This window comes from Zingiber officinale, chromosome 5B (genome assembly GCF_018446385.1).
Source record: "Zingiber officinale cultivar Zhangliang chromosome 5B, Zo_v1.1, whole genome shotgun sequence".
NCBI classification, from domain to species: Eukaryota; Viridiplantae; Streptophyta; class Magnoliopsida; order Zingiberales; family Zingiberaceae; genus Zingiber; species Zingiber officinale.
This window is the reverse complement of record NC_055995.1, coordinates 49,617,351-49,761,529: the sequence shown is the minus strand read 5'-3', so window position 1 is coordinate 49,761,529 and position 144,179 is coordinate 49,617,351. Positions and strand designations below refer to the sequence as shown.

Sequence of the window (144,179 nt, the reverse complement as noted above, 5' to 3'; positions counted from 1 at the left end):
TAAGGAACATCATGAGCATGTTTAGTTTAGGTTCTAAGTTTCCTAGGCTTATAAACTTACCATGGCCGAAACTTGTTAATCATGTAACTAGGTTTCATGTGGCATAAAAGCATGGGAAACCCTAAACCATTTTCATAGTATTTATTATAAAGAACATCATGAGCATGTTTAGTTTGAGTTCTAGGTTTCCTAGGCATATAAACTTGTTGTGGCCAAAAGTTCATGGAGCATGAAATAAAATTCTAACCAACCTACAAGCATGAGCATGTCATGTTAACTTCATATCTTGTCTTAAGGAAAATCATGGCATGCTTGGTTTAGGTTTAAAGTTTTCCCAGGTCCTTAATCCTACCATGGTCGAATGATTATGAGCATGAAATAAAGTTCAAATCAACATACAAGCATGAGCATGTCATGTTAACTTCATATTTTGTCTTAAGGAACATCATGGCATGCTTAGATTAGGTTTAAAGTACTCCTAGGCTCTTAATCTTATCATGGCCGAAAGTTGAAAGGGAGACATCCTAATTCCAAGCAACATACAAGTATGAGAAATGTTAACTACTCTCTTATCATAGGGTACATATCATAAAAACAAAGGGAGCATGTTTAGTTTGAGTCTTAAGCTTACCTAGTTCTTTTATTCATGCTTGGGCAAGAGTCTAGGATCATGAATCTAAGTTCTAACTAAACATTCCAGCATAGAAACAATAGATTAACCCCCTACCATAAGATACATGTTAAAAGAAACATATTGAGCATATCCTAGTTGGGTCTTAAAATTTCCTAGGTCTTTTTTTTTTTTTGTCTTGGCCGAAAGTTTCATGAAGAACTCCTAGGTTTTAAAGCAATCTAACCTCATGGAAGAACATATGAAATATTGTACCACAGGTGAGGGGAAACTTACATATTTTCGCTTGTTGTTCCTTAAGAAAATGATACCCTTGTGAGGAGGAAGAAGAAACTTTTCTTCCTAGTTTTCCCTTTTTGTTTTCTTCTTCTTGTAAGAGATAATCCTTGAGACTCCTTCTTGGAAATTTGTTTTCTTAGGGAGGAAACCTTAACTTGACTTTTGAGAATGAGGGAGAGGAGCTCTAAGTTTCGGTGGAGAAGGAAAAAGGAGGAGGAAGAAGGAGGAAGAAGAAGAATTAGCAATTCTCTTTCTCTTTTCTCCTCTAAATCCTATTTATTCATCATGGGAATGAATCATGTCCTTATTCATTCCCCCTAAACTCCTCTATCTCTTCCCTCTTTAATTCCCACGAAAATTAGAAGGAAAAGAGGGTAGGAAGGCAATTTGCCTTTTTCTTGCTCCCTCTCTTAACCAAGAGGAAGAGAAGGTAAGCAACTTGGTTTTCTCTTGCTCTTTTACTTAGTTCTTTCTTCTCACCTTTAACTACAATTTCCATTCCTTTCTATCCATCTATTATTCATTATTCTAGTGGTTATCATACACCAATTTAACTCTATTATTTGTGGGAGATTTAAGGTTCAAACCTTCACCTCTCTTTCTTTTTATTTCTATAATTTCTTTTGATTCCTCTTAATTTTATGCTCTAACGAAAAATAATACCCATATCTTATAATTTTGTGGATGTTACAGTACCCCATACCTCATAGAAAGTTTATCCTCGAACTTAGAATAGTGACATCAGGTGGTACCGGACTTCCTGCTGAGTGCATCGGCCACCTTGTTCGCTTTTCCGGGATGATAAAAGATTTCGGAATCGTAGTACTTGACTAGCTCGAGCCATCTACGTTGTCTCATATTTAGGTCTTTATGCATGAAGAAATATTTCAGACTCTGGTGGTCTGTATAAATCCTGCACTAGGCTCCATATAAGTAATGCCTCCATGTTTTTAGAGCGAAGACCACAGCTGCTAGAACTCTAAATCATGAATGGGGTAATTTCTTTCGTGCTCTTTGAGTTGTCTAGAGGCATAGGCGATGACTTTGTTATCTTGCATGAGTACAGCTCCAAGTCCTAGTAAGGAAGCATCGCTATACATATCAAAGCCTTTGTTACTTTCCGGAAGAGTAAGGATCAGAGCACTGGTCAGTCTCCGTTTCAGTTCCGTAAAACTCTTCTCGCAGTCGTCCGTCCATTCATACTTTCTATTTTTCTTGGTGAGAACTGTCATAGGGGCTGCAATTTTGGAGAAATCCTCTACGAACTGTTGGATCGAGACCGCGCTAGAGGGGGGGTGAATAGCGCTCGCGGCTAAATTGTACGTTTATTGGAATCGTAAAACTATCGGAGTAATTAAGACCTCGTTCAGAAATTAATGTAGCGGAAATGAAATAGAGAAACACACACAGAAGAACACAGAGGATTTACTTCGTTCGGAGCCTAAGGCGACTCCTACTCGAAGGCCCGCGATCCTTGATCACTTCTGGTGGGCAATAACTATAAGCTCGATAAGAATTACAAATTACAATGAAAGTATTAAAATAACTTTGTACCGACAACTTAAGAAAGAAGAAAATGGAGCTCCGGGTCGTCGGAATGTTGCAGCAGCACTTCGGAATGACTTTGTTAGCAGCACGTTGAAGACAGAAAGCCTGGAACTTGATTAATTGAAGTGCTGGTCGAAACCCCCTTATAAAGGGTGTTCAAGGCGCCTTGAAGGCTGTTCAAGGCGCCTCCATGCTACCGAGTCTTCCGCGTGGATCAAACTTGATCTGGTCGAAATTCATCCCTTTAAGGCGCCTTATCCCCTGCTCAAGGCACCTTCCAAGGTGCCTTATACCCTCATGAAGGCGCCCCCATTGAAGCTTCGCAGCCAGGTCAACTTTTGCACCCGAGACGCCTCCAAGCTCCATGGAGGCGACTCAGACACTGTTCATCCGAGGCAAATCTTCGTTATTTTGTACCTGCAAGATATGTTAGTCCCAAACAACATCATGCAACACAAAGTTAGCACAAAATAACAATATGAATAATAAAGAATGTTTATGACAGTCTCCGGACTGTCCGGATCTGACTTCAGATTTCCAACCGGAAACCCTAGGTCGACCCGACGCCTACTGTTCCCTCTACGGGGAACGCGTCCTCACCTACTCCACTCAGGAGATTTACCTGTTGCCAGTCGATCCTCCAGATCGACTGGACTTTTGCTAGGCACTCGACGCTTCCAGACTTTCTGCTGGACATCCGCTTCCCAGCTAGTCCAGTCTTTCACCTGGTTCGCGACACCAGAACTTTCCACCTAGGGTTACCACCCCCTAGGACTTTTGCCTGAAGTCGTCGACCTGCCAAGACTTTCCGCATAGGGTTACCACCCCCTATGACCTAGGGTTACCACCCCTAGGGTTTTTCCCTTTGCCTAACCGCAGCTAGGACTTTCCTGAAATCCTCAAGTAGACTTGTTAGAATACAAAACACCTTAACTTTGAATCCTTTGCCATTATCAAAACACGAGTTCTATCGTCGGATGCTTCCCGCACCAACAATCTCCCCCTTTTTGATTATGGCAACTCAAATTCAAAGTTAAGTAAACAAACGAATAGATAAACATTTTTAACACAGGCAAATTTGCTAAGAATAGATGAACACATTTACCAAAGCAAATTTGCTAAAGTAAACTATATGCTCCCCCTTAACTGTTGCTCCCCCTTTTATGTTAATTTAAATTTGAATTTTACATTTATATTTTTGCTACTCTCCCCCTTTGCCATATATCAAAAATAAGCAATAATAGACATTTGAATAACTAGATTTTGAGACCACTTAACAGTCATTTCTTAGTTTTAGCTAAGTGAAATGATGATGTTAGCTCTTTTAGAAATTTAGTTAACATTATAAAACTGTTAGGAAGTGTATCTTTTTGATAGATTTTAAAAGTTAGTAATAATATCATTTTTACTTAGGAGAAAAATTGTTTTTTAATCTTTGAAGGTACTGAGTTAAGTTTTGAAAAAACTGAACAGGAATTTACAAAGTTCAAAGTTTAGCTAAGTTCAACAGGGTTTGAAAATTAAGATTGGAACTTAGCTTAGCTCTTTACAAGTATTGAATTTGAAAACTTAGGTTAACAGTAAACTTAAGTTTGAACAATATTTAAATTTGGTTTAGGTTATTCATTCAAATTCAGTTGGTCCTTAAGTCCAAGCATGAGTCAAGTTCAATAGATTAACTTACTATGTATCAGAGCCCTAGAGATCAAACATGCTTAACTAGAAAATTGAGTATCATTTACCAACTGTCTAACCTTTAGCTACTTGCTGATTGCTTATAGAGCAATAGCTTTCACATGGTTAGTCAAGTCAAGTCAATTTGGTCCAGTTAGATTTGACTAGAGCTGGAAGACTTGACTTGATTAATGTATATAGCATTTTTAACGCCCAGACTCATATCGATGCACAGATATAAGCATTCTTGAGTACAGGCTATACCCTATGTATCTCACACCGTTCTATGTTTTTCAATCACAATCAAGGTATACCTAGGTGTTTGTGAGATGCTCTGGCTTAATTCTAGGGGAACATGATTTCTAGGGGGAAAGCCTAGGCTAATTCCATTTTTTGAACAATCTAAAAAATTGGATTTTAAAATATGTTTTTCCTAGAATTTGAAAAACAATCAGGATAACAAAAATGAGACACCTACTCTCAAACAAAATACATAAGTACTCAATAACATGTCCAAACAGTCTAAAAGATCCAGGATACAAGTCAAAAAGATGAGTAAGATAGGCAGATCCAAGAAGTGAATGACATAGCCCGAATATCTAAGAAGCAGAATCAAGCCGGTGGATCGTCAGCTGGAGGATCAGCTAGAGGCTGCTCGGGTGGTGGCTGAGGCTGCCCCTGACGCCGAAGCTCGCCTCGGAGAGATGCGAAACCAGTAACCATCTCAGATCGCATAGATCGAAGAAAGCGATGGCTATCTAACACAGCTCGTCGCGTCTGAGTGGTCTGGACCTCGAGGCTAGTGAGTCTGTCCTCGACAGAGAGTGGTGATGAAGATGAAGGCTCGGCTGAAGTGGAGGGTCTGGCAGAGGTGGAAGGATATGTGAAAAAGTCCTCTGTCAGGAAATTGGGCCACTCCTCATCCGCATCTGGTGCGTCCTCGGCCTCTGGAGCACCAGGGGCAGCAACTGGTGGTGGTCGGCCCTTCCAGGCCAGAATCCCCTCGGCAGTGACCTCTGCCCCTGCTAATCTAAGGCTATGCTGACTGACCTCATCGTAAATGGTAAGTGGGATGAGTACCCCTCTAGTGATGTCTATCCCAGAGCTGGAAAATATCTGGGTCAGGATATGGCAATAAGGCATATGAACTACTCCAGATGTAACTGTACTAGATGCAAGGATAATGTTATGAAACATATGGAGGGCTATGTCTATATCTAGGCGCTGGGTGAGGGCGTACAAAAAGAACGAGTGGGACGGTCGCATCTTCGAGACGTCTCGAGATGATAAGGGTAGTATACAAGCTGTCAGGACTCTGTATATAGCATAATCCTGAACTCGAAGAAAAGTGGATTTGAACTTGGTCAGGCCCAAGGGTCTCTCTTCCCCAAAGAAATGCATGTAAATATCATCTAGAGTAATGTGGGAATAGGGATCACCAAAGGGTAGGTTCCTACTCGGATAACATAAAAATGTACACTCTGACTCCCTAAGCTCTAGGCTGGTGCGAAGTAGGGAGGGTGTAAACTGAAGATCAGTACCACCAACTCTGGTGGAATAGGTTCTATCATCAACCTTTTCAAGGTTGTGATAGAACTGGGCACACAGATCTTGGTTGACTGTAGTGGTACAGTCAACCAGTTTATCTAGATGATAGTGGTTTATCATCTCGATAGTGGGTTGACAATGTTGGGATAAAAATTCTCGACCAATATATCTAGGTTTAATTGACTCAAAGGTAAACCTAGAGAAATCTATCCTATGTTGTTCCGAGGGGAATCTCGGGTCCGTGGAAGGGGCCCTAGCTGGTGTGGTATCCACAATACGACGCTTCCTATTGTTGACATTATACAAGAAAAATTGCAAAACTAGCAAAGAATGTAGGAAATAAATGATTGAAAAGGGGTTTAGGTTATACCTAGGAGGCATTGCTAGGAATGAAAGGGAAGGAATCAGGTAGAGGGCGCCTTGGTTGGGAAGAATCGCAAGGAGTCGGCTTGCGGCAGAACATGAACAGAAATGAAAAACGCTTCTATTCGTGACAAAAAGAAAGGTTTAAGGCGCCTTGAGGTCTCTTTAAGGCGCCTTTGGAGGCGCCTTAAGGGCTCCTTAAGGCGCCTTAAGTGGGCAGTCGGAAGTTTCCCGTCGTTGCTTGAGGGCGCCTCCTCTTTGATGGAGGCACCTTCATGTGCTATGCGTCCAAAATTATTATTATTATTATTTTTAATTGAATTAATCAACATATGTTTTACCTGATTTAGGTTAATTTTGACAAGGATCATTTTAAAAATTAGTTAAATTAAAGATAATTTTAAAAAATAGTTTTATAGTTAATTAATTTTTGAGATTAAAATTAGCTTTAAAATAATTTTTAAATTTAAGTTTTTTATTTATTTTTTTAAATAATTTTGAAATTTAAGTTTTTAAAACAATTTTGAAATTTAAGTTTTTGAAACAATTTTGAAATTTAAGTTTTTAAAATAATTTTGAAATTTAAGTTTTTAAATAATTTTGAAATTTGAGTTTTTAAAACAATTTTGAAATTTAAGTTTTTGAAACAATTTTGAAATTTAAGTTTTTAAAACAATTTTGAAATTTAAGTTTTTTAAAATAATTTTGAAATTTAAGTTTTTAAAACAATTTTCAAATTTAAGTTTTTAAAACAATTTTGAAATTTAAGTTTTTAAAATAATTTTGAAATTTAAGTTTTTAAAATAATTTTGAAATTTAAGTTTTTAAAATAATTTTGAAATTTAAGTTTTTAAAACAATTTTGAAATTTAAGTTTTTAAAATAATTTTGAAATTTAAGTTTTTAAAACAATTTTGAAATTTAAGTTTTTAAAATAATTTTGAAATTTAAGTTTTTAAATAATTTTGAAATTTAAGTTTTTAAAACAATTTTGAAATTTAAGTTTTTTTTTAAAATAATTTTGAAATTTAAGTTTTTAAAACAAATTTTGAAATTTAAGTTTTTAAAACAATTTTGAAATTTAAGTTTTTTAAAATAATTTTGAAATTTAAGTTTTTGAAACAATTTTGAAATTTAAGTTTTTGAAACAATTTTGAAATTTAAGTTTTTAAGATAATTTTTAAATTTAAGTTTTTAAATAATTTTGAAATTTAAGTTTTTAAAACAATTTTGAAATTTAAGTGTTTTTTAAAATAATTTTGAAATTTATGTTTTTCAAAATAATTTTGAAATTTAAGTTTTAAAAACAATTTTGAAATTATAGTTTTTAAAACAATTTTGAAATTTAAGTTTTTTAAAATAATTTTGAAATTTAAGTTTTTAAAATAATTTTGAAATTTAAGTTTTTAAAACAATTTTGAAATTTAAGTTTTTAAAATAATTTTGAAATTTAAGTTTTTAAAATAATTTTGAAATTTAAGTTTTTAAAACAATTTTGAAATTTAAGTTTTTTAAAATAATTTTGAAATTTAAGTTTTTAAAATAATTTTGAAATTTAAGTTTTTAAAACAATTTTGAAATTTAAGTTTTAAAAATAATTTTGAAATTTAAGTTTTTAAAATAATTTTGAAATTTAAAATTTTAAAACAATTTTGAAATTTAAGTTTTTTTTTAAGATAAAGATAATTTGATTAACTTGATTTAAGTTTAAGTCATAGTTTTATTTCTAAGTCATCTCACCCGATTTAAATTGTCAATCAGGGAATCCTATAATTGCTGTGAGATGAATAATTGTTTAATTTAAGGGTCTGGTTTAACTTTGTGTTAGATTCAGATTTAACTTTGGGTTCAACAAGTAAGCATTCTTTGGATAAACTTCTAGGCTATGGTGAGTCACAAGGAGCTCATTAAAGTGACCATGCCTTCGAAGTTTTCCAAATAGTCCTACCCATTGAACTTAATACTAATCCTTGGTCTAACTAGTTAGGATCCATTTAAGGGTAGCTTCGGTCAGTTCCACTTGGCCAAATGCACCAGGTCGAAGCCATATCTTCCTAGACATGCGATGCCCAAGCTTCCCTAACATACTATCATCCAAAAACTTCACCAGTACTGTGGTTCAAGTTAAACTTAGCCCATTTTAATCTAACCTTAATTACCCTGCCGGGTTATCTACTCTTGTGTTTACCCATTTCGGGTAAATTAGGTTCAGTTACCCTACTGGGTAGATCAGTTGCAGGTGCCAATAGTTTGGATCCTCCATCTATTTTTTTTTGAATTTATAATTTAATTTCAAATTTCTTAATTTGATTTTGAAGTTTGAATTTATAATTTAATTTCAAATTTCTTAATTTGATTTTGAAGTTTGAATTTATAATTTATAATTTAATTTCGAATTTCTAATCTGATTTTGAATTTTGAATTTTGAATTTATAATTTAATTTTGAATTTTTTAATTTCAATTTTGAATTTTGAATTTAGAATTTATAATTTAATTTCGAATTTGTTAATTTGATTTTGAATTTTGAATTTAGAATAAGTTAATTTCGAATTTTTAATTTCGATTTTGAATTTTGAATTTTGAATTTATAAGTTAATTAATTTGATTTTGAAGTTTGAATTTATAATTCATAATTTAATTTCGAATTTCTAATCTGATTTTGAATTTTGAATTTAGAATTTATAATTTAATTTCGAATTTTTTAATTTCAATTTTGAATTTTGAATTTTGAATTTTGAATTTAGAATTTATAATTTAATTTTGAATTTCTTAATTTGATTTTGAATTTTGAATTTAGAATTTATAAGTTAATTTTGAATTTCTTAATTTGATTTTGAATTTTGAATTTAGAATTTATAAGTTAATTTTGAATTTTTAATTTGATTTTGAAGTTTGAATTTAGAATTTATAAGTTAATTTCGAATTTCGAATTTTGAATTTTGAATTTTGAATTTATAGGTTAATTTCGATTTTTTAATTTGATTTTGAATTTCTTTATTTCGATTTTTGAATTTTAAATATTTAAGATCGTTTTTCTTTTAGCTCTTCCTGGATCATAGCCTCGATATGGTGTATCGAGGTAGTGTATTTGATCCTTCGGAACCCAGTACTGGCCAAGTCCAACTTGATTGATCAATTTGGACTTGGGGACCCATGCTTGGATTGATTTACTACTTTGTTTGTTTATTAAGGATAAATAAGATCTATATTTACTTTTATATCCTAGCCCAGTTGTGTTGTAGACGGCTCTTTGTGTCCCAAGAATTAGGTCCAAATTCTTGGAGCCCAGAGAAAACCGTTCTAAGGTATATTTTAAATCTTTTACCTGATTTTTCAAACTAGAATTTTCTTCCTCAAGTTTTTGAACTTGAGTTGAATTTCCAGTCTGAACTTGATCAGGTAAGGAATTAGTGTTAGTCACTTCTTTAAGGACAGCTACTTCCTTTAGAAGTGATTTAATCCTAATGTTTGACTTAGCTAACTTGCGTAATAAGTAATTAACTAAATTATTGAGCCTTGGAATACTTACAGTGGAGTCTGGCCCTTCTGAAACGGATGCGGATCCGTGGCTTTGCTTGGACTCGGCCTCTGACTCGCTCTCGCTCTCGACGATCTGGTCCCGGGCCATCAGTGCGAGTAGACTCGTCTGATCGAGTTCGTCGTCGTCGTCCTCCGAGGAAGATTCGTCCCACATTGCCTTCAGGGCCTTCTTTCTTCTTTGCTTTTTGGCTTCCTTTTGGTTGGGGCAGTTTGCTTTGATGTGCCCCTTTTGGTTACACCCGTAGCAAGTAACTTCAAACTTTACCCTCGAGTTCGGTTGGGCCTCCTTAGATTGAACTGCCTTCTTCAGATCTTTCTTGTTGAAGCCCTTCTTCTTCTTGTAGAGCTTCTTCACGAGATTCACTAGTTCGCTGGTTAGTTCGTCTTCTGAATCTTCTGAGTCGGGTTTGTCTTCTGATTCTGATTCAATTTTTCGTCGTACTCTTGATTCCCGTGTTCTACTCGTACCTGCAACCAAAGCAATACCCTTTTCGGATGGCTGTGCATTAGTTTGTTCATGAAGTTCAAATTCACTAAACAATTCATCTAATATAGCGCTCGCGGCTAAATTGTACGTTTATCGGAATTGTAAAACTATCGGAGTAATTAAGACCTCGTTCAGAAATTAATGCAGCGGAAATGAAATAGAGAAACACACACAGAAGAACACAGAGGATTAACTTCGTTCGGAGCCTAAGGCGACTCCTACTCGAAGGCCCGCGATCCTTGATCGCTTCCGGTGGGCAACAACTATAAGCTCGATAAGAATTACAAATTACAACGAAAGTATTAAAATAACTTTGTACCGACAACTTAAGAAAGAAGAAAATGGAGCTCCGGGTCGTCGGAATGTTGCAGCAGCACTTCAGAATGACTTTGTTAGCAGCACGTTGAAGACAGAAAGCCTGGAACTTGATTAATTGAAGTGCTGGTCGAAACCCCCTTATAAAGGGTGTTCAAGGCGCCTTGAAGGCTATTCAAGGCGCCTCCATGCTGCCGAGTCTTCCGCGTGGATCAAACTTGATCTGGTCGAACATCATCCCTTTAAGGCGCCTTATCCCCTGCTCAAGGCGCCTTCCAAGGCTCCTTATACCCTCATGAAGACGCCTCCATTGAAGCTTCGCAGCCAGGTCAGCTTTTGCACCCGAGGCGCCTCCAAGCTCCTTGGAGGCGCCTCGGACACTGTTCATCCGAAGCAAATCTTCGTTATTTTGTACTTGCAAGATATGTTAGTCCCAAACAACATCCTGCAACACAAAGTTAGCACAAAATAACAATATGAATAATAAAGAATGTTTATGACAGTCTCCGGACTGTCCGGATCTGACTTCAGATTTTCAACCAGAAACCCTAGGTTGACCCGACGCCTACTGTTCCCTCTACGGGGAACGCATCCTCACCTACTCCACTCAGGAGATTTACCTGTTGCCAGTCGATCCTCCAGATCGACTGGACTTTTGCTCAGCACTCGACGCTTCCGGACTTTCTGCTGGACATCCGCTTCCCGGCTAGTCCAGTCTTTCACCTGATTCGCGACACTAAGACTTTCCACCTAGGGTTACCACCCCTAGGACTTTTGTCTGAAGTCGTCGACCTGCCAAGACTTTCCGCATAGGGTTACCACCCCCTATGACCTAGGGTTACCACCCCTAGGGTTTTTCCCTTTGCCTAACCGCAGCTAGGACTTTCCTGAAATCCTCAAGTAGACTTGTTAGAATACAAAACACCTTAACTTTGAATCCTTTGCCATTATCAAAACACGAGTTCGATCGTCGGATGCTTCGCGCACCAACACGAACTTCCTGTAGTAGCCTGCTAGTCCGAGAAAACTTCTGATTTCACTGGAACTCTTTGGTCTGTTCCAGTTACTTACAGCTTTGATCTTGCTTGGATCTACCATGACTCCTTCCTTGGAGATAACATGACCCAAGAATGTTACTCGGTCTAGCCAGAACTCGCATTTGAAGAACTTTGCATATAGTTGTTTCTCTCGGAGGATCTGCAGTACAATATTCAGGTGTTCGGCATGTTCTTCCTCGGTTCTTGAATAAATGAGAATATCGTCAATGAAGACGATCACAAATTTATCGAGATATGTCATAAATACTCGATTCATCAAATCCATAAATACGGCAGGGGCATTTGTCACTCCGAAGGGCATAACTACGAACTCATAGTATCCGTCTCTTGTTCGAAAGGCTGTCATTGGTATATCATCTTGTTTCACTCTCACTTGATGATAGCTGGACCTTAGGTCAATCTTAGAGAAAACGGTTACTCCCTTCAACTGGTCAAACAGGTCGTCGATCCGTGGAAGGGGGTACCTGTTCTGATTGTCATGTTGTTCAGTGCTCGATAGTCTATACACATTCACATAGACCCATCCTTCTTTTTCACAAACAATACTGGAGCTCCCCATGGCGAGTGACTAGGGCGAATAAGTCCCTTGTCGAGTAACTCCCGTAGCTGCTCTTGAAGTTCCTTCAACTCAGCTGGCGCCATTCGATAAGGTGCTTTAGAGATCGGTTTAGTACTAGAAACTAATTTGATCGTAAATTCTATCTCCCTATCAGGGGCTAATCCCGGTAGTTCATCGGGAAACACTTCTGGATAGTTGCATACCACCCTGACCTCTTCTAGCTTCTGGCCCCGGGTTTGACTTGTATCGACCACATGCGCTAGGAATCCAGTACATCCCTTGTCTAGCATCCTCTGTGCCTTTATAGCTGATAAGAATCTTTCAGTTTCTTTCCCGGGTTCTCCAACGAATTCAAACATCGGTTCAGCTTCAGGTCGGAAGACTGCTTTTCTCTTACGGCACTCGATCAAAGTGTCGTACTTTCTTAGGAAATCCATGCCCAGTATAATGTCATAATCTTGCATGTCGAGTACTATCAGATTGCAGTAGAGTTCTCTGTCTGCGATTCGGATAGGTACGGCCCACAGTATATGATCCGATGACATAACTTCCTCGGATGGTAGGGTTGTTAAGAACATGCCATTTATTGTTTGTGGTGGCATATCTAATTTCTTCATAAATGGTGTTGAGACGAACGAGTGTGTTGCCCCAGTATCAAATAATACTATAGCATACTGACTGAAAATAGGCAGCTGACCTGTGACGACAGTAGAGGCACTCGCCACATCTTCTTTGGTAAGCGAGAAAACCCTGGCGTTCATTGTCACTTGCGGGGCTTCCAATCTCCCTTGGCTAATCGATGTTCCTTCAATAGCAGCTTACATCTGGTGTAGCTGTGAGGGGGCACTCCTATTCTGGTTATTCTGCTGGAGTGGTGCCTGAAACCGGGTAGTGCAGTCTCTAGCCAGATGTCCTTCCCCTCCGCAATTGTAGCACTTTCTTGTACCCTTGTGGCATACTCCGGAATGTAGCTTCCCACAAATAGTACACTGAGGGTATTTCGGTTGCTTATTCACTGGACCACCTTTAGCATTGTCCCATTGTTTCCTTTTTCCGGTAGGGGTCCCTTTCCAGCCTGTTCTAGTACCTGGAGGTCTCTGTCCTTCTGTTCGTGCTTGATTCTTATTCTCGCTCATCGCTTTCTGATAATGTTCAGTGATCAGGGCACTACTGACCAGTTCCTCTGTAGTCTGTGGTTTATTAATTCCGTCGGCCACGTTCAGTGCTATCTCGGGTAGAAGCATCTTTAGCATCAGTCTGACCCTTTCTCTTTCCGTGCGAACCAACTCTGGACAAAGGCGTGCCAGACGGTTGAAGCGCTTTACTGCTTCGTTCACTGATAAGTCACCTTGCCGGAACTCGGTGAACTCGTCGTAATGCCGGTTCGTCACTTGCATATTGAAGAACTCTTCGAAGAACTCTGTCTCGAAGTCCGTCCAGTTCATCAGATTAATTTGTCTCTTAGCCTTAACTCTTTCCCACCACATTCTTGCATCGCCGGAAAAGTAGAAAGACACGCATTTGATCTTTTCTGATACGGGCCAGTCTAGTAATTCCACTATGCTTTCCACTATCTTGAACCAGGCCTGGGCATCCCATGGCTCGCAAGTACTCGAGAAGTTCTCCGGCTTCAGCCTTAGCCACTGTATCAAGTAGGTCTCCTGTCGGACCACTGGGGCAGGGGCTACCGGTGGTACTGGTGTAACTATTGGTATGACGGACACTGCATTCTGATTTACTGGCGAGGTGGCAGGATTTCCTTGCTGACCTATTAAAGTCGTGATCAGCTGTTGTTTGTCTGTGATTTGACGCTGGAGGTCGGTGACTACCTGGGTCAGATCTGGTGGAGTCGCTGTCTCGTCTGCTCGGGTAGTGCGTCTCCTAGCCATGCTTATCTTCATTAATGACAATAATTTATCATTATTCCGATCCAGGCTGACATAAGATTATTATCATTCCTATCCTACCATCATGCATACTTAAACTAGAACTGTGACTTATCATAATCAAAAGAATAAGTAAACATGCATAATATTAAAGCATCATAAAAGAATTAAATTAAGCATATAGATTCTTACTTGGAGAGGCAGGATGGAGGCTTGACATGTGTGTAGTGAAAGGCTAAAACCTGGCTCTGATACCAACCTAGAACGCCCCGCCCCTCCTGCTTAAGGGACGAGGGTTACTTTACTTACTTACTTATTACATACTTACTTGCATCTTAATAATCTTTTCAACTTAAAACAGCGGAAGTCTTGTTTATAGAAAAGGTCACATAGCATACTTTACAAGATTTTAAGTCATAATACCAGAAAGCATGATTAAATGTCATGGAGTCATGAAACAATAACATAAACTAAGCATAATTCTTATTGAATAAAAGCAGGTCTTTCTCTCTTAGCCGAGCCACTACCACATACATCCTTCTTGCCCCTCCTGCTGCTCCCTTAGTTCATCCATTCCTTGCCTTTATCTGTGGTACAAGGAAAGTAAGCTATGAGCACACAAGGCTCAGTAAGACCCTTTCCTACTCACAAAAAAAAACGTATAGCATAGTATAATCACAAGGCATAAAGCATGGAGTCAAACTCATCATATCATATATAGAAACATCATATCGTAACTTTCATAAACATACAATACAGAACGTCCTATCATATCATGTCATATTAAAAAAAACCTCAACTTGTATCATGTCATAAAGTACATCATGGCATATCGTAACATAATCGTAAGGTATCATGGCATATCATGACGTAATCATAAAGTGTATCCTAGCATATTATAACATAATCATAAGTATCATGGCATATCATGGCATAATCATAAAGTATATGTAAGATGACTTTCAAAACATGTATCATGAAAATATATGCAACATGTCATTTGAAAACTTATTATATACATACTTAAACATAATTTCAACATAAGGAGGGCCCCGGCTTGTACCACATACATAAATGCGCGCGTCCTATGTAGGTCCAAGGTAGCAAGTCTTGAACCCTACAAGGCATACATACTAGGCCCGTTTCTTAGTCCATCGACCTAAGGGCACTTAGGAGCCCATCCCTAACGAGGCCCGTTTCTTAGTCCATCGACCCCGGGGCGCTTATGGAGTCCACCCTTGGTACAAGCCATATAAAGTAAAGTAGCATGTCTTACCTATCATGATTCTTATCATATCATGCATATCATATTTCTTAACATATCATAAAATATGCATAATTTGGGCACACAGCTCATCATAATAGCATGCATAATTTGGGCACACAGCACATCATAAGAGTTATCAACATGCATAGATCATGGGCATACATAAATAACATAGAAGCATAGCAAGTTCTTATCATATCATGAAGCATGGCATGTGAGACACATGGAGATCATAATTAGGTCTCTAACCCTAATATCACATAGTGGCCGAAACATATGGTTGTAACTTAGGTTAACAATCAACATATAAGCATGTGAACCTTAAACCAATATCATATCATATATCATGAGGAACATCATAAGCATGTTTAGTTTAGGTTCTAGATTTCCTAAGCTTATAAACTTGCCATGGCCGAATCTTATCAAACCTTACATTTGGTTAAAAATCAACATACAAGCATGTGAACTCTAAACCAATACAATATCATATATCATGAGGAACATCATAAGCATGTTTAGTTTAGGTTTTAGGTTTCCTAAGCTTATAAACTTGCCATGGTCGAATCTTATCAAGCCTTACATTTGGTTAAAAATCAACATACAAGCATGTGAACTCTAAACCAATATCATATCATATATCATGAGGAACATCATAAGCATGTTTAGTTTAGGTTTTAGGTGTCCTAAGCTTATAAACCTGTCATGGCCGAATCCTATCAAGCATCACATTTGGTTAAAATCAACATACAAGCATGTGAACTCTAAACCAATATCATATCATATATCATAAGGAACATCATGAGCATGTTTAGTTTAGGTTCTAAGTTTCCTAGGCTTATAAACTTACCAAGGCCGAAACTTGTTAATCATGTAACTAGGTTTCATGTGGCATAAAAGCATGGCAAACCCTAAACCATTTTCATAGTATTTATTACAAAGAACATCATGAGCATGTTTAGTTTGAGTTCTAGGTTTCCCAGGCATATAAACTTGTTGTGGTCGAAAGTTCATGGAGCATGAAATAAAATTCTAACCAACCTACAAGCATGAGCATGTCATGTTAACTTCATATCTTGTCTTAAGGAAAATCATGGCATGCTTGGTTTAGGTTTAAAGTTTTCCTAGGCCCTTAATCCTACCATGGCCGAATGTTTATGAGCATGAAATAAAGTTCAAATCAACATACAAGCATGAGCATGTCATGTTAACTTCATATCTTGTCTTAAGGAACATCATGGCATGCTTAGATTAGGTTTAAAGTTCTCCTAGGATCTTAATCTTATCATGGCCGAAAGTTGAAAGGGAGACATCCTAATTCCAAGCAACATACAAGTATGAGAAATGTTAACAACTCTCTTATCATAGGGTACATATCATAAAAACAAAGGGGGCATGTTTAGTTTGAGTCTTAAGCTTACCTAGTTCTTTTATTCATGCTTGGCCGAGAGTCTAGGATCATGAATCTAAGTTCTAACTAAACATTCCAGCATAGAAACAATAGATTAACCCCCTACCATAAGATACATGTTACAAGAAACATATTGAGCATATCCTAGTTGGGTCTTAAAATTTCCTAGGTCTTTCTTTTTTTTTTTTCTTGGCCGAAAGTTTCATGAAGAACTCCTGGGTTTTTAAGCAATCTAACCTCATGGAAGAACATATGAACTATTGTACCACAGGTGAGGGGAAACTTACATATTTTCGCTTGTTGTTCCTTAAGAAAATGGTACCCTTGTGAGGAGGAAGAAGAAACTTTTCTTCCTAGTTTTCCCTTTTTGTTTTCTTCTTCTTGTAAGAGATAATCCTTGAGACTCCTTCTTGGAAATTTTTTTTCTTAGGGAGGAAACCTTAATTTGACTTTTGAGAATGAGGGAGAGGAGCTCTAAGTTTCGGTGGAGAAGGAAAAAGGAGGAGGAAGAAGGAGGAAGAAGAAGAATTAGCAATTCTCTTTCTGTTTTCTCCTCTAAATCCTATTTATTCATCATGGGAATGAATCATGTCCTTATTAATTCCCCCTTAACTCCTCTATCTCTTCCCTCTTTAATTCCCACGAAAATTAGAAGGAAAGGAGGGTAGGAAGGCAATTTGCCTTTTTCTTGCTCCCTCTCTTAACCAAGAGGAACAGAAGGTAAGCAACTTGGTTTCTCTTGCTCTTTTACTCAGTTCTTTCTTCTCACCTTTAACTACAATTTCCATTCCTTTCTATCCATCTATTATTCATTATTCTAGTGGTTATCATACACCAATTTAACTCTATTATTTGTGGGAGATTTAAGATTCTAACCTTCACCTCTCTTTCTTTTTATTTATATTATTTCTTTTGATTCCTCTTACTTTTATGCTCTAACGAAAAATAATACCCATATCTTATAATTTCGTGGATGTTACAACGCAGAGAGAAGGTGTTCATGTTTGACAACATGGCAATCTATAACAGAAAATGCAGAAAATAAATATCATATTCCACTAATAATTTAATTAGGCCTTTAATTAAACAATACTCCCACTGAATTATAATATTTTTGTAGAATCGAGTCATGGATGTGGTCAAACCACACTCATTAGATTCTAACCAACTAGTTATAATTCTTGCGGGACAAGATCCACATCATACTACGCCTTGAGTTAGCTTTGGCTAAATCGCCCAAGACTTAGTATGATCGGTAGGTAACTAATTACCAATTACATCTCTATGCAACTCTTGTTTATAGGATCAAGATCCGTATGTATATTAAAACTTGAGTTAGCTTTGGCTAAATCGCCCAAGAGTTAATATAAATGTGATTTTGACCTATCTACCAACCATTGGAAAATACCTATAGTTAAACCCGATCCAATTGAGTTTAACTAGTTTTACTCAATCTAATTGAGTTTGTACTCACCCAGGCATTGATAGGTGGGACCGACATTGTCCCTCCGCACCCTACCAAGATAATATGTGTTGCTCTGCTTTGGCATATTCAACAACAACATGTAATCGAGGTAGTGATGGGTATCACGGCATGGTAGGCATTTTTAGTTGACGCGATTAAGATCTAATCTAATCGCTGATGCGTATCATATACTCGATTTAGATCTAATCTAATCGTGGTGCATCATATACGTGATTTAGATCTAATCTAATCGTTAAGGCACTAATTAATTACTCTACTCTAGCATGCATCACATACACACACACAAGCAATTAATTAAATTATGATTAGTCATGGCCCTACTACGATCTTCTCAAGCCAATGAGAAGATTGGATGGTCAACCTAGGGTCAACAGCTTCTTCAAGCTCCTCCCCTTAACCGCCATGTGTTGCTCGCACCCTCCTCCTAACTCCTCCTCGAGTGGACCTTCCATAGCTCCATTTTGTACATTACAAAGATGAAACTCGAGTTACATTCGAGTCTAAACTATTTTACAACAGGAAATAAAATAGAAAGGCACGACGCGTAAGTCGCGTATCAAATATACAACACGCACAATCACACAAAAATGGCGCGCAGACCATATTATAAATTACAACACATGCAACCAATCCAATTGGGGTTTTTTGGGCCATGACCATCACAAATCATACATAATTCTAAATTATGCATTTTATATAAATTTCTGTGATTTTATTACTGTTTTTATGTTTTTATGAGTCGCAACTTCCCGGCGGACCAATTTAGCGATTTTCGGGTGCGATCGCGGGACAATGCCCCTTGCGGGGTTAGGGGCAGCACCCCTTCTCATGAAATGAGTCTCACGAGTGTCCCACGATGATCTTACAGCGTCCTAAGCTGCTGTCCCAAAACATTTTGGGCAAGACCTTGCCGTTTCAGAAGGTGGTTCTCGGTAGTCGAAGCCTACAAGTGACCAAACACTTGTTGCTTCGCTTCTACGAAAAAAATACCCATAAAATACATAAAAATATTAAATATACAGAAACTTACAGATCTGTAGTTTTTCATAAAAACCAAAATAAAACACGTACACACTTCACACGTGGCACTGATACCACTGTTGGGACTTTCGAGTCGCAAAAAACTACTTTTTGCGTTGCAGAAACCTCGAAGTCCCATGCCACCGGATCTGTCCGAAGATTAAAAGAATAAAAATTTCATGTACATGTTTTCTAACCTACATCTACACTAGATCTACATGTTAAGAAGTTTATACCTTTGATGCGAAGCCCTTCGCTTATCCCGCTCGTCCAAGGTTCGCCGGATCTCAAGGGTGTCAAGTGAACACCCCTCTATGTGTATCTACATGAACAAAAAGGTGGAGAAGAAACCTTAGAGTGTGCTAGCACTCATGGAGATTTTGGCCAAGGAGGAGGAGAGGGAGAAAGATGAGAGGAGGAAGAAGATGGAGTTACACAAGCACACCAAATGCACACTTAAGTGGCCGGCCACTTAATGGAGGAGTTTTTATCTTCATGGCATACCAAGGGTCACAACTCTTGGTCTCCCTCATAAGGTGACACACACTCATGTAACCTTTGATGATGTGGCACATCATCATTGGCCTGCCCTATGCCAGTCACAATGACATGGCATTTGGTCAAGTCAAGGTCAAGTCAAACATGACTCTTCATCTTCCCTCTCAAGTCAAGTCAAACTTGACTTAAATTCTCCCATGGTTGATCAAATCCAACCTTTGATTCAAGTCAATTTAATTTATTGAATCTTTATCCATTAAATTAAATTGATTCAATGAGTCATAATCTAAATTAGACTCATTGGACACATGAATCAAATTGAGTCCAACTCAATTAGTCTAGTTTGGATTACTCTTAATCCAATTTGGTTCATCACATGAACCTAATCCTCTTTGGTTCATCATATGAACCTAATCTCCATCTAATTGCCCTTTGTGTGTGACCCTATAGGTTCTTGTAATGTTGGCAATGCTCCTAAACCCATTTAGAAGCATAAGTAATGAGCGGTATCTAGCAACACATCATTACTACCCAAGTTACAAGAATGTTGAGATCCAACGTCACCTTGTGACTACTAATTGTGACCCTTCACAATATATGACAATGTCCTTCTATCCTTGACATCTAGATTAATCAATTTGAGGTATAGACGGTGTCATCCTCTGATCAATCTAAATCTTGAACTCCAAGTAGACTCACTATAATCAAATGAGGTCAATATCTCATATTGACTCATTTGGGCATGGCCATGCACTTAGTGGTCTCACTCTATCAAGAATAACGATGTCACTCCCGTTATATAGGAGGGATAGATCCCATCTACATCACTCACATCCCTCCGCATAATTTGTTACATACCCAGTAATCGCCTTTATAGTCCACCCAGTTACGGGTGACGTTTGACGAAGCCAATGTATGAAACTCCTTATGTAGGGAACCATGGTGACTTCAGATCCAAGGATTAATAGTCATACTAATAATCACATGAGAAAGTATATGACACTCATATAACGATCAATGATACTTTCTCATGGCGGGTCATTCAGTATACATTCTCCAATGCATACCCATGTGTCAACTTGATATCTCTATATCCATGACTTGTGAGATCAAGTCATCGAGTTGACCTACATGCTAGTCTCATCATATTAACATTGTCCCTGAATGTTAATACTTGACTAGGAATGATTAAGAGTAGTGTTCTCTATATTATCTCACTATCGATTCAACCAATCGATTGATATAGATAAGAACATTTTACTCAAGGACGCTATTCTACTTAGTTATTTGGCACCAATACAAGTAAGTATAATAACCAAAACAAATGCCTTTATATACATAGGAATATGATACAATGAGTCCATACAACAATCATCAAATGATTGGCTCTAGGGCTCTAATTAATAGTAGCCTCTATATAAAGCCTCGCATCCACCCATCCATAACTTGGTTTGGTTTAATTTGGTTTTGGCTTTGGTTTTTCTCTACCATCCTAGGGTCGGAGGGAAGGCTATAAAAGGAGTAGGTGGTGGCTCCAAAAACCTAATCTTCTTTCCCACAATTCTCTTCTCTCCTCCTAGGGCCGGCGGCACACATCCTTCTCCTTGTGGCCGGCGCCCCTCACCTCCTCCCTCCTTGTGGCCGACGCCCCTCCCCTCCTCCTTGCTTAGGGTCAGCACCCCCTTCCTCCTTGCTTAGGGCCGATGCCCCTTCTCCCTTGGTGGGCAGCGGCTTGAAGAAGAGGAAAAAGAGGAAGAAAAGGAAGAAGAGGAGAAGGCACCCCATCCTAGAGATTCCTTGGTGGCCGGCAGTTTGGATCCGAAGAGAAGAAGGGTGGTTTTGTCTTGGTAAATCATCGCACACACAACGTCCAAGAAGAGTAGAGGAATATGACAGAAGATCAAGAGCTCTTTAGCTATGAAGAAAGGTACAACTAGTTCTTTAATTCTACTGCGTAATTAGTTTAGTTTTCTTTGTATCGATTTTGAATACCAAAATAAGAGGCCAGCGATCTTGTACGTCGATCAAGGTGTGCTTTGATTCGTCAAGAACTTGCTTGATTGATCAAACACATGTCTGATCTAACATGCGGGTTACTAGGAAAAGTTTCTTGTACAATTTTTGTACAAGGAAATTTAAATAGAACGGAATTCTAGCACCTCTAAGTGGTATCAGAGCAAGTTTTCTAGTTCTGTGTGATTGGGTTTCGGTTAAATTATGCACTAATCATATACAAGTTTAGGCAGGATAATAGTAGGATGTGCTAGAAATTTAAACATTATGGATTTTTGTGTGTTGTGTGTGATTTGAACCCTTAGGCATGTCGAGGTTGTTGTGTGTGCATGATTGTAATAATTAAATACAACCAGTTGTCGTATTATTTTTTTACATTTTGTTCGATCTAGATTATATGTAAATTCCTTTATGGAATATAGGATCGATAAATATAAATTTTATTTCTTTTGTTGCGGCTTGTATCCTTGCTATGCGTGGTGCTATTTTGAGGACCGGAGGCACGGCGAAGAAGGAAGCAAGATAGACGCAATGGCTTTATCCATTGATGACATATAGGAGGACAACGATGGATGAGGCCATAATAATTGGAAATTTTATTTTCATAATTATTGCCTTTATATGATGTTTTTATGTGCTGTGATGCTGTGTGCTATGATTTTATGTGTTGTGATGTGTGTGCATGTTAAAATTCCTAAATTTAAATAACTAAGTAGGAGAGGTATTATTTAAATAAATTCCATGATCTCCATTACTGGTTTGTAAGTGACGCATTCAAACTTGCGCGTTGGCTTTAAGTGTCTTCCTCCATATCGGATGAGTTTGTTTGCGGATCACTAGATCAAACTTCCTCTATGGATGATTATAGGAAATTATTTAGATATGTGTGATCTTCTCCATCTGAAGGGGCACAATCCTAATTAATGGACTAAGTATCAAATAATGGTATATACTTAGGCACATTTAATAGTATCCTCTCCATCGGAGTCACTGCTATTATTCGTGTGACCGAAGATGAACCAACTATTAATTTTATTTATTATAAAGTTTGGTTGACAAGATAATAAAATTAATGGGTAAAACCTCCTCTTACAAATGTTTGAATTAGTATATGTCTACACTATCGTGGCATACGAAATTCATGGTGTTTTGAGGTGTTGGTGAATTTAAATTATATTGTTTGAAGAATCAATATTATTTTAAATTCTAAAGTTTTGACCAAATATTTTATTTTGTGATTCTCAGGATTTTAAAATGTCTTTCAATCCTCTTGATGTAATTTTAAAAGAAAACAAACTTACTGGTCCAAATTATATTGATTGGAAACAGAACTTGGGCATTATCTTAATTGCTAAAAAAATACAAGTTCGTACTTTTTATGGTCTATTTTAGCGTGCCTGATAAGGATTCTAGTGAAAAGGAGATAGAGAGACATAGGAAATGGGTCAAGATAGATGAGATGACGCGGTGTTACATTTTGGCTTCTATGTCAAATGTGCTGCAACATCAGCATCAGGCCCTACCCACTGCCTATGACATGATGCTCAATCTCAAGAAACTCTTCGGACACCAGAATTTGGCGACAGGCAAGAGGCCATGAGAAACTTAATGATGACCACCATGACTGAGGGGACACCCATGAGGGATCATATCCTCAAGATGATGACTCATTTAAATGAGATGGAAGTCCTTGGAGCTGAAATCGATGGGGAAACTCAGGTCGATATCATTCTCCAAACGCTGCCCAAGAGTTTTGAGCAGTTTCGCCTGAATTACAACATAAACAAAAGGGTTTATTCGTTGGTGGAACTTCTGACAGAACTCCAAGCGACAGAAGAGCTATTTCCTCAAAGTTCTCAAGTTCACATTGATGAAAACGTTTCTGTCTCTAAGCCGAAAGGCGGAAAGAAGAAGAAGAAATAAGTTGGTTTAGCAAAGAAAGTGATTTGACCTCAAGGGACTCGGCCGCAGGCAGGTGTGAAGAAGCTGAAGGGCAAGTGATTCACATGCAAGCAGTCTGGACATTGGAATGTGGTTTGTCCTCGCAAAAAGGAGAACAATAAAGGTATATGTTATTCATTAGTTGTTGAAACATGTTTAGTGGTGTTATCTACCGATACCTAGTGTGTAGATACGGGAGCCACTGATCATGTCTACAATTCATTGTAGGGGTTCCAGGAAACCAGACGACTACATGAAGGGGAGATCACCATCTACATGGGTAATGCTACGAGAGTAGCGACTGTTGTAGTGGGAGATGTTTATTTATCTTTTGATAGGAATAAAACTTTGATTTTGAAAAATTATCTTTACGTACTATGTTTTAGAAAGAATTTGATTTCAATTTCTAAATTATTTATGGATGGATATTCTATTTCTTTTGATGACAAAGTGGTTGTCAAGAAAAATAGAGTCGTTATCTGTTCTAGTGCCTTAGTTGGCAATTTGTATACTCTTAATTCAATAACTCCCACGATGCAACAAATGAAAATTAATAACACATCTTCTATTTCAAATAAGAGAAAGCAACCTTTGGAAATGAACCAAACATATCTTTGGCATTTAAGGTTGGGTCATATTAACTTGAGTAGGATTCAAAGGTGAATATAATATGGACCTTTGGGTTCATTGGTAGTGGAAAACTTTCCAACCTGCGAGTCTTGTTTGGAAAGAAAAATGACCAAGAGGCCTTTTAAGGCAAAGGGGTATAGAGCCAAAGAAGTATTGGAATTGGTTCATTTTGATTTTTGTGGGCCTATGACTATCCAGGCAATAGGTTGTTTCGAATATTTTGTCTCTTTTATAGACGACTATTCAAGATATGGGTATATTTACTTGATGCGCCGCAAGTCTGAGTGTTTTGATAAGATCAAAGAGTACAAGGCTGATGTGGAGAAATGTCATGGTAAAAGTATCAAGACACTATGGTCTGATCGTGGTGGAGAGTACCTCTTAGGAGAGTTTAGGAGTTATTTATTAGAGGTCGGGATTAAATCCCAATTGTCTGCACCTGGTACACCCCAACAAAATGGTGTGGCGAAACAAAGGATTAGGACTCTTATAGAAATGGTTAGATCAATGATGAGTTATTCAGAATTACCAAATTCGTTTTGGGGATATTCTCTGGAAACGACGACGTGCATTCTAAACTTGGTACCTTCTAAGTCAGTACCCTCTACTCCCATAGAATTATGGAACAGGCGTAAGCCTAGTTTGAAAAACATTCGGATTTGGGGTAGTCCAGCACATATGCTGAAGGGAGACACTGATAAGTTAGAATCACGTACAGAAGTTTTCTTGTTCATAGGAGATCCTAGAGGAACGAAAGGTGGTTTGTTTTATAGTCCTAAAGATCATAAGGTCATTGTTAGCACCAATGCCCGATTTTTAGAAGAGGACTATGTAATGAACCACAAGCCCATGAGTAAAATTATTCTTGAGGAAATAAGAGAAGACACTTCTACTTTAGTACCAATGGTACAAGATGAGATATCACGAGTAACTACAACACGTGTCACAAATGATGCACAATTACATGTAGTGCATCGTCGTAGTGGGAGGGTTGTTAGGCAACCTGATAGATTCATATTTTTGGGAGTCTTTAGACTTGATCCCTGGTGAACATAAAGCTGATCCCTGGACATATGATGCAGCATCTTGGCAAAGTGCAATGAACTCTGAAATAGAATCTATGCATTCTAATCAGGTCTGGGAGCTTGTAGAACCACCAAATGGTGTAAAAGCCATTGAATGTAAATGGGTCTACAAAAGGAAAAGAGGAACAGATGGGAAGGTGGAAACCTTTAAAGCGAGGCTTGTTGCGAAGGGGTATACTCAGCAAGAGGGAATCAATTATGAGAAAACATTTTCACCGGTAACCATGCTTAAGTCTATCCAGATTCTTTTATCTATTGCTGCTCATATGGATTATGAGGTTTGGCAAATGGATGCCAAGACAGCTTTCCTTAACGGAAGTCTTGAAGAAAACATTTATATGAAGCAACTAGAGGGATTCATTGTGAAGGGCAAAGAGCATCTTGTATGTAAGCTCAATCGGTCCATTTATGGACTGAAGCAAGCTTCAAGATCTTGGAACATCCGGTTTGATGAAGTGATCCAGTCTTATGGATTCATTCAGTGTCTGGATGAGTCTTGTGTATACAAGAAAAGTGACTAAAATGGGGTGATATTTCTTGTACTATACGTTGATGACATTTTGTTCATTGGTAATAATGTCAAAGTGTTTTAGACGTAAGGGTATGGTTGTCCAAGCAGTTTGATGTGAAGGACTTGGGAGAATGTGGACATATTTTCGGGATCAAAGTAATAAGGGATCGCAAGAAAAGGATGTTGTGCTTATCCCAACCTTCTTGCATCGATATTATCCTAGCTCGTTTTATCATGCAAAACTCCAAGACAAGTTTTCTACCTTTTCGGCATGGAGCACCTTTATCTAAAAAGATGTGTCCTAAGACATCAAAGGAGATAGAGGAGATGAAGCCAGTTCCTTATGCTTCGGCTGTAGGAAGCCTAATGTATGCGATGCTATGTACAAGACCGGATATCTATTTTGTCGTGGGCATAGTTAGCAGATATCAAAGTAATCCAGGGCAGGGACATTGGACTGCCGTAAAACATATATTAAAGTACATGAAAAATACTAGAGATTATATACTGGTTTACCAGGCAGATGATTTGCTCCCTGTGGGTTACACTGATTCGGATTTCCAATCAGATAGGGACAGTAGTAAATCAACCTCGAGGTATGTGTTTACTTTGGGAGGTGGAGCCATAGCATGGAGGAGTGTTAAGCAGAAATGCGTTTCAAACTCCACCATGGAAGCTGAGTATGTGGCAACCTCTGAGGCAGCCAAAGAAGCTGTATGGCTCAGAAACTTCTTGATGGACTTAGATGTGATTCATGGTTTGCCCAAAGTTATCACAATATATTGTGACAACAGTGGTGCAGTAGTAAACTTGAAGGAACCACGAGCCCATAAGACAAGTAAACACATTGAGCGCAAGTACAACCTGATACGAGACATCGTAAAACGAGGAGAGGTTGTTATCGCCAAGATTACATCAGCAGATAACCTGACAGATTCTTTCACTAAGGCCCTTCCGACGAGAGCTTTTGATAGGCATGTTGAGGGGATGAGATTCAGATTATGGCAGCATTTATGGCAGCATAGTCTTTTAATATAAGTGGGAGATTGTTCGGATGTATACTATAAGCCTAGCTTTTGTATGAACATCTGTTTTGAAATATTTTGAAATGAGAATCACTTTGGTCATATGTTTGCATTTCATATTTATATATATATCGATATAGTTGTCCATTTAATTTATATTGTAGATAACATGGTATGTGGTGCCACACAGAAGATCATGTTATCGGTTCCTTATAAATTATAAAAAGTAGCTCACAACCAAGATGGATAGGGACACACCATTGGAATGGTTGTAGTGTAATTTAGTATTAGTTTGTCTTGACAATAAAATTACACTAGTACATTATGTGTGTATTGAGCAAGACCGTTTGAGGCTGTTCGATTTATACTAACTACATAAAAGGACAGAACCTCTGTTATTATGGATGTGTGTCCTCTTAATCCCTATATAATAACAAGCATGTATACTTAGTATTTATTTCTTTAACTTATCAATGGGTGAGATTTATTCGTTAAATTAATAAGCCCGATGAGTTGGGAGATAGTATTATTTATATGGTGTGTTGTTGATTATAGAAGGAATCTGTGTCCTAATTATTTAGGCTGATGATGCCCCCTTGAGGAGCTCGTAAGGATTATCATGTAAACCCTGTAGGTGGACTTAGTCTGGCATGATAATAAAGTTGAGTGGTACTACTCTTGGAATCATATGTTAATTAATTGAGTTGTCAGTAACTCATTTAATTAACGGGCATACGATATCTTAAACATAGGGAGATTAATGCACTCATGATAAGAAGGAGCCCATATTGTAATATGAGATTGGTACAGTAGTTCAATAATAACCCTTTAGTGCTATGGGTTATTATTGATAGACTTGGGTTAGGTGTTCGGGCCAAACACAGGAAGCCCAATCCCATCAGGACCCCTAAACCAATTCCTCCTCTAGGTCCCTGTTGTAGCCTCTATATAAAGCCTCGCATCCACCCATCCTTAACTTAGTTTGGTTTAACTTAGTTTTGGTTTTGGTTTTTCTCTACCTTCCTAGGGCCGACGGCAAGGCTATAAAAGGAGTAGGCGGTGGCCCCAAAAACCTAATTTTCTTTCCCATAATTCTCTTCTCTCCTCCTAGGGTCGGCGACACACATCCTCCTCCTTGTGGTTGGTGCCCCTCACCTCCTCCCTCTTTGTGGCCGGTGCTCCTCCCCTCCTCCTTGCTTAGGGTAGGCGCCCCCTTCCTCCTTGCTTAGGGCCGGTGCCCCCTTCTCCCTTGGTGGGCGGCGGCTTGAAGAAGAGGAAGAAAAGGAAGAAGAGGAGAAGGTGCCCCATCCTAGAGATTGCTTGGTGGTCGGCGGTTTGGATCTGAAGAGAAGAAGGATGGTTTTGTCTTGGTAGATCATCGCCCACACGACATCCAAGAAGAAGAGAGGAATACGGCAGAAGATCAAGAGGTCTTTAGCTACGAAGAAAGGTACAACTAGTTCATTAATTCCACTGCGTAATTAGTTTAGTTTTCTTCGTATCGATTTTGAATACCAACACAAGAGGCCAGTGATCTTGTACTTCGATCAAGATGTACTTTGATCTGTCAAGAACTTGCTTGATTGATTAAACACATGTCTGATCGAACATGCGAGTTACTAGGAAAAGTTTTGTACTTGTACAATTTTTGTACAGGGATATTTAAACATAACAGAATTCCAGCGCCTTCACCAACAATATTATTATGCACTATTTAACCACATGAGTTTAGATGCGGGTTTTGCTTGAGTACATGCAAAGGTTTAAGTCTGGAGGTGTGATGTGCGTAGATTATATGCACTTTTATATATATTTTGATGCACATCTATTTGTATTTCATGAGTATAATCTATGTTTATCGCACCCTATTTCATTATAGTATTATATTTCTACTCCTTTTGTTTGAAGATCTACTCTTTCCTTGTTTTGATTGATAGGGCGTGATTTGGAGCAAAAATGAAGCTTAAATGGAGTCTAGAGCTTCCATAGTGTCTGGGCCATGTGGAACTCACAAAGGCATGCAAAAATCAAGTTTTTCCATGTTCTAGCTATGTGGAATCCACATGGCCGTGTGGAGGCCATGCAGAGGCCGTGTGGAATCTACATGGCCGTGTGGAGGTCATGTGGAATTTTTAACACTGCATACTGAAACTAAAATGATCATAACTTTATGTTTGGTTAGAGGTATGAGCTGTTCTTTATATCAAAATGTAGACAACTTCAAGATCTATAACTTTTCTGAAGACTTAAACTAGAGAAAACCCCATCTTGATGGTCTAAAAGACGTTGCAATGAAACATAGCCATGTAGAGCCATGCCAAGGGCCATGCAAGGGGTGTGTGAAATCCACACGACCGTGTCAATCCACACAGATCATGTGGAAGTTCCAAAGAAGAAAAGACTTTCACCGTGTGGACCACATGACCGTGCCATCAGACTAGAGCCAAGGTAGCACATGACTGTGTGGACCACACGACCATGCCATCATACCAGAGCCAAGGTAGCACATGGCCATGTCGATTCACACGATCGTGCAAGGGTTGTGCCAAGTACTATAAAAGGGGGTTTTCTCCCCTTTTCATGGATCTTTAGCTTGGGGCTTGCACCCATTCCTTGGAGAAGAGTTCTCTCCCTTGGGAGAACCCTAGAAGCCTCATCTTCACCGATCCATCTACCTCCAGAGCAAGGGAATGCCTCTAAGGATGCCATGTTTCAAGGATAAACACTCCCCTCCCTCTACTTCTTTGTAGTGTGTTGTAGTTTGCTTCTTTCTTCGTCTTTTGTTGTATTTTTTTTGCTATGGACTAGATCTCTAGATCTAGGATGTAGGAAGTAGCTATGATGCGATTGCGGATGTATGAACTATGTATTTAGATATTTTCTTATTCAATGAAGTGTTTATGCCATGATCTATGTGTTTTGTGCCTTGTACATATTGTTGGAGTTGCTAGCACTAATAGTCTAACTCAGGTTTTGATGAATGACAAAGTAGGTTAAGTTAGTTTAGTTGTGATCTAACACTTTGACTGAGTGTGCAAGAGAAATCCAGCTAGGTAAACAGACCGATTAGATAGTTGGTGTGAAGCCCAACTAGGTCGACAGGCTGATCGGATAGTTGTCATGAAGTCAAGATAGGTTGACAGGCTGACCGAATATCTGGCATGAATCCCAGCTAGGTCGACGGGCTGATCAAATAGCTGGTACGAAGTCCAGCTAGGTCGACGGGCTGACCAGATAGCTAGCACGAAGTCCAGACTGGTCGACGGGCTGATTGAATGTCTAGAAAATGGTAAGTGAAGGTAAGTCACTGGAGGAGAGTGACTGTAAGGATGCGTACTAGTTTAGGGATAGTAGGCGTCAGTCCAGTTTAGGTCCATTTAAGATCCCTACACTGACACCTTGACTAGTTCCTAGTCCTGGGAGGACATGAACTAATTAATCTTTTTATTATTTGTTTATTTGGCCTAACACATGTCTTGCAAGGTTAGTGGACTAATATTGTTTTGCAGGACAAAAGGAAGAAAATGGCCTTCGGGTGAATAGTGCCCGAAGGCGCCTTTCATGGCTATAGAAGGTGCCTCGATACTGTTTATAGAAGCTGCCTTCCATGGCTATGGAAGGTGCCTTCTATAGGATAAATTTTGACCGGTTCATAGATAAGGTGCAGCGAAGTCAGGATAAATTTTTATCCCATTGGAGGTGCCTTAAGGCTTTTGGAAGTTGCCTTCCAAGCCCTTTATAAGGTTGTTTTGAGGAGGATTTAAGACAACAACGATATACAAGCTAGTATGCGCACGTTTGAGCCTCCGATTGCTGCTATGACTCTACTACGAAGCTGCTGAGCCCGATGACTGATCCTAGGAGTTTCGTTCGCGCCCAGTAGATAAACATCAACACATAGCACCTCATTTTAGTACCTTAAGTGTTGGTAACATATTTTTTCTATACTTAATTTCTATAAAAAAGGACAAGTGCAGTTTGTTACACTTGACCTAGTTCTTTATACTCGATTCTCTCTTCCGGGGGTACCAGAAGAGATTTTTAGTGGATTGCCCATCGATAGGTCCACGGGACCTGGGCCTTGGAGTAGGAATCGCCGAAGGCTCCGAACCAAGTAAAAACTGCTCGTGTTTTTCTGGTGCTGCTTTTGTATTTACTTTCCGCTGCTTACTCGATAACGATTTTCAACGAACTCTATTCACCCCCCTCTAGTGTTTTCAAAATTCAGCAAGTGGTATCAAAGTGGGTACCGCTTTGATTTGGTGCAACCACCAATCAGGTAAGGGGGTGAAAGGTTTTTCTTTTTCGGCTTTAAGTTTCTTCGATATAATCCAAACTGGTATTATTACCTTTCTTCATAGCATATTAAACTGAACTAGTGCAACACCATTTCAGTCGTAATATTTTTCTTTCTCCCACACTACTAATCCAAGACCAAGTCTTGGGACCCTCTATCTTTTTCTCTCTTTGTGTGCAGGATTCATGGCCTAGACCGAGGGTTACAACATCGTCTGACCTCCCCTATTCAGTGGCGATGACTTCCCATACTGGAAGAAACAAATGGAAGTCTACTTGAAGACCGACTTCGACCAGTGGTTTAGCATCACCAGAGGCTGCAAGGTGCCTGTCGACAACTCCGGAAACCCAATGTGTCACGCCCCGGAGGAGTCTCTGTCCGAAGAAATTTCGGCAGCATCTCCCCTGTACGGCGGACAATCTGAAACTTTTCTACAAGCACTATATACCTCAGCCACATGCGGCTGGAATAATAACAATAAAAGAAAACAAACACCACGCAGTTAATATCAAATTCAGCCTCTGGCTGACACAACTGCCCACTCGGCTGTACCAAAACCAAAACACAAAACTGCTAGCCGGCTAGGCTTACACAACCAATAACAAATACAAAATACCACATAACAACATCAACACTCCAAAAATAAAACCAGAGTACAGAGCTAAACAAACTGATACATAAAACAAACAAAACATACGTGAGACCGATAAGTCTTCTGATGTGACGTGGGGACCAGCAGACAGGATGCTCCAAGCTGTTGGTGCAACATCCCTCAGGTCAAGGTTGACCTGGTTGACCAAGCTGAGTCTTGGTTTGAGTTTAGATGTTTGACAATAAGAAATTGATTGAAGAAGAGTCAAGTAGGTCAAGGTTGACTGGATACTTGACTGGGAAGTCCTAACTGGGATGTTAGGTAGAATGGAAGTCCTGGTGAGTGAAGCCAGGCAGAAGGAAAACCCTAGTGAGTGAAGCTAGGTGAAAGTCCTGGTGAGTGAAGCCAGGTGAAAGCCCTAGTGAGTGAAGCTAGGCAGATGGAAAACCCTAGTGAGTGAAGCTAGGTGAAAGTCCTGGTGAGTGAAGCCAGGCAAGGGAAAATCCAGATGGATCAAGGATGATCGGACATCTGGTGTTGGGAAGTCCAAGTAGGTCAAAGAAGTGACCAGATACTTGGCATGAATAGAAAAGTCCAGGTGGGTCAAAGGGATTGACCAGACACTTGGTGGGAAGTCCTAGCAGGTCAAAGGAGTGACCAAATGCTAGGCATGGTGTACCAACAGGTCAAGGTTGACCGGGTGTTGGTTTGGTAGGCTTGGGACTTGGTTTTGGGCAAAAACCAAGTACTGGATCGATCAGTGGATCGATCCAAGCCTTTGCTAGCAAACAGAGAGCCTCTGGATCGATCCGTGGATCGATCCAGATGTCCCAATCTATCAGTGGATCGATTGGGATGCGGCTGCTTCGCGCGATAAGCGCTGGATCGATCCATGGATCGATCCAGGCGTTTTTCCCAGAGCACAGAGGCGCTCTGGATCGATCCGTGGATCGATCCAAAGCCTCCCCGATCGATTGGGAACATTCGAATCGATCGGGATCCGACCGTTGGCGTCGATAAAGGCCGCAGGCGCATGATTCCTTCGGTACCTCTTCTCCGATTCACTCCAGATCTCTCGCCAGCTCCTCCACAGCACTCACAAAGCTCAGATCGCCAGTTCTTGAAGGATCTTGGAAGTTCTCCAAGTCAAGAGGCGGATCAAAGCCAAGAAGAGAAGCTAGGGTTAGGGTTTATACTCATTGTAAGCTTGTAAGCTTGTATTTCTTGTATCCTTTCCCTCTCTTCTTGTATTGAGTCTTGTAGGGCTTCTCCGCCCTTGGTAGTTACCATAAAGGAGAGTCTTATTTAGTGGAGGGTGTGTGTGTTGGTGTGGATCCTTGGATTAGTCACCTCTTGTGAGGTGGATACCAAGTAAACCAACCGTGTTAGCGTTGTGTGATTGTTTCTTTGTATTTCCGCTGCACATCTTTGAAGAAACAAGCAACGTCGAGCAACGAGCGAACGCGACGAGCTATTCACCCCCCCCCCTCTAGCTACTTTTGGTCCTAACACAAGCGACACCATAAATAACCTGGTACCTGAAAAAGATAGTGTCAACGGGGGTGAGTTCAACAACTCAGCGAATACCAATGAACATGAGTAGTAAGATATATCTAACAGCAACAAAACATGGAATACAGCTTCCTAATCATATATAGGGAATATGCAAAACTGAAAGGTAACTGAGGAAGCTGTACTCACCAGGAACTCCTATCCAGACAAAAGGGTCGTCAAACCGAAAGTGTCAATAATCCTGTATGCAGGTCAAAAGTATGCATCCAACCAAAATGCAGCAACCAAATGCAGCAAACACAATCGTAAGAATATAAATACATCAATGCATATGATGCTAATGATGCGTCCTGGTCACCCCTGACGCCAGTCAGTCATCTCACACACAAATGGCGAGACCGAGTGGGTAGGGCTATGACAACCGTGCACTCTGTCGTCACTGCTCCTGATGAGTGACCGAGTGGACGGGATGCTGTCGGAGTACTCCTGTCCTGTGACCCCAAATCGGTACAAGATGACGGGGAGGACATCTCTGCCGGCTACCACGCTGAGTCACCTGACCAACGGAGCCAAACAGAGTCCACCGTCTGCCGGCTACCACGCTGCTACACTAAATGCCAGCGGAGCCAAACAGAGCGGAACTGACTGCCGGCTACCACGCTGGGTCATATGACCAACGGAGCCAAACAGCAGAACCGCCACACACCTGCCTAATATACCACTAAACCATGAGTGGGGGTGTGTGCCATGTAACTGGCGATGGGCTTAACCATAGTAGAGCCGACAATCGCACAGCATGCAATCATGATGCATGTCACTATGCATAACAAAAACTGATCAACATAACCATATCCATATATACAAAATGGGTACTGTAAAAGCGATGGTCACATACCAAAATCTATAGTACACAGGTCAGATAGAATATCAAAAACCTATGTCCTGAACATAATAAGTATGGAATATCCTGATCAGCATAGAAAAATCCATATATACATAATATGGGTACCACAATATCAGTAGGTCAAACCCACGGATCTAGGGTATACAAGTCTTCTAAGGTATAACAACCTAGATCCTAAACATATCCCTCTTCCATAGCATGTGTACCAACAATATACACAGATCAAAGAATCAAGGTCTAGGCACACGAATCATATATGATATACAAATAGAGGTACACACGTCAGGTATGGTATAAAAACCTAGGTATCAGATAATCTAGATACACATGCCAGAAAAATAAAATCCAGAACCTAGTCCGAACCTCAGTAGGTATGGTATGCCACTTACTCTAGAAACCAAGGTACTCATGGCAATAATCCTGAAACATAAACATGGATACATAACAAACGGCCAACAGATCATGGTATGGGTATCAAACCATGACATACCAAGGCAAACATGATCATTGCTTGCAGCTATAAAATACTATGCATATCCAATAGACAATATCATAAAGATAAGTCAAGAGGTACCCGCCTCAAATGTAGATCGTGTGTCCTCTAATCAGAGCTCTTGTCTCAAATCAGAACCCTGAAATAAATATACAATCAATCACTTAGGGTCATCACAGATCGGATAATGCAAGCCAAAACCTCAATAAATCCAATCTAACGATCTCATCCTTTTCTTCCAAAAATCCATCCAACACTTGATAATCATTTTCTGTTAATATAATCCACCTTAACTCTACCTCAGACCTAATTCAATATTTAGATCAATAACAACTCAACACGAAACTTACCCAAATTCTGATGCCTCAGTGCTGCTCGCAAGGACCACCGGTCTAGATGGAGACGTCAGGCAGAGATGCCCAAAGAAAGCTCCACCCTAGGGCATGCGTGGCTGCAGTGGAGTCGGAAATGCATCTGCGCAGAGAGGCAGCAGAGGAAGAAGTCGGCATCGGTAAAAGGCCCAGCGTGGAGAAGGTCGGCGCTAGGGTTCCTGTGGGATGCAGCGACGCCACCTCGGCTTGGCAGTGAAAGCTAGGGCACAGCAGCGATCGGGGCGATGAGCAGAGGAAAAACCGAGAGCACCAGCAAGGGAGGAGAAGCACATCCCTCGGCCACGGCTCCGGTACCGGAGGAAGAAGCAACCGGCGCCGAGAGAGAAAGACCTAGGGCTCGGTGTGTGGCCGGCGACAGGGCTTTATCCTCGGCTCTCGTCGGCCGGCGAGGATAGATTGGCCGAGAGGAGGAGCCGGCGGTGCCCTCGCGGCGGTTAGGGCAGAAGATCGAGAGAGGAATTTCGGCGTCGGCGCATGGTTTCTGCAGGGGAGAAGAGTTCGGCTCGTGTGGGATGGGGAAAAGGAAAATGAAGAAAAGAAATAAAAACAGAAAAAGAAAAAGGAATAAGGAAAAAGAAATTAAAACTTTTCCTCATTAAAACAGGATAGCCTAAACAGACTTTCCCGGGCCCCATTTTATCCCCGTAAACTTAGTCATACGAGCTTCAAAAAATCCCCAAAAAATTTCCAAAAATTCCGGAAAAATCCCTTATCATTATTCGCTAATTTTCAATATTTTACACAATGGACCTGGAACATTGGAATTTGGAAATGAAGAAGAAAGTCCAGATCGACTTCAAGGCGCACAACACACTATAATGTGGGCTAACAAAGGAGGAGCTGAACCGAGTGGGGCCACACGAAAATGCGAAGAAACTATGGGACAAGCACATCGAACTGCACGAAGGAACTAGTGACCCAAAGGTAAGAAAATGAGACCTTTATTTAAATAAATTGTTTAACATTAAGATGCAGGAAGGAGAATCTGCAAGTCAACTCCGCGCGAGAATCAAACACATCCTCAACGGGCTTCATATCATCAGCCACCAAATGGAGAACCATGATTTAATAAGGTACGCACGAAACACATTTCCTCAAAATGCATTGTGGGCATCCATCATGGATGCCTACAAGATTTCGAAGAACCTTTCAAAGTTAAAATTAGCTAAATTATTTTGTAAACTTGAACTACTTGTAAAGCCCGAAAATTCTCAAAACTGTTTTAGAAATATAGTATGATTTTTCTGGAATTTTTAGATATTTTTCCGGAATTTTCCGAGTAGCGGAAGTAGCAAAAATAATTAGAACCGTAAAATAGCTTAGGCGGGAATCGAACCCGAGACCTATGGTTTACGGGTAAGTTTAGTAACCGGTGAACCCAGCAGGGTCGTGCTGAAAGAAAGAGGAATCAATTATATTTATATTAGAGTTGGGCCTAGTTACCCACTTAATATAAATAAGAACTTAAGTTGGGGTTTGGTTTATTTTCAAGTTGGTTCGGCAATTCCTCCTCACGAAAGCCTCACGCCACTTTCCCTCTCCAAACCCTCAACGCCGAACACCCCTTCTCCTCTTCCTCTCTCGACGCCCAAGTCCCAAGGGCTCTCGGATCACTTTCCGGCGACGACTCCAACACGAAAGAGGTTCTTCTCCGCGAGAGGAACGCGAAGACGTGATCGGATCGTCGAGAGGATCATCTCCACCTGAACTCTAGCGAATAGAATCGTAAGAAATTACGATCAAGAGGTAAGAAACCCCTCACCTGCAGTATAATAGCTCCGTTTGGATTTTCTATGCATTAGATTAGTAATATGCAGATTTTGTTGACATGTAGGGTGTTTTAACCCTCCTCTCAGATTTAGGGATTTAGTTGAGCACCTTTAGATGGGCCGGACACGCTTACCCTCTTCAGTTGGGGTTGTAGACGTTGTCGGGTGCCTAAAGGTGACCTCCCTAATAAAGAGGAGAGTTGGGGCACACTAAGTGTTCGACAAAATAACTAGATCAGTAAAAATGCAACTTAGGCATTTTAATAGTACAGTTAAATGCATTAGAAGCGTTTAAAACAGTAAATCAGTTTATTTTAGCTATATGAGACTACGGTCCAATGGGTGGGCTCCCACAGTCGCCTCTAGGTTCAGATAACCTAGCTCTAGGTTCAGATAACCTAGAAACAGCAAGTTAAAACAGTTAGCTATATTCAGTATTTTATTTTCAGTGGCACTGTACTGGATCAGATATCCATTGGGTTGGACTCCCACAGTCGTCCCTAGGTTTAGATAACCTAGTTAACCCTACTAGATTCGGGACTTGCAAACCCGGGTCTAGTTAGGGATGCGCGCACAGCAAGTACGCCCAAACAGCATGATTATGTATTTTCACTTATTATGTATTAGATTTCAAAACTCAAAATCAATTATGCTAGTTGAGTTTGTTTCCAGTTACAGATTTAGTTTCAGTTAGTTTAGCCTATATTCAGTTCAGTGTTTATTTGGTTGCTTTGCCATGATTCAGTGCTTATGCCATGCTTATATGTTATGCCTTACGAGTTCAGTATACCATGTCTTAGCAAGTTCAGCGCATATTTTCAAATAGCATGATTTAAAAGCATATTGCATCGAATGCATGATTTTGTGAGGTAGATGGTTTCTTACTAAGCTTTAAGCTTACAGATTCTACTTTTCCTTATACTGCAGATAAAGGTAAAGGAAAGATGGACTAACAGAGGAAGCTGGAGGGCAATGCAAAGATGGTGTGTGTGGCAGGAACCGGAATCAAAGGTCCTTAGGGGACTTAGCAAGTTTAACCAATTAGAACTCTAGCAATTTTTACTTTCATACACTTTCAATTGTTAAATGTGTTTAGTGACTTAAAATGCCATGAACTAGTGAACCTTACTCTAGCTTAAGTCTAAAATTGTTATTACATGTTGTTAGAATAGTTATCATGCATGGGATAGTTGATAGGTGGAGTCTTGGCACAACCCAGGGGCTGAAATCAGAGTTCAGATTCGAAATCAGAACTCTGATCGGTCTCCAGACCGATCAGGGCCTGGCTGTGTCACTGGATCGGTACAGTATGCTACTGTATCCTCATGGATCGGTCAGCCGACCGATCCAGAGGCGAACAGAGACATGGGAGGTGAACTGATCGGTCTACCGACCGATCAGGGTGCTCCTGGATCGGTCGGTAGACCGATCCAGCTGCGCCCAACGCAGCAGACGCACGGAGGCTCACTGATCGGTCAGTCCGACCGATCAGTGAGGTCCTGGATCGGTCGGCAGACCGATCAGTGAGGTCCTAGATCGGTCGGCAGACCGATCCAGGTGCGTACAGAAGCGAAAGAAGAAGAGAAAGCTTTTGGATCGGTCTGCCGACCGATCCAGAGACTTCTACCGTGCCAGTATCAAGCTGGATCGATCCCGTGATCGATCCGACAGCCCAATCGATCTGTGGATCGATTGAAATGCCTGATTACAGCTAGCAGGTCATCCGGGAGGCATAGGTTATCTCCCCTAGCAAGTGTACAACTCCTAGGTACACCCAGAGCATTAAGTTTTGATCAGTTTAGTAGAAAAATTTTAATTAGCCTAGCTTTCCGCACAGTATAGTTTAGCAATAACTGTAGCGATTCGCCTTACAGCCTAGTACCCAGAAGGCGGGTCGTTACACTACTCGAGCAAATTAACGCCAGAACCGAGAAAGGTGTTGCTCTATTTTTAGGTTCCTCAAAGGAAAAGTCAAGAACTGTTCCTAAATCTGAAGGCGAGTCAGACCAAAATTCATAAGACGAAGAACACCTGGTGAACCTGGTAAGAAAAATGTTCACCAGGAGAAAGAAGAACTTCAGCAGAAAAGACCTGCAGAAGATCAACTCCACTACCGAACTAAAGAATATGGCCTGCTTCAGATACAACAAGAAGGGTCACTATAAGAACGAGTGCCCAAAGCTGAAGAATAACCAAACCAAGACAACCAAAAAGAAGGCACTCAAAGCAACATGGGGCGAATCATCTTCAGAGTAATTAGAAGTTGAAGAGCAGAAGAACCGAAACTATCTCGCGCTGATGGCCCACAAATCAGAATCAGAGAACGAATCGGAAGACGGTTCCGAACCCAAATCAAGCCACGAGGTAAATTTTAATTTAAGCAAAAAAATTTTTAAAGCCATTTCTTGTTTAAATAGAAAATTAACTGAACAAAAAAATCAAAATAAATTGCTCCTTGAGGAAAACCAACAACTCAAGGAACAAATTGAAAAATCAAATCCAAATCAAGTGATAAAACTTGAGGAGGAAAATTCAACACTAAAAATTGAAACTAATAAACTTAAAGAATTTTTAGAAAAGTTCACAACTAGATCTAAAAATTGGACCTAATATTAAATAATCAAAAAGGTGTATACAACAAATCTAGACTTGAATACAAGTCTAGCTCAACAAATAAATCATTTATTTCACTTGTATCTCAAAATAAAAAAAAAACCAAAGCTTGGGTTCCGAAAGCGTGTCTAACCACGCAAGTAGGAATTCAGCAGTACTATATACCTAAAAATGAAATATATTATGTAAAATCCAAAAACTCAATTCAGAATTCTAACTATAAAACTGAATCAACTAAACCAAAATCAAATAATAGAAATAACTACAGAACCAAATCAAATCCAAACTATTATCAAGTCTATTACAATTATAAAAGTAATCGACATAAACTCATAACTAAAATTTATTCTAGATCAATGATTCAGGGGAGGCTCTAAATTAGTTGACACCTCCAAAAATAACCTATTCGGCAGGGTAATTAGGATTAGCTTAAAAAGGGACTAAGTTTAACTTGACCTACAGTACTGGTGAAGTTTTGGATGATAGTAGGTTAGGGAAGCTCAGTCTATGCCTGTTTTGGAAGATACGGCTTCGATCTAGTGCATTTGGCTGAGTGGAACTAACTAAAGCTACCGCTTACAGATTCTAACCAGTTAGACTAAGGTTTTATATTAAGTTCAGTGGATAGGACTATTTGCAAAACCTCGAAGGTATCATTACTCTAATGATGCCCATGTGACTCACCATAGCTCAGAAGTTTATCCAAAAAATGTTTATTTGTTGAACCCAAAGATAAACCTGAATCTAACACAAAGTTAAACCAAACCCTAAAATTGAACTTGACTCATCTCAAAATAATTATAGGATTCCCTAATTGAAATACTAGATCGGGTGAGATGACTAAGGACCAAAATTAAATTGAATTTAATTAACTAAATCAAATCAAAATTTTAAATAAATAAAATAAAATAAAATAAATTAAATTAAATTAAATATTATGAATTTTTTTTTATTTTTTTAATTAATTTATCTTTTGTAAGAAATTATTATAAAAATTAATTTCAAAATTATTTTAACTTAAAAAATTAATTTCAAAATTATTTTTACTTAAAAAATTAATTTCAAAATTATTTTTAATTAAAAATTAATTTCAAAATTATTTTAACTTCAAAATTAATTTTAAAATTATTTTAACTTAAAAATCAATTTCAAAATTATTTTAACTTAAAAATCAATTGAAAAATTATTTTAATTTTAAAATTAATTTCAAAATTATTTTAATTTAAAAATTAATTTAAAAATTATTTTACCTTAAAAATTATTTTCAAAATTATTTTAACTTAAAAATTTAATTTCAAAATTCTTTTAACTTAAAAATTAAATTCAAAATTATTTTAACTTAAAAATTATTTTCAAAAATTATTTTAACATAAAAATTAATTTCAAAATTATTTTAACATAAAAATTATTTCAACTTAAAAATTATTAGTTTTCAAAATTATTTTAACTAAAAAAAATTATTTTTTAAAAAAAATATTTTAACTTAAAAATAATGGTAAATTAAAAATTAAATTTAAAAATTTCAACTTTAAGATTAAAATTTAGAAATCACATTAAAAATTAAAATTTAAAATTAGATTCAAATTAACTTGAACTAATTTATAACTCCTACCTGTTCTAAGAAACCAAGTGGATATTGGATAGTGGTTGCTCCAAACATCTGACTGTGGATTACTCTAAATTCACTCAATTAACCTACAAGAGATTAGGAATAGTTGCTTTTGGAAACAACGACAAACTCAAGGTAATTAGGATAGGTAACTTTGATCTCAAAACCGATTTTGTTATTAAGAAAGTTTTACTTGTTGAAAAACTTAAATACAATCTTCTTAGTATAAGTCAACTGTGTAATTCTGGATATAAGATTAGGTTTCTTTCTACTGAATATTTAATTAAAAACTTAGATAATCCTACTGTAAGTCTAAAAGGGTTTAGAAAGGATAATATCTATGCTATTAACCTAACCTCTTCTTCACTTAAGTGTTATTTAACACAAAAAGAAGAAACTTGGTTATGACATAGAAGAATGCCACACACAAACTTCAAAAATCTAAGTAAGTTAAATGGATTAGTTAGAGGCTTACCAAAATTACCCAACTTAGACTCAATAATCTGTAATACTTGTCAACAAAGAAAATAAATAAAATCTACTAACAAACCAACTAATTAAATTCAAACAAATTCAATACTAGAACTATTACACTTAGACTTATTTGATTGTCATGGGGTCAAATCAATAAGTGGAAACCTATATTGCCTAGTAATAATAGATGACTACTCTAGATTCATTTGTTAGTTAGAGCCCTAGAGCCAATCATTTGATGATTGTATGGACTCATGTATATCATATTCTTGTATATTAATAAAGGCTTTTGTTTGGTTATTATACTTATTTATATTAGTGCCAAATAGACTAAGTATAATAGCGCCCTTGAGTAGAAGGTTCATACCTATATCAATCGATTAGTTGAATCGATAGTGAGATGATATAGGGAACACTACTCTAAAATCATTCCTGGTCGAGTATTAGCATTCAGGGACAATGTTAATACAATAAGACTAGCATGTAGGTCAGCTCGATGACTTGATCTCACAAGTCATGGATATAGAGATATCAAGCTGACACATGGGTATGCATTAGAGAATGTATACTGAATGACCCGCCATGAGAAAGTATCATGGATCGTTATATGAGTGTCATATACTTTCTCATGTGGCTATTAGTATGACTATTAGTCCTTAGACCTGAAGTCACCATGGATCCCTACATAAGGAGTTATGTACTTTAGTTTCGTCAAACGTCACCCGTAACTGGGTGGACTATAAAGGCGATTACTGGGTATATAACGAATTATGTAGAGGGATGTGAGTGATGTAGATGGGATCTATCCCTCCCATATGACGGGAGCGACATCGGTATTCTTGATAGAGTGAGACCACTAAGTGCATGGCCATGCCCAAATGAGTCAACATTAGATGTTGAGCTCATTTGATCGAGTGAGTCTACTTGGAGTTCAAGATTTAGATTGATTAGAGGATGACACGGTCTATGCCTCACATTGATCAATCTAGATGTCTAGGATAGAAGGACACTTGTCATTATTTTGTGAGTAGTCACAATTGGTAGTCACGAGGTGATGTCGGATCTCGACATTCTTGTAACTTGGGTAGTAATGATGTGTTGCTAGATACCGCTCATTACTTATGCTCCTAAATGGGTTTAGGGCATTGCCAACATTACAAGAACCTATAGGGGCACACACTTAGGACAATTAGGTGGAGAATAGGTTCATATGATAAACCAAGAGGATTAGATTCATTTGATGAATCAAATTGGATTAAGAGTAATCCTAATTGGGCTAACTTGAGTTCGACTCAAGTTGATTCATGTGTTAAATGAGTCTAATTTAGATTTTGACTCATTGAATCAATTTAATTTAATGAATTAGATTCATAATATTAAGTTGGCTCGAATCAAATGGTTGGATTAGATCCACCATGGTAGAGATTGAGTCAAGTTTGACTTGACTTGAGAAGGAAGACCAAAGGTCAATTTTAACTTGACCTTTTGCCACCTCATTGGTGAGTTGGCATTAGGTGGACCAATAATGATGTTCCACATCATCATGGGTGCCACCTCATGGAAGTGACAAAGCCACTCTCTTAATGGTTTCATATTAATTGCAATTAATGTGATTTTATGGTTTCATATTAATTGCAATTAATGCAATTAATGTGAATTTTGAAATGTGGCCGGCCACTTTGTTTTGGGTGAAGAAATTCATTTTTCATTCACTAGTGTGCCTCTTCCTCCTTATCCCTCTCAAGCTCTCCCTCTCCCTCTCCTCCCTTGGCCGAACCACATAGGTGCTAGCACACCTTGGTTTTGGTCATCTCCATCTAGTGTGTCCGTGTGGATACTTCTAGAGGACCGGCGCTTGACGGTCTTAAGATCCGGCATCATTTGGACGAGCGGGAACGCGAAGGGCATCGCATCAAAGGTATAAATGGTTTATCCTTATGTAGATCTACTGTAGATTAAAGTTTTCAAACTCGTACTCGTATTTTCGTTCGGTTTTACCTTACACGAGATCCGTGGCTTGGGCGATTCGGGGTTTCCGCGACGCGAAAAGCGGTTTTCGCGGCCCGAAAAACCCAACAGTGGTATCAGAGCCACGTGCAAGGCTTGTACGAGTTTGTTTTTATTTTTATGAAAAATAAAACCTTCTGTGATTTTCTGTAAAAATTAGTTTTTTATGATTTTATGGGTAATTTTTCCGTAGAAGCGAGGCACAAGTGTCTCGACACTTGTAGGCTTCGGCTACCGGAAAGATCTTTCGAAACCGGCTTCGTTTTGCCCCAAATCCATTTGGGACAGCGGGCTTGGGTGCCATTAGATCGCAAAGGAGCAACTCACGATGGTTAGATCGTGGGTAGGGGTACTTCCCCTAACCCCGCAAGAGGATTTGCTCCGCGATCGCACCCGAAATCGCTAAAAACGAACCCGTCGGGAAGATTTTTCCGAAACGGTAATGTCTCGGCCCAAATCGTTTTGGGACAGCGGGTTTAGGCGCTGTTGGATCGCAAAGGAACCCTCGCGATGGTTAGATCGCGGGTAGGGGCCCTGCCCCTGGGCCCCGCAAGGGGATCCGTTCCGCGATTGCGCCCGAAACCGCTAAACGGGACCGCCGGGAAATTTTACTTGTAAAAATTGTAAAAATTAATTTTAAAATTATAGAAAAATTATGAAAATATATAATTTTGAATTATATATATTAATTTGTGATAGTCATGGCCCAAAGCCCAATATGATTGGTTGTGTTGTAATTCATAATACGGCCTGCGTGCCGTGATGTGTTTTCGCTTGTTGTATTTATTTTATTATTCGTGACCTGCGCGTCGTGCCTCGTCTTTTATTCTTGTTGTAAATTAGATTTAGACTCGAATGTAACTCGAGTTTCAAATTGTAATGTACAAATTGGAGCGGTGGAGGGTCCACACGAGATGGAGTTCCGAGGCGGGCACGAGCAACACAAGGTGGTCAAAGGGAGGCGCTTGGAGAAGCTGTTGACCAATCGATCTTCTCATTGGCTTGAGAAGATCGTAGTAGGGTCATGACTAAATCACAAATAGATTAATTAATTAATTATTATGTATTTGATGCATGTTTAATAATTAATTAATTAATTAGTGCCTTAACGATTAGATTAGATCTAAGTCGTGCACATGATGCACCCTTGCGATTATATTAGATCTAAGTCGTGCACAAGATGCATTCTTCTCGATTAGATTAGATCTAGATCGAACCAACTCTAAAATGCCTAACCGTGCCGTGATACCTATCACTACCTCAATCACATGTATTGTTGAATCTGCCAAAGCAGAGCAATACATATTATCTTGGTAGGGTACGGAGGGACAATCTTGGTCCCGTCTATCAACGCATGGGTGAATAAAAACTCAATTAGATTGAGTATTCATAGTTACTCGGTTGGATCGAGTCAACTATAGGCATTCTTCCAATAGTTGGAAAGATAGGTCAATATCACATCTATATTAACTCTCGGGCGTATTAGCCAAAGCTAACTCGAGTTTTAATATAAATGCGGATATTGATTCTATAAACAAGAGTTGCATAGAGATGTAATTGGTAATCGTTACCTACCGATCATACTAAGCCTTGGGCGTATTAGCCAAAGCTAACTCAAGGGTTAGTATGATGTGGATCTTGTCCCACAAGAATTATAGAATTCAGTGGGAGCATCGTTTAATTAAAGGCCTAATTAAATGATTTTTAAAGAATATGATATTTATTTCTACAAATTTTCTGTTGTAGATAACCATGACGTCAAATACGAACATTTTCTCTCTGCGATCTGTCCTTAAGAAGGACAAGCTCAACGGAGCAAATTTCCTGGACTGGTACAGAATCGAGAATAGTTCTCACCCAAGAACGTAAAATGTGAGCAGCCCATTCCGGAGGCCCCTCCTTCCACCGCCACGCGAGCAGAACGAGATGCTTACAAGAAGCATCGAGATGACGTTAGATGTATCTTGTCTTATGCTCGCAACCATGAACTTTGAGCTTGAAGCAACATGAGTTTATGAGCGCTTACGATATGGTTGAACATCTTTGTCACCTATATCAAGGACAAGCAAGGCAATGGAAGAGGAACTCCAAAGAATACCGGAAGATCTTAAGAAGAAGAGAAATAATATTTCTACTTCAGGTATAAATGGTATAGAAGTCAACCTCTCTATTTCTTCATCGTGGGTATTAGATACCGGATGTGCTTCACATTTGTACTAATGTACAAGCGAGGAATAGCAGAGCATTGACGAAGGGTGAGATAGACCTACGAGTAGGCAATGGAGCACGAGTTGTTGTTGTTGTAGGAACTTATCATCTATCTCTGCCTCTGGGCTAGTACTAGAATTAGACGATTGTTGTTATGTGCCTTCATAGAGAACATAATATCGGTTTCTTGTTTGGACAAGAGAGGATACTCGTTTATAATAAAGAACAAATGTTGTTCCGTCTTTTTAAACGATATGTTCTATTGTAGTGCACCTCTGATAAACGGACTCTACATTCTAGACCTAGAGAGCCCTGTCTATAACATAAATACCAAGAGGATCAAGTTGAATGACTTGAACCAAACTTACCTCTGGCACTGTCGCTTAGGTCATATAAATGACAAGCGCTTATCCCAGCTCCATAAGGATGGTTTGCTGGACTCATTTGATTTTGAATCATATGAGATATGCGAGTCATGCCTATGAGGCAAGATGACCAAGACTCCCTTTAGTGGGCATGGCGAGAGAGCGACTGATTTGTTAGGACTCATACATAGTGATGTATGTGGCCCTTTCAATGTCGCTGCTAGAGGCGGTTATAGGTACTTCATCACATTTACTGATGATTTCAGTAGATACGGTTATGTGTACTTGATGACACATAAGTCTGAATCCTTTGAAAAGTTCAAAGAATTCAAGAATGAAGTACAGAACCAGCTTGGCAAGAGTATTAAGGTACTTCGATCAGATCGAGGTGGTGAATACTTAAGCCATGAGTTTCGTGACTACTTAGCTGAGTGTGGGATTTTACCTCAACTCACTCCTCCTGGAACACCACAGTGGAATGGTGTATCCGAAAGGAGGAATCGTACCTTATTAGATATGGTACGATCTATGATGAGTCACACAGATCTTCCGACATATCTATGGGGATATGCTCTAGACACGGCAGCTTTCATACTCAACCGAGTTCCATCAAAGGACGTGATAAAGACACCATATAGGATATGGACTGGGAGAGATGCCCAGGTGTCTTTCATGAGGATTTGGGGTTGTGAGGCTTACGTTCGACGTCAAGTATCTGACAAGTTAGGACCCAAATCCGACAAGTGCTATTTCATAGGATATCCCAAGGAAACTAAGGGATATTACTTCTACATTCCCAGTCAGCACAAGGTAGTTGTGGCAAAGACTGGGGTCTTTCTAGAAAGGGATTTTGTTTCTAGAAAGACTAGTGGGAGCACGTTCGATCTTGAAGAAATTCAAGATGCGAACAATAGCACTGATGCCTCGATGGAAATTGAACTGGAACCACAAAGTGTTGTGGATGATGTTGTTCCACAAGGAGTTGAGGAACAACAACCAGTTCAAGTAGACATACCTCTTCGCAGGTCTGATAGGGTACGTCGTCAGCCTGAGAGATACTCATTTCTCTTGTCTGACCATGATGACATTGTGCTCATAGAGGATGAGCCTACCACCTATCAAGAAGCTGTGATGAGACCAGATTCTGAGAAATGGCTAGAAGCCATGAGATCCGAGATAGAATCCATGTACACCAACCAAGTATGGACTTTGGTTGATCCACGAAGGGTAAAACCCATTGGGTGCAAGTGGGTCTTTAAGAGAAAGACTGACATGGATGGACTTATTTATAAGGGTCGCTTGGTAGCTAAAGGTTTCAAGCAGATTCATGGTATTGACTATGATGAAACCTTTTCTCCAGTGGCGATGTTTAAGTCCATTCAGATCATGCTTGCTATTGCAGCCTACCATGACTATGAGATATGGCAGATGGATGTCAAAATCATGTTTCTGAATGGAAACCTACTGAGGATGTGTACATGACACAACCTGAGGGTTTTGTAGATCCACAGCATACTAGCAGAGTATGCAAGCTGCATAGGTCCATTTATGGACTAAAGCAAGCTTCTCGGAGCTGGAATCTTCGATTTGATGATGCGATCAAACAGTTTAGTTTCATCAAGAACGAAGATGAGCCTTGTGTCTACAAGAAGGTTGTAGGGGACATAGTTGTCTTCCTCATATTATATGTGGATGACATACTACTCATTGGGAAAGACATCCCTATGCTTCAGTCTGTCAAGACCTGGCTAGGGAGTTGCTTCTCAATGAAGGACTTAGGTGAGGCATCCCGCATTCTAGGGATACAGATCTATAGAGATAGATCTAAGAGATTGCTTGGCCTAAGTCAGAGTACATACATTGACAAGGTACTCCTTCGGTTTGCCATGCAGAACTCCAAGAAGGGATTTCTGCCGATGTCACATGGCGTGAGTCTTTCGAAGACTCAAGGTCCCTCTTCTAGAGAGGAGAGAGACCGCATGGATCAGATCCCTTATGCCTCAGCCATAGGATCGATCATGTACGCCATGCTATGTACTCGACCTGATGTCTCGTATGCTTTGAGCATGACGAGCATATACCAGTCAGATCCAGGTGAAAGTCACTGGATAGCGGTCAAGAATATTCTTAAGTACTTAAGAAGGACTAAAGAATATTTCTTGATATATGGAGACAATGATGAGCTAACTGTAAAGGGTTACAGTGATGCTAGCTTCCAGACCGACCAGGATGACTATAGATCGCAGTCGGGGTTCGTATTTTGCTTAAATGGTGGCGCTGTGAGAAGCAGGATACAGTAGCTGATTCTACAACAGAAGCCGAGTACATTGCTGCATCAGAGGCAGCAAAGGAGGCAGTTTGGATCCGCAAGTTCATCACTGAACTTGGGGTGGTTCCTAGCATCACTGACCCAGTTGAGCTCTATTGTGACAACAATGGAGCTATAGCACAGGCGAAGGAACCTCGCTCACACCAGCGGACCAAGCACATACTACGGCGCTTCCATCTCATTCGAGAGATTATCGATAGAGGAGATGTGAAGATTTGCAGAGTACCGACAGAGGCTAACATCGCAGATCCCTTGACCAAGGCTTTGGCACAGAGGAAGCATGATGGTCACACTAGGTCTTTAGGCCTTAGAGCCTATACTGATTGACACTAGTGCTAGTGGGAGATTGTTAGTTAGAGCCCTAGAGCCAATCATTTGATGATTGTATGGACTCATGTATATCTTATTCTTGTATATTAATAAAGGCTTTTGTTTGGTTATTATACTTATTTATATTAGTGCCAAATAGACTAAGTATAATAGCGTCCTTGAGTAGAAGGTTCATACCTATATCAATCGATTAGTTGAATCGATAGTGAGATGATATAGGGAACACTACTCTAAAATCATTCCTGGTCGAGTATTAGCATTCAGGGACAATGTTAATACAATAAGACTAGCATGTAGGTCAGCTCGATGACTTGATCTCACAAGTCATGGATATAGAGATATCAAGCTGACACATGGGTATGCATTAGAGAATGTATACTGAATGACCCGCCATGAGAAAGTATCATGGATCGTTATATGAGTGTCATATACTTTCTCATGTGGCTATTAGTATGACTATTAGTCCTTAGACCTGAAGTCACCATGGATCCCTACATAAGGAGTTATGTACTTTAGTTTCGTCAAACGTCACCCGTAACTGGGTGGACTATAAAGGCGATTACTGGGTATATAACGAATTATATAGAGGGATGTGAGTGATGTAGATGGGATCTATCCCTCCCATATGACGGGAGCGACATCGGTATTCTTGATAGAGTGAGACCACTAAGTGCATGGCCATGCCCAAATGAGTCAACATTAGATGTTGAGCTCATTTGATCGAGTGAGTCTACTTGGAGTTCAAGATTTAGATTGATTAGAGGATGACACGGTCTATACCTCACATTGATTAATCTAGATGTCTAGGATAGAAGGACACTTGTCATTATTTTGTGAGTAGTCACAATTGGTAGTCACGAGGTGATGTCGGATCTCGACATTCTTGTAACTTGGGTTAGTAATGATGTGTTGCTAGATACCGCTCATTACTTATGCTCCTAAATGGGTTTAGGGCATTGCCAACGTTACAAGAACCTATAGGGTCACACACTTAGGACAATTAGGTGGAGATTAGGTTCATATGATAAACCAAGAGGATTAGATTCATTTGATGAATCAAATTGGATTAAGAGTAATCCTAATTGGGCTAACTTGAGTTCGACTCAAGTTGATTCATGTGTTAAATGAGTCTAATTTAGATTTTGACTCATTGAATCAATTTAATTTAATGAATTAGATTCATTATATTAAGTTGGCTCGAATCAAATGGTTGGATTAGATCCACCATGGTAGAGATTGAGTCAAGTTTGACTTGACTTGAGAAGGAAGACCAAAGGTCAATTTTGACTTGACCTTTTGCCACCTCATTGGTGAGTTGGCATTAGGTGGACCAATAATGATGTTCCACATCATCATGGGTGCCACCTCATGGAAGTGACAAAGTCACTCTCTTAATGGTTTCATATTAATTGCAATTAATGCAATTAATGTGATTTTATGGTTTCATATTAATTGCAATTAATGCAATTAATGTGAATTTTGAAATGTGGCCGGCCACTTTGTTTTGGGTGAAGAAATTCATTTTTCATTCACTAGTGTGCCTCTTCCTCCTTATCCCTCTCAAGCTCTCCCTCTCCCTCTCCTCCCTTGGCCGAACCACATAGGTGCTAGCACACCTTGGTTTTGGTCATCTCCATCTAGTGTGTCCGTGTGGATACTTCTAGAGGACCGGCGCTTGACGGTCTTGAGATCCGGCATCATTTGGACGAGCGGGAATGCGAAGGGCATCGCATCAAAGGTATAAATGGTTTATCCTTATGTAGATCTACTGTAGATTAAAGTTTTCAAACTCGTACTCGTATTTTCGTTCGGTTTTACCTTACACGAGATCCGTGGCTTGGGCGATTCGGGGTTTCCGCGACGCGAAAAGCGGTTTTCGCGGCCCGAAAAACCCAACATCATTAGGGTAAAATTCTTAAAAAGTAAAGATGAAATATTTGAAATTTTCACTAATTTTTGCAAATAAATTGAAAATAAAAAAGACCTAAAAATTAAAAGAATCAAAAGTGGCAATGGAGGAGAGTTTAAAAATCACAACTTTAACCAATTTTGTCTTAAAAATGAATACCATCATGAATTTTCATATCCTAAAACCCCTCAACAATGTTGGGATCTAGCGCACCAGAAGATGCTGAAACGCAGCGGCAAAATACTAGATCCACTTATCCAGCGGATCCATGCGAAAGGGAAGAAACAATTTCTATTAAACTAATCTATGCTAAGCTACATGATTGAATTATACCTTTGTTGCGTGCCCTTCGCAATCCCGACAGCAACCTTTTCTTTGGATCCAGATCTCAGCGCGTTCAAGTGTCCGCGCCTCTATGGTATCCACACGAACATATCCTTCGTTCGTCCCATGAATGAAGCCTTCAGAGAAGAACCATTTTCTTGTGCTAGCAAGAAGAATGATTCGGCCATGGAAGAAAATTTGGCTATGGAAAAAGGAGGAAGAAGGAGGAGGAAGATCAAGAGACACCCATCTCATCTAATGAAAAATCTCACCAAAAACCTATTTATATTCATCCAATGAATATGAAGGGTTTTTTGTCTCTTTGTATTCCTCTTAATGAGTTGGATTATTATATTGGATTAATCATTAATCCAATAACCCAATAAGTCTAACCCATTGAGTGTAACCCATCAATCCAATTTGTTTAATTCGGATTGAACTCAATCCAATGAGTGGGTTCATTTGAGTCTAACTCAATTAGTAACCAAAAGGCCTAAACATCTCATGATTGGCTCTTAGGGCTAATTACTAACAAACAAAATGGAATCGTAGAAAGAAAAAATAGAACTCTACTTGAAGCCTCTAGAACAGCGCTGAATGAATATAACTTACCAAAATATTTTGGGCAAAAGCTGTTAGTACAACATGTTATGTACAAAACTGAACTACAATAAACAAAACTCACAATAAACTCTTATTTGAATTATTTCATAATAAACAACCTAATATTAAATATTTTAAAGTATTTGGATGCCCAACCTACATACTAAATACAAGAAAACACTTAGAAAAATTTATCTCAAAAATAGAAAATAGAATATTTGTAGGATATTCATTAAATAGTAAAGGTTACAGAATATATAATAAAGTCACACTAAAAATTGAAGAAACCTCAAATGTGAAATTTGAAGAGACCAATCAAAACTTAGAACAAACACAAATTCAACCAATTAATTTTATTCAAGGTAACACTAGTCAAGGGGGAGCTAATGAAAACCTAATTCACGAAGAAGAAGATCAGCTTTGAGTGAATGACCCTCCTAGAACCCTAAGAGTCAACTCAGAACAACCAATTGACCAAATAATCAGTGACCTAGACCTAAGGGTTCAGACTAGGTCATCCTTCAAGAACTAAGTTAAATATCCCTAATTTCAAAGATAGAACCCAAAATAATAACTGAATCATTACTTAACCCAGACTGGATTATAGCCATGCATGAAGAGCTAGCCCAATTTGAGAGAAACACAGTCTGGGACTTAGTACCACCACCTAAAAATAAAAAGATAATAGAAACAAAATGGGTGTTCAGAAACAAACTAAGTGAACTGGGGAAATTATTAGAAACAAGGCTAGACTAGTTGCTAAGGGGTTTAGTCAAGTAGAGGGACTTGACTATGATGAAACATATGCCCCAGTAGCTAGAGTTAAGTCCATTAGAATGTTACTTAGCTATGCAGCCCATAAAGGATTTAAACTCTATCAAATGGATGTTAAATCTACATTCTTAAATGGGTCAATAAAAGAAGAAGTTTATGTCAACCACCTTAATTTGAGAGCTTAGATCATCCCAATCATGTATTTAAACTTAAGAAAGCCCTATTTGGACTTAAACAAGCACCCAGGGCATGGTATGAAAGATTAACCTCCCACCTAATTTCCAAAGGATTCAACAAAGGATAAATTGAACCAACCCTATTTGTAAAATCAATAAAACAAGATATTTTTATAGCTCAAGTCTATGTAAACGATATAATCTTTGGGTCAACTAATCCAGAATTTTTACAAGAATTTATCACCCTAATGGAACAAGAATTTGAAATGAGTCTGGTAGGTAAACTAACTTACTTTTTAGGACAACAAATTAAACAAATAAATGAGGGTAATTACATTTATCAACTAAAATATGTTAACAAATTATTTAAAAAATTTGGAATGGAAAACACTAAGGAAATAAAAACACCTATGGCAACTAACACAACCTTAGATAAGGACCCAATTGAAAAATCAGTTGACTTAAAATACTATAGGAGTACCATAGGTAGCCTACTTAACTATACTTAACTGCAAGTCAACCTGATATTTTATTTGTAGTTAGTATGTGTACTAGATACCAAATATGTGCTAAAGAATCACATTTAACTCGGGTCAAAAGAATCTTTAGATATCTTAAAGGAACATCAAATGTCAAAATTTGGTATCCTAGAACAACCAATTTCAAACTATTAGGCTATTCTGACTCAGATTACATTGGCTATAAATTAGACTGTGAAAGCACAAGTGGTGGATGTCAGCTACTGGGTCCATCACTTGTCAGCTGGTTTAGTAGAAAGCAACACTGTGTTGCCTTATCTATTACTGAGTCTGAATATATAGCTATAGGAGAATGTATTACACAATTATTATAGATGATGCACACCTTAAAAGACTTTAATTTAAACTTTACAAATATAAAACTGCTAATTGATAATGTCAGTTCAATAAATTTAACAAAAAAACCTATGCATCATTCAAGAACTAAACATATTGAAATTAAACATCATTTTATCAGGGATCATGTCACTAAGGGAAATATTGAACTCAAATATATTGAGTTCAAGTCTAACATAGCTCATTACAAGAAAACAAGGCTTTAGAGACGAAATATTTCATTTCTGAAGGCCATTTTCTGTCTCTAAACAATATTTGAAACGGAATATTCCATCTCAACATTTTGTTATTGAAAGCCCCGTAGCTAATTTTGAGACGGAACTATTCTGTCTCTAATTTCATAAACGGATTGAAAAATTATTTATATATCTGTTTTTAATTTGACCAAATGAAAATATTTTTGAAAACAAATTTCGTCTCTAATTTTGTTTTAAATCCGTTATTAGTCTTTCTCAAATTATATAACACATATAATTTTAATCTGTTTATAATCCGTTTACAATCTTGTTTATAAATCCGTATATAACATTCGTTTATAATTTTGTTTTAAATCTGTCATTAGTTTGTCACAAATTATATATTAAATATAATTGTAATCTGTTTATAAATCTGTTTATAAATTCGTATATAAATTTCATCTTTAATTTTGTTTTAAATCTGTTATTAATCTGTCTCAAATAACATATCAAAAATAATTTTAATTTGTTTATAAATCTGGTTACAAAATTCATATTTAAATTTATCAATAATTTTTTTATTATATTATATTTTTCCTCATCTACATATTATTTTAGCTGAAATAATTACACACTTCAAATAAATTAAAAATATTTGAAATAATTAATGTTTAATCCAAAAATATCACATCATCCAAATATTCATATTATCTAACTAAATCTAATTTTTATTTCATTTATCATGACGCTCACGGGGACCAGATCCTCCTGGATACAAATGATTTGTATATCCCGCCTCTTGAATCATTTTACGAACCATCTCCTTGAGATTTTCTTCTCTTTGTCTAGCTTCCTCCATAAGTTTTTCTTCCCTTTGTCTACTTTCCTCGATAAGTTTATTTTCTCTTTGCCTATTTTCTGTGATAACGAGTTCCAATTTGTTTTTGCTTTCAATAATTTCTTTCTCCATCCTCATACTAGTAGCACGCATGTCTTCAATTTCTTGTGATAGTTCGTTGTTTTTCTCATTGGAGCACATTTCATTGGAACTTCCATTGTATGATCTTCCAAAGTGTTGATTGTGTCCAAATCCATACACCCTTCCCTTATATTGGCCACCCACCACATCACACCATGATTTCAGATTGAATGAAGGAGGAGTAATATGCTCATCAACATTTAGTCGCTCTCTATATTGTTCCTGTCCATATTATAATAACTTATATTAGTTTAATAAATATAAAACAACAAATGAGATGTCAATATGATATTAATGAAAAATTAACTATGTTAACTTACACTAACTCGGGCTGATTTGTTCCACAAACTCTCCGGTACCTTGCTTCCTTTTATGCATTTGTTCAAAAACCTCAAATTCATCCACTTCTCGTCCCAAATCTTTTTTCTACAATCATATATAACATATGTCAATATATACCAGATCATATAAGATACATTTAATTTAAATCTAAATATTAAATTTAATAAATGAGATGTATAAATTATTGAAATAAACATATAGAAAAGAGATTTACCATCCTCTCGCGGTGTGCTCCAAAAGAAATTGAACCCCCGGTATGTTTGGTAATAGACCCATCCTTCATTATCATTTTATTTTTACGTGCAATATCACATTTAATCTTGTGATCTTCTGTATTCTAATGATTTTTAACTAGATCATTCCATATATTAGCTTCCATCCATTCAGGGCCCCTACCTATCATATCTAATATGTTTGGTTCCCTTCCTAAATCTTCTTGTGCCGATGATAATGCTGTTTTCTTAGCCAAATGAATTGTTGCTCTGTACCTCTCACTTGCATTTTCATTCCATACCTTTTTCATTTCTCTGTCCGTAAGATTATCCCATTTATATCTCAACTGCACAAATTCAATAGACAATCAATGGTTATAAATAATATCAATGGTGAATTAATTCATACAAAATGAGATTTTTTTTTAGAATTTAAAATATATTACTTACCTTAAAATTTTCCCAAAGCAAATCCTTAATATCATTAGACACCTTTTTCCACGTTGGCCACGTTCCTTTAATCATTCCTTTGATATCATTTGTAATTTCATGAGGAACATCAATTTCAACAAATCTAATGGTTCACCATGTGCATGCCATTGCTCGTAGCCACGAGTGAATCCATTTTTGACGAGGTGATAACGCACATCCTTTTCCTTTAAAAATTTTCTATTATGACACTTGCTGCATGAACATCTTATTTTGTTATCATCGACACAAGTCGGATGTTTATAAGCAAACTTTAAGAATCCTTTGACTCCTTCAATAAACTCATTGAGAAGAAAACCATTATCATCTTTTTGGCGCCACATCCAATTATGATTTGTAGACATTTTCTGCATTTTTAGAAAATATACAGATATTTTTTATAAACAAAATAAGAGAACTTTATAACATTCAATTCTAAAACTATAATTATATTGTTTTCCAATCATTTACATTTACAAAAAGACAAGTTGTATTAATTCAGCACCTTTAATATTTTGACAATCAATAATAACATGTAAATTTTAAGATTTGATTTATATCTCCAAATATAAAATACTAAAAGAACAATAGACATTTAAATGTTGAATATTAGAACTTGATATGCATTGCTAGAATAATATTAATGATGAATAATTTCATTAATAAAATAGTAAATATTCAAAAAATATTAAATTAACAACTCAGGATGCAATATTAGCTAGCTTAGGTTGTGTATGAACTGCATGGATGTTAGCAAGTGTTTTCACATGATACTGCTTATTTTGCTCCTCAATCCACATGGTATAAGCAATATTATAATATCCATGCTCCAGTATATATAGTAAGGTTTCTTGTGAGATCTCAGAAAATTTAATTAATAGGATTATTTGAGAAATAACCTTATAGAATTTTTCCGGAATTTTTAGAAATTTTCTGGGAATTTTTCTGAGCTCGTACGGAGGGTTTTGAGGGGATTGATAGGCGGGTTCGGATAAAGCCTGTTTGGGATACCCGTTTAAGTGAGGAAATGTTTCATATATATATTTCCTTTTTCTTTTATTCCCTTCCCAAATCGCTGAACCGAGCTTCTTCCTCCCCTCTCTGCCCCGACACGATCCCGATCTCCCCTCTCTTCTCTGTTCTCTCTCGTGGGCGATTGGCGCCGACGGGAGCAAGGCTTCAGCTCCGGCGATCTTCCTTCTACCGGCATTGATCCTTTAGCTCAGATCTAGCCGAAGCCTTCTCCTTCTCGCTCTAATCTCTATGTTCTCTCACGGGGACGAATCGACGCCGAGCGTGGACGAGTCGACGCCGACGATCGCCGGTGGAGGCACAAATCATCTTGATTTCCTCTGCTCAACCCTTCCCCGATCTTTCTTCTCGTTTCTGCCGACCCTCTCTTCCCCGATCCGATCGCCGGCTTGAAGATGCCCTAGGGTTTCGAAGGTAAGCAACTGGTTCCTTCTTTTCCCTCTCTGGTTGCCGATCTTGGAGGTTAGGGCTTGTTTCTGTTTTGATCCTTGTTGGAATTGTGATATCTTCTTTCGGTTTTGAGCTAGGAAGGAGAGATCGGATCCAATTACTTGCTGTAACCCACAGATCAGTTCTAGGATGTTTCCTTCTTTGCTGTGATTGAGGTTTCGGTTGAAGTGGGGAAGAATTTCAGCAGAGTTGCTGTGGTTCCTTTGTTCCAGCAAGGAAATTCCTCTCACTGTGCTGTCGGCAGAGGCTTTAGATCAGTGAGGTGAGTTCTATTCCCTGTGAGCTACTTAGATGTGGATTATGGTTGTATTAATTGATACGTGATGTATTGGTTTAGGGTTAAATTGTATTACTATATGAATTAGGTTTATGTGTTGATAGGATTTCCTAATCTAATGGGTGATTAGGGATTAGGTAACTAATCCTAATCGACCATTGGATTTAGTTAAGTAAGTTGTGATTATGTTGATTAAGGTTTTGCCCTAATTTAGTTTTAGGAATTTTATTTAGCTATTTCATTTGAATTTAGCTAAATAAAATGTACATGTGTTTGTTGACGCAGGACTCTGATTCGAGACGGGCGTCTCGACGTTGGATTTGACTTGTACCTTCTATTTGATGCGGGTACCCTCTGACTTATCTTTTGATAATGTCTTATGATATGTGTAGCTTATTTATACTTACTAGTGGTAGATAGTAGATTATTCTCTCTCTTGGTCTTAGCTAGTTGATACCTATCACATGCTTCATCTGCTAGTTGCTTTACTTCAGGATTGGATATTTTATCTCTTGCCATGTGTATATATGTTCATAGAGATGCATATCTATAGTGCTATACTCTACTGGATTAGTTGCTTTACATGTGTGATACATGCTCTTGGATTCATGATACTTACATCATTGTTATATGTGATGTCTTTGGATTTATGCTGTTTATATCATGGTTATATATATGCGTTTACCTTTTGGGCACACACATATATGAAGGAGGCTAAGTTCAGGTATGACATACTGTAGCATCATGCACCATCTTGCATGATTGCATGCTGGGCGATTGACGACTCCATTATTGTTGAGCTCGTCGGCCGGCTACATAGGCCTGCACACAACGTGTTTCACTGCATGGGTAGTGGCACAGCACAGTAGGGTGTGTATGGCAATAGCTCTGTAGTGCTCCGCTGGTCCACTTATGGGCAGTGTGACTGCAGCGTGGTAGCAGACAAGGATCCCTCCCCGTCATTGCGTACCGGGAGTTGAGAGCGTTACGCTCCCTCACTATGTTTGAGGTAGGAGGATAGGTGTACTCCGACAGCATCCCGTCCATTCGGTCACTCATCAGGGGTAGTGACGACAGAGTGCACGGTGTCACAACCCTACCTACTCAGTCTCGCCATCGCGTGTGAGACGGCTGACTAGCGTCAGAGGTGACCATGTCATATTGCATCATATGCACATATTGCATTTATTGTGATTGTTGCATATTGGATGATGCACTTGGGTGACTGCATATGATTGACATGCATACAGGATACATGCTTATTTGCTCTGACTATCTTTGTCTGTGTATGTCCACAGTCATTTGCCCAAGCCTCGCAGGTGAGTACAGTTTATTACAGTTATGCATTTTCTTATTATTCTTGCTATAGATTATGTTTTATGCCTATTGTTGGTTATTACAGTTTATTTCAGCTCTGCATATCTGTTGAACTGTTAGGAGACTATACCATAGGTTGTATGGTTAGAGAACTGTACTATTGATCCTATGGTTTAGGAGACTGTACCTTAGGTTATTACTGGTAGATATATATTGTTGTACATGTCTATTGGTTTACCTGCTGAGTTCTTTGAACTCACCCTGTTGTTACTATTTTTCAGGTTGAGGCTGTCGAGAGATATTCCAGTCGCTAGCCCCATTATCGCGAGGATTTTCTTTGTTGGATTATATTTTGCTTTTGCATCTTATATTCTTGTATTGTGGGTTTGTATTGTGGACATTGAACATACGGGTTTGCTACTTTTGTTTTCCGCTGCGGATTTTCTCACTACTTCGTGGATTTGTTTTCTTCGTTGTAGTGGAGTGGGATGTCTACATATATCTTCGAGGATTCTATATCGTTCTTCCTTATTAAACTGCGTGGATTGATTATATGTTGAATTGTGTGGAATGTTGATATAAACTGCGTGGTTTGTTTCTTATTTGTATTGTATTGTTCCGGCCGTGTGTGGCCGAGGTATAGATATATGTATTCTGGTTTCATATTGTCACCCGTACCGGGGAGACGCTGCCGAAATTTCTTCGGACAGGGACTACCTGGGGCGTGACATTTCTAATATTCTTTTAACATGATCAAGTTCATACATGTGGTGAAAACTTGAAAGGTTTTGATTACTATGAGGAAGCATTGCAAAAAGACTTCATAAGAGGAAGCAGTGCAAAAAAACCTCATAAGAGAAATGCAGTAATTCAAATTTGAAGAGTCAACCTTCCAAGCAGAGAAATCTTTTTGGCTTGGAACAGAATGGAGAAAAGGAAACATTGCTAGTTGAGATAGAGCTACTCAGAATTGAATTCATAGAAATCGAGCTATTTTTGCAAGACAAAAATCTGGAAATTGATTTTCTTAAAAAAGAGATAGAAGTTTTAAAAGAGGAAATCTATAAATCATTGGTGAACATAAATACATACAAAAGATGGAGAGCAATAGAAGAAGTCGGCGAGAAGAAGAAAGCGGCGAGATAACAAAAGAGAATCAAGATAAAACACGTGACCAACAAAGAAGGGAATTGTATTCATTCACCACAAATGAAGCAAATAATGTGGTAACTGATGTACCAATAAAACACTCCTTAGTTTTTCTTTGGAGATAGTTTGATCAGTGGTATTCTCCTAAAAAAAAGAATCCAAAAATATATGCAGCAAGATCATTGATGACTATAAGCAATGCTGGCAAGAGAAGCATGTAAAAGGTAGGCATTCATGGTTGATAGACAAATAACTAACAAACAAGTGCTGGACCCTACATGCTGGAGGCACAATTAAGACCATCTTCTTTCCAAGATTTGATGTCTCAAAAGGATTTATGATGAGTTGTATTAGTTTAGTAATGTATTCAACATTCATGCATTGCAAAATAAACATCAAGCACGTAAGCTATGGAAACACAAATAAGTAAAATTGTGATAATGATCTCATACTATATCAAAATAGCAAACATATCATGCCACTGAAAGATGCATATCCTAGGAGACATTTACAGAATTAAACTTTTACCAACTAGGGCATCATCAAGAGAGTATGGAACATTTACCAAAATATACCCTCGAATATGTTTGCTATAGTGAAGGCAGCCTGCACAAATACCATCAGTAGAATCATATGAGTCCATGCATATTGGCTGAATTGATAATTGTATCTCTTGTTTTTAAGTGTGAGAATAAACCAGACAAACCTAATTAAGCCACGATCCAATGAAATTGTTCATTCCTCTATAAAATTATTAACCACAAAATGCTCACATTATCATAAATAAATGTAGAGTAAGGTTAAATAGAAGATCCTTCAGAATTAATAAAGGTTAATCATAGACCAACAAGATATTAACTGGATATACCACTGTTTTAAATCCTGAACATTGATAATGACAAGACCCAAGGAGTTTGATACAAATCAATGATCCAAGAATAAAGGAGTTCAAACTGCATAAGAGTTTAAAAGCCCTAGTATGTTTGGGAGGCAAAAACATGACACTACAAAAAAATTCAAGAAGAAATTAGGGGTTACCTTTTGAGAGAGAGCAGTAAAGTCGGCGAGATACGAGCAGCAGAGTCGGCGAGATACGAGATCAATCTGCTAGTTGAGATAGAGCTACTCAGAATTGAATTCTTAGAAATCGAGCTATCTTTGCAAGACAAAAATCTGGAAACTGATTTTCTTAAGAAAGAGATAGAAGTTTTAAAAGAGGAAATCTATAAATTACATGCAAAAGATGGAGGGCAATAGATGAAGTCGGTGAGAAGAAGAAAGTGGCGAGATAAGAAGAAGAAATTAGGGCTTAGCTTACCTTTTTTGAGAGAGAGCAACAGACGAAGTCAGCGAGGAGCGAATCCGGTGAGATACAAGCAGCGAGAAAGCAGTTGCAAACGAGAATATATAAGCCGGAGTTAGTGAGATAAGAGGAGAAGAAGAAAGCAGAGTCGGCGAGGAAGGGATGTCGCGAGGGAAGACAAGAATATGTAAGCAAGGTTTAGGGGTTTTGTAAAAATAATAATAATTTAATACATTTCTTTATTATTTATATAAATTAAAACACAGAATTTATTTCCTTTTACAAATATATAAATGGATTTGTTGACAAACAAAATTTCGTATTAAATTCTATTTCAAATCTGTATATATTTTTGTTTATAAATATTTATTTTAAAAATTCATTTTAAGTTTGTTTTAAATTCCATCTCAATTTTTTTTATATATATTATATTTTATTTAAATATAATAGATTAGTAATTCTGTATTAAATTCGTTTTTGATTTACTATAATTTAAAACGGATTTTAATTCTGTTTTAAAAATCCGTTTTTGAAGTCCTGTTTTCTTGTAGTGGCTGACATATTCACTAAACCCCTCCTTGAATGTGAGCTTAGTAATTTACAATGAAAATTAGGAATGTGCTCAATAGACTAGGATTCTTACTTTCAAAATTATTTTCAAAATTGTCTTTAAAATTCTAGGGTAAATTTTTTATATATTTATCAAAATTTCCTATTTTTATAATTTTTAAAATCAATTTTAGCCTTAGTATAGATCAAATCCTTAGAATGCATGCTCCTATAGGTCTAGAACTTAAGCATTTCACTAACACATTAGAACTACCTTGTTTGTGTATTGCTGAACTTAGAAAGGGGTGAGATGCATAGGTAGATTACCTGGACTTAATATTATTATATCAGTTCATCAATACAAGTCTGGGCGTTAAAAACCAAACTTACAGTGATCAGGTTAAGTTGTTCAGTCTAGTCAAACACTGACTAAATCATCTAAACCTAACCTGACTAACCAAGTAAAAACTGCTATCTTCTGATAGTTAGTAAGTAACTAATAGTTAGATAGTTAAGGACACTTTCTAGTTGTTTTATTTTAAAAATACTATTAGGTTCAGGGGGAGTAGTAATATTTTGTAAACTATTTGCACATTTTTTTCCAAAACAATTTTTAAATTTTTTCATTTACTTCCTTAATCTTTAACAATTTTAAAGATAAGTTTTAAAAATCAACTTGTCAAACTTTTCATGACTTTGTTGGATCGAGACGCGCTAGAGGGGGGGTGAATAGCGCTCGCGACTATTTCGTTCGATTATCGGAATCGTAAAAACTCGTTCAGAAATAACGCAGCGGAAAGTAAATAAAAAAGGACACGAAGGATTTACTTCGTTCGGAGCCTGTGACGACTCCTACTCGAAGGCCCGCGATCCTTGATCGCTTCCGGTGGGCAACAACTATAAGTTCGTTAAAAGTACAATAAGAGATTTACAATTGTAAGCACCAAAACAAATTATACCGATAATAACAGAATCGAAACTGATGTTCCAGGTCGTCGGTATGTTGTAACAGCACCTCGGAATGATCTTGTTAGCAGCACGTTGAAGAAAGGAAGCCTGGAAGTTCTTGTTACTGTTAGGGTTGCAAGGTTGCAAACATATTCCCATATTGAAAACACATGGGAAAGATCATGGGTTTATAAGAGAAAAGATATCTCCATTGGTATGAGGTCTTTTGGGTATAACTCAAGAGCAAAACCATGAGGGCTTAGGCCCAAAGTGGACAATATCATATCATTGTGGAGATATCTAAATTCTTTTCGATCCTATAATTGGTATCAGAGCCCGGACTGCCAGAAGGTTTAACCGCCGACTGTGCACAAGAGCTATGGTCTGATTGAGCCATGTGGGTACAATATTAACCTCGAACAAAGAAAGTAGAGGCTCCTATGTTCGGATCAAGAGGACCAGACACCAGGCAGGAAGTCCTAGTTGCGACTAGGCAATGAAGTCCTAGTAGGTCGGGTGGACCGAGGGGAAGGAAGACCTGGTGGGTCGAGGATCGGACGTGGGAAGCCTATGGTTCTTTGTTTGAGGGGGGGATTGTTAGGGTTGCAAGGTTGTAAACATAGTCCCATATTGAAAACACATGGGAAAGATCATGGGTTTATAAGAGAAAAGATAACTCCATTGGTATGAGGCCTTTTGGGTATAACCCAAGAGCAAAACCATGAGGTCTTAGGCCCAAAGTGGACAATATCATATCATTGTGGAGATATCTAAATTCTTTTCGATCCTACAGTTACAAGCTGGACGTCGAGTGCTGCTTTTATAGTAAGCTCAAGGTGCCTTGAAAGCCTCCGAAGGTGCCTCCACAGCTCCGAGTCCACCTTGCAGATGAGTGCTGACCATTCTGCGCTTATCCCATCTGAAGGCGCCTTCATGCACCCGAAGGCGCCTCCATCCGCTGGTCTAAGGCGCCTTAAACATCTTTCAAGGCGCCTTGGACTGTACTGCACTGGTTTCTTCTGGTTCACACCCGAGGCGCCTCCAAGCTCCATGGAGGCGCCTCGGCACTATTCAGCCGAGGCCATTTTTACACTTTGGTCCCTGCAAGATATGTTAATCCTAAAAATACCCTGCAGCACAAAGTTAGCACAAAATAATAATTTAAATATGAAGTTTGACAGCCATTGGACTGTCCGGGTCTGACTTCGGATTTCTGACAGGAAATCCTAGGTCGACCTAACGCCTATTGTTCCTTCTACGGGGAACGCGTCCTCACCTACTCCACTCAGGAAATTTACCTGATGCCAGTCCGGTCCTCCAGACCGACTGGACTTTCCGCCTAGGGTTACCACCCCCTAGGACCTAGGGTTACCGCCCCCTAGTGTTTTTCTCCACCTAGGGTTACCACCCCCTAGGACCTAAGGTTACCGCCCCTTAGGGTTTTCCTCCACCTAGGGTTACCGCCCCCTAGGACCTAAGGTTGCCGCCCCTTAGGGTTTTCCTCCACCTAGGGTTACCGCCCCTTAGGGTTTTCCTCCACCTAGGGTTACCACCCCCTAGGACCTAAGGTTACCCCCCCTTAGGATTTTCCTTCACCTAGGGTTACCACCCCCTAGGACCTAAGGTTACTACCCCTTAGGATTTTCACCTGCCTAACCGCAGTTAGGACTTTCCTGAAACCTTATTTAAGCATGTTAGATAACAAAGAATCTTAACTTTGAATCCCTTTGCCATTATCAAAACTTAGGTTCGATCGTCAGATGCTTCTCGCACCAACAGACTTGACATAGTTTTGGTTAAAATTTATTTTTGAAACCTTAAATTTTTGAAAAGATAATTTTTGAAAACATTCTTTATAATTTTCAAAATGTTGTTCAAAATGTTAAAGTTTAAACTCCCCTTGTATACTTGGAGATTATTTGTTGTCCAAAATTCCTATGCTTATTATTTTTTCTACACTTGTCTATGCTTATTATTTTGAGGGAGGGTTAGGCGGATTAAGTTAATAAAAACCAAATGATACCTCAAAACCATGTCAACCATGTCATTTATTTTTTGCATATTTTTCACTAACTTAACCCAAGTTGTCATTGTATTAAAAAGGGGGAGATTATTGGTGTGGTTAGCACTAATGGTCTAACTCAGGTTTTGATGAATGATAAAGTAGGTTAAGTTAGTTTAGTTGTGATCTAACACTTTGACTGAGTGTGCAGGAGAAATCAGTTAGGTCGACGGGCTGACCAGATATCTAGCATGAAGCCCAGCTAGGTCGACGGGTCGACCGGATAGCTAGCACGAAGTTCAGCTAGGTCGACGGGCTAACCGGATAGCTGGCACGAAGTCCAGACTGGTCGACGGGCTGACTAGATGTCTGACAAATGGTAAGTAAAGGTAAGTCATTGTAGGAGAGTGATTGTGAAGACACATCCCAGTTTAGGGACTGTAGGCGTCGGTCCAGTTTAGGTCCATTTGGGATTACTAAATTGAGACTTTGACTAGTTCCTGGTCCTGGGAGGACAGAAACTAATTACTCTTTTTATTATTTGTTTATTTGTCCTAACACACGTCTTGCAGGGTTAGTGGATTAATATTGTTTTGTAGGACAAAAGGAAGAAAATGGCCTTCGGGTGAACAGTGCTCGAAGCACCTTCCATGGCTATGGAAGGCGCCTCGGTACTATTCATAGAAGGTGCCTTCCATGGTTATGGAAGGCACCTTCCACAGGATAAATTTTAATCGGTTCATAGATAAGGTGCAAGGAAGTTAGGATAAATTTTTATCCCATTGGAGACACCTTCAAGACCTTTGGAAGGCACCTTTGGAAGCCCTTTATAAGGCTGTTTTGAGGAGGCTTTGAGACAACAATGATATACAAGCTAGTGCGTGTACATTTGAGCCTCCAACTGCTTCCGGTTGCTACTATGACTCTACTATGAAGCTGCTGAGCCTAACGACTGATCCTAGGAGTTTCGTTCACACCAGGTAGACAAACATCAACACATATCACCTCATTTTAGTACCTTAAGTGTTGGTAACATATTTTTTCTATACTTAATTTCTATAAAAAAAGGACAAATGTAGTTTGTTGCACTTGACCTAGTTCTTTGTACTCGATTCTCTCTTCCGGGGGTACCGGAAGAGATTTTTAGTGGATTGCCCATCGATAGGTCCGTGGGACCTGGGCTTTATAGTAGGGGTCATCGAAGGCTCCGAAGTAAAAAACCGCTCATGTTTTTCTGGTGTTGCTTTTGTATTTACTTTTCGTTGCTTACTCGATAACGATTTTCAATGAACGCTATTCACCCCTCTCTAGTGTTTTCATGATCCAACACATATTTGACGAAATGTGTGTGTGGTAGATGCATGTAGATTATGGTGGATTCGTCTCTATATTAAGGTTACTACTAGACAGGATAACCAGGGGATCCTTAGTGACAGAGGATACCTATTCAACGGGACATATTATGCCCTTAGTGACAGAGGGCATTGATACTTACCCACTTTCTAGAGTTAAAAGATCTTAACATATGGATTAATCCTTGTTAGGGCATTCCAATTAGAGTAGATACTCCAGTGCTACTATTAGGAAGTGTTAGCTAGAGCCCTAGAGCCAATCATTTGATGATTGTATTATGGACTTGTTGTATCATATTCTATATAAATAAAGCCATTTGGTTTTTGGTTATTATACTTACTTGTATTGGTGCCAAATAAACTAAGTATAATAACGTCCATGAGTAGAAGGTTCTTACCTATATCAATCGGTTAGCTGAACTGATAGTGAGATGATATAGGGAACACTACTCTTAATCATTCCTAGTCGAGTATTAACATTCAAGGACAATGTTAATGTAATAAGACTAGCATGTAGGTCAACTCGATGACTTGATCTCACAAGTCATGGATATAGAGATATCAAGTTGACACATGGGTATGCATTAGAGAATGTATACTGAATGACCCGCCATGAGAAAGTATCATGGATCGTTATATGAGTGTCATATACTTTCTCATGTGGCTATTAGTATGACTACTAGTCCTTAGACCTGAAGTCACCATGGTTCCCTACATAAGGAGTTATGTACTTTGGTTTTGTCAAACGTCACCCGTAACTGGGTGGACTATAAAGGCGATTACTGGGTATGTAACAAATTATGCGGAGGGATGTGAGTGATGTAGATGGGATCTATCCCTCCTATATGATGGGAGAGACATCGGTATTCTTGATAGAGTGAGACCACGAAGTGCATGGCCATGCCCAAATGAGTCAATATGAGATATTGAGCTCATTTGATTTAGTGAGTCTACTTGGAGTTCAGGATTTAGATTGATCGGAGGATGACACGGTCTATGCCTCACATTGATCAATCTAGATGTCTAAGATAGAAGGACACTTGTCATATTTTGTGAGGAGTCACAATTAGTAGTCACAAGGTGATGTTGAATCTCAACATTCTTGTAACTTGGGTAGTAATGATGTGTTGCTAGATACCGCTCATTACTTATGCTCCTAAATGGGTTTAGGGCATTGCCAACGTTACAAGAACCTATAGGGTCACACACTAAGGATAATTAGATGGAGATTAGGTTCATATGATGAACGAAGAGGATTAGATTTATTTGATGAATCAAATTGGATTAAGAGTAATCCTAATTGGGCTAATTGAGTTGGACTCAAGTTGATTCATGTGTTCAATGAGTCTAATTTAGATTATGACTCATTGAATCAATTTAATTAAATGAATTAGATTCATTATATTAAATTGGCTTGAATTAAATGGTTGGATTAGATCAACCATGAGAGAGATTTAGTCAAGTTTGATTTGACTTGAGAGGAAGAGGAAAAGTCAAGTTTGACTTGACTTTTTTCCACATCATTAGTGAGTTGGCAAGATGTGGACCAATGATGATGCTCCACATCATCATGGTTACTTAAGTGAGATGTCACATCATGGAGGTTACAATTCTTCACTTTAATGGCTCCACATTAATTACACTTAATGTGGAAATGGGTGTTACACTTTTTGAAAGTGGCCGGCCACTATTGTGAGGGGATGGAATGAATTTTTCATTCAAGGGCACATTCACTTCATTCTCTTCCTCAAGATCTCCCTCTCCCTCTCCTCCTCTACCATTGCCGAGACCCTTTGGAGTGCTAGCACACTCTAAGGCTCTCTCTCCATTGAGTTGTTTGTGTGGATACATATTGTTGGATCGAGACGCGCTAGAGGGGGGGTGAATAGCGCTCGTGCCTATAATCGCTCGATTATCGGAATCGTAAAACGTAAGAGTTAATGCAGCGGAATAAAATAACACAGAGAGACAAGGGATTTTTACTTCGTTAGGAGCCTGTGACGACTCCTACTCGAAGGCCCGCGATCCTTGATCGCTTTCCGTGGGCAACAACTATAAGCTCGACAAGAGTACAAGTATTACAGTTAAGTATTAAAAAGAATACAGTTATACCGACGACAATATCGTAATCTGAAGATTCAGAGCTCCGGGTCGTCGATGTCTCGCAACAGCACTTTGGAATCGTCTCGTGAGCAGCTTGTAGCAGTAAGATCACTTGAAAGTTGTTCTTTGAAGCTGCTGGTCGAGACCCCTTATAAAGGGGGTTCAAGGCGCCTTATACTGTTCACCAAGGCGCCTTGAACGAGTCGAGTCACCCGCGTGGATCAGCACGGACCTGGTCGAACTCTATCTGGTTCAAGGCGCCTTCAGCCTATCCAAGGCGCCTTCAACCTCCGGTCCAAGGCGCCTTGAACTCCATTCAAGGCACCTCCAGTCTGCTGCGCTTGCCTTTTCCTGGCTCGCACCCGAGGCGCCTCCAAGCTCCATGGAGGCACCTCGGACACTGTTCATCCGAGTTGTAACTTGCTCCTTTGTTCCTGCAAAATGTGTTAGTCCCAAACACATACCCTGCAAAACAAAGTTAGCACAGAAACATAATGAATGATAATAATAAAAGTTTTGACAGCATTCGAACTGTCCGGGTCTGACTTCAGGTTTCCTACCGGAAACCCTAGGTCGACCCGACGCCTACTGTTCCCTCTACGGGGAACGCGTCCTCACCTACTCCACTCAGGAGATTTACCTGTTGCCAGTACGATCCTCCAGATCGACTGGACTTTTGCTCGGCACTCGATGCTTCCGGACTTTCTGCTGAACATCCGCTTCACCGGCCAGTTCAGACTTTCACCTGGTTCGCGACACCAGGACTTTCCACCTAGGGTTACCACCCCCTAGGACTTTTGCCTGAAGCCATCGACCTGCCAAGACTTTCCGCATAGGGTTACCACCCCCTATGACCTAGGGTTACCACCCCTAGGGTTTTACCTTGCCTAACCGCAGTTAGGACTTTCCTGAAACACTCAGCAAAAGCTGTCAGATAACAAAGCACCTTAACTTTGAATCCTTTGCCATTATCAAAACTTAGGTTCGATCGTCGGATGCTTCCCGCACCAACAATCTCCCCCTTTTTGATTATGGCAACACGTAATTCAAAGTTAAGAAAAACAACATATGTAATAACTGCATAAAGTTAACCAAGCTTAAGTAAATAAACTTCAAATGCAATAACAGTTAAGCTGGAAACTTTTAACTTTGTAATATTAGACTCCCCCTTAATAAAAGCCCTCCTTTTATTAAATACTTTGAATTTTCCTTTAACTTTAATTTACCTACTCTCCCCCTTTGCCATATATCAAAAATGAACCAGTTTGAAAGTAGATTTGTATTTTTCTGAAGAAAAATTTTCAAAGAGGGAAAAAAATAAATTTTCTTCTTAGCAAAACGACTTAGCTTTTTGAATTTTGGAATTTGCCAAATTTGAAAATACTTAGCTATATATTCTGCTTCGAAATGATTTGTATTGAGAAAATATTTTGCCAAATAGCTAAGTTTAGAGTACAATCTAACTAAGTCCAGTTAAAATAGTCTCAAAATTAACTAAGTTTGAAAATATGAGTATTTGAATTTTCAATAAAAGGATTTGCTTAGAAGTTATAAAATATGAGGTCATTTGAAAAAAAATAACTTTAAAACGTTATAAAAAGTTGACTAGATTTGAAAATATTTGAATACTCATTTACATGGACAAGTTTTTTGAAAAACTGTAATTAAGTTTTGAATACTCATTTTGAAGAAAATTTGATATTAAAGAAAAATATTTAGTTTTAGGATAGAGGGAGTAGCAGTAGTTTGGTTTCTAGTCCAAGCATGAGTCAAATTAAATTATTGAGTTTAATTTGATTAAGTATCAGAGCCTAAAATAATCAGGTAAAGTAATTTGATTAGAACTTTAAAGTACAATCATGCTTAAACAAAAAATTGAAACACACTTTTCCCAATTGTCTAACCTTTAGCTACTTGCTGATTGCCTAGAGGGCAGTAGCTTTCACATGGTTAGTCAAATTAAGTCCATTTGGTCCAGTTAGAGTTGGCTAGAGCTGGAAGACTTGACTTGATTATTATTTATGATGTGTTTAATGCCCAGACTCATATTGATGCACAAATATAAGCATTCCTGAGTCCAAGCTGTACCCTATGCATCTCACGCCATTCTAAGTTTGTCAAACACAAGCAAGGTATACCTAGGTGATTGTGAGATGCTCTGGCTTTAATCTAGGGGTACATGATATCTAGGGGAAAACCTAAGCTAAATCCAAATTTTAGAAATCTAACAAAATTGGAGTTTTGAAAACTGTTTTTCCTAGAATTTGAATGAGTGATAAGTAAACTCAGATTTTGTGAAACTGAATAAGCATGCAAATAAGTATATATTACTTCAAGGAAGTCTAAACAAGTGAGACAACAATCCACAGAACAATGCATAACAGAGTTATATCAAATAGCAGGATCATCTGCTCGAGGAGAAATAGCTGGAGGATCATGGGGCTGCTCAGGTGTTGGCTGACCTAGCCGTCGTATCTCGTCACGAAGGGACGTAAATCCGGCAGCCATCTCGGATCGAATAGAGAGAACTATCCGTCGTGTCTGGATGGACTCGACCTCGAGTCGAGCAAGTCTGTCCTCGACGGAGAGTGAGGAAGAGGTCGAAGGTCCAGCTGAGGTGGATGGTCTGGCAGACGGGGAGGGATCCGCGAAAAGATCCTCAGCTAAGAAATCAACCCACTCCTCTCCCTCGCCTGGTAAATCCTCGGCTGCTGGAGCGATAGGGGCAACTGCCTGCTGTGGTCGTCCTATCCACGCTAGAACTCCATCAGCTGTGATATCGGCACTGGCTAGTCTACAACTACGGGATCCTAGCTCATCATATATAGTAAGAGGAATGACTGTTCCTCTGATCACATCTATACCCTCTATGGTCGAAAAGAAGCGTGTCAGAATATGACAATAGGGCATGTGGACTATCTTGGAGGTGACTGTCCCAGATGCACAGATAATGTTCTGGAACATATACAGGGCAATATCGATATCAAGTCGATGACACAGGGCGTACAAGAAGAATGAGTGTGAAGATCTCATCTTCGGGACATCCCGAGATGAGATCGGCAGAATACATGCTGTCAGGACCCTATACATCACGTAGTCCTGAACCTGAAGAGTAACTGATCTGAACTCAGTCAAGTCAGCAGGTCTCGCTCCCCCGAAGAAATACGTATAGATAGTATCTAACGTAATGTGGGAGTAAGAGTCGCCAAATGGCAGATCCCTACTGGGGTAGCATAGAAAGGTAGACTCAGAAGCCCTAAGTCCTAGGGTGGTGCGTAGCAGAGTGGGAGTAAGCTCAATGTCCACGCCAGAAACTCTGGTGCTGTACCTATTATCATCAACCCTCTCAAGGTTGTGATAAAACTGTGCACATAACTCCTGGTTTACTGTATCGGTGCAGTAAACCAATTGATCCAGTTGATAGTGCTCTATCATTTGAATAGTTGGTTGACAATACCGGGTATAGAAAGTCTTATTTACATATCTAGGTTTGATAGGTTCAAAGATGTAATTAGCAAAGGTATCCCTAAGATGTATAGTCGGGAATCTGATATCTGCTGATGGAATTCTAGCTGGATTAAGATCAACATGTCGGCGTTTCCTATTTTTAACGATTTTACCCAAAAATTGACAGAAATAAGCAAAAGTTCTAAGTAAAACTTGATCGGAAGGGATTAGGATTATACCTAGGAGGCATTGTCACGTCAAGAGGGGAAAAAACGGTTGAGGGCGCCTTAGTTGGGAAGAAAATGCACGAGTATCACGTGCTCGGCGTCGGCAGAAAACGAACAGAAAAGCTTCTGTTCGTTTTGATATAAAGTGTTGAAGGCGCCTTAAAACAAGGTTTAAGGCGCCTTATAAAGTGTTGGAGGCGCCTTGGGTTGATCCGAGGCGCCTTAAGACGAAGTGGCGGGAATTTTCCCGCCGCTTGCTAGGGCGCCTCCTTTTGATGGGAGGCGCCTCCGATAAGCTCCACGCGAATTTTTTTTTTTTTTTTAATTTAATAAATTTTGAAGAGGTTTTAAAAATAATTTTAAAGTTAATTAATTTTGAAAAAAAATTTTAAGGAATTTTGAAATTGAGTTTTAAAATAATTTTGAAATTGAGTTTTGAAATTGAGTTTTAAAATAATTGAGTTTTTAAAAATAATTTTGAAATTGAGTTTTAAGATAATTTTGAAATTTAAGTTTTTAAAATAATTTTGAAATTTAAGTTTTTAAAATAATTTTGAAATTTAAGTTTTTAAAATAATTTTGAAATTTAAGTTTTTTTTTTTTAAAATAGTTTTTAAAATAATTTTGAAATTTAAGTTTTTTAAAATAATTTTGAAATTTAAGTTTTTAAAATAATTTTGAAATGTAAGTTTTTTTTTTTTTAAATAATTTTGAAATTTAAGTTTTTAAAATAATTTTGAAATTGAAGTTTTTTAAAATAATTTTGAAATTGAAGTTTTTTAAAATAATTTTGAAATTTTAGTTTTTAAAATAATTTTGAAATTTAAGTTTTTAAAATAATTTTGAAATTGAAGTTTTTTTAAAATAATTTTGAAATTTAAGTTTTTAAAATAATTTTGAAATTTAGTTTTTAAAATAATTTTGAAATTTAAGTTTTTAAAATAATTTTGAAATTTAAGTTTTTAAAATAATTTTGAAATTGAAGTTTTTAAAATAATTTTGAAATTGAAGTTTTTAAAATAATTTTGAAATTTAAGTTAAAATAATTTTGAAATTTAAGTTTTTAAAATAATTTTGAAATTTAAGTTGTTTTTTTTTAAAATAATTTTGAAATTTAAGTTTTTAAAATAATTTTGAAATTTAAGTTTTTAAAATAATTTTGAAATTTAAGTTTTTAAAATAATTTTGAAATTTAAGTTTTAAAATAATTTTGAAGTTTAAGTTTTTTAAAATAATTTTGAAGTTTAAGTTTTAAAATAATTTTGAAATTTAAGTTTTTTTAAAATAATTTTGAAATTTAAGTTTTTAAAATAATTTTGAAATTGTAGTTTTTTTTAAAATAATTTTGAAATTGAAGTTTTTTAAAATAATTTTGAAATTTAAGTTTTTTAAAATAATTTTGAAATTTAAGTTTTTAAAATAATTTTGAAATTTATGTTTTTAAAATAATTTTGAAATTTAAGTTTTTTAAAATAATTTTGAAATTTAAGTTTTTAAAATAATTTTGAAATTTGAGTTTTTAAAATAATTTTGAAATTTAAGTTTTTAAAATAATTTTGAAATTTAAGTTTTTTTATTTTTTATTTTTTTTTTTAAATTTAAAATTTCTTAATCATCTCACCCGACCTAAATTTTCAATCAGGTAATCCTATAATTGTTGTGAGATGAATTATAATTCAAATTTAAGGTTTGGGTTAACTTTGTGTTAGATTCAGGTTTAGCTTTGGGTTCAACAAGTAAGCATTTTTTGGATAAACTTCTGGGCTATTGTGAGTCACAAGGAACTCATTAAAGTAACCATGCCTTCGAGGTTTTCCAAATAGTCCTACCCATTGAGCTTAGTACTAAACCTTGGTCTAACTAGTTAGGATCCATTTAAGGGTAGCTTCGGTCAGTTCCACTTGGCCAAATGCACCAGGTCGAAGCCATATCTTCCTAGACATGCGATGCCCAAGTTTCCCTAACGTACTATCATCCAAAAACTTCACTAGTACTGTGGGTCAAGTTAATCCTTGCCTTTTAATCTAACCTTAATTACCCTACCGAGTAATCTACTATTGTTTTACCCACTTCGGGTAGATTAGGTTCAGTTACCCTGCCGGGTAGTTTAGTTGGGGGTGCCAGCGAGTCTGGATCCTCCATCTTTATTTTGAGTTTTAATTTAATTTCAAATCTTGAATTTAATTTTAAATTTTGAAGTTGATTTTAATTTTGAATTTTGAATTTATAATTTAATTTTGAATTTTGATTTTAATTTTTAATTTCAATTTAGAATTTTGAATTTAATTTTAATTTCGAATTTTGAATTTCAATTTCGAATTTTGAATTTTGAATTTAATTTTAATTTCGAATTTTGAATTTAATTTTAATTTCGAATTTTGAATTTTAAATTTTTAGGATTGTTTTTCTTTTTGCTCCACCTGGATCATGGCCTCGATATGGTCTATCGAGGTAGTATATTTGATCCTTCGGAACCCAGTAATGGCCAAATCCAACTTGATTGACCAAGTTAGACTTGGAGACCCATGCTTGGACTGATTTAATACTTTGTTTGTTTATTAATGATAAATAAGATCTATATTTACTTTTGTATCCCAGCCCAGTTCTGTTGTAGACAGCTCTTTGTGTCCCAAGAATCAAGTCCAAATTCTTGGAGCCCAAAGTAAACCGTTCTAAGGTATTTTCTAAATCTTTAACCTGATTTGTTAGACTTGAATTTTCTTCCTCAAGTTTTTGAACTTGAGTTGGAAATTCAGTCTGACTCTGGTCAGGTGAGGGTTTGGTGTCAGCCACTTCTTTAAGGACACTTACTTCCTTTAGAAGTGACTTAACTTTCAGGTTTGACTTAGCTAATTTGCGCAAAAAATAGCTAACTAAAATGTTCAACCGGGAGATACTTAAAGCGGGGTCTGGTCCTTCAGAAACGGATACGGATCCGTGGCTTTGTTCGGACTCTGCCTCAGACTCGCTCTCGCATCCGTATTCGACGACTTGGTCCCGGGCCATTAATGCGAGTAGACTCGTTTGTTCGAGCTCGTCGTCGTCGTCCTCCGATGAAGATTCGTCCCATGTTGCCTTAAGGACCTTTTTCCTTCTTTGCTTTTTGACCTCCTTCAGGTTAGGGCAGTTGGATTTGATGTGCCCTTTTTGGTTACACCCGTAGCATGTAATTTCAAACTTCATCTTTGTATTTTGTGGGCCTTCCTTTGATTTTACTGCCTTCTTTAGATCTCTTTTGTCGAATCCTTTCGTCTTGTAGAGCTTCTTCACGAGGTTTACCAGCTCGGTTGTAATGTCACCTTCTTCATCGTCAGAGTCTAGTTTAGCTTCCGATGCTGGTTCGGTTCTCCGTCGTGGTCTCGGTTCCCGGGTTCGGCTTGTACCTGCAACCAACGTAATACCTTTCTCGGTTGGCTGTGCATTAGTCTGCTCATGAAGTTCAAATTCACTAAAAAGTTCATCTAGTTTTAAAGAAGATAAATCCTTGGAAACTTTGTAGGCATCTACCATTGATGCCCACAATGTATTCCTTGGAAACGAGTTTAGGGCATACCTTATTACGTCCCGATTTTCTATCTTCTGGCCAATTCCGTGAAGAGAGTTAAGGATGTCTTGTATTCTCGCGTGAAGAGAACTCGCCGTTTCGCCTTCCTGCATTTTTAGATTATATAATTTATTAAGTAAAAGATCTCTTTTACTTACCTTAGTGTCGTCAGTGCCTTCATGGAGTTCGATGAGCTTTTCCTAGAGCTCCTTTGTAGAGGAGAACGGGCTAACTCTGTTGAGTTCTTCCTTGGTAAGACCACACTGGAGGGTGCAGGTAGCTTTGGCGTCGGCTTCCACCTTTTTTATTAGAGAAGCGTCCCACTTCTCGCAGGGTGTAGTTTTGCCGTCGTCATCGATTGGCAGTTTCAGTCCCGTCTTTATGATCATCCACGTTTCGAATTGTATCTTTAGATACGTTTCCATTCTTCCCTTCCAGTAGCCAAAATCCTCTCCGGAGAATAGCGGAGGACGTACAGTGCTGAAACCCTCTTGTTGGGCCATTTATAATATGTAACAAAAGAAAACAACAGAATATGTTCCAAGACTAAGTCTTAGATTAGTAGGGCTGGAATAAAGAATAATAAAAATGAACTCGAGTGGTGTTGCACCTACTTCGAGCAAAAGTCGATTCGAGGGAAACAAAAATTAGAATATAGCTATAAGGCTAAATTCTAATTCGACTCCGAAAACGAAAAAAAACTGCGAAAAACTTGTTTTGAAAGGTGGTTGCACCAATTCAAAACGACCCCGCTCTGATACCAATTGTTGGATCGAGACGCGCTAGAGGGGGGGTGAATAGCGCTCGTGGCTATAATCGTTCGATTATCGGAATCGTAAAACGTAAGAGTTAATGCAGCGGAATAAAATAACACAGAGAGACAAGGGATTTTTACTTCGTTCGGAGCCTGTGACGACTCCTACTCGAAGGCCCGCGATCCTTGATCGCTTTCCGTGGGCAACAACTATAAGCTCGACAAGAGTACAAGTATTACAGTTAAGTATTAAAAAGAATACAGTTATACCGACGACAATATCGTAATCTGAAGATTCAGAGCTCCGGGTCGTCGATGTCTCGCAACAGCACTTTGGAATCGTCTCGTGAGCAGCTTGTAGCAGTAAGATCACTTGAAAGTTGTTCTTTGAAGCTGCTGGTCGAGACCCCTTATAAAGGGGGTTCAAGGCGCCTTATACTGTTCACCAAGGCGCCTTGAACGAGCCGAGTCACCCGCGTGGATCAGCACGGACCTGGTCGAACTCTATCTGGTTCAAGGCGCCTTCAGCCTATCCAAGGCGCCTTCAACCTCCGGTCCAAGGCGCCTTGAACTCCATTCAAGGCACCTCCAGTCTGCTGCCAAGGCGCCTCCAAGCTCCATGGAGGCGCCTCGGACACTGTTCATCCGAGTTGTAACTTGCTCCTTTGTTCCTGCAAAATGTGTTAGTCCCAAACACATACCCTGCAAAACAAAGTTAGCACAGAAACATAATGAATGATAATAATAAAAGTTTTGACAGCATTCGAACTGTCCGGGTCTGACTTCAGGTTTCCTACCGGAAACCCTAGGTCAACCTGACGCCTACTGTTTCCTCTACGGGGAACGCGTCCTCACCTACTCCACTCAGGAGATTTACCTGTTGCCAGTACGATCCTCCAGATCGACTGGACTTTTGCTCGGCACTCGATGCTTCCGGACTTTCTGCTGAACATCCGCTTCACCGGCCAGTTCAGACTTTCACCTGGTTCGCGACACCAGGACTTTCCACCTAGGGTTACCACCCCCTAGGACTTTTGCCTGAAGCCATCGACCTGCCAAGACTTTCCGCATAGGGTTACCACCCCCTATGACCTAGGGTTACCACCCCCTAGGGTTTTACCTTGCCTAACCGCAGTTAGGACTTTCCTGAAACACTCAGCAAAAGCTGTCAGATAACAAAGCACCTTAACTTTGAATCCTTTGCCATTATCAAAACTTAGGTTCGATCGTCGGATGCTTCCCGCACCAACACATATAGAGAGTTGTCTACGTTGACAACTTCGAGATCCGGCACCATTTGGACGAGCGGGAACGCGAAGGGCTTCGCTTCAAAGGTATAACCTTTTTCCCTTGTAGATCTAGGTAAACTCGTACTCGTAGTTTTTCAAAAAAATTTATTCTTCGCACGGATCCGTTGGCTAGGGAGATTCGGGGTTTCCGTGACGCAAAAAGCGATTTTCGCGGCCCGAAAATCCCAACTGTGGTATCAGAGCACAAGAGCTATGGTCTTAAATGAAGCAACATGAGTTGATGAGTGCACACCTTCGCACGTGGCTCTGATACCACTGTTGGGTTTTTCGGGCCGCGAAAACGGCGTTTTCGCGTCGCGGAAACCTCGAAAGCCCCAGCCACCGGATCCGTGCAAAGAAAAACAAAATAAAAATACGAGTACGAGTTTCTAAACTTCGATCTACAGTAGATCTACAAAGGGGAAACCTTTTATACCTTCGATGCGTGCCCTTTTCGTATCCCGCTCGTCCAAGGAGATGCCGGATCTCAAGTTGTCAAGGTAGACAACTCTCTATGTGTATCCACACGAACAACTCGATGGAAGGAGAACCTTTGAGTGTGCTAGCACTCCAAGAAGGTCTCAGCAATGGAGAGGAGAGGGAGAGAAGAAAATGGAGCAAGGAAGAAGATGAAGGAATGAATGAGAATTGCTCACCAAATGAAACTCATTTTGCTATTGATGTGGCCGGCCACATTAAGAGATGTGTAACCTCCATGGAATGCAAAGAGTCACAACTCTTGGTAACTCCCATGAGGTGGCATCCAACTTAAGCAACCATGATGATGTGGAGCATCATCATTGGCCCAATCAATGCCAACTCACCAATGAGGTGGCATAAAGTCAAGTCAAACTTGACTCTTCATCTTCCTCTCAAGTCAAGTCAAACTTGACTTAATCTCTCTCATGGTTGATCTAATCCAACCATTTAATTTAAGCCAATTTAATATAATGAATCTAATTCATTTAATTAAATTGATTTAACGAGTCATAATCTAAATTAGACTCATTGAACACATGAATCAACTTGAGTCCAACTCAATTAGCCCAATTAGGATTACTCTTAATCCAATTTGATTCATCAAATGAATCTAATTCTCTTGGTTCATCATATGAACCTAATTTTCATCTAATTGTCCTTAGTGTGTGACCCTATAAGTTCTTGTAACGTTGGCAATGCCCCTAAACCCATTTAGGAGCATAAGTAATGAGCGGTATCTAGCAATACATCATTACTACCCAAGTTACAAGAATGTTGAGATCCAATATCACCTTGTGACTACTAATTGTGACTCCTCACAATATATGACAAGTGTCCTTCTATCCTAGACATCTAGATTGATCAATGTGAGGCATAGACCGTGTCATCCTCTAATTAATCTAAATCTTGATCTCCAAGTAGACTCACTAAATCAAATGAGCTCAATATCTCATATTGACTCATTTAGGCAAGGCCATGCACTTCGTGGTCTCACTCTATCAAGAATATCGATGTCTCTCCCGTCATATAGGAGGGATAGATCTCATCTACATTACTCACATCCCTCCGCATAATTTGTTTCATACCCAGTAATCGCCTTTATAGTCCACCCAGTTACGGGTGACGTTTGACGAAACCAAAGTACATAACTCCTTATATAGGGAACCATGGTGACTTCAGGTCTAAGGACTAGTAGTCATACTAATAGCCACATGAGAAAGTATATGACCCTCATATAACGATCCATGATACTTTCTCATAGCGGGTCATTCAGTATACATTCTCTAATTTATACTCATGTGTCAACTTGATATCTCTATATCCATGACTTGTGAGATCAAGTCATCGAGTTGACCTACATGCTAGTCTTATTGCATTAACATTGTCCCTGAATGTTAATACTCGACTAGGAATGATTAAGAGTAGTGTTCCCTATATCATCTCACTATCGGTTCAACTAACCGATTGATATAGGTGAGAACCTTCTACTCAAGGACGCTATTTTACTTAGTTTATTTGGCACCAATACAAGTAAGTATAATAACCAAAACAAATACCTTTTATTTATATAGAATATGATACAACAAGTCCATAATACAATCATCAAATGATTGGCTCTAGGGCTAATATAATCACATGAATTCTATAATTCATGTGACGCTATCATCACATGAATTCTATAATTCATGTGGGACAAGATCCATATCATACTAACCCGTGAGTTAGCTGTGGCTAATACGCCCAAGACTTAGTATGATCGGTAGCTTTGGCGAAATTCACAGAATGTTTATTTTTCTTAAAAACCAAAATAAACTCGTACACGCCTTCGCACGTGGCTCTGATACCACTGTTGGGTTTTTCGGGTCGCGAAAATCGCTTTTTCGCGTCGCGGAAACCCCGAAACTCCCTAGCCAACGGATCCTTGCAAAGAAAAATTTTCGGAAAAACTACGAGTACGAGTTTACCTAGATCTACACTTAGATCTACAAGGGAAAAAGGTTATACCTTTGAAGCGAAGCCCTTCGCATTCCCACTCGTCCAACGGCTTGCCGGATCTCGAAGTTGTCAATGTAGACAACTCTCTAGAAGTATCCACACGAACAAGATGTGTTCTCTAACACACAAGGATGGAGAAGAGAACACCACAAGTGTGCTAGCACTTCTTGGTGCTCTCGGATGAGATTGGGAAAACAAGATAGAAAAGAGAAAAAGAATGAATCTCAAGAACACTCTTCTTCTTCTTCTTTGTAACAATCACTCTACCTTTCTTCTTTAAACTCAAAACCACTCACCTTGTTTCTTCCTTGAAACTCACGGCCAAGAGAAGAGGAGAGGGAGAAGAGAATGGCTAGAGGAAAAGAGATCACATGAATGCAATTGAATTTTCATTCACATCACAATTTGAGTGGCCGGCCACGACAAGAGGTGTAACCCCCTTCACATTAATCACAATTAATGTGGAGGCCACTAAAGAGAATAGTTGTAACCTCCATGAGGTGGCACATGTGATGATGTGGCACATCATCATTAGTTCTCCTAATGCCAAGTCACAAATGATGTGGCATAAAGTCAAGTCAAACTTGACTATTCCTCTTCCTCTCAAGTCAAGTCAAACTTGACTTAATCTCGCTCATGGTTGATCTAATCCAACCATTTAATTCAAGCCAATTTAATATAATGAATCTAATTCATTTAATTAAATTGATTCAATGAGTCATAATCTAAATTAGACTCATTGAACACATGAATCAACTTGAGTCCAACTCAATTAGCCCAATTAGGATTACTCTTAATCCAATTTGATTCATCACATGAATCTAATCCTCTTGGTTCATCATATGAACCTAATCTCCATCCACTTGTTCTTTGTATGTGACCCAATAGGTTCTTGTAACGTTGGCAATGCCCCTAAACTCATTTAGAAGTATAAGCAATGAGCGGTATCTAACAATACATCATTACTACCCAACCTAGCTGAGTGTGGGATTCTATCCCAACTCACTCCTCCTGGAACATCATAGTAGAATGGTGTATCCGAAAGGAGGAATCGTACCCTAATAGATATGGTACGATCTATGATGAGTCACACAGATCTTCCGACATACCTTTGGGGCTATGCTCTAGACACGGCAGCTTTTATACTCAACTAAGTTCCATCCAAGGTCGTGATAAAGACACCATATAGGATATGGACTGGGAGAGATGCCCAGGTGTCTTTCATTAGGATTTGGAGTTGTGAGGCTTACGTTCGACGTCAAGTCTCAGAGAAGTTAGGACCCAAATCCGACAAGTGCTACTTTATTGGATATCCCAAGGAAACTAAGGGATATTACTTCTACATTCCCAGTCAGCACAAGGTAGTTGTGGCAAAGACTGGGGTCTTTCTAGAAAGGGACTTTGTTTCTAAAAAGACTAGTGGGAGCACGTTTGATCTTGAAGAAGTTCAAGATGCGAACAATAGCACTGATGCTTCGATGGAAGTTGAACTGGAACCACAAAGTGTTGTGGATGATGTTGTTCCACAAAGTCATTGGTAAGGACATCCGTATGCTTCAGTTTGTCAAGACCTGGCTAGGGAGTTGCTTCTCAATGAAGGAATTAGGTGAGGCATCCCGCATTCTAGGGATACAGGTCTATAGAGATAGATCTAAGAGATTGCTTGGCCTAAGTCAGAGTACATATATTGACAAGGTACTCCTTCGATTTGCCATGCAGAACTCCAAGAAGGGATTTCTTCCGATGTCACATGGCGTGAGTATTTTGAAGACTTAAGGTCCCTCTTCTAGAGAGGAGAGAGACCGTATTGATCGGATCCCTTATGCCTCAGCCATAGGATCTATCATGTACGCCATGCTATGTACTCGACCTGATGTCTTGTATGCTTTGAGCATCACGAGCAGATACCAGTCAGATCCAAGTGAAAGTCACTAGATAGCGGTCAAGAATATTCTTAAGTACTAAAGAAGGACTAAAGAATATTTTTTGATATATGGAGGCAATGATGAGCTAGCTGTAAAGGGTTACAATGATGCTAGCTTCCAGATCGACCAGGATGATTATCGATCGCAGTCAGGGTTCGTATTTTGCATTAATGGTGTTGCTGTGAGCTGGAAGATTTCGAAGCAGGACACAGTAGCTGATTCTACAACAGAGGCCGAGTATATTGCAACATTAGAGGCAGCAAAGGAGGCAGTTTGGATCCGCAAGTTCATCACTGAACTTGGGGTGGTTCCTAGCATTGCTGACCCCATTGAGCTCTACTGTGACAACAATGGAGCTATAGCACAGGCGAAGGAACCTCGCTCACACCAACGGACCAAACACATACTACGGCGCTTCCATCTCATTCGAGAGATTATCGAGAGAGGAGATGTGAAGATTTGCAGAGTACCCGCAGAGGCTCACATCGCAGATCCCTTGACCAAGGCTTTGCAACAGAGGAAGCATGATGGTCACACTAGGTCATTGGGGCTTAGAGCCTACACTGATTGACACTAGTGCTAGTGGGAGATTGTTAGCTAGAGCCCTAGAGCCAATCATTTGATAATTGTATTATGGACTTGTTGTATCATATTCTATATAAATAAAGGCATTTGGTTTTTGGTTATTATACTTACTTGTATTGGTGCCAAATAAACTAAGTATAATAACGTCCTTGAGTAGAAGGTTCTTACCTATATCAATCGATTGGTTGAATCGATAGTGAGATGATATGAGGAACACTACTCTTAATCATTCCTAGTCGAGTATTAACATTCAAGGACAATGTTAATGTAATAAGACTAGCATGTAGGTCAACTCGATGACTTGATCTCACAAGTCATAGATATAGAGATATCAAGTTGACACATGGGTATGCATTAGAGAATGTATACTGAATGACCCGCCATGAAAAAGTATCATGGATCGTTATATGAGTGTCATATACTTTTTCATGTGGCTATTAGTATGACTACTAGTTCTTAGACCTGAAGTCACCATGGTTCCCTACATAAGGAGTTATGTACTTTGGTTTCGTTAAACGTCACCCGTAACTGGGTGGACTATAAAGGCGATTACTGGGTATGTAACGAATTATACAGAGGGATGTGAGTGATGTAGATGGGATCTATCCCTCCTATATGATGGGAGCGACATCGATATTCTTGATAGAGTGAGACCACGAAGTGCATGGCCATGCCCAAATGAGTCAATATGAGATATTGAGTTCATTTGATTTAGTGAGTCTACTTGGAGTTCAAGATTTAGATTGATTAGAGGATGACACGGTCTATGCCTCACATTGATCAATCTAGATGTCTAGGATAGAAGGACACTTGTCATATATTGTGAAGAGTCACAATTGGTAGTCACAAGGTGATGTTGGATCTCAACATTCTTGTAACTTGGGTAGTAATGATGTATTGCTAGATACCGCTCATTACTTCTGCTTCTAAATGAGTTTAGGGGCATTGCCAACGTTACAAGAACCTATTGGGTCACACACAAAAAACAAGTGGATGGAGATTAGGTTCATATGATGAACCAAGAGGATTAGATTTATCTGATGAATCAAATTGGATTAAGAGTAATCCTAATTGGGCTAATTGAGTTGGACTCAAGTTGATTCATGTGTTCAATGTGTCTAATTTAGAATATGACTCATTGAATCAATTTAATTAAATGAATTAGATTCATTATATTAAATTGGCTTGAATTAAATGGTTGGATTAGATCAACCATTAGAGAGATTAAGTCAAGTTTGACTTGACTTGAGTGGAAGAGGAAGAGTCAAGTTTGACTTGACTTTGTGCCACATCATTTGTGACTTGGCATTAGGAGAACTAATGATGATGTGCCACATCATCACATGTGCCACCTCATGGAGGTTACAACTATTCTCTTTAGTGGCCTCCACATTAATTGTGATTAATGTGAAGGGGGTTACACCTCTTGTAGTGGCCGACCACTCAAATTGTGATGTGAATGAAAATTTGATTATTCATTCAATTGCATTCATGTGATCTCTTTTCCTCTAGCCATTCTCTTCTCCCTCTCCTCTTCTCTTGGCCGTGAGTTCAAGGAAGAACCAAGGTGAGTGGTTTTGAGTTTAAAGAAGAAAGGTAGAGTGATTGTCACAAAGAAGAAGAAGAAGAGTGTTCTTCTATCCGGATCTACTGTAGATCGAAGTTTAGAAACTCGTACTCGTATTTTTATTTTATTTTTCTTTGCATGGATCTGGTGGTTGGGGCTTTCGGGGTTTCTGCGATGCGAAAACGCGATTTTCACGGCCCGAAAAACCCAACAGTGGTATCAGATCATACCGATCATACTAAGTCTTGGATTTTGATACTATAAACAAGAGTTACATAGAGATGTAATTGGTAATTAGTTACCTACCGATCATACTAAGTCTTGGGTGTATTAGCCAAAGCTAACTCAAGGGTTAGTATGATATGGATCTTGTCCCACATGAATTATAGAATTCAGTGGGAGCATCATTTAGTTAAAGACCTAATTAAATGATTTAAAGAACATGATATTTATTTTCTGCATTTTTCTGTTGCAGATAACCATGACGTCAAATACGAACACTTTCTCCCTGCGATCTGTTCTTGAGAAGGACAATCTCAACGGAGCAAATTTCCTGGACTGGTACAGGAACTTGAGAATAGTTCTCACCCAAGAACGTAAACTGTACGTTCTGGAGCAGCCCATTCCGGAGGCTCCTCCTGCCACTGCCCCGCGAGCTGACCGAGATGCTTTCAAGAAGCATCAAGATGACGCATTAGATGTGTCTTGTCTAATGCTCGCGACCATGAACTCTGAGCTTCAGAATCAACACGAGTTAATGGGCGCTTACGATATGGTTGAGCATCTTCGTCAACTGTATCAAGGACAAGCAAGGCATTGGAAGAGGAACTCCAAAGAATACCTGGAAGATCTTAAGAAGAAGAGAAATAAGATTTCTACTTCAGGTATACTTGTTATAGAAGTCAACCTCTCTATTTCTTCATCGTGGGTATTAGATACCGGATGTGCTTTGCACATTTGAATTAATGTACAAGCGCTGAGAAATAGCAGGGCATTGACGAAGGGTGAGATAGATCTATGAGTAGGCAATGGAGCACGGGTTGCTGCTGTTGCTGTAGGAACTTATCATCTATCTCTGCCCTCTAGGCTTGTACTTGAATTAGATGATTGTTGTTATGTGCCTGCATTAACTAAGAACATTATATCAGTTTCTTGTTTGGACAAGAAAGGTTTCTCGTTTACAATAAAGAACAAATGTTGTTCCGTCTATTTAAACGATATGTTCTATTGTAGTGCACCTTTGTTAAACGGACTCTATATTCTAGATCTTGAAAGCCCTATTTATAACATAAATACAAAGAGGTTCAAGTCAAATGACCTGAACCAAACCTATCTCTGGCACTGTCGCTTAGGTCATATAAATGACAAGCGCTTATCCCAGCTCTATAAGGATGGTTTGATGGACTCATTTGATTTTGAATCTTATGAGACGTGCGATTCATGCCTACTAGGCAAGATGACCAAGACACCCTTTAGTGGGCACAGCGAAAGAGCGACTAATTTGTTAGGACTTATACATAGTGATGTATGTGGCCCTTTCAATGTCGTGACTAGAGGCGGTTATAGGTACTTCATCACATTTACTGATGACTTCAGTAGATATGGTTATGTGTACTTGATGACACATAAGTCTGAATCCTTTGAAAAGTTCAAAGAATTCAAGAATGAAGTACAAAACCAGCTTGGCAAGAGTATTAAGATACTTCGATCAGATCGAGGTGGAGAATACCTTAGCCATGAGTTTCGTGACTATCTAGCTGAGTGTGGGATTCTATCCCAACTCACTCCTCCTGGAACACCACAGTGGAATGGTGTATCCGAAAGGAGGAATCGTACCTTATTAGATATGGTACAGTCTATGATGAGTCACACAGATCTTCTGACATTCCTTTGGGGCTATGCTCTAGACACGGCAGCTTTTATACTCAACCGAGTTCCATCCAAGGCCGTGATAAAGACACCATATAGGATATGGACTGGGAGAGATGCCCAAGTGTCATTCATGAGGATTTGGGGATGTGAGGCCTACGTTAGATGTCAAGTCTCAGATAAATTAGGACCCAAATCTGACAAGTGCTACTTTATAGGATATCCCAAGGAAACTAAGGGATATTACTTCTACATTCCCAGTCAGCACAAGATAGTTGTGGCAAAGACTGGAGTCTTTCTAGAAAGGGACTTTGTTTCTAGAAAGACTAGTGGGAGTACATTCGATCTTGAAGAAGTTCAAGATGCGGATCCTAGCACTGAAGCCTCGATGGAAGTTGAACTAGAACCACAAAGTGTTGTGGATGATGTTGTTCCACAAAGAGTTGAGGAACAACAACCAGTTCAAGTAGACTTACCTCTTCGCAGGTCTGATAGGGTGCGTCGTAAGCCTGAGAGATACTCATTTCTCTTGTCTGACCATGATGACGTTGTGCTCATAGAGGATGAGCCTACCACCTATCAGGAAGCTGTGATGAGACCAGATTCTGAGAAATGGCTAGAAGCCATGAGATCCGAAATGGAATCCATGTACACCAACCAAGTATGGACTTTGGTTGATCCACCTGAAGGGGTAAACCCCATAGGGTGGAAGTGGGTCTTTAAGAGAAAGACTGACATGGATGGACTTATCTATAAGGGTCGCTTGGTAGCTAAAGGTTTCAAGCAGATTCATGGTATTGACTATGATGAAACCTTTTCACCAGTAGCGATGTTTAAGTCCATTCGGATCATGCTTGCTATTGCAGCTTACCACGATTACGAGATCTGGCAGATGGATGTCAAAACTATGTTTCTGAATGGAAACCTACTCGAGGATGTGTACATGACACAACCTGAGGGTTTTGTAGATCCAAAGCATACTAGCAGAGTATGCAAGCTGCATAGGTCCATTTATGGACTAAAGCAAGCTTCTGGGAGCAGGAATATTCGATTCGATGATGCAATCAAATAGTTTGGTTTCATCAAGAATGAAGATGAACCTTGTTTCTACAAGATGGTTGTAGGGGACATAGTTGTCTTCCTCATATTGTATGTGGATGACATACTGCTCATTGGGAAAGACATCCCTTTGCTACAGTCTGTCAAGACTTGGCTAGGGACATGTTTCTCAATGAAGGACTTAGGTGAAGCATCCCGCATTCTAGGGTTACAGATCTATAGAGATAGATCTAAGAGATTGCTTGGCCTAAGTCAGAGTACATATATTGACAAGGTACTCCTTCGGTTTGCCATGCAGAATTTCTGCCGATGTCACATGGCGTGAGTCTTTCGAAGACTCAGGGCCCCTCTTCTAGAGAGGAGAGATACCGCATGGATCAGATCCCTTATGCTTCAGCCATAGGATCTATCATGTACGTCATGCTATATACTCGACCTAATGTCTCGTATGCTTTGAGCATGACGAGCAGATACCAGTCAGATCCAGGTGAAAGTCACTGGATAACGGTCAAGAATATTCTTAAGTACTTAAGAAGGACTAAAGAATATTTCTTGATATATGGAGGCGATGATGAGCTAGCTGTAAAGGGTTACAGTGATGCTAGCTTCCAGACCGACCAGGATGATTATCGATCGCAGTCAGGGTTCGTGTTTTGCATAAATGGTGGTGCTGTGAGCTGGAAGAGTTCAAAGCAGGACACAGTAGCTGATTCTACGACAGAGGCCGAGTATATTGCTGCATCAGAGGCAGTAAAGGAGGCAGTTTGGATTCGCAAGTTCGTCACTGAACTTGGGGTGGTTCCTAGCATTGCTGACCCTATTGAGCTCTATTGTGACAACAATGTGTTAGTTAGAGCCCTAGAGCCAATCATTTGATGATTGTATGGACTCATTGTATCATATTCTTGTATATTAATAAAGGCATTTGATTTTGGTTATTATACTTACTTGTATTAGTGCCAAATAAACTAAGTATAATAATGTCCCTGAGTAGACGGTTCTCACCTATATCAATCGGTTAGTTGAATCGATAGTGAGATGATATAGGGAACACTACTCTAAATCATTCCTAGTCGAGTATTAACATTCAGGGACAATGTTAATACAATAAGACTAGCATGTAGGTCAGCTCGATGACTTGATCTCACAAGTCATGGATATAGAGATATCAAGCTGACACATGGGTATGCATTAGAAAATGTATACTAAATGACCCGCCATGAGAAAGTATCATGGATCGTTATATGAGTGTCATATACTTTCTCATGTGGCTATTAGTATGACTATTAGTCCTTAGACCTGAAGTCACCATGGATCCTTACATAAGGAGTTATGTACTTTGGTTTCGTCAAACGTCACCCGTAATTGGGTGGACTATAAAGGCGATTACTAGGTATATAACGAATTATGTAGAGGGATGTGAGTGATGTAGATGGGATCTATCCCTCTCATATGACGGGAGTGACATCGGTATTCTTGATAGAGTGAGACCACTAAGTGCATGGCCAATGCCCAAATGAGTCAACATTAGATGTTGAGCTCATTTGATCGAGTGAGTCTACCTGGAGTTCAAGATTTAGATTGATTAGAGGATGACACGGTCTATGCCTCATATTGATCAATCTAGATGTCTAGGATAGAAGGACAATGTCACATATTATGAGGAGTCACAATTAGTAGTCACAAGGTGATGTTGGATCTCAACATTCTTGTAACTTGGGTAGCAATGATGTATTGCTAGATGTCGCTCATTGCTTATGTTTCTAAAGGAGTTTAGAAACATTGCCAACATTACAAGAACCTATTGGGTCACATACAAAGAACAAGTGGATGGAGATTAGGTTCATATGATGAACCAATTGGATTAGGTTCATATGATGCACCAAAGATTGGATTCAAATTAGACTTATTGAGTTAGACTCAATTAGATTCGACTGTTGAATGAGTCTAATTTAAATTTGATTCATTGAGTCAATTTATATTAATGAATTGAGATTCATTAAATTGAAATTGACTTGAATCAAATGTTGGATTTAACTCAACAAGGAAGAAATTGGTCAATTTTGACTTGACCAAATGAAAGTTGAAACATCAAGTTTGACTTGATGCATTGCCACATCATGTAGGTTGACTCATCCTACATGACATGACACATCCTTGCCACATCATCACCACCTCATAATGGTGTGCCACCTCATGGAGGTTACACACCCATTCCTTTTAATGTGGCCGGCCACATTAAATGAGGGGGTTACATTTGTGTGGCCGGCCACACACTTGATGGTGTGTGAATGCAATTGATTTGCATTCATTCTTGCATCTTCTTCCTTTGATGCTTGCTTCTCTTGGTGGTTGCCGTGACTTCCATGGTGGTGAGAAGGTGTTGATTTTCATCCAAGAAAAGATAAGAGAGTGTGAAGGACACAAGAAGAGGATACTACTAGTTGAGTATGTGAGAGTCTTCTTGTTTTCTCTCTTTTCTCCCTTTTTCAATCCCATCGGAGAGCTGTAGATAGTGCTAGCACACTTGGGGCTCTCTTATCCATCCTTTGAGTGTGAGAGACACTCCTTGTTCGTGTGGATATCATTAGAGGAGTGTCTACATTGACACTCTCGAGATCCGGCGTACCGTTGGACGAGCGGGATTTGCGAGGGCACGCTTCAAGGGTAAAATTCTTAACACATAGATCTAGGAGTAGATCTAGATATTTTGAAACTCGTACTTGTATTTCGTTCGGTTTTCTTTGCACGGATCTACGGCTTTGGGTGATTCGGGGTTTCCGCGACGCGAAAAGCGATTTTCGCGGCCCAAAAAACCCAACAGTGGTATCAGAGCCACGTGCAAGGCTTGTACGAGTTTAATTTTTTGGTTTTATGAAAACTAAAGTTTCTGTAATTTTCTGTAAAATTATGATTTTTGGGTTTTTATGAGTATTTTTCTCAAGTAATCGAAGCACAAGTGTTTAGACGCTTGTAGGTTTCGACTACCGGGAAGATTTTTCCAAAACGGTGATGTTTCGACCCAAATCCGTTTGGGACAGCGAACGAAGGCGCTGTAGGATCGCTTAGGAGCAACTCACGATGGTTAGATCATGGGTAGGGGCACTCCCCCTAACCCCGCAAGGGGATTTGCTTCGCGATTGCGCCCGAAATCGCTAATCGGGACAGCCGGGAAAATTCTTCTCAAAGGTTTTGTCCCAAATTGTTTTGGGACAGCGAGTTTAGGCGCTGTTGGATTGCAAAGGAACTCTCGCGATGGTTAGATCGCGGGTAGGGGCGCTGCCCCTGGCCCCGCAAGGGGATCCGTTCCGCGATTGCGCCCGAAACCGCTAAACGGGACCGCCGGGAAATTTTACTCATAACAATTATAAAAATTAATTTTAAAATTATAAAAAATTATGAAAATATATAATTTTGAATTATATATTAATTTTGTGATAGTCATGGCCCAAAAACCCAATATGATTGGATTGTGTTGTAATTCATAATACGGCATGCGTGCCGTTATGTGTTTGCGCGTGTTGTATGTTTTTATTTTTCCACGACCTGCGCGTCGTGCCTTTCTCATATATTCTGGTTGTAAATTAGATTTAGACTCGAATGTAACTCGAGTTTCAAATTGTAATGTACAAATTGGAGCGGTGGAGGGTCCACACGAGACGGAGTTCCGAGGCGTGCATGAGCAACACAAGGTGGTCAAAGGGAGGAGCTTGGAGAAGCTGTTGACCCTAGGTTGACCATTCGATCTTCTCATTGGCTTGAGAAGATCGTAGTAGGGCCATGACTAAATCACAAATAGATTAATTAGTTAATTGCTTATGTATATGATGCATGTTTAATAAGTAATTGATTAATTAGTGCCTTACGATTAGATTAGATCTAAGTCGTGCACATGATGCACCCTTGCGATTAGATTAGATCTAAGTCGTGCACAAGATGCATCCTTTTCGATTAGATTAGATCTCGATCGAACCAACTCTAAATGCCTAACCGTGCCGTGATACCTATCACTACCTCGATCACATGTATTGTTGAATCTGCCAAAGCAGAGTAATACATATTATCTTGGTAGGGTACGGAGGGACAATCTTGGTCCCACCTATCAACGCATGGGTGAATACAAACTCAATTAGATTGAGTATTCATAGTTACTCGGTTGGATCGAGTCAACTATAAGCATTCTTCCAATAGTTGGAAAAGATAGGTCAAAATCACATCTATATTAACTCTCGAGCGTATTAGCCAAAGCTAACTCGAGTTTTAATATAAATGCGGATATTGATTCTATAAACAAGAGTTGCATAGAGATGTAATTGGTAATTGTTACCTACCGATCATACTAAGCCTTGGGCGTATTAGCCAAAGCTAACTCAAGGGTTAGTATGATGTGGATCTTGTCCCACAAGAATTATAGAATTCAGTGGGAGCATCATTTAATTAAAGACCTAATTAAATGATTTTAAAATAATATGATATTTATTTCTACAAATTTTCTGTTGTAGATAACCATGACGTCGAATACGAACTCTTTCTCCCTGCGTTCTGTCCTTAAGAAGGACAAGCTCAACGGAGCAAACTTCCTGGACTGGTACAGGAACTTGAGAATAGTTCTCACTCAGGAACGTAAACTGTATGTTCTGGAGCAGCCTATTCCGGAGGCTCCTCCTGCCACTGCCACGCGAGCAGACCGAGATGCTTACAAGAAGCATCAAAATGACGCATTAGATGTGTCCTGTCTTATACTCGCAACCATGAACTCTAAGGTTCAGAAGCAACAAGATGATGAGCGCTTACGATATGGTTGAACATCTTTTTCACCTATATCAAGGACAAGCAAGGAACTGGAAGAGGAACTCCAAAGAATACCTGGAAGATCTTACCAAGAAGAGAAATAAGATTTCTACTTCAGGTATAAATGTTATAGAAGTCAACCTCTCTATTTCTTCGTCGTGGGTATTAGATACCGGATGTGCTTCGCACATTTGTACTAATGTACAAGCACTGAGAAATAGCTGAGCATTGACAAAGGGCGAGATAGATCTACGAGTAGGCAATGGAGCACGGGTTGCTGCTGTTGCTGTAAGGACTTATTTTCTATCTCTACACTCTGGGCTTATACTAGAGTTAGACGATTGTTGTTATGTGCCTGCATTGACTAAGAACATTATATCAGTTTCTTGTTTGGACAAGAAAGGATTCTCGTTTATAATAAAGAACAAATGTTGTTCTGTCTATTTAAACGATATGTTCTATTGTAGTGCACCTCTGATAAACGGACTCTATATTCTAGACCTTGAGAGCCCTATCTATAACGTAAATACCAAGAGGTTCAAGTCAAATGACTTAAACCAAACCTACCTCTGGCACTGTCGCTTAGGTCATATAAATGACAAGCGCTTATCCCAGCTCCATAAGGATGGTTTGCTGGACTCATTTGATTTTGAATCATATGAGATATGAGAGTCATGCCTACGAGGCAAGATGACCAAGACTCCCTTTAGTGGGCACAGCGAGAGAGCGACTGATTTGTTAGGACTCATACATAGTGATGTATGTGGCCCTTTCAATGTCGCTGCTAGAGGCGGTTATAGATACTTCATCACATTTACTAATGACTTTAGTAGATATGGTTATGTGTACTTGATGACACATAAGTCCGAATCCTTTGAAAAGTTTAAAGAATTCAAGAATGAAGTACAGAACCAGCTTGGCAAGAGTATTAAAATACTTCGATCAGATCGAGGTGGTGAATATTTAAGCCATAAGTTTCGTGACTATTTAGCTGAGTGTGTGGGATTCTATCCCAACTCACTCCTCCTGGAACACCACAGTGGAATGGTGTATCCGAAAGGAGGAATCGTACCCTATTAGATATGGTACGATCTATGATGAGTCACACAGATCTTCCGACATACCTTTGGGGCTATGCTCTAGACACGGCAGCTTTCATTCTCAACCGAGTTCCATCCAAGGCCGTGATAAAGACACCATATAGGATATGGACTGGGAGAGATGCCCAGGCGTCTTTCATGAGGATTTGGGGTTGTGAGGCTTACGTACGACGTCAAGTCTCAAACAAATTAGGACCCAAATCGGGCAAGTGCTATTTCATTGGATATCCCAAGGAAACTAACGGATATTACTTTTACATTCTTAGTCAGCACAAGGTAGTTGTGGCAAAGACTGGGGTCTTTCTTGAAAGGGACTTTGTTTCTAGAAAGACTAGTGGGAGCGCATTCGATCTTCAAGAAGTTCAAGATGCGAACAATAGCACTGATGCCTCGATGGAAATTGAACTGGAACCACAAAGTGTTGTGGATGATGTTCCACAAGGAGTTGAGGAACAACAACTAGTTCAAGTAGACATACCTCTTCGCAGGTCTAATAAGGTATGTCGTCAGCCTGAGAGATACTCATTTCTCTTGTCTGACCATGATGACATTGTGCTCATAGAGGATGAGCCTACCACCTATCAGGAAGCTGTGATGAGACCAGATTCCGAGAAATGGCTAGAGGCCATGAGAACCGAAATGGAATCCATGTACACCAACCAAGTATGGACTTTGGTTGATCCACCTGAAGGGGTAAAACCCATTGGGTGCAAGTGGGTCTTTAAGAGAAAGACTGACATGGATGGACTTATCTCTAAGGGTCGCTTGGTAGCTAAAGGTTTCAAGCAGATTCATGGTATTAACTACGATGAAACTTTTTCTCCAGTAGCGATGTTTAAGCCCATTCGGATCATGCTTGCTATTGCAGCCTACCATGAATATGAGATATGGCAGATGGATGTCAAAACCGTGTTTCTGAATGGAAACCTGCTCGAGGATGTGTACATGACACAACCTGAGGGTTTTGTAGATCCACAACATACTAGTAGAGTATGCAAGCTGTATAGGTCCATTTATGGACTAAAGCAAGCTTCTCGGAGCTGGAATCTTCGATTCAATGATGCAATAAAACAGTTTGGTTTATTAAGAACGAAGATGAACCTTGTGTCTACAAGAAGGCTGTAGGGGACATAGTTGTCTTCCTCATATTGTATGTGGATGACATACTGCTCATTGGGAAGGACATCCCTATGCTTCAGTCTGTCAAGACCTGGCTAGGGAGTTGCTTCTCAATGAAGGACTTAGGTGAGGCATCCCGCATTCTAGGGATACAGATCTATAGAGATAGATCTAAGAGATTGCTTGGCCTAAGTCAGAGTACATACATTGACAAGGTATTTCTTCGGTTTGCCATGCAGAACTCCAAAAAGGGATTTCTGCCGATGTCACATGGCGTGAGTCTTTCGAAGACTCAAGGTCCCTCTTCTAGAGAGGAGAGAGACCGCATGGATCAGATCCCTTATGCCTCAGCCATAGGATCGATCATGTACGCCATGCTATGTACTCGACCTGATGTCTCGTATGGTTTGAGCATGACGAGCAGATACCAGTCAGATCCAGGTGAAAGTCACTGGATAGCGGTCAAGAATATTCTTAAGTATTTAAGAAGGACTAAAGAATATTTCTTAATATATGGAGGCAATGATGAGCTAGCTGTAAAGGGTTACAGTGATGCTAGCTTCCAGACCGACCAGGATGACTATAGATCGTAGTCGGGGTTCGTATTTTGCATTAATGGTGGTGCTGTCAACTGGAAGAGTTCGAAGCAGGATACAGTAGCTGATTCTACAACAGAAGTCGAGTATATTGCTGCATCAGAGGCAGCAAAGGAGGCAGTTTGGATCAGCAAGTTCATGACTGAACTTGGGGTGGTTTCTAGCATCGCTGACCCAGTTGAGCTCTACTGTGACAACAATGGAGCTATAGCATAGGCGAAGGAACCTCGCTCACACCAGCGGACCAAGCATATACTACGGCGCTTCCATCTCATTCGAGAGATTATCGATAGAGGAGATGTGAAGATTTACAGAGTACCTACAGAGGCTAACATTACAGATCCCTTGACCAAGGCTTTGGCACAGAGAAAGCATGATGGTCACACTAGGTCATTAGGCCTTAGAGCCTATACTGATTGGCACTAGTGCTAGTGGGAGATTGTTAGTTAAAGCCCTAGAGCCAATCATTTGATGATTGTATGGACTCATTATATCATATTCTTGTATATTAATAAAGGCATTTGATTTTGGTTATTATACTTACTTGTATTAGTGCCAAATAAACTAAGTATAATAATGTCCCTGAGTAGACGGTTCTCACCTATATCAATCGGTTAGTTGAATCGATAGTGAGATGATATAGGGAACACTACTCTAAATCTTTCCTAGTCGAGTATTAACATTCAGGGACAATGTTAATACAATAAGACTAGCATGTAGGTTAGCTCGATGACTTGATCTCACAAGTCATGGTTATAGAGATATCAAGCTGACACATGGGTATGCATTAGAGAATGTATACTGAATGACCCGCCATGAGAAAGTATCATGGATAGTTATATGAGTGTCATATACTTTCTCATGTGGCTATTAGTATGACTATTAGTCCTTAGACCTGAAGTCACCATGGATCCCTACATAAGGAGTTATGTACTTTGGTTTCATCAAACGTCACCCGTAACTGGGTGGACTATAAAGGCGATTACTGGTATATAAGGAATTATGTAGAGGGATGTGAGTGATGTAGATGGGATCTATCCCTCCCATATGACGGGAGTGACATCGGTATTCTTGATAGAGTGAGACCACTAAGTGCATGGCCATGCCCAAATGAGTCAACATTAGATGTTGAGCTCATTTGATCGAGTGAGTCTACTTGGAGTTCAAGATTTAGATTGATTAGAGGATGACACGGTCTATACCTCATATTGATCAATCTAGATGTCTAGGATAGAAGGACAATGTCTCATATTGTGAGGAGTCACAATTAGTAGTCACAAGGTGATGTTGGATCTCAACATTCTTGTAACTTGGGTAGCAATGATGTATTGCTAGATGCCGCTCATTGCTTATGTTTCTAAAGGAGTTTAGAAACATTGCCAACGTTACAAGAACCTATTGGGTCACACACAAAGAACAAGTGGATGGAGATTAGGTTCATATGATGAACCAATTGGATTAGGTTCATATGATGCACCAAAGATTGGATTCAAATTAGACTTATTGAGTTAGACTCAATTAGATTCAATTGTTGAATGAGTCTAATTTAAATTTGATTCATTGAGTCAATTTATATTAATGAATTGAGATTCATTAAATTGAAAGTGACTTGAATCAAATGTTGGATTTAACTCAACAAGGAAGAAATGGTCAATTTTGACTTGACCAAATGAAAGTTGAAACATCAAGTTTGACTTGATGCATTGCCACATCTTGTAGGTTGACTCATCCTACATGGCAAGACACATCCTTGCCACATCATCACCACCTCATAATGGTGTGCCACCTCATGGAGGTTACACACCCATTCCTTTTAATGTGGTCGGCCACATTAAATGAGGGGGTTACATTTGTGTGGCCGGCCACACACTTGATGGTGTGTGAATGCAATTGATTTGCATTCATTCTTGCATCTTCTTCCTTTGATGCTTGCTTCTCTTGGTGGTTGCCGTGACTTCCATGGTGGTTAGAAGGTGTTGAGTTTCATCCAAGAAAAGATAAGAGAGTGTGAAGGACACAAGAAGAGGATACTACTAGTTGAGTATGTGAGAGTCTTCTTGTTTTCTCTCTTTTCTCCCTTTTTCAATCCCATCCGAGAGCTGTAGATAGTGCTAGCACACTTGGAGCTCTCTTCTCCATCCTTTAAGTGTGAGAGACACTCCTTGTTCATGTGGATATCATTAGAGGAGTGTCTACGTTGACACTCTCGAGATCCGGCGTACCGTTGGACGAGCGGGATTTGCGAGGGCAAGCTTCAAGGGTAAAATTCTTAACACATAGATCTAGGAGTAGATCTAGATATTTTGAAACTCGTACTTGTATTTCGTTCGGTTTTCTTTGCACGGATCTACGGCTTTGGGTGATTCGGGGTTTCCGCGACGCGAAAAGCGGTTTTTGCGGCCCGAAAAACCCAACACAATGGAGCTATAACACAGGCGAAGGAACCTCGCTCACACCAGCGGACCAAACACATACTACGGCGCTTCCATCTCATTCGAGAGATTATCGAGAGAGGAGATGTGAAGATTTGCAGAGTACCCACAGAGGCTAACATCACAGATCCCTTGACCAAGGCTTTGGCACAGAGGAAGCATGATGGTCACACTAGGTCATTGGGGCTTAGAGCCTACACTGATTGGCACTAGTGCTAGTGGGAGATTGTTATCTAGAGCCCTAGAGCCAATCATTTGATGATTGTATTATGGACTTGTTGTATCATATTCTATATAAATATAGGTATTTGGTTTTTGGTTATTATACTTACTTGTATTGGTGCCAAATAAACTAAGTATAATAACATCCTTGAGTAGAAGGTTCTTACCTATATCAATCGGTTAGCTGAACCGATAGTGAGATGATATAGGGAACACTACTCTTAATCATTCCTAGTCGAGTATTAACATTCAGGGACAATGTTAATACAATAAGACTAGCATGTAGGTCAACTCGATGACTTGATCTCACAAGTCATGGATATAGAGATATCAAGTTGACACATGGGTATGCATTAGAGAATGTATACTGAATGACCCGCCATGAGGAAGTATCATGGATCGTTATATGAGTGTCATATACTTTCTCATGTGGCTATTAGTATGACTACTAGTCCTTAGACCTGAAGTCACCATGGTTCCCTACATAAGGAGTTATGTACTTTGGTTTCATCAAACGTCACCCGTAATTGGGTTGACTATAAAGGCGATTACTGGGTATGTAACAAATTATGCGGAGGGATGTGAGTGATGTAGATGGGATCTATCCCTCCTATATGACGGGAGAGACATCGGTATTCTTGATAGAGTGAGACCACGAAGTGCATGGCCATGCCCAAATGAGTCAATATGAGATATTGAGCTCATTTAGTTTAGTGAGTCTACTTGGAGTTCAAGATTTAGATTGATCAGAGGATGACATGGTCTATGCCTCACATTGATCAATCTAGATGTCTATGATAGAAGGACACTTGTCATATTTTGTGAGGAGTCACAATTAGTAGTCACAAGGTGATGTTGGATCTCAACATTCTTGTAACTTGGGTAGTAATGATGTGTTGCTAGATACCGCTCATTACTTATGCTCTTAAATGGGTTTAGGGCATTGCCAACGTTACAAGAACCTATAGGGTCACACACTAAGGACAAATAGATGGAGATTAGGTTCATATGATGAACCAAAAGGATTAGATTCATTTAATGAATCAAATTGGATTAAGAGTAATCCTAATTGGGCTAATTGAGTTGGACTCAAGTTGATTCATGTGTTCAATGAGTCTAATTAGATTATGACTCATTGAATCAATTTAATTAAATGAATTAGATTCATTATATTAAATTGGCTTGAATTAAATGGTTGGATTAGATCAACCATGAGAGAGATTAAGTCAAGTTTGACTTGACTTGAGAGGAAGAGGAAAAGTCAAGTTTGACTTGACTTTTTGCCACATCATTAGTGAGTTGGCAAGATGTGGACCAATGATGATGCTCTACATCATCATCGTTACTTAAGTGAGATGCCACCTCATGGAGGTTACAATTCTTCACTTTAATGGCTCCACATTAATTGCACTTAATTTGGAAATGGGGGTTACACTTTTTGAAAGTGGCCGGCCACTATTGTGAGGGGATGGAATGAATTTTTCATTCAAGGGCACATTCACTTCATTCTCTTCCTCAAGCTCTCCCTCTCCCTCTCCTCCTCTACCATTGCCGAGACCCTTTGGAGTGCTAGCACACTCTAAGGCTCTCTCTCCATTGAGTTCTTTGTGTGGATACATATAGAGAGTTGTCTACGTTAACAACTTCGAGATCCGGCACCATTTGGACGAGCGGGAACGCGAAGGGCTTCGCTTCAAAGGTATAACCTTTTTTCCTTGTAGATCTAAGTGTAGATCTAGGTAAACTCGTACTCGTAGTTTTTCGAAAAATTTTATTCTTCGCACGGATCCGTTGGCTAGGGAGATTCGGGGTTTCCGCGATGCGAAAAGCGGTTTTCGCGGCCCGAAAATCCCAACAGGAAGTACATTAGATAACTCTAGGAATGTATGACCGGGAGCCCTGTGATAGAGGGTAACCCTTTAACCAGACTTTCTAGAGTTGTTTCTTTACTTAATGGCGTTAGGACTCGAGTAGACTCTCCGGTGCAACCTGTGCGGGATTGTGCCATATTTTGATTAGAATCTCTACATGAATGTAAATATGGAGTTAAGGATATGAATAATGCATAGGGACATTAACTAGCATCATGGTGAAAGCAAAATCCTAGCATCTTTCCATCCCCAAATCCAACTTCACTCTCTTATTTATTCTCTCTCCTTCTCCTTAACCTTTTTCATACTTACTCTCTTTCTCAACAAACCTTTCATTTGTCTAGATAATTCATCGTTCAAAGTTAACTAGTGCTTAATCAACAATTCCTGTGGGTTTGATATCTTTTTATTACTAACGATGAACCCGTGCACTTGCAGTTTGTAACATCACACCAAGATGTCCACTGGGGTATGTACGCTGCTTTTGCATTTACTTTTTATCTATTCGGCACTTTACAATTTTTCTGTTGCTACAATTCTGGGTGGAGATCCTGGTCATGTGCCATAGGCTCGCCTATTTGGAGTACGAAGTCCAGTAGTTGCGTACTCTGAGCGGCCAATCGTCTGCTTCATAGGCACGCTTGGAGCAGATGAGCACCAAAGTGGCCCAATTAAAGGCCGACTTGCAGAGGAGCTCCGAGCTATTGGAGGTAGAAAAGGGCAAGAGTGCCGAGCAGGCAAGGTAGCTGGCGAGGCTCAACAAGCGGGCCACCTCCTTTGAAGCGAAGATCCACTCGGCCAACACCAAGAAGCTATGAGCTATCAAGGATTTGGAAATCAAGAATAATAAATTTTGGGTGTTGGCTTAGAGTTTGAAGGAGGCGGAGGCCTCCCTAAATGCTGAGCGGAAGGGTCGATCGACTGATTGCTCTACCATGAAGACCTAGCTTGTCGTAAAGGATGAGGAGCTGGCCAAGTTGAAGGCAGATCTGGAAGCATCCCAAGTGGCCCTCGAGGTTTATCAGGGTGTTGAGTCCAACCAGTTAGAGCTCATGAAGAGGGACTACCTCCGCTCGGACGCCTTCAATGACCAGCTTACCGACCAAACACTCCATCTCTTCAACCTTACCATCGATGGGGTGCTCAACCGGTTGAAGGGCGGTGGCTATATCCCGACCACTCAGATAAATAAGGTCATCAGCTGAGACAAGATGACTGAGTCGCCGCCAGACGATGTGTTGATTACCTCGAGTGAACCGACTCCTGCGAATCTTGTCTCATTTTGTATTGCTCCTAAGAATTTTTCTTGGTGCTAATGGAAGATCGCATGTTCGGCATACTTTTCCTTTTATGCATTGATCTTCGCTTTGCTTCGAGTAGGACTATGAACCACTTACCGTTTTTGTGAAAATTTTCTTAAGTGTTGCTCCATGAACAACCAATTAGTGACGTTATATTCGTCGATCATCTTTATTCATAGTAGGCTTAGCTTTAGAGCGGTAGATCAACCATTTTTCATTGTAGCCTCGGGTTTTGATGTGCATAGAATATATACATTTTTATGCATGTTTTAATGCACATTCATATACTTTACGCATGCTTTGGTTATGCATTTTTATAATCCTTGTCTTACTTTCAGCATAATTACTTTTTCTTGTTTGGAGATCCGCTCTTAGTGCATTTTCTATTGTCAGGAGTGAAATTCGAAGATAAAATGTAGTTCATGGTTGATCCGGACCCCAAACGAAGGCAACTGATATTGGTCGTATGACCCACACGACCATGTCAAAGAAGTAAGGAGAAGGATGACTCTGGCCATGTGAATCCACACATTCGTGTGACAACACTAGAGGAGTAAGGCACGACTGTGTGACCCACATGGTCGTGCAACCCCATTAGCAGCATCCAGAGCATGACCTTGTAGATCCACACGACCATACAACATTTCCAGAGGGTAAGCAGAGGTTGGCCGTGTAGATCTACACGGTCGTGCAGCATGTCCAGAAAGCAAGAAGACCTTGGTCATGTGACCCGCACGACCGTGTGGCCAAAGTAGTAGAGAAAAAGAATATGGTCGTGTGAATCCACAAGGTCGTGTAGCTCATTCAGAGCCAAAGCAGAATACGTCCGAATGATCCACATGGTCGTGTCACCCTGGCAGATAGCAGAAACAAGGAGGTCGTGTGGAATCCACATGGTCGTGCCACGGGTCGTGTGGTACTCGTGCCTAGCTCTATAAAAGGGGGTTTCTCCCCCTTTCTTGGGGAGGAAGGCTCCCTCCTTGTGGAGATCCATCTTGGTGCCAATTCTCACTTTCTCTGACTTTCATCTGACGATCCGATGCCATATCCATCTCCGTATCAAATCTAGAAGTTTTGGATTGGATCCAAAGATCACTCAACGTCATTAGATAAGCATTTCTCTTCTCTTCTCCTCAATTTGGGATTTGAATGCTTATGATCTATATGTCTTTGGATCTCTATCTTAGTGCCATGGAGTAGATCCTTTGTTCTAGGATTAAGGGAGTAGTTGTGGTATGATTTGATGTAAGAACTCATGGATATGCCAATTTCCTATTCAAATGATGCAAGGGTGCTTTGTATCTATTTGATCTTATGTGAATTTTTGTGTTTGTACTTAATTATCATGTTTGATTGGATGTTTGTGTGTGTTCTTGTGGTTCCCATAGAGGGATTCCCTAGATTGTGACCGAGGGATGCTAGTGACAGATAGTCCCGCTAACAGACGTCTAGGGTGTCATCTTGAAAGGTAAAGCAAGTCTCTACAAGGAGGTGGGATAGATGAATGTAATTATTACCTTCATCACTATGTATATTGAGTAGAGTATGTGTTTCTAAGTTGTATGACCGAGGGATTCTAGTGATAGGCAGACCCACTAATGGACTTCATGAGAATCATATCTATTTGATTGCTAGTGATGTCGATCTAGGTCTCTTACCGGTTGTCTTCTACAGGAGAGAACCGGCGACTTCCTACAAATGCATGTTAACTGAGGATATGAATTGGTGAATTATGTTACATTGATAAATAGTACAATGAAACTGAACTCCTAGAACACTCACAAAAACCAAGTTCCTCATTTACTTTTCTATATCTATGCTTTTCTTCTTTACTTGACATATTTCTTATACTAGTTGATTGTTTAGCTAATTCTTTGTGAGACATCTCTAGTGCTTATAACTAGTCCCTATGGGTTCGATGTCTTTTATTATTGACGATGAAACCATGCACTTACGGGATCATAACAAGCTTTTTGGTGTTGTTGCCGGGGACTACGCTTATAACATTAGCGTTAATCATTTGAGTTAAACTAAACTTTTCTTTTCTTTTCTATTTCATACTTGAAAACTAATCTCAAAAATTTTTATTGTCTGTGCAATTTCATCTTGCATTTCTTATTTATTTATCTACAATTTTCTTTCTTGTTGATTGCATTCTAGTGTTGTTCAATCCTACCTGCATCTCTAGTTTGGTCAGATAAATATGGCGTTGAGACCATTGAAAGACAATGGAGCTCCAAAGTCTGCCCAAGAATTAAGGCCCATTGTTTAGCCAGAGATTCAAGTAAAGAATTTTATGCTTAGCCCATCTTTTATGTCCAAGATTCAAGAGGAGCAGTTTGGAGGATTAGATTCGAAGAATCCCTATTCACATCTCATGGAGTTTCACAAATATTGCAACACATTGAAATACGAGGGGATTCCATCTGATTCTTTACAACTTATGGCTTTTCCTTTCAGTCTTAAAAATGTTGCAAAGGATTGGTTCAATACCTTGTAGCCCAGAAGTATCCGAACTTGGGGTGAGTTAGATCATAAATTTCTAAACAAATATTTTCCCCCAAGGAAGACCATATATTTGAGAAATCAAATTTTGCATTTTAGGCAACTTATCAGAGAGGATTGATTATCTCTTTTACATCAATGTCCACATCATGGTATTGAGAAATGATTGATTATACACTTATTCTATATTGGGCTTTCTTTCCAAAATAAGAGTCAGTTAGATTTGGCATCTAAAGGATCTTTCATGAAGAAAAGCTTGGATGAGGCACATGAAATAATCTATCAGATAATATCAAATCTTAATGATTGGTCAGGACAAAATCTAATAACTCTCTCATTAAGTGCATTTGAAGACAAAGAAGAAGGAAATGATGAGGGACCAAAAGGAGATAATAAACAAGAGAATGAAGATAGCGAAATTTAAAATTGTTCCAAGGAAGACATCAATTTGAATAAAAAGAATCTCCAAGCTTTATTCCCTTGGTGTGGTGAATCTTTATCACAATTGTTTAGAAAAGGGATTTGGCTGATCCTATTATAGAGAAATATGGAAATGTTTCATGTGAAGAAGATAACTTTAATGATAAAGAAGATGAAGAAAAGGATTTTGAAGCTAAGGAAACTATAGGGAAAGAGACAGCAAAAGAAGAAACAATGTTGCTGGAGAAAAATCCAACTTTGCTGGAAATCATGCCACCTCAACTGGAGTTAAAACCACTACCGGCCAACCTCAAATATGCATTCCTTAGTCTGGATTCTACTTTACCAATTATAATCAATGCAAATTTAACTGAACTGGAAACACAAAAATTGATTGACGAGCAAGGTTGTATAGAAAAGCAATTGGGTACACCATTGATGATATTAAAGAAATTAGTCCCTCCCTTTGTATGCATAGAATTCTACTTCAGGAAGGATATAAAAATTCAATCGAACATCAAAGAAGATTAAACATGAACTTGAAAGAGGTGGTAAAGAAAGAGGCGCAAAAGCTTCTGATGCCGGTATCATTTATCCTATTTCTGATAGCGAGTGGGTGAGTCCAATGCCTGTGGTTCCAAAAAGAGGAGGAATAATTGTAATCAAAAATGAAAATAATAAATTGGTCCCAACATGAACAGTCACAGGATGACGAATGTGTATTGATTACAGGAAATTAAATAAGGAAACTAGGAAGGATCATTTCCCCCTATCATTTATTGATGAGATGCTTAAAAGATTAGTAAAACACTCTTATTTCTATTACTTGGATGGCTATTCGGGATTCTTTCAGATTCCAATTCACCCCTAAAATCAAGAAAAGACTACTTTTACATGTCCCTATAAAACTTTTGCTTATCGATGCATGTTGTTCGGACTCTGTAATGCCCCTGCTACCTTTCAAAGATGCATGATGGTATTTTTTTCAGATCTAACATAGAAAATCATGGAGGTATTTATGGATGATTTCTCAATTTATGGAAATGATATGACACCAGCTTACTAAACCTTTCTACAGTCCTTCAGAGGTGTGAAGATGTAAATTTGGTATTAAATTGGAAAAAATATCATTTCATGGTTAAAGAAGGAATTGTCTTAGGACACAAGGTATCAGAACATGGGATTGAGGTAGATCAAGCCAAGGTAGAAGTGATAGAGGAATTACCTCCGCCAATTAATGTAAAAGGAGTTAGAAGTTTCTTGGGGAATGCTAGATTCTATAGGCGCTTTGTAAAGGATTTTTCAATAATCTCCAAGCCATTAACAATTTGTTGATTTAGGATGTCGAATCCTATTTTGATGATTACTGTATGGACCTTCAAAAAGATAAAAAATACTCTTATTATAGCCCCAGTAATTCAAGCCCCAGACTCGAAGCTTCCATTTGAAATTATGTGTGACGCTAGTGACTTTGCAATAGGAGCAGTTTTAGGGAAATGAAAGAATAAGATTTTGCATGCAATCCACTATGCAAGCAAGACATTAGATACAACACAAGTCAATTATTCTACTACAGAAAAAGAATTTCTGGCAGTAGTCTTTGCATTTGACAAGTTCAGATCCTACCTAATAGGTTCAAAAGTGATAGTGTATACTGATCATGCTGCTATTCGAGACTTGCTTAGCAAGAAAGATGCCAAACCACTGCTTATTAGATGGATCTTGCTTCTTCAAGAATTTAATTTAGAGATCAGAGATAAGAAAGGGGTAAAAAAATGTAGTGGCAGATCACCTATCTCGAGCATGATAAAATGGACAAAAGGATGCATAATTTGATGCACCTATTAATGATATTTTTCCGGATGAACACCTTCTGGCAGTAACTTATGTAAATACACCTTGGTATGTCGACCTTGTTAATTATCTTACGAGTGGAGTTCTACCCCCAAATCTTACCAGATAGCAAAGAATTTTTTTTTTTAGACATCAAGTATTATGTTTGGGATGAACCATTTTTGTATAAGAAATGCAATCTATCAAAGATGTGTGCCTGAGGAAGAAGTGAAGGACATTTTGTTCGATTGCCATTCTTCATCTTATGGAGGGCATCTGGGGATTTCAAAAATGGCTGCAAGGATCTAACAAGCAGGATTTATTTGGCCAAATCTATTTAAAGATACACGAGAATTTGTACAATCTTGTGATCAATGCCAAAAGACTGGAAGCATCACTAAGATAAACAAGATGCCACTAAACTACATTCTTGAGTTGAGTTATTTAATGTATGGGGGATAGATTCCATGGGACCTTTTCCTTCGGTGTGTGGAAACAAGTTTATTTTAGTAGCAGTGGACTATGTGTCAAAATTGGTAGAGGCTATAGCTTCTCCTAAAAGTGACGCAAGGACAATCATTAAATTGCTCAAGAAGGTGATCTTTTCGCAATTTGGCATACCTAGAGTAGTTATTAGCGATGGAGGGTCGCATTTTATAGAAAAATAGTTTGAAAATTTATTCAAGAAATATGGGGTGAATCATAGAGTGGCAACGTTGTACCATCCACAAACTAATGGGGAAGTGGAGATCTCTAATCGAGAAATTAAAGTTATATTAGAGAAAATAGTTCCTACTTCACGAAAAGGCTGGTCATTGAAGCTAGAGGATGCTTTATGGGCATACAATACAACTTACAAAACTCCAATTGGTATGACCCCATTTCGGCTAGTCTATGGAAAGCCATGTCATCTTCCTGTTGAATTGGAACATAAAGTCTACTGGGTAATTAAAAAGCATAACATGGATCTCAAGGGAGCAGGAGAAAAATGGAAGCTCCAATTAAATGAACTCGATGAATTAAGAATGGATGCTTATGAGCATGCCAAATCCTATAAATAAAGAACAAAGAAACGACATGATTAATATATACTATGCAAGGATTTCAAGGAAGGAGACCTAGTCCTACTATTTAATTCAAGGTTAAAACTTTTTACGAGGAAGCTAGAATCACAATGGGCAAGCCTGTTCAAAGTCAAAAAGGTTTATCTTTTTGGAGTGGTGGATATTTGGAATGAAGAACTCAGTGTCATTAATGTGGATGGGCAATACTTAAAAGGATATCTCCATGGTATACAGGTATAAGGTAGTCAAAAGTTATACTTTTCCGAGCCGCACCCTCCAAAATGAACTCATATTGGTCGAGCTAAAGACTTTAAACAAGCGCTTTTTGGGAGGCAACCCAAGGTTTCTTTCAGGTTGTATATTACCTCCATGGACTGACCATGATCATTTCATGGGTGTGGAGGTGTTGGAGAAATCAGAAAGGAGAAAAATTCAGCATTTCTGGACCTTACAGAATAGACCGTGTGATACACACGACCGTGTGATATATATAGAAAAGGGGAAGCATATGGCCGTGTGACACACATGGCTGTGTGAGCTCAACAGGGGAAGAAAAGAACTCGATTGTGTGGCACACACGTCCATGTGAAACCAATCAAGGAGAAGAAGAAAGTGGCCATGTCAAATGACACGGCCGTGCAGAAATACCCGAGGAGAAGAAGAATGTGGCCGTGGCACTGACACGGCCATGTGAAGAAAGGAAGAACAAGCTCGTGTGGAGCGGATATGACCTAGGCCAGGGTTAATAAGCTAGGGCACTGGGGTGTATCAGCCACATGGGCATGCCTGCCGCATGCTCCCTCTTCTTCCCCTCTATTTCATTCCCTTTTCCTCCCAAAAGCCCTAGATTCCTCCCTTCCACCCTCCTCATCCTATCTCTTCAAAGCTCAACTTCTCTAGTGCCTACAATGTCAACTCCAATCAAGGATACTACACCAACAAGAAAAGGGAAAGAGAAGATGCTCACTTTAAAAGAAAGGAACCCATCACTACAACAAAAACCCTCATAGACATCGGTTTTCCACCGGTGTCTATTACATTTTTGACCGATGTCTATAAAGGCGCTGTAAAAGGTCTGTCATTTTAGACATCGGGTTAAAACCGGTGTACTATTACTTAACGACACCAGTGTTCGAATCGATTATTAACCGGTGTAGTATCACTTAACGACACTGTTTCATCAACGGTGTAAAACCGATGTAATATTATATGTTAATAACACCAGTTTTGGCAGCGGTTAATGACACCGATTTTGCAGCGGTGGAAAACCGATGTAATATCGGTATTTTTTAACAACACAAATTTGATTTCTGAAACAGTGAAAAACTGACAGTAACAAAAAAAAATACACAAATATTCACAAATTACATAAATATTCTTCATTCAATAGTATCCATAAAATGCACAAATATTCACAAATTACATAAATATTCTTCTTACAACAGTATCCATAAAATATACAAACATTCTTTTTACATCAAAAGCTAATAGATATCAGAATCAAGGTAGAACATTCTTTTAACAACACATCAAGGTAGAACATCATGAGTCAAAAATCAAGCTGAGGCTACATTAAATTATGAGAATCAGAATCTGTCACCTACCAGCAATTAACCCGTGGAACATCTCCGTCTTTTCCCAACAATTTTTCTGATGACATACTTCTTTGCCCTCTATCTCCTACCAGCCTTGGAGGAATCAATTGCATGTGTCTGAGAAGCAGTTCCCTTTACTATTTTCCGTAACAATCTAAGCAAAGTTTGTAAGAGAAATTTGAGCAGCTTTTGTGAAAATCCACTAGTGAAGTCCTGCAATACTTACTGGTTCCAAGGGGGAAACAAGAAAAGAAAACAATATCAATCAAGTGAACATTTTAATGCATAATGAGATGATAACAAAGAACAGAATATGACTTAAAAATTAGAACTTGCTAAAGCAAAATAGAGGCACAAGTTTACAAATGACCATCTAAGAAACAGGGCCAGGACACATTATTTAGTTATTATATCCATGATTTCATAAACATAGCAAATTACGAAATTATCAGAGGTGTTATAGATGTGAAGACATACCGGTTAACAAGCTCATTGTGAGGCTCATATACTCGAAGAAGTACACCAGAAAATCCACCTTCTAGATGATAGATCGATCAAGAGGATATCTAACTGGAGGAAGAAACTAGGCAATTATTTTGAAGCTTACCTTGATCCCCTTGCTTTACTTCCAGCTCATTTAATTGGTTTTGATAGATATGTTTCAGCAAGGGAAGCAATTCAGATATCAAGCTATATGTGTGCTCCTTATTATTAAACTTGTTTTGACCATTTGCCAGTTCCTGAAGATGATACAAATTGCATATGCACATAAAAGTTCTAGACTAGTATGAAAGTTGACAGAACTGTCTCTAACTTAACAATAATTGGCTAGGCAGTTAAACTTATGCTAGTCTTCTTTAGCTCCAAGAGGAGAACAAGTCGGACAATCTAATTATCCATGACTAACAAGGTAGACAGTTGTCACATTGACAAGACACTCATCACTATCGCATGCTCAGTCTTCCTATGCTCCTCATTAAGATCCTCACCATCACCAAAGGAACTATGGTGACAGACTAATACAATCTAAAATTTCATCTTGATATTGTACACATCAAGAAGACTGGCATAAGATGTTGCACTTGCCTGAACTTAAGGATCGATTGAACAGGACCGAAGATCTCATCTTGTGCTATTTTTATTTCATCCTATAAATTTCAAATATCACAACTGTCATCACAAATGCAGATTGAGAGTTTACCAAACCTTTATAGATTTAAGGACTAAGCCATACTTGTACATCAGAGAAGATGGTCGACTGAATGTAATAACCTTTGTTTCCAATTCGATCTCCACCTGTTACTAGCGTAGCACCACTGTTAATTCCCGATTTGATATAATGCAAGATCTTGCTAAACTGCTCCTCATCAATCTGAGATATGTGTGAAGAACGAAAGTACTCAATATGGACAGGTTTCAGAACTTCTTTGTTAAGAAGCTAGACGACTTTTTCATACATGTTTTATACGAGTTATGCATGATCAAACAGCAATCGAATGAGATGAAAATTAGTATGAGCACATAAATTAAGACACAAACAAATATGGCAGTTTCTACCTTTCAGAGAGAACAAAGCCAGAAAAAGGAGGATACCTGAGGACCTTGTTCAACACCCTTTTAAAAGGGGTCTCCAACAATGCGTTTTAAGGCACAGGCTTTTGCTTTCTCTACAAACTCATCGTATATACGCGCCTGAACAATTTCAAGATCCTGAAGATTACATAAATGGAAACTTTCATGACAAAACATTCTCAAAGTAAATAATGTTCATAAAACTTTGCATGTTAAAAGTAAGTAAACCTTATAACCATCTTTAGCTGGACTTCTAGAACATGCTTTGCAATCACAACAGTTGCGACAGACAAGACAAGCAATCTTTACCTCCTTTTCAAGCATACCAGAGTACCTTGACAATACAAATTAAATCAGATAAACAGAAGTAGTTTTTTTTTTTATGTATAAGATCCTATATCACTGATATCAAGATGTTCAAGTCTAAAAAGGATATGTGATTCACATCCTGTTTTCACAATATCAAAAAGCTAAAAGAGAAAAATAAATCAAAAGCATTTTGCCAATATGGTTCAATTCTCTTTCTGTAGACAATGCATGCCATTTGAAATTTAATCACAAATAGGGTGGATATACAAACAAGATCACAATTCAAGCCATTGGATGTGAATATAGTAATAGTAATATAGCTCAACCACAATGAAACTTCACCAAAATAACAAAAGCAATCTAGCTCAACTCACAGTGAAACTTATACTCATAAGACAAAAAGGTAATTTAATAATATCAAAATCAAACCAAATTATGAGAAAAAGGCTCAAATAAGATTAAAACACAATTAAGATTAACCCAAACCTAAAATTAACTTGGATTCATCCTACAATAAATCAAAATTGATCTAAAAATCTCTACTGAAAGTCCTAATCCAAGTGTGCCTTGAGTGACCCTCCATAATGATAATCCATTCAAATCGAAGCTTCTCATACTAAGGAATATAACAGAACCTGCAAACTGAATCCAAAATAAATAAACTATTTGGTATTCAATTTAGGGAGTAAGAGTTCACAATTCAGCATGATGACATAACTAGCCCATCAAGGGATACAGAGTGTGATTATATCCACTGTATAATTTATATGCTTTCAGGACCAAGAGATACCAATTGCAAAACTAATCAGGTAGGCTGGAAACCTAAAGCCATGCTTCCCAGATGGCCAAAAGTTTAACAATAAAAATTTGTTTATATGTACCAATATATTGAAGTTTCATCGACTTTAATCTAGTAACACACACAATAGGTAACAACTTGTAGGGCACATTTGGGTATAGATTAATGGGTGTCCATGAAATAAATCTTTTTGTCTTTGTGAAATGTTAATATCATGATTGGTTAGCTTATGAAGATTCATAGGATTTCCTATGTATTTCTACCACATTTTCAACGTACAGATGAATTTATCTACTGTTCAAAGTAGGAACTTGCCTCAGCTAGGCCTTTAGGGCCAAACACCAGTAGAGCTACCACTCCAATAACCAATGCTTCAGGAGAACCCACTCCAAATAAAGAAGCACGAACAATTTTACCATAAAATTTCACCTTTTTCTCTGCCAAACAAGTAAAAGAACATCAAACATATTTTCCAAGTAGATTAGACATCCGTGGAAGTCTATGAAAACAAGAAAGTAAACCCAGCAGCAGGAATGAATCAGCTACAAATAGGTAAGCAATTTATACATAAAAGCAAAAGATGCTTAATTTAACTATTTAATAAGAAGAAGAAGAAGAAGAAGAAGAAGAAGAAGACCGGAATGAAGCTTAGTATTAGTGATGGGTTCCGGAAATAAATGCATCAGCGTGACCGAACCCCTAATCTTCCCAGAATTAGGTATGAACACGCAACTCTCAAGCAAAGAACTCGTTTTTCAAGAAGACCAAAATCTTATGGAAGACAAGGAGTTACCTTTGCGCGCAAAGTTTCCAAAAGAAAGAGGCCTCACCAGCGGCTTGAGGTCGTCCCACAGCGGGGGTCGAGGCAGGTGGAGTGCGGAAAAGAATCTTCGGAGATGGGACGAAGGTGGGATTTTGGGAGAAACCCTAGAGGGCAGACGGGAAGAGATGAGGAGGACCACCAACATCGAGTGGGAAGAGGAGGAGAGGGAGAGGGAGCAGTAGCAGAGTGATGTGAGGGTCGTTGCAGAGCCCATCGCAGCGGAGGAGACTATTTTTGTTTTTTCCTTCTTCTTCTTCTTCTTCTTCTTCTTCTTTCAAATAGGTAAAGGAAAGTGTTGCAAAATCTAAACTCGAGAGCAGAAGCATACGTAGAAAGCAACCACCACTCCAGCCACGTAATCGGAGGGCAGTTTAATGGAGGCACTAAAGAATCCATGGAGGTAGAGATCTTGCGACGGAAATGCAGCACCTGATCACAGAACAAGGTAGGTTCAAAGATGTCCCTTTCTTTTTAAAAAAAATCTTTTAATAGAACCTATTCGCTGGTCGAGGGAGAGGTGGACAGTCCGGCCGTCGCCATGAAGCATGAGGTTGGAGTCTCCGAACAGTTGGGTGTAGCCTTCCTCAAAGGAGATGGTGGCGAGGTTGGCCAACTCTGGGAGGAAAGCAGCCTCATGGGAAGGGAGCAGAACCGAACACAAAAACAGGAGGAAGTAGAAAGGAAAGATAAAGTATGGACTACCAGAATGCGAAGAAGGTCTCCTCTTCTCACCCAAAGGGAGGAGTTGGAGGAGATGCGGTGTGGTTGGACGGAGAAGCAAGGGCATCGTGTCTTGATCCTGATCAGGAGAGGAAGGGGCGTCGATCTAGGAAGGGGAAGAGGGAGATGAGGTTGAGAGAGATGGTCGGATGTTTAGGTTTAGGTTTAGGCTGAGAGAGATGGTCGGAGGAAGGGGCGCGATATAGGTTTAGGTTTGGAGGGAACTTCACTGTGTTGCAAATTTTAGCTTGTGGGAAAATTAAAATATTTTATTTTGGTTCATTAACACCGGGTTTTAAAAACTGCTGTTAAAATTGGTGTCTATTAACGAAAAAAAGGCGCTCATAGACATCACCTAAAAAATCGATGTCTATGAGCGAAAATCTGCTCTCATAGACACCGATTTTTGGAAAAACCGGTGTAAAATACTCAAAGACATCAGTTTTAGCTTAAAACCGTTATTGTTCCACCGATGTCTATGAGGGTTTTTGTTGTAGTGCATGTTTCAAAGGTATATCAAACAACTTGGGTATTATTTTCTCTAATGATGAACAAAGGCATTGTGATATCTCACTATATAAATGTTCAATTTTGAACACTAAGTTTATGGACCATGCAACCTTGGATATCTTAGGTTTTAGAAGTGATGTTGATTGGCTTCTCGAAAGAGTAGGTTGGAACAACTTTATGAATATGAAATACCCAACTTACCCTAGAGTTGTTTTAGAAATTTTAAGTTCTATTATAATTGACAATGTACAAGGAGGAGGGAAGCTAAAATTCCACTTATTGAATAATGATTATGAATGGACATTAGATAATTTCACTGCATGTTATGATTTTCCTAGGAATGGTGTATGTACAATTCTCCCTAAATTTGAAAATTTAAACTTTTGATAATTAATTTCTGGGAAATCTCACTTTAAACCTCACACATCTAAAGCCTCTAGTATTATTAATCTCATTTTTTGGTATCTTCAATTGGTTATTAAGAATACTATATTTGGAAGGATGGATAAGGAAGGAATAGTAAGACTTACTGATTTGTATTGCTTATGGGCAATGGTTGAAAATGTTTCAATAAATTTTGGTTATTTCTTCCTTAAGCACTTAGTAAATTAGGGAAGGAATCATTTACTACACCCAGTCTCTTGGGAGGGATGCTAACTCGTATGACACTAGTGCTAGGGTGTGATCTTGATGGACTAGAGATGATTGAAAATACTTGTGGGGTAGATTTGAAGTCATGTTTAGCAACCCGTATGATAAGACGTGAAGGACATGGGTATAGTCTCCTTATCAAAAATAACTTCCTTTTACGATTGCCCAATCTAGATTTAATTACTATCCACATTAGGGATAATTGGCGGTTGACCTTGGAAAATCAACACTTTAGATCCCTCTTAACTCTAGCTCCTAGAGGCGCTCCTCCGGTAAATCATGACCTTCTTAAATTCAATTTCCATGAACTTTGTGATGTTTTAGATAATATCCATAATGACTTGAAATCAACTAATAAATGACTTATGAATAAGGATTGCATGGGAGAGGAACAATTTAAGCAATTGCAAGAGTGTTTCAAGAATGAAAAAGAGTTATGCAACAAAATTTCTAAATTCATGAACACTTATAGGGCTCAAATGCAATTTAATGAAGACTTTTGGGGTTTAATGATATTTGTAAGATGATTTGGACAAGTTGTTTGAATATCATAAATTTGTGAGGGATGAGGTACGATGGTTCAATGATTTATTTCCTTTTCCCTTCTCCCTGACCCCACCTCTACCTCCATTTTGACATTATCGAGACGGTGAAGAGTTTAAGTCTTAGGGGGTGTTTACAACCTGACTGAATTTTCTACATTTTATTTTACATTATTAGCATTTTCATTTGTTCTGTATCTTGTTTTGCTTTGCATGTTTTCAATTTTTACTTATGTCCTACATTTTTCTTTGCTTTTGTTTGCTAGGCTTGTTTTTTTTTTATCATCACCTGACTATCTTTTGAAATATTTTGTGGTATACCAAGAATATCATTCCTCACTACTGCTAACTTGTTCAATAGTAAAATTATTTGCAAGTTCATTTCTTGATTCATGAAGTTTTGGATATAATGCTAGTATGTTTAGTGTACCTTTTTCCTCTATCTCAAGTAGCATGAAATGAGCTAAGTATTGTACGAAGATAAATTTGAGTTTTGGCTTAACCCTAAGGATCTTATTCTCACTTTATTTGAACTTGAATGATTGATATCATTGGAATAGTCATGATTTATCTTATTTGTTCAGTAGTTAGTTCCTATGGTGAGTTTTTAAACTACATTTTGATTACTGGATGATGCTCCAATCATGTAAGCTCATTTGGAAAAATTAAATATCCCAACATTTGCATGTATGTACATTTGTGTCTTGAGTGATGCACCCTGCAATCACTTGTAAAAAAAATAAATAAGGGATATAAAAAATAGTTGTTGTGAGTGGAGACTAGCAAGTTACCCCTTTAATTTGAGACCGAGTAAGGTTACTAGAGAAATAAATGCAATGTTTCTCTTGATATCGAGCATGCCATTGAGAGCTTGGGTGGATTAAGGAATATGAACCAAGTGTGTGGAAGGTAAGTATCTATCACCAGGAACATTAGGAACTTGATTGGATGAGGACTTGACTAGGACAAGGATTGAAACTTGAAGAGTTTGGGTCACTCATTGTACTATGCACAAAAAATTTATGCTTAGGTCATACTTGAGTTATCTCTATGATCATGATCACTAATGAAACTTGTGGATAGAGTTAGGAAGGTGCACTAGAGATTATGATGCATTATAAAGCACATGAGTTTAGATTGCGACATTTTGTTTGAAGACAAATAAAGATGTAAGTCTGGGGGTGTGATGTGCATAGATTATATATACTTTTATACATATTTTAACGCACATTTACATACTTTATGCATTCTTTATTTTTGCATTTTTATACTCCTTGTCTTACTTTCAGCATAATTACTCTTTTTATTCGAAGATATGCTCTTTGTGCATTTTCTATTGATAGGAGTCAAATTTGAAGAGAAAATGACATTCATGGTTGATCCGGACAGCAAATGAAGGCAACTAATATTGGTCATATGGCCCACACGACCATGTCAAAGAAGCAAGGAAAAGGATGACTCTAGCCGTGTGAATCCACACGACCATGTGGCAGCACCAGATGAGGAGCAAGGCACGGCCGTGTGACCCACACGGCCGTGAAACCCCATCACCAGCATCCAGAGCATGGTCGTATTGATCCACATGGTCGTACAACATTTCCAGAGAGCAAGCAGAGGTTGGTCGTGTAAATCCATGATAACCATGATTTTACTATACTATTTTGATTCATATATGCATGGTTTGATGTTGTTTTCATAGATGAAACCTATATTTACATCACATTTCATGCATTACATTTATCTTAGACTTAATTCTAAATTAGTTTATTATCATGGTATTTGATGCTAATATTTCTATATATTCTTTGTAGGCATCAAAAGGATCATGGACCCAATCAGATCAGATCAGAATTGCGATCAAATCTAGGGCTAAACGAGACGATCAAGTTTTGGAGCATTATGGACCATTCATCAAAGATCCAAGCAAATCTAAGTTATCCATTGAAGATCCGACCCATCTAACCTAATGAGGACTAAATCTCAGCCGTAGATGAAGATCAAGAGGTTTTATCCAGATATGAGATGTTCTTATCGTTGATCAAGATCCGAGCATTCTGGACCATCTGATCTAATTTGAAGTTGATTTAAATCGTGAGAAGCTACAGTGATTCAACGAGCTTGATTTCTTCCTCGTGATATTCTCCACTATTCATCCTTCATTCCCGATGCTCCTTCCACAAGACAGATCAGTGAGCAAGTCTTCTTGATCATCGACGATCTCTGAGCTTTCGGCGTTCGTTGTCCGAGGTAAGAGAGTGGTAGAGGGTGTTCCCCAATCCGTAAGTTGGATTTATGTTTCCCGTCGGCAATCAAGATCAGAGGGTGTTCCTCAATCTGTGATTTCCATAAACCAACGGAGCTCAAAGGGTGTTCCCAGAAGCTTCTAATTTCATTCTGACTTCCACTTCATTCGTTGCACCTGAATTAATCTGATCAATCGATCGGGTTAAGCAATTCCCAGAATTCAGCATCTGTTTTTCGTGCGATGAGAGTGTCAGCTGATCGATTGCTCGAAGGGCGTTCCCAGAAGCTATGATCGTAGGCTGCACTAGCTGGGAGTTTGGTTCTTCTCCTGTGATTGCCTGAAGGGTGTTTTCCAGAGGCAACTCTGTTTCACAGTAGAGAGGAGAGGTTTGGTTCCGAATTTGGGTTGTGGAATGTTATTTGTTCTTATTTTCTTTTCATTTGTCATACCTTTGCTCAAATCTAAAGATCTGATAGCTTAGATTGTAATTTATTTTCTATTTTGAATTCTCTATTTCAGTGTCTACAAACTAGTGCTTAGTTTTAATTCAAGAATTTAGAAAACCCTTTGTTCAATTCATTGAATTTGATGTGACTGTGTTCATGCTTGAGTGTTGAATGAATCTCTTGAGCTTTTCATTGTTAACCTCTGTGATATGTAGTTGATTGTGGGTGTGATTGGATGATTTGTTAGTTGTAGAACTTGATTCAATGGTACTTAATTGATACTAGTTTGTTGAGATGAAGTGGGTCATGTTTAGATGAGAGCAACATTTCTTTGATTCCATTTTAAATTGTTCTAGTGCTTTTTTAAGAATTAGATGTATTCAAGTTGAAGTGAGAATTGAATGGAAATGCCTAATAAACCTTGTTGATATAAGAATTCAATTTAAATCAATTTTAGAATTCGCACACATTCATTAGTTATCTTTGGAAAAATATGACTTGGGACTCCTTACTACAACTCTTATCTTTAGTTTCAATGGGTTCCAATCTTTATTAATTTTGAAGTGCCAAGTGACATGCAAAAAAGGCTACATCAAAATTTTGGCGTCGTTGCTGGGGAATCATAACTAGTAGTGTGTGTTTATTTTAGATTGAGCATTGATTGGGTTACTTGGTTAGAATCTTTCTTGATCTAATTGCTTATCTTTTTTTGTAATTTCATGTTGGCTTATTTTTGAATTGTCAAGTTCTTTAATCTTCATATATTAATGCTTTTGAAACTTTATGCTTTTGAGTCTTCTAACATTGATTGTAGTGTTGTAGTGTAAGAACAGGAGATTTCTTTAGTATGGATCCATATTTTCAGTATTTTGGAGGTGGAATGGAGAGTCAATATTTTCAGCCTGAGTATCAATTTTACCCAACCATGGATCAACAAAGTAGGTATGAGTCATTTTATAATGCTTATAATGCTGATTGGGTGGATCATTCACATTTCAGGTATGAAAATGCACAAGGACAATTTATTGAGCCATATCCAACCTACTAGAATTCATATGGGTTTCAAGAGGTTTCAACATCTTCTATGTCACATTCTTTTCAACAGAACAGTCCTCAATTTGGAATGTCAACATGGAAATTCAATGAGGTTATGCAACAAATGAGAGAGCATCAAGATCAATAATTTTTAAGGATACAAAATATACAGAATTAGTTAGATCAAATTGCATCATCTATCAATCATCAACAAACACAAAACTCCAGTGGGAAGATGGAAAGTAGAGATTCTTTCAGGCTTGACCCTACTTCCGTTACTTCACAAAAATTTTCTAATATTTTTTGTGATGATGATGTAGTTGTTCAGATTTTTGATTCTACTAATATTGTTACTTTAGATGTTGTGAATGATGCAGGAACTGAAGATTTATTTGATGATGATATAAGTGTAGGGGATTGTTTACTGGAAGCAATACCCCAAGAATCACCTTAATCGGATGTAGATGATGAGAGTGTAGGGACTTGTACTATGGAGGCAAGGACCCAAGAATCACTTATTTTTGATGCACTTGAACCAGAGCTTGTGTCATTACTTGAAGAAGAGGAGGTAACAATCATTATTTTAGAACCTCCAGGTACCTTTCAACATGACAAGGTTAGTATTCCTTTTTATTCATTAGAAAATTCCATAGAGGTACCATTAATTGACTTTATTAGATGTGATTCATTGCTTGATCAATTTTATGTAAAAACTAATATTCTCCTATCTTCTTCTTATCCCATATGAGTGTGGGAGGTGTTGTCTTTTATTGATTTTGTAAGAGAATATAAGCTTCCGGAGTGGATGCTTAAACTGAACCGCCTCCGACCTCCAGAAAGAGTTTTTAAGGGGAAAATGATGAATAAAAAGAATTTGAGTGGAACTACAATTACTCCACTACCAGCGTGGCTTCTTCTTCTAAATCTTCTTCAACTGTCCGGAATTAAGGGGAGTTTGTTCCTTGCATTTATTTTTGCTTTATACATTTCTTTAGTTTCATATTTTACATTTGCATTTTATTTCCATACATTGCATTTTGCTTAGTCTACATAGCATGTCATTTTGAATAAATTCTCCATGGAATTGTTCTAGTAATATTTTTAAGATGGTAAAAGTTTCTTAAATTTGACCATAAATTTTAGGTCATTTGACATGATTGGATGCTTTACTTGCATGATATTGGTTAGTGTGGTGGTGGATTCTATTTTGATTAATTGAGTTTGATTGCATGAAAATTACCTAGAGAGGACCACTTTAAGCCTAATCTCTATTATATTTTTGTGTGATATGTACTCATAGCAATTGAAACTCTAGAACTTGCTTTGCTTCTCTTCAAAGTCACAATAGTATATGTATGCATGGAAATGAAGGATATTTCTTATTCTTGTTCCCTCATAATTTCTAATTTTTCTCCTCACACTTTTCTTAAAACATTCTCATCTAACATTCTAACTCTTGATCACTTTGCTTTGTCATTTTTCTACTGGGAGTTTTGGTTGAATTCTTGATAAGTTGGATTTATTAGATGGACAAAGATTTAAGTGTGGGGGAGAATTGTATATGCTTGAGAGGTTGAGAAGAAGATTGAGAAGTACTATCTTTTACATCAGTTTGAGTATTGGACTATATGGTTTATTCATCAAAATGCAAAGAATTTCTATGTTACAAATGGATTAAGTGAAGTTGGTGAAGAATTTGCCATAAGAAGAATCTCTGAATCTTGACTACAATATAAGTTGGGAGAATGATTGCTTATTCTTAGAGTGCATAATGAAGTCATATCCTTAACTTATCCTATATGATTCAAGCTTAAAGTTCTTTCAAGTTAGATTCTGTAACTAAATTACTGTAATGCAGAATTTAGACTGTTTGAAAGGTTATGTCAAAACTGAATTCTCTATAGTTAAATTGAGGAGACACTAAAAGTTCAATTCTGAAATCTTAATTGCAGAAGGTAGATGCAAGCTCTGGAAATTATTCTTTGGACTATTTTTAATCTGAACATAAGCCAATTGGTTCACAACTTCATGGGAATTTGGTTGTCAATTGCCTAAAATGTATGCAACAATTAATGTAATGGATTGTGCTGGTTATGAAGAGAAGAAGAATCAGTTTGAATCAACCTAAATCTGTTTCGTGATAACATCCTTTGAAATTTTTCTGGATAGTAATAGGTTTAAGTAAGTTCAGTTCTATAATATCATATTGATATCTATTCAGTCCATGAAGCCATTCCAGATTGTATCAAAGGCTTTGAAAAGGAAGTGGCACGTTGCAACAATAAGCTGATACATGAGAATTCTGGAACTTTTCAGAATTTGAATCTAATTGTGCTATTGAAAATTTTAGTTGAAGTACATTACAATTCCAATTCTGAACTTAGTGTTTTGTGTTTATATGCCTATGCTGAAAAATGTCTTTGAACAGTGCTCTTGCAGGGCTGAATTTGGTCCCTGAAATTAGAGATTTAAATATGAAATTCTACATAAATGTAGAAATGAATTCTAATCTCTGAATTGTGTTGAGTTTTTACAATGTTTCTTGATCAGTGAAGAGCTCAAGCAAAGTCTTACCACTTAGACATAATAAGAACAAAAAAAAAAAATAGAATTGTTGTGAATTTAGTATTTGATCATTGCAGCACCAAATGATACTTATTTTGTAATATGAAATCTTTATAGCTTGAGTTGGAATTCAAGAGTTGTAACTAAATGTTATTGCAATCTTTGATAACAACACTTTAAGAGGATGCTCCTACACTTCTACTATGGAATTTCAGAACCTGTACCATGATGTAGAGCATGTATTTCCAAAGATGCTGAACCTGGAATTATCCAACTGCACTACAGAGCAAAAAATCAGTAGAATGTTTGTTTATGATAAAAAAAACTATTTAATGTCAATTCTGTGTGTGGATTTTGATCAGCGATAACTGAAATTTAACTTCTTATTCATTTTATGCTGAATGGAAATTTTCGTTAAACTGAATTCTCCATGATACAAGTTGATTATACCTTAACTATCAAATCCTGAAACTTGAATCCAGGAGGCTATATCTTTTCTTGCTGCTGATTTCTAGAATTGGTCAGCTGCACTTCAGTTTTAAATCAGTGAGTTGGAATGTTTAGAAGGGGACTTATATGGATGATCTTTCAGTGGAGAAACAAAAACCATTATCTCTTATAGAACCTGATTTTAATGAGTTTATTAACTAACAACAGAGTATCAAGTTGACAATGCTTTGTGCTAAAATCTTAATTCTGAAGTTGTGGGTTTTCAATAGTTACTATCTTTAGTGTTTCTATGTTTAGTAAGAAAATAATCAGTAATGGCACAGTAGGGGCTCAATATGTGGTGCCAGAATCATATGCAACTCCATTAACGTCAGCTCATCAACTTTAATGCTGAAGAAATTTAAAGAGAGTTGTAATTCTGAACTTCTTAAGCAGGGCTACTGAACTTGGAATGTTAGTTGAAGTGAAGATTTACTTGAGTGTTTGTCCTTTTAGTGAGACCTTTTTAGACAAATATACATTAATGCTGCTTAACTATTTAAATCTTAAATTTTTCTACTACAATTGTGAGAAACTTGTAACTGAAGAAAACCATAGAAACAGAGGAAGAGAAGTAAAGAAAACCTGCAGAATGAAAAGGAGAACAATGGCTTAAAGAGTGTCAAGTCATTGTAAAGCATGAAGTGTTCTATTGTCCGAGACGGACAAGATTTTAAGTGTGGGGGAGCTCTTCTCCATAAGGTGATTTGGGATTATTTTGGCTTTTAAATTTTGGAATTGAAGTGAAAAAAATGACAATCAAAAGAGTATCAAGTGTGGAGATAGAGTATCAAGAATTGTGGATGACTATCAAATTGAAGGAGAGTTTAGCTTGATCTTTTGAGTTGGTAATGACAAATGGCATTCATATCTTTTCACTTCAAATGGGTCAACTCATCAAGTATATTCCTCCAATACTTTCATTCTCTCACTTTCTTCATTGAATTCTTTTCTTTTGCCTATTACATTCACTTCATTTGTTCTTTTTTATTCCATTTCAACTCTTGATGATAAAATCCTTTTGATTCATGTATGCTATGTCTTATAGTGGTAGAGAAGTATAAAATAAGCAACCTTATGGTAGTGAAATGTTGGAGTGTTAGCTAGAGCCCTAGAGCCAATAATTTGATGATTGTATTATGGACTTGTTGTATCATATTCTATAAAAATAAAGGCATTTGGTTTTTGGTTATTATACTTACTTGTATTGGTGCCAAATAAACTAAGTATAATAACGTACTTGAGTAGAAGATTCTTACCTATATCAATCGATTGGTTGAATCGATAGTGAGATGATATAGGGAACACTACTCTTAATCATTCCTAGTCGAGTATTAACATTCAGGGACAATGTTAATGCAATAAGACTAGCATGTAGGTCAACTCGATGACTTGATCTCACAAGTCATGGATATAGAGATATCAAGTTGACACATGGGTATGCATTAGAGAATGTATACTGAATGACCCGCCATGATAAAGTATCATGGATCGTTATATGAGTGTCATATACTTTCTCATGTGGCTATTAGTGTTGGGTTCTTCGGGCCGCGAAAACCGCTTTTCGCGTCGCAGAAACCCCGAATCGCCCAAGCCACGGATCTCGTGCAAGGTAAAACCGAACGAAAATACGAGTACGAGTTTGAAAACTTTACGATCTACAGTAGATCTAAAAAGGAAAACACTTTATACCTTTGATGCGATGCCCTTCGCGTTCCCGCTCGTCCAAATGATGCCGGATCTCAAGACCGTCAAGCGCCGGTCCTCTAGAAGTATCCACACGGACACACTAGATGGAGATGACCAAAAACCAAGGTGTGCTAGCACCTATGTGGTTCGGCCAAGGGAGGAGAGGGAGAGGGAGAGCTTGAGAGGGAGAAGGAGGAAGATGCACCAAATGAATGAATTGAATGAAAATCAAATCACCCCCATTCACAAAGTGGCCGGCCACTTTTCTTCTCTAGTGTAACTCCCCATTAAATGCAATTAATGTGAAGTTAATAAGAAAATGGCTTTGTAACTTCCATGAGGTGGCATCCATGATGATGTGGAATATCATCATTGGTCCACCTAATGCCAACTCACCAATGAGGTGGCAAAAGGTCAAGTCAAAATTGACCTTTGGTCTTCCTTCTCTAGTCAAGTCAAACTTGACTCAATCTCTACCATGGTTGATCTAATCCAACCATTTGATTCGAGCCAACTTAATATAATGAATCTAATTCATTAAATTAAATTGATTTAATAAGTCATAATCTAAATTAGACTTATTAAATACATGAATCAACTTGAGTCGAACTCAAGTTAGCCCAATTAGGATTACTCTTAATCCAATTTGATTTATCAAATAAATCTAATCCTCTTGGTTCATCATATGAACCTAATCTCCATCTATTTGTCCTAAGTGTGTGACCCTATAAGTTCTTGTAACGTTGGCAATGCCCTAAACCCATTTAGGAGCATAAGTAATGAGCGGTATCTAGCAACACATCATTACTACCCAAGTTACAAGAATGTCGAGATCCAACATCACCTTGTGACTACTAATTGTGACTCCTCACAAAATAATGACAAGTGTCCTTCTATCCTAGACATCTAGATTGATCAATATGAGGCATAGACCGTGTCATCCTCTAATCAATCTAAATCTTGAACTCCAAGTAGACTCACTCGATCAAATGAGCTCAACATCTAATGTTGACTCATTTGGGCATGGCCATGCACTTAGTGGTCTCACTCTATCAAGAATACCGATGTCGCTCCCGTCATATGGGAGGGATAGATCCCATCTACATCACTCACATCCCTCTACATAATTCGTTATATACCCAGTAATCGCCTTTATAGTCCACCCAGTTACGGGTGACGTTTGACGAAAATAAAGTACATAACTCCTTATGTAGGGATCCATGGTGACTTCAGGTCTAAGGACTAATAGTCATACTAATAGCCACATGAGAAAGTATATGACACTCATATAACGATCCATGATACTTTCTCATGGCGGGTCATTCAGTATACATTCTCTAATGCATACCCATGTGTCAGCTTGATATCTCTATATCCATGACTTGTGAGATCAAGTCATCGAGCTGACCTACATGCTAGTCTTATTGTATTAACATTGTCCCTGAATGCTAATACTCGACTAGGAATGATTTAGAGTAGTGTTCCCTATATCATCTCACTATCGATTCAACTAATCGATTGATATAGGTATGAACCTTCTACTCAAGGACGCTATTATACTTAGTCTATTTGGCACTAATATAAATAAGTATAATAACCAAAAAAATGCCTTTATTAATATACAAGAATATGACATACATGAGTCCATACAATCATCAAATGATTGGCTCTAGGGCTCTAACTAACAATTAGTATGACTACTAGTCCTTAGACCTGAAGTCACCATGGTTCCCTACATAAGGAGTTATGTACTTTGGTTTCGTCAAACGTCACCCGTAACTGGGTGGACTATAAAGGTGATTACTGGGTATGTAACGAATTATGCAGAGGGATGTGAGTGATGTAGATGGGATCTATCCCTCCTATATGACGGGAGCGACATTGATATTCTTGATAGAGTGAGACCACGAAGTGCATGGCCATGCCCAAATGAGTCAATATGAGATATTGAGCTCATTTGATTTAGTGAGTCTCCTTGGAGTTCAAGATTTAGATTGATTAGAGGATGACACGGTCTATTCCTCACATTGATCAATCTAGATGTCTAGGATAGAAGGACACTTGTCATATATTGTGAAGAGTCACAATTGGTAGTCACAAGGTGATGTTAGATCTCAACATTCTTGTAACTTGGGTAGTAATGATGTATTGCTAGATACCGCTCATTACTTATGCTTCTAAATGAGTTTAGGGGCATTGCCAACGTTACAAGAACCTATTGGGTCATACACAAAGAACAAGTGGATGGAGATTAGGTTCATATGATGAACCAAGAGGATTAGATTCATGTGATGAATCAAATTGGATTAAGAGTAATCCTAATTGGGATAATTGAGTTGGACTCAAGTTGATTCATGTGTTTAATGAGTCTAATTTAGATTATGACTCATTGAATCAATTTAATTAAATGAATTAGATTCATTATATTAAATTGGCTTGAATTAAATGGTTGGATTAGATCAACCATGAGAGAGATTAAGTCAAGTTTGACTTGACTTGAGAGGAAGAGGAAGAGTCAAGTTTGACTTGACTTTATGCCACATCATTTGTGACTTGGCATTAGGAGAACTAATGATGATGTGCCACATCATCACATGTGCCACCTCATGGAGGTTACAACTATTCTCTTTAGTGGCCTCCACATTAATTGTGTAACACCCACGAAATTATACGATAAGTATATGAATATTATTTTCCTTAGAGCATAAAGAAATGAGAGGAATAGGAGAAAAAGGAAAATAAAAACAAAAGAAAATATAGAATAAGAAGAGGTGAGGTCAAGGATTGAACCTTGAACCTCCCACAATTTATGGAGATAAATTGATGAATGATAACCATTAGGATAAGGAGAAATAATTGGATAGAAAGGAATGAAAAATTTAGTTAAAGGAGAAAAGAAAACTAAGCAAAATGAGCAAGAGAAAACCAAGTTGTTTACCTTCTTTTCCCTCTTGGTTAAGAAAAGGAGCAAGCAAAAGAGGGATTGTCTACTTCCCTCCCTCTCTCTATTTTCGTGGGAATTAAAGGAGTGGGGGAAAAGAGGAGTTGAGGGAATGAATGAGGACATGTTTCATTTGGCAAAGGGATAAATAGGTTTAGAGAAGAAAAACAAGGGATTAAATTCATTTTCTTCTTCCTCCTTCTCCCTTCTTCATTCTTCACTGAACCAAGATAACTTCCCTCTCCTCATTCCAATAGCTAAGTTAAGTTCTTCTCCAAGAAAGCTAATTTCCGAGAAGAAACCTTCAAGTTCTAGCCCTTACAAGCAAAGGAAACAAAAGGAGGTACAAGAAGAAGAAGCTTCCTCCTTCCTTGACACCTAGAACACTTTTCTCTCTAAGGAAAACCACAAGCGAAAGGAAGTAAGTTTCCCTCACCTGTGGTACAATAGCTCTTGTTGTTCTATGAAGATTCGGTTACATAAAAATCTAAGAAAACATCATGAAGAATTCCAACCAAGATAAAACCAAAGGAAGGACCTAGGGAATGAAAAGATCTAAATTTGATATGCGCGATATTTTTCTTGTAACATGTATTTTATGATAAGGATTTATCTCATGTCTCTATGTTAAAATGTTTGGTAGAACTTAGATTCATGAGTATTCGGCCATGGTAGAACTAAGGGCCTAGGAGAGCTTTAATTTAAAACTAAGCATGTCATGATCTCCCTAAGATAAGATATGAAACTATTATGATATGCCCATGATTGTATGTTAAGTTAAATTCTATTTCATGTCCATGAAGGTTTGGCCATGTTTAGTTTTTGAAGCCTAGGAGAATATAAAACAAGTCTAAGATGCTCATGACCTCCTTGATGAAATGTTATGAAACTAACTTAATGTTCTTATGTTTATTGTTGCATGGAAATTGAATTACATGCTCTATAACATTAGGCCACATCATGTTCAAGGGCTTAGGAAATTTAGAACCTAACCCAACTATGCTCATGTTATTCCTTGAAATGTTTGCTATGAAAGTTGTTTAAGGTTCTCATGCTTTTAGGACACTTGAACCCTAGTTTTAAGCCCTACAAGTTTCGGCCACTTCATGATTAAGGGCTTAGGAAACTTAGAACCTAACTCAACTATGCTCATGTTATTCCTTGAAAGATTTGCTATGAAAGTTCTTTAAGGTTCTCATGCTTTTAGGACACTTGAACCTTAGTTTTAAGTCCTATAACATTCGGCCACATCATGTTCAAGGGCTTAGGAAACTTAGAACCTAACTCAACTATGCTCATGTTATTCCTTGAAATATTTGCTATGAAAGTTGTTTAAGGTTCTCATGCTTTTAGGACACTTGAACCTTAGTTTTAAGTCCTATAACATTCGGCCACATCATGTTCAAGGGCTTAGGAAATTTAGAACCTAACTCAACTATGATCATGTTATTCCTTGAAATATTTGCTATGAAAGTTGTTAAAGGTTCTCATGCTTTTAGGACACTTGAACCCTAGTTTTAAGCCCTACAAGTTTCGGCCACTTCATGATTAAGGGCTTAGGAAACTTAAAACCTAACTCAACTATGCTCATGTTATTCCTTGAAATATTTGCTATGAAAGTTGTTTAAGGTTCTCATGCTTTTAGGACACTTGAACTTTAGTTTTAAGTCCTATAACTCTCGGCCACTTCATGTTTAAGGGCCTAGGAAACTTAGAACCTAACTCAACTATGCTCATGTTATTCCTTGATATGTTTGCTATGGAAGTTGTTTAGGATTCACAAGCTTGAATGATAGTTTTTAACCCAATGTACGCTTGACAAGTTTCGGCCATGATAAGTTGTAAGCTTAAGAATCCTAGAACTCTACCTAAACTTGCTCATGGTGTTTCTTATAGTATAAGAAATGATGCTTACTTAGGGTTCACATGTTGGTATGGAGTTTTTACCAAAAACCCAATCTATATGGTTCGGCCACTATAAGGCATTAGGGTTAGAAACCTAATTATGTTTTCCATGTATATTATATGTCATGATTATGAGATTTCTATGCTTCTATGTTTAATTATGCACACTTATGATCTATACATGATGGAAACCCTTATGCTATGGTGTGTATTATTTATGATGAGTTATGTGCCAATTTATGCATGATATATGTGATGAGCTGTGTGCCCAATTTATGCATAAAATATATGATGTGTTGTGTGCCCAAAATTTTACATACCATTATGATGAGCTGTGTGCCCAAAATTCTACATGGTATGATATGATAAGAGATACGATATGCAAGAAATGATAAGAACCATGATAGGTAAGACATGCTATTTTACTTTATGTATGGCTTGTACCAAGGGTGGGCTCCATAAGCGCCCCGGGGTCGATGAACTAAGAAACGGGCCTCGTTAGGGATGGGATCCTAAGTGCCCCTAGGTCGATGGACTAAGAAACGGGCCTAGTATGTATGCCTTGTAGGGTTCAAGACTTGCTACCTTGGACCTACATAGGACGCGCGCATTTATGTATGTGGTACAAGCCGGGGCCCTAACCATGTTATGATTATGTTTAAGTATGTATGAAATAAGTTTTCAAAGGACATGTTGCATATATTATTGCATGAATCATGTTTTTAAAAGTCATTTTGCATAACACATTATGATTGTGTTACGATATACCATGATGCCTATGATTATGTTATGTTATGTTAGGATGAACCTTATGATTATGTTTTGATATGTTATGATCATGATCATGTTATGCTAGAATGCACTTTATGACTTTATAAGGATATGTCATGATACCATATGATTTTGTTATGATATGATGCTTCTATACATGATATGATGAGTTGTCTTTATGCTTTATGCATTGAAGCTTTATTTATGCTATACGGATTTTATGAGTAGGAAAGGATCTTACTGAGCCTTGAGTGCTCACAGCTTACTTTCCTTGTACCACAGATAAGGGCAAAGAATGGATGTACTAAGGGAGCAGCAGGAGGGGGCAAGGAGGACGTGTGTAGTAGTGACTTGGCTAAAGAGGAAAACCTGCTTTTAATTAATAAGAATTATGTTCATGTTGTTTCCTTTATAACTCTATGACACTTCATCATGCTCTTTAGTATTATGGTTTAAGTTATGTTAAGCATGTTATGTGACTCATATGATAGGTAGTTGATGATGATGTGTTAAGAATAAAAGAAAGGTTTAAAGAAAATATATATATGCTATAGATAAGACTTCCGCTGTTTTAAGAAGAAAGAATAAGTAACCCCCGTCAGCTTAAGCAGGAAGGGGTGGGGCGTTACAAATTGTGATTAATGTGAAGGGGGTTACACCTCTTGTAGTGGTCGGCCACTCAAATTGTGATATGAATGAAAATTCAATTGCATTCATGTGATCTCTTTTCCTCTAGCCATTCTCTTCTCCCTCTCCTCTTCTCTTGGCCGTGAGTTTCAAGGAAGAAACAAGGTGAGTGGTTTTGAGTTTAAAGAAGAAAGGTAGAGCGATTGTCACAAAGAAGAAGAAGAAGAGTGTTCTTGAGATTCATTCTTTTTCTCTTTTCTATCTTCTTTTCCCAATCTCATCCGAGAGCACCAAGAAGTGCTAGCACACATGTGGTGTTCTCTTCTCCATCCTTGTGTGTTAGAGAACACATCTTGTTCGTGTGGATACTTCTAGAGAGTTGTCTACATTGACAACTTCGCGACCGGCAAGCCGTTGACGAGCGGGAACGCGATGGGCTTCGCTTCAAAGGTATAACCTTTTTCCCTTGTAGATCTAAGTGTAGATCTAGGTAAACTCGTACTCGTAGTTTTTCCGAAAATTTTTCTTTGCACGGATCCGTTGGCTAGGGAGTTTCGGGGTTTCCGCGACGCGAAAAAGCGGTTTTCGCGGCCCGAAAACCCCAACAGTGGTATCAGAGCCACGTGCGAAGGCGTGTACGAGTTTATTTTGGTTTTTATGAAAAATAAGCATTCTGTGAATTTCTGTAATTTCATGATTTTTATAGTTTTAAAGGGTATTTTTCTCGTAGAAGCGAAGCACAAGTGTTTAGACACTTGTAGGCTTCGACTACCGAGAAGATTTTTCCGTTACGGCAATGTTTGAACCCAAAACCTTTTGGGACAGCGGGTTAAGGCGCTGTAGGATCACTTAGGAGCAACTCGCGATGGTTAGATCACGGGTAGGGGTACTACCCCTAACCCCGCAAGGGGATTTGCTCCGCGATTGTGCCCGAAATCGCTAATCGGGATCGCCGGGAAAAATTTACTCATAAAAATTGTAAAAATTATGAAAAATTATAGAAAATTATGAAAAATATATAATTTAGAATTATATATTATTTTTGTGATAGTCATGGCCCAAAAAGACCCAATATGATTGGATTTGTGTTGTAATTTATAATACGGCTTGCGTGCCGTCATGTGTTTGTGTGTGCTGTATTTGATACGCGACCTGCGCGTCGTGCCTCCCTACTTATATTCTGGTTGTAAATTAGATTTAGACTCGAATGTAACTCGAGTTTCAAAATGTAATGTAAATTTTGAAGTGGTGGAAGGTCCACTCAAGACGGAGTTACGAGGAAGGCGCGAGCAACACAAGGTGGTCAAAAGGAAGGCGCTTGAGAAGTTGTTGACCTTAGGTTGACCATCCGATCTTCTCATTGGCTTGAGAAGATCGTAGTAGGGCCATGACATAATCACAAAATTATTTAATTAATTACTTTTGTGTGTATGTGATGCATGCTAGTTAATTAAGTAACTAATTAGTGCCTAACGATTAGATTAGATCTAAGTCGTGCACATGATGCACCCTTCGATTAGATTAGATCTATCGAGTATATGATACGCATCATCGTTTAGATTAGATCTAAATCGCGATAACTCGTAATGCCTACCATGCCGTGATACCTACCACTACCTCGATCGCATATTGTTGTTGAATCTGCCAAAACAGAGCAACGCATACTATCTTAGTATGGTACGGAGGGACAATCTTGGTCCCGCCTATCAACACATGGGTGAGTACAACTCAATTAGATTGAGTAACTAGTTAACTCAATTGGATCGAGTTCAACTATAGGCATTATCCAATGGTTGGAAGATAGGTCAAAATCACGTTTATATTAACTCTTGGGTGTATTAGCCAAAGCTAACTCGAGTTTTAATATAAATGCGGATTTTGATCCTATAAACAAGAGTTGCATAGAGATGTAATTGGTAATTAGTTACCTACCGATCATACTAAGTCTTGGGTGTATTAGCCAAAGCTAACTCAAGGGTTAGTATGATGCGGATCTTGTCCCACATGAATTATAGAATTCAGTGGGAGCATCATTTAGTTAAAGGTCCAATTAAATGATTAAAAGAATATGATATTTATTTTCTGCATTTTTCTGTTGTAGATAACCATGATGTCAAATACGAACACTTTCTCTCTGCGATCTGTTCTTGAGAAGGACAAGCTCAACGGAGCAAATTTCCTGGACTGGTACAGGAACTTGAGAATAGTTCTCACCCAAGAACGTAAACTGTACGTTCTGGAGCAGCCCATTCCGGAGGCTCCTCCTGCCACTGCCCCGCGAGCTGACCGAGATGCTTTCAAGAAGCATCAAGATGACGCATTAGATGTGTCTTGTCTAATGCTCGCGACCATGAACTCTGAGCTTCAGAAGCAACACGAGTTAATGGGCGCTTACGATATGGTTGAACATCTTCGTCAACTGTATCAAAGACAAGCGAGGCATGAGAGATTTGAGATCTCAAGGGCACTTTTTCAGTGCAAGATATCAGACGGGGCTCGCATAGGCCCATATGTACTCAAAATGATTGGGTACATAGAGAACCTACAAAGGTTGGGGTTCCCACTTGGCCAAGAGCTGGCCACTGAACTGATCTTGTAATCCTTGCCGGATAGCTATAGTCAGTTCGTTCTAAACTACAACATGAATGAGATTGACAAGCCACTGCCTGAGCTGCTTAGCATGTTGAGAACTGCTGAGCTGAACCTTAAGAAGGCTAAGCCCAACACTGTTCTGATGGTTCAGAAACATAAGGGCAAGGGCAACCACAAAGGCAAGGGAAAGTCCCAAGCCAAGGGCAAAGGCAAGGCACTGAAGCCAAAAGGAGGGGTCGCCAAGGATGCTATCTGCTTCTACTGCGGTCAGACCGGGCACTGGAAGAGGAACTGCAAGGTATACTTGGAGGATCTTAAGAAGAAGCGAAGTGAGTCTTCCACTTCAGGTATATATGTTATAGAAGTCAATTTATCTATTTCTACATCATGGGTATTAAATACTGGATGTGCTTCTCACATTCGTACTGATGTGCAGGCGCTGAGAAATAGCAGGGCATTGACAAAGGGCGAGGTGGACCTACGAGTAGGCAATGGAGCACGGGTTGCAGCTGTTGCTGTAGGGACTTACTTTCTATCTCTGCCCTCTGGCTTGTACTAGAGTTAGTCGATTGTTGTTATGTGCCTGCATTAACTAAGAACATTATATCAGTTTCTTGTTTGGACAAGAAAGGTTTCTCGTTTACAATAAAGAACAAATGTTGTTCCGTCTATTTAAACGATATGTTCTATTGTAGTGCACCTCTGATAAACGGACTCTATATTCTAGATCTTGAAAGCCCTATATATAACATAAATACCAAGAGGTTCAAGTCAAATGACCTGAATCAAACCTATCTCTGGCATTGTCGCTTAGGTCATATAAATGACAAGCGCTTATCCCAGCTCCATAAGGATGGTTTGCTCGACTCATTTGATTTTGAATCTTATGAGACGTGTGAGTCATGCCTACTAGGCAAGATGACCAAGACTCCCTTTAGTGGGTACAGCGAAAGAGCGACTGATTTGTTAGGACTCATACATAGTGATGTATGTGGCCCTTTCAATGTCGCTACTAGAGGCGGTTATAGGTACTTCATAACATTTACTAATAACTTCAGTAGATATGGTTATGTGTACTTGATGACACATAAGTCTGAATCCTTTGAAAAGTTTAAAGAATACAAGAATGAAGTACAGAACTAGCTTGGCAAGAGTATTAAGATACTTCGATCAGATCGAGGTGGGGAATACCTTAGCCATGAGTTTCATGACTACCTAGCTGAGTGTGGGATTCTATCCCAACTCACTCCTCCTGGAACACCACAGTAGAATGGTGTATCTGAAAGGAGGAATTGTACCCTATTAGATATGGTACGCTCTATGATGAGTCACACAGATCTTCCGACATACCTTGGGGGCTATGCTCTAGACACGGCAGCTTTTATACTCAACTGAGTTCCATCCAAGGCCGTGATAAAGACACCATATAGGATATGGACTGGGAGAGATGCCCAGGTGTCTTTCATGAGGATATGGGGTTGTGAGGCTTACGTCTGACGTCAAGTCTCAGATAAGTTAGGACCCAAATCCGATAAGTGCTACTTTATTGGATATCCCAAGGAAACTAAGGGATATTACTTCTACATTCCCAGTCAGCACAAGGTAGTTGTGGCAAAGACTGGGGTCTTTCTAGAAAGAGACTTTGTTTCTAGAAAGACTAGTGGGAGCACGTTTGATCTTGAAGAAGTTCAAGAGGCGAACAATAGCACTGATGCCTCGATGGAAGTTGAACTGGAACAACAAAGTGTTGTGGATGATGTTATTCTACAAAGTCATTGGGAAGGATATCCCTATGCTTCAGTCTGTCAAGACCTGGCTAGGGAGTTGCTTCTCAATGAAGGACTTAGGTGAGGCATCCCGCATTCTAGGGATACAGGTCTATAGAGATAGATCTAAGAGATTGCTTGGCCTAAGTCAGAGTACATATATTGACAAGGTACTCCTTCGGTTTGCCATGCAGAACTCCAAGAAGGGATTTCTGCCGATGTCACATGGCGTGAGTCTTTCAAAGACTCAAGGTCCCTCTTATAGAGAGGAGAGAGACCGCATTGATTAGATCCCTTATGCCTCAGCCATATGATCTATCATGTACGCCATGCTATGTACTCGACCTGATGTCTCGTATGCTTTGAGCATGACGAGCAGATACCAGTCAGATCCAGGTGAAAGTCACTAGATAGCGGTCAAGAATATTCTTAAGTACTTAAGAAGGACTAAAGAATATTTCTTCATATATGGAGGCAATGATGAGCTAGCTGTAAAGGGTTACAGTGATGCTAGCTTCCAGATCGACCAGGATGATTATCGATCGCAGTCAAGGTTCGTATTTTGCATTAATGGTGGTGCTGTGAGCTGGAAGAGTTCGAAGCAGGACACAGTAGCTGATTCTACAACAGAGGTCGAGTACATTGCTGCATTAGAGGCAGCAAAGGAGGCAGTTTGGATCCGCAAGTTCATCACTGAACTTGGGGTGGTTCCTAGCATTGCTGACCCCATTGAGCTCTATTGTGACAACAATGGATCTATAGCACAAGCGAACGAACATCGCTCACACCAGCGGACCAAACACATACTACGGCGCTTCCATCTCATTCGAGAGATTATCGAGAGACGAGATGTGAAGATTTGCAGAGTACCCACAGAGGCTAACATCGCAGATCCCTTGACCAAGGCTTTGGCACAGAGGAAGCATGATGGTCACACTAGGTCATTGGGGCTTAGAGCCTACACTGATTGGCACTAGTGCAAGTGGGAGATTGTTAGCTAGAGCCCTAGAGCCAATTATTTGATGATTGTATTATGGACTTGTTGTATCATATTCTATATAAATAAAGGCATTTGGTTTTTGGTTATTATACTTACTTGTATTGGAGCCAAATAAACTAAGTATAATAACGTCCTTGAGTAGAAGGTTCTAACCTATATCAATCGATTGGTTGAATCGATATTGAGATGATTTAGGGAACACTGCTCTTAATCATTCCTAGTCGAGTATTAACATTCAGGGACAATGTTAATGCAATAAGACTAGCATGTAGGTCAACTCGATGACTTGATCTCACAAGTCATGGATATAGAGATATCAAGTTGACACATGGGTATGCATTAGAGAATGTATATTGAATGACCCGCCATGAGAAAGTATCATGGATCGTTATATGAGTGTCATATACTTTCTCATGTGGCTATTAGTATAACTACTAGTCCTTAGACCTGAAGTCACCATGGTTCCCTACATAAGGAGTTATGTACTTTGGTTTCGTCAAACGTCACCCGTAATTGGGTGGACTATAAGGCGATTACTGGGTATGTAACGAATTATGCAGAGGATGTGAGTGATGTAGATGGGATCTATCCCTCCTATATGACGGGAGCGACATCGATATTCTTGATAGAGAAAGACCACGAAGTGCATGGCCATGCCCAAATGAGTCAATATGAGATATTGAGCTCATTTGATTTAGTGAGTCTACTTGGAGTTCAAGATTTAGATTGATTAGAGGATGACACGGTCTATGTCTCACATTGATCAATCTAGATGTCTAGGATAGAAGGATACTTGTCATATATTGTGAAGAGTCACAATTGATAGTCACAAGGTGATGTTGGATCTCAACATTCTTGTAACTTGAGTAGTAATGATGTATTGCTTGATACCGCTCATTACTTATGCTTCTAAATGAGTTTAGGGGCATTGCCAACGTTACAAGAACATATTGGGTCACACACAAAGAACAAGTGGATAGAGATTAGGTTCATATGATGAACCAAGAGGATTAGATTCATGTGATGAATCAAATTGGATTAAGAATAATCATAATTGGGCTAATTGAGTTGGACTCAAGTTGATTCATGTGTTCAATGAGTCTAATTTAGATTATGACTCATTGAATCAATTTAATTAAATGAATTAGATTCATTATATTAAATTAGCTTGAATTAAATGGTTGGATTAGATCAACCATGAGAGAGATTAAGTCAAGTTTGACTTGACTTGAGAGGAAGAGGGAGAGTCAAGTTTGACTTGACTTTATGCCACATCATTTGTGACTTGGCGTTAGGAGAACTAATGATTATGTGCCACATCATCACATGTGCCACCTCATGGAGGTTACAACTATTCTCTTTAGTGGCCTCCACATTAATTGTGATTAATGTGAAGGGGGTTCCACCTCTTGTAGTGGTCGGCCACTCAAATTGTGATGTGAATGAAAATTTGATTATTCATTCAATTGCATTCATGTAACACCCACGAAATTATAGGATAAGTATATGGATAGTAATTTCTTTAGAGCATGAAAGTAAGAGGAATCAAAAAGAAATAATAGAAATAAAAAGAAAGAGAGGTTGTGGTTTGAACCTTGAACCTCCCACAAATAATGAAGATAAATTGATGCATGATAACCACTAGGATAATGAATAATACATGGATAGGAAGGAATGAAAAATTTATTTAAAGGTGAGGAGAAAATAAAAGAAAACTAAGAAAAGAGCAAGAGAAAATCAAGTGCCCTAATTACAGAAGATGCTTCGACCCGAGATAGCACTGAACGTGGCCGGCGGAGTTAATAGGCCGTAGACTACAGAGGAACTGGCCAGCAGTGCCCTAATTACATAACACTATCAGAAAGCAATGAACGAGAATAAGAATCAGGCACGAACAGAAGGACAGAGACCTCAGAGTACCAAAACAGGTTGGAAAGGAACCCCTACCAGGAAAAGGAAGCAATGGGACAATGCTAAAGGTGGTCCAGTGAATAAGCAATCGAGTACCCTCAGTGTACTATTTGTGGGAAGCTGCATTCCGGATTATGTCACAAAGGTACAAGAAAATGCTATAATTGCGGTCGGGAAGGACATTTGGCCAGAGACTGTCCTACTCAGTTTCAGTCACCACCCCAGTAGAATAACCAGAACAGGAGTGCCCCTTCACAGCTACACCAGATGCAAACTGCTATAGAAGGGACTTCGATCAGCCAAGGGAGATTGGAAGCCCCGCCAGCGACGATAAACGCTAGGGTTTTCTCACTTACTAGAGAAGATGTGGCGAACGCCTCTACTGTCGTTACAGGTCAGCTGCCTATTTTCAGTCAGTATGCTATAGTACTATTTGATACTGGGGCGACACACTCGTTTGTCTCAACACCATTTATGAAGAAGTTAGATATGCCCCCACGAACACTAAATGGCACGTTCCTAACAACCCTACCATCCAGGGAAGTTATGCCATCGGATCATATGCTGCAAGCCGTACCTATCCAAATCACAGACAGAGAACTCTACTGCAATCTAATAGTACTCGACATGCAGGATTATGACATTATATTGGGCATGGATTTCCTGAGCAAGTACGGCACCTCGATCGAGTGTCGCAAGAGAAAAGTAGTATTTCGACCTGAAGCTGAACCGATGTTTGAATTCGTTGGAGAACCAGGGAAAGAAACTGAGAGATTCTTATTAGCTATGAAGGCACAGAAGATGTTAGACAAGGGATGTACTGGATTTCTAGCGCACGTGGTCGATACAAGTCAAATCGGAAGCCAGAAGCTAGAAGAGGTCAGGGTGGTATGCAACTATCCAGAAGTGTTTCCCGAGGAACTACCGGGATTAGCCCCTGATAGGGAGATAGAATTTGCGATCGAATTAGTTCCTGGTACTAAACCGATCTCTAAAGCACCTTACCGAATGGCGCCGACTGAGTTAAAGGAACTTCAAGAACAGCTACGAGAGTTACTCGACAAGGGATTTATTCGCCCTAGTCATTCTCCATGGGGAGCTCCAGTACTGTTTGTGAAAAAGAAGGATGGGTCTATGCGAATGTGTATAAACTATCGAGCGCTGAATAACGTGACAATCAAGAACAGGTACCCCCTTCCAAGGATCGACGACCTGTTCGACCAGCTAAAGGGTGCAATCATTTTCTCCAAGATTGACCTAAGGTCCGGCTACCATCAAGTAAAAGTGAAACAAGATGATATTCCGAAGATGGCATTTCGAACAAGATACGGACACTATGAATTTGTAGTTATGCCTTTTGGAGTAACCAATGCTCCTGCTGTATTCATGGATCTGATGAATCGGGTATTTACGGCTTATCTCGACAAGTTTGTGATCGTCTTCATTGACGATATTCTCATCTATTCGAGAACCCAAGAAGAGCATGTCGAACACCTGAATACAGTATTGCAGATCCTTCGAGAGAAACGACTATATGCAAAGTTCTCCAAATGTGAGTTCTGGCTCGATCGAATATTATTCTTGGGTCATATTATCTCCAAGGACGAAGTAATGGTAGATCCGAATAAGATCGAAGCTGTAAGCAACTGGAATAGGCTAAAGAACGTCAGTGAAGTCAGAAGTTTTCTCGGGCTAGCAGGATACTACAAGAAGTTTGTAGAGGACTTCTCCAAAATAGCAGCCCCAATGATAGTTCTCACCAAGAAGAACAAAAAGTATGAATGGACGGATGACTGCGAGAAGAGTTTTACGGAACTAAAACGGAGACTGACCAGTGCTCCGATCCTTACTCTTCCGGAAAGTAACAAAGACTTTGATATGTATAGCGATGCTTCCTTATTAGGACTTGGAGCTGTACTTATGCAAGATGGCAAAGTCATTGCCTATGCCTCTAGACAACTCAAAGAGCATGAAACGAATTACCCCGTTCATGATTTAGAGCTAGCAACTGTGGTCTTCACTCTAAAAACATGGAGGCATTACTTATATGGGGCCCAGTGCAGGATTTATACAGACCACCAGAGTCTAAAATATTTCTTCACGCAGAAGGACCTAAATATGAGACAATGCAGATGGCTCGAGCTAGTCAAGGACTATGATTGCGAAATCTTTTATCACCCCGGTAAAGCGAACAAGGTGGCTGATGCGCTCAGCAGGAAGTCCGGTACCACCTGACGTCACTATTTTAAGTTCGAGGACGAACTTTCTATGAGGTATGGGGTACTGTAACACCCACGAAATTATAGGATAAGTATATGGATAGTAATTTCTTTAGAGCATGAAAGTAAGAGGAATCAAAAAGAAATAATAGAAATAAAAAGAAGGAGAGGTTGTGGTTTGAACCTTGAACCTCCCACAAATAATGAAGATAAATTGATGCATGATAACCACTAGGATAATGAATAATACATGGATAGGAAGGAATGAAAAATTTATTTAAAGGTGAGGAGAAAATAAAAGAAAACTAAGAAAAGAGCAAGAGAAAATCAAGTGACTTACCTCCTCTTCCTCTTGGTTAAGAGAAGAAGCAAGCAAAAGGTGAATTGTCTTCCTCTTCTCTCTCCCTTCTCATTTTCGTGGAATTAAAGTGAAGTTAAAGGGGGGGGATGAATGGGGACAAGAATCCTTCCCATGTTGAATAAAAAGGATTAGAGGAGAAAAGAGAAAGAGAAAATTCTAAATTTTTCTTCTTCCTCATCCTCCTTCCTTTCTCCACCGAGAACTAGAGCCCTCCTCCCTCATCTCCAAAAGCCAAGTTTCGGTTTTCTCTCTAAGGGAAAACAAATAATAGCAAGGAGTCTCAAGGTCTACCTCATACAAGAAGAAGAAAAACAAAAAGGGAAACTAGGAAGAGAAACTTCTCCTCCCTCCTCACAAGGGTACCACTTCCTTAAGGATCGACAAGCGAAAACTAGGTAAGCTTCCCCTCACCTGTGGTACAATAGCTCATGTGGTTTTCATGAAGATAGATCGCTTAAAAACCTAGGGTTGCTTCATGGAGATTTCGGCCAAGATAAAAAGAAGGATCTAAGGAAATTTAAAGACCTAACTAGATATGCTCATTATATTTCTTGTGACATGTATCTTATGGTAGGAGGTTAACCTAATGTTTCTATACTAGAATGATTAGTTAGAACTTAGATTCATGATCCTAGACTCTCGGCCAAGCATGAACAAAAGAACTAGGTAAGCTTAAGACTCAAACTAAACATGTTTCCTTTGTTCTTATGATATGTGCCTATGATAATGGTGTTGGTAACATTTTCTCCTACTTGTGTTGATTGGAACTTCATTTTCATGCTCATGAACATTCGGCCATGGTAGAACTAAAGGCCTAGGAGAGCTTTAAACCTAAAACTAAGCATGCCATGATTTCCCTAAGATAAGATATGAAGCTAATATGATATGCCCATGATTGTATGTTGATTTGAACTCTATTTCATGCTTATGAAGATTCGGCCATGTTAAGATTTGAGGCCTAGGAAAAGTTTAAAACAAGTCTAAGATGCTCATGACCTTCTTGATGAAATGATATGAAACTAACTTGATGTTCTTATGCTTGTTTGATGCATAGAAATTTGGTTACATGCTCTATAACTTTCGGCCACACAAGGTTTTAAGACCTAGGATGCTTAGAACTTAAACTAAGGTTGCTCATGTTGTTCCTTGTAATAAATACCATGAAATTTGTGTAGGGTTTCCATGCTTTTATGTCACATGAAAACTAGTCTTACATGTTTCGGCCCCCATTAGTTTAAAGGCCTAGGAAACTTAGAACCCAACTTAGATATGCTCATGATGTTTCTTGTAATCAATGCTATGAAATTTGCTTATGGTTTCCATGCTCTTATGCCACTAAAAACCTAGTTTCCATGCTTAACAAGTTTCGTCCACCTTAGATTAAAGGGCTTAGGAAGTTTGGAACTTAAACTAAATGTGCTTATGATGTTCTTCATGATATGTGTATGATATTGGTTTAAGGTTCAACACTTTCATGCTACTTGTAACCTAGAATCATGCTTGCTAGGGTTCGGCCATGATAAGGTTAAAATCTTAGAGAACTTAGAACCCAAACTAAACATGCTCAAGTTGTTCCTTATGATATATGATATGACATTAGTTTAGGGTTTACATGTTTGTATGTTGCTTATAACCTAATTTGATGCTTGATGAGTTTCGGCCATGATATAAGTAAAGACCTAGGAAGCTTAGAACCCAAACTAAACATGCTCAAGGTGTTCCTTATGATATAGGATTTGATAATGGTTTAGGGTTCACATGCTTTATTATTGCTTGCTAACCTAGGCTACAACTACATGTTTCGGCCACTACATGATATTAGGGTTAGAGACCTAATTATGATTTCCCATGTGCCTCACATGTAATGTTTTATGATATGATAAGAATATGCCATGTTGATATACTCATTTATGTATGCTTATGACCTATGTATGGTGATGTGCTATGTGCCCAAATTTATGATATGCTATGTACCTAAATTTATGATATGTTATGTGCCCAAGTTCATGAAGTGCTGTGTGCCCAATTATGCATGTGATCATGATGTGCTGTGTGCCCAAATTCATGATGTGCTGTGTGCCCAATTATACATGCTTTATGTTATGCTTAAGAGTTGCTTCCCTATCCGTTGGGACTAGGAGCACTCTTCATGATATGAATATGACATGAATGATAAATTAAGAATTTCGATATGTTCGACATGCTACTTTACTTTTAAGGCTTGTACCAAGGGTGGGCTCCATAAGCGCCCCGGGGTCGATGGACTAAGAAACGGACCTCGTTAGGGATGGGCTCCTAAGTGCCCCTAGGTCGATGGACTAAGAAACGGGCCTAGTATGTATGCCTTGTAGGGTTCAAGACTTGCTACCTTGGACCTACATAGGACGTGCGCATTTATGTATGTGGTACAAGCCGGGGCCCCCCTTATGTTGAGATTATGTTTAAGTATGTATATTATAAGTTTTTAAAAGACATGCTGCATATGTTTTCATGATACATGTTTAGAAATTCACCTTGTATATATCTTATGATTATGCCATGATATTTATGATGATGTTATGATATGTCAGGGTGCATTTGATGATCATGTTATGTTATGCCATGATACCTTACGATTATGTTACGATATGCCATGATATGCTGCATGATATGATGAAATTGTCTCCATGTGTTATGTCTTGTGATTTTGATATGCTATACGGGCTTTGTGAGTAGGAAAGGAACTTACTGAGCCATGAGTGCTCACAGCTTACTTTCTTGTACCACAGATAAAGGCAAGGAATGGATGAACTAGGGGAGCAGCAGGAGGGGCTAGAAGGATGTGTGTGGTGGTGGCTTGGCTAAAGGAGAAAGACCTGCTTTTGTTTAATAAAAACTATGCCTAGTTTATGTTACTACTTTATGACTCCATGACATCTAATTATGTGTTTGGGTATTATGACTTAAAAATCATGTTAAGTATGCTATGTGGTTTTATATGTCCAGGTGATTAGTCATGGTGAATTTTAAAGAAAAGAAAAGTTTTAGTTTTTTTTAGTTGTTTTTTTTAGACTTCCGCTGTAGTAAGTAGGTATGTATGTTAAAGTAACCCCCGTCGCCTTAGCAGGAGGGGTGGGGCGTTACAATTCATGTGATCTCTTTTCCTCTAGCCATTCTCTTCTCCCTCTCCTCTTCTCTTGGCCATGAGTTTCAAGGAAGAAACAAGGTGAGTGGTTTTGAGTTTAAAGAAGAAAGGTAGAGTGATTGTCACAAAGAAGAAGAAGAAGAGTGTTCTTGAGATTCATTCTTTTTCTCTTTTCTATCTTCTTTTCCCAATCTCATCCGAGAGCACCAAGAAGTGCTAGCACACTTGTGGTGTTCTCTTCTCCATCCTTGTGTGTTAGAGAACACATCTTGTTCGTGTGGATACTTCTAGAGAGTTGTCTACATTGACAACTTCGAGATCTGGCAAGCCGTTGGACGAGCGGGAACGCGAAGGGCTTCGCTTCAAAGGTATAACCTTTTTCCCTTATAGATCTAAGTGTAGATCTAGGTAAACTCGTACTCGTAGTCTTTCCGAAAATTTTTCTTTGCACGGATCCGTTGGCTAGGGAGTTTTGGGGTTTCCGCGACGCGAAAAAGTGGTTTTCGCGGCCCGAAAAACCCAACATGGAGTTGCATTGAGTGAACTCCACTTATACATGTTTGAGTGTGAGAATTAGAATAGCTGAATACCTTGTGAAATTGCAACTTGCTTAATTTTTCAATTGAATTGAAACCACCATACATACTGATTATTGTTTGGATTGTATTCATGATTGTTTGTGATCTTTAGATGACCTTAGTTAATTATCTTTTACCATCTTCTAGGTATTGCTAGAGAATTATAGTAGAGATGATTTCTAGGTTTTCTTGACTTGCACGGGACGTTCAAGACTAAATGTGGGGGATTTGATAACCATGATTTTATTATACTATGTTGATTCACACATGCATGGTTTGATGTTGTTTTTATAGATGAAACCTATATTTACATTATATTTCATACAATACATTTATCTTGGACTTAATTGCAAATTAGTTTATTATCATGGTATTTGATGCTGATATTTTGATATATTCTTTGTAGGCATCAAAAGGATCATGGACCTGATCAGATCAGATCAGAATTACGATCAAATCTAGGGCTAAATGAGATGATCAAGTTTTGGAGCATTATGGACCGTTCATCCAAGATCCAAGCAAATCTAAGTCATCCATTGAAGATTCAGCCCATCTAACCTAATGAGGAGTAAATCTTAGCCATAGATGAAGATCTAAAGGTTTTGATCCAGAACTGAGATGTTCTTACCATTGATCAAGATCCAAGCATTCTAGACCGTCTGATCCAATTTGAGGTTGATTTAAATTGTGAGAAGCTACAGTGATTCAGCGAGCTCGATTTCTTCCTCATGACATTCTCCACTATTCATCCTTCATCCCCGATGCTCCTTCCACAAGCCAGATCTGTGAGCAAGTCTTCTTGATCGTCAACGATCTCTAAGCTTCCTGCGTTCGTTGTCCGAGGTAAGAGAGCGACAGAGGGTGTTCCCCAGCCCGTAAGTTGGATTTATGTTTCCCATCTGCAATCAAGATCAGAGGGTGTTCCTCAATCTGTGATTTCCATAAACCAACGGAGCTCGAAGGGCGTTCCCAGAAGCTTCTGATTTCATTCCAACTTCTACTTGATTCGCTACACCCGAATTGATCTGATCAATCGGTCGGGTTAAGCAATTCCCAGAATTTAGCATCTGCTCTTCGTGTGATGAGAGTGTCAGACGATTGATTACTCGAAGGGTGTTCCCAGAAGCTATGATCGTAGGCTGCACTAGCTGGGAGTTTGGTTCTTCTCCAGTGATTGCCCGAAGGGTGTTTTCCAGAGGCAACTCTATTTCACAGCAGAGAGGAGAGGTTTGGTTCCGGATTTGGGTTGTGGAATGTTATTTGTTCTTATTTTCTTTTCATTTGTCATACCTTTGCTCAGATCTGAAGATCTAATAGCTTAGATTGCAATTTATTTTCTATTTTGAATTCTCTATTTCGGTGTCTACAAACTAGTGCTTAGTTTCAATTCAAGAATTTAGAAAACTCTTTGTTCAATTCATTGAATTTGATGTGACTGTGTTCATGCTTGAGTGTTGAATGAATCTCTTGAGCTTTTCATTGTTAACCTCTGTGATATATAGTTGATTGTGGGTGTCATTGGATGATTGGTTAGTTGTAGAACTTGATTCAATGGTACTTAATTGATACTAGTTTGTTGAGATGAAGTGGGTCATGTTTAGATGAGAGCAACATTTCTTTGATTCCATTTTAAACTATTCTAGTGCATTTTTAAGAATTAGATGTATTCAAGTTGAAGTGAGAATTGAATGGAAATGCCTAATAAACCTTGTTGATGTAAGAATTCAATTTAAATCAATTTTAGAATTCACACACATTCATTAGTTATCCTTGAAAAAATACGACTTGAGACTCCTTACTACAACTCTTATCTTTAGTTTCAATGGGTTCCAATCTTTATTAATTTTGAAGTGCCAAGTGACATGCAAAAATGGCTACATCAGTCCACACGACTGGGGAGCATGTCCAGAAAGCAAGAAGGCCTTGGCCATGTTATGCACATGGTTGTGTGGCCAAAGTAGAAGAAAAGAAGAACATAGTCGTGTGAATCCACACAGCCGTGTAGCCCATCTAGAGCCAAAGAAGAACACAGCCATGTCACTCTGGTAGATAGCAGAAAGAAGGAGGTCGTGTGGAATCTACACGGTCGTGTCATGGGTCGTGCGGTGCTCATGCCCAGCTCTATAAAAGGGGGTTTCTCCCCCTTTCTTGGGGAGAAAGGCTCCCCTCTTGGGGAGATCCATCTTCGTGTCGATTCTCACTTTCTCTGACCTTCATCCGATGATCCGAGTCCATCTCCATCTCTGCATCAACTCCGAAAGTTCTAGATTGGATCAAAAGATCACTCAACGCCATTGGATAAGCATTTCTCTTCTCTTCTTCTCAATTTGGGATTTGAATGCTTATGATCTATATGTCTTTGGATCTCTATCTTAGTGCCATGGAGTAGATCCTTTGTTCTAGGATTAAGAGA

General features: G+C 38.7%; 1 protein-coding gene and 1 long non-coding RNA gene across 2 annotated transcripts; both read right to left on the bottom strand.

Annotated features, from left to right (window-relative positions):
- Positions 1–108,616: 108,616 nt before the first annotated feature.
- Positions 108,617–109,640, bottom strand: LOC121987391. Its single transcript, XR_006113552.1, has 4 exons — positions 109,377–109,640; positions 109,170–109,286; positions 108,811–108,948; positions 108,617–108,724 (listed from the first exon to the last, which is right to left on the bottom strand). It is a non-coding gene; the product is annotated as an uncharacterized LOC121987391 (long non-coding RNA).
- A 907-nt stretch (positions 109,641–110,547) lies between these two features.
- On the bottom strand, positions 110,548–111,293 carry LOC121986633 (sec-independent protein translocase protein TATB, chloroplastic-like). Its single transcript, XM_042540586.1, has 2 exons — positions 111,050–111,293; positions 110,548–110,693 (listed from the first exon to the last, which is right to left on the bottom strand). The coding sequence occupies exons 1-2, from the start codon at positions 111,291–111,293 to the stop codon at positions 110,548–110,550; spliced, it is 390 nt and encodes a 129-aa protein (XP_042396520.1).
- Positions 111,294–144,179: the final 32,886 nt, after the last annotated feature.

What these genes read in the sequence shown, in the direction of transcription:
- LOC121986633 (XM_042540586.1), bottom strand. Translation starts at nt 111,293, where the DNA reads ATGGGCTCTGCAACGACCCTCACATCACTCTGCTACTGCTCCCTCTCC. An exon ending in TGGAAACTTTGCGCGCAAAG is followed by an intron (nt 110,694 to 111,049) that starts GTAACTCCTTGT and finishes CTTGTTTGGCAG; the next exon opens with AGAAAAAGGTGAAATTTTAT.